The following is a 120,438-nucleotide window of genomic DNA, read 5'->3' as shown; positions in this document are numbered from 1 at the left end:
CCACTATTGAAGAAGAAAAGGATAAAGTCGTTATTCAGACAAAGAATAATTGATGAGGGTTTTGTACAAATGCAGGTAAAATCTTTAACTGTGTCGTTTCTTCTTCAGAGCCTCATCACAACACAAACATCACAAACAACACAAACATAATAGACACCAAATACACGTCAAAGACATTAATACAAGTGAGATAAAGTCATGTTTATTAAAAATGGAACAAGCTCCTAATGTCTTACAGTTAAAGACTCTGGCTCTTTGTGATTCTTACTTTAGATTCATCGACTCATGACGCTCTGATATGATTCTCCCAAACAAAGCTGATTTTAACCATGTTCTGTTAAATGAAGGTCCCACCGAGATTTGAACTCGGATCGCTGGATTCAGAGTCCAGAGTGCTGACCATTACACCATGGAACCTCTGAGGTTAAAGTGAGGAGGGAGTGACTCCTACTCGACACAGAGGGAATTACAGCCAATTCAATCTGAGACACACAAAGACAAGTTCACCAGTTCTACCTGAAGAAAAGGCTTTCATTACTGTTTTATTATGCATATTTATTTTGCAGATGGACGTTCACAAAGCTTATTTTCTTTGCATCGGGCTGGGTCATGGGTCATCATGAGTTGTTTATTTGAGCAGATCTGACTAATTATTGTGAATACATGATTTAAATGATACAGTCCAGCGTTATTACAATATCATTTATACTGTAATAACGCTGTAAAAATAAATTAAGAAAGAAGGGAAAATCCAACATAGTATATATAGGCCTATGTTTTGTCTTTTTTTTAAGGGGGGCGGGAGGTGGGTCTTGGCAAAAAATAGAGTACCGACACTTCTTTTTGTCCACTTAAAGCACTGAAGTTTGGCTTTACTCAAATCTAAAAGCTTATTAAGAAAAAGAGTGTCAAAATAGCAACGAAAAAGTGACAAAAACATGACTAAAAAGTGATGAAAAAGCCACAAAGAAGCAACAAAAACATTCTGCTGGAAAAGCCACAATAACGAAAACACAAAAAGAGACAAAAAAAGAAAAGTGAAACCTATAATGTAGACGTCTTAAATATGACTTTTAGCGACTGTAACGACTCACTTCGCTCCGGAATGATTTGTGCTTTTTTACTTTAAATATGTCCTTCATGTCAGCTGTAGCATTAGGAGGATCTGTATCTACTTTCAGTTAAATCATGAAGTGAAGAACTTTAACCACTGGACACAAACTAAGATTCTTTTACTTCACAAAGTTCTGCTGAAGTTAAATGAAGGTCCCACCGAGATTTGAACTCGGATCGCTGGATTCAGAGTCCAGAGTGCTGACCATTACACCATGGAACACTGTGGTTAATGTGAGGAGGGAGTGACTCCTAGTGGACGCAGAGGGAAGTACAGCCAATTCAATCTGAGACCCTCAGGCACAAAAACACAAGTTCACAAGTTCTACGTGAATTAAAAATCCCCAAGATCTTCATTGAAAAATCCAAAAATAATAGTTTTAAGAGTTTTAACCCCCGCCTGAACCAAATGTAAAAAGAAAAAAAGAAAAAGAAAAAAGAAAGAATGAAGATACCACAAAAAAGAAGTGACATGAACGTGATATAAAGGTGACTGTCACTTGCAAATGTTACACTGTTGCTCTCCAGTGGAGAAGCTTTTAGATTTGGGTAAAGCCATTGGAGAAAATGCATTCGGTTCAGGCGGGGGTTAAAACTCTTTTCAATGAAGACCTTGTGGATTTTATTGTACACGTAGAACTTGTGAACTTGTGTTTTTGTGCCTGAGGGTCTCAGATTGAATTGGTTGTCCTTCCCCTCTGTGTCCAGCAGGAGTCACTCCCTCCTCATTTTAACCACAGGTGGTTCCATGGTGTAATGGTCAGCACTCTGGACTCTGAATCCAGCGATCCGAGTTCAAATCTCGGTGGGACCTTCATTTAACAGAACATTGTTAAAATCAGCTTTGTTTGGGAGAATCATATCAGAGCGTCATGAGTCGATGAGTCTAAAGTAAGAATCACAAAGAGCCAGAGTCTTTCATTGTAAGACATTAGGAGCTTGTGCCATTTGTAATAAACATGACTTTATCTCACTTGTATTCATGTCTTTGACGTGTATTTGGTGTCATTTATTATGTTTGTGTTGTTTGTGTTGTGATGAGGCTCTGAAGAAGAAACGACACAGTTAAAGATTTTACCTGCATTTGTACAAAACCCTAATCAATTATTCTTTGTCTGAATAACGACTTCATCCTTTTCTTTTTGTTCAATAGTGGTGTCATCAAATCGTGACCAAAACGAATAAATCAGGACCAAAATGTGGCTAAACTGAACCTTTCTGGATACATCTTCCATTTAAAATTGTGTTTTTTTTATGATGAGCCTTTTATTCACGTAGAACTTAACTTTTTGTGCCCGTGGATCTGAGATTGAATTTGCTTTAATTCCCTCTGTGTCCAGCAGGTGTCTCTCATGCTGCAGTAAGCCACAGGTGGTTCCATGGTGTAATGGTCAGCACTCTGGACTCTGAATCCAGCGATCCGAGTTCAAATCTCGGTGGGACCTTCATTTAACTCCAGCAGGACTTTGTGAAGTAAAAGAATCTTAGTTTGTGTCCAGTGGTTAAAGTTCTTCACTTCATGATTTAACTGAAAGTAGATACAGATCCTCCTAATGCTACAGCTGACATAAAGTACAGCTTTAAAGTAAAAAGTACAAATCATTCCGGTGCGAAGTGAGTCGTTACAGTCGCTAAAAGTCATATTTAAGACGATACATTAGTCAATCAGCCGGGTTTCACTTTTCTTTTTTTGTCTCTCTTTTGTCTCTTTTTGTGTTTTCGTTATTGTTGCTTTTCCAGCATGTTTTTGTTGCTTCTTTGTGGCTTTTTCATCACTTTTTAGTCATGTTTTTGTCACTTTTTTGATGCTATTTTGACGCTTTTTTTATAATACACTTTTAGATTTGAGTAAAGCCAAACTTGAAAAAAAAGTGTTCGGTTCAGGCGGGGGTTAAGAGGTTAATATCGCACAGCCTTTTCTTTATGTAGAACTGGTGAACGTGTCTTTGTGTGTCTCAGATTGAATTGGCTGTAATTCCCTCTGTGTCCAGTAGGAGTCACTCCCTCCTCACTTTAACCACAGGTGGTTCCATGGTGTAATGGTCAGCACTCTGGACTCTGAATCCAGCGATCCGAGTTCAAATCTCGGTGGGACCTTCCTTTAACCTCAGCTTTGTTTGTGACTGAAGGTTCTCTGGTGAATCTGATCTTCTCCTGATGTGAAAGTACGAGCGTGTCGAGTTCAAGGTGTTTTCACACAAGAGCATTTCTCCTCACGTAGATCAGCCTCACTGTATTTAACCACGAGGGGGAGGAGTGACCGCAGTAACATCAGGGAAGTGTGCACGTACATGCGTTTTAATCCAGTCAACATTTTCAGATTATTATCTTGTAAACTCCAACCTCTGAATTTTGTTGGAATAGTCACAAAACTCTCCTGATATATATTTTTAACCCCTTAACTCCCACCTGAACCGAGCACTTTTTCTCCAGTTTGGCTTTACCCCAATCCAAAAACTTCTGGAAAAAAGCTGTGAAAATAGCAACAAAACTGAGACGAAAACAATGATGGAAATGTGACAAAAAAGTGACAAAAAAGTCACAAGAAATTGACAAAAAATTGACGAACAAATGACAAAAATGTGACAAAAAATGTGACAAAAAAATTACAAAAATGTGACAAAAAAATTACAAAAATGTGATAAAAATTTGACAAAAAAAAAAAAAGACAAAAAAATAACAAAAATGAGTTGAATACCCAACAAAAAAATGATGGAAAAAAAATCTGATGACGTGAGGAAAAAGATCCTCTCGGTTCAGGCGGGGGTTAAGAGGTTAATATCGCACAGCCTTTTCTTTATGTAGAACTGGTGAACGTGTCTTTGTGTGTCTCAGATTGAATTGGCTGTAATTCCCTCTGTGTCCAGTAGGAGTCACTCCCTCCTCCCTCTAACCACAGGTGGTTCCATGGTGTAATGGTCAGCACTCTGGACTCTGAATCCAGCGATCCGAGTTCAAATCTCGGTGGGACCTTCATTTAACAGAACATGGTTAAAATCAGCTTTGTTTGGGAGAATCATGTCAGAGCGTCAGGAGTCGATGAATCTAAAGTAAGAGATCACAGAGAGCCAGAGTCTTTCACTGTAAGACATTAGGAGCTTGTTCCATTTTTAATAAACATGACTTTATCTCACTTGTATTAATGTCTTTGACGTGTATTTGGTGTCATTTATTATGTTTGTGTTGTTTGTGTTGTTTGTGTTGTTTGTGTTGTTTGTGTTGTGATGAGGCTCTGAAGAAGAAACGACACAGTTAAAGATTTTACCTGCATTTGTACAAAACCCTAATCAATTATTCTTTGTCTGAATAACGACTTTATCCTTTTCTTTTTGTTCAATAGTGGTGTCATCAAATTGTGACCAAAACGAATAAATCAGGACCAAAATGTGGCTAAACTGAACCTTTCTGGATACATCTTCCATTTAAAATCGTGTTTTTTATGATGAGCCTTTTATTCACGTAGAACTTAACTTTTTGTGCCTGTGGATCTGAGATTGAATTGGCTGTAATTCCCTCTGTGTCCAGCAGGTGTCTCTCATGTTGCAGTAGAGCACAGGTGGTTCCATGGTGTGATGGTCAGCACTCTGGACTCTGAATCCAGCGATCCGAGTTCAAATCTCGGTGGGACCTTCATTTAACTCCAGCAGGACTTTGTGAAATAAAAGAATCTTAGTTTGTGTCCAGAGGTTAAAGTTCTTCACTTCATGATTTAACTGAAAGTAGATACAGATCCTCCTAATGCTACAGCTGACCTGAAGTACAGCTTTAAAGTAAAAAGTACAAATCATTCCGGAGCCATGTGAGTCGTTACAGTCGCTAAAAGTCATATTTAAGACGACTACATTAGTCAATCAGCCGGATTTCACTTTCCTTTTTTGTCTCTCTTTTGTCTCTTTTTGTGTTTTCGTTATTGTTGCTTTTCCAGCATGTTTTTGTTGCTTCTTTGTGGCTTTTTTATCACTTTTTAGTCATGTTTTTGTCACTTTTTTGTTGCTATTTTGACGCTTTTTTAAAATACACTTTTAGATTTGAGTAAAGCCAAACTTGAAAAAAAAGTGTTCGGTTCAGGCGGGGGTTAAGAGGTTAATATCGCACAGCCTTTTCTTCAGGTAGAACTGGTGAACTTATCTTTGTGTGTCTCAGATTGAATTGGCTGTAATTCCCTCTGTGTCCAGTAGGAGTCACTCCCTCCTCACTTTAAACACAGAGGTTCCATGGTGTAATGGTCAGCACTCTGGACTCTGAATCCAGCGATCCGAGTTCAAATCTCGGTGGGACCTTCCTTTAACAGAACATGGTTAAAATCAGCTTTGTTTGGGAGAATCATATCAGAGCGTCATGAGTCGATGAATCTAAAGTAAGAATCACAGAGAGCCAGAGTCTTTCACTGTAAGACATTAGGAGGTTGTTCCATTTTTAATAAACATGACTTTATCTTATTCATGTCTTTGACGTGTATTTGGTGTCATTTATTATGTTTGTGTTGTTTGTGTTGTGATGAGGCTCTGAAGAACAAACGACACAGTTAAAGATTTTACCTGCATTTGTACAAAACCCTAATCAATTATTCTTTGTCTGAATAACAACTTCCTTCCATCCTTTTCTTTTTGTTCAATAGTGGTGTCATCAAATTGTGACCAAAACGAATAAATCAGGACCAAAATGTGGCAAAACTGAACCTTTCTGGATAAATCTTCCATTTAAAATTGCGTTTTATTTTATGATGAGCTTTTTATTCACGTAGAACTTAACTTTTTGTGCCCGTGGATCTGAGATTGAATTGGCTGTAATTCCCTCTGTGTCCAACAGGTGTCTCTCATGCTGCAGTAAAGTACAGGTGGTTCCATGGTGTAATGGTCAGCACTCTGGACTCTGAATCCAGCGATCCGAGTTCAAATCTCGGTGGGACCTTCATTTAACTCCAGCAGGACTTTGTGAAGTAAAAGAATCTTAGTTTGTGTCCAGTGGTTAAAGTTCTTCACTTCATGATTTAACTGAAAGTAGATACAGATCCTCCTAATGCTACAGCTGACATGAAGGACATATTTAAAGTAAAAACTACAAATCATTCCGGAGCCATGTGAGTCGTTACAGTCGCTAAAAGTCATATTTAAGACGATACATTAGTCAATCAGCCGGGTTTCACTTTGCTTTTTGTCTCTCTTTTGTCTCTTTTTGTGTTTTCGTTATTGTTGCTTTTCCAGCATGTTTTTGTTGCTTCTTTGTGGCTTTTTCATCACTTTTTAGTCATGTTTTTGTTACTTTTTTGTTGCTATTTTGACGCTTTTTTTAAAATACGCTTTTAGATTTGAGTAAAGCCAAACTTGAAAAAAAAGTGTTCGGTTCAGGCGGGGGTTAAGAGGTTATTATTGCACAGCCTTTTCTTTATGTAGAACTGGTGAACGTGTCTTTGTGTGTCTCAGATTGAATTGGCTGTAATTCCCTCTGTGTCCAGTAGGAGTCACTCCCTCCTCACTTTAACCACAGTGGTTCCATGGTGTAATGGTCAGCACTCTGGACTCTGAATCCAGCGATCCGAGTTCAAATCTCGGTGGGACCTTCATTTAACAGAACATTGTTAAAATCAGCTTTGTTTGGGAGAATCATATCAGAGCGTCATGAGTCGATGAGTCTAAAGTAAGAATCACAAAGAGCCAGAGTCTTTCATTGTAAGACATTAGGAGCTTGTGCCATTTGTAATAAACATGACTTTATCTCACTTGTATTCATGTCTTTGACGTGTATTTGGTGTCATTTATTATGTTTGTGTTGTTTGTGTTGTGATGAGGCTCTGAAGAAGAAACGACACAGTTAAAGATTTTACCTGCATTTGTACAAAACCCTAATCAATTATTCTTTGTCTGAATAACGACTTCATCCTTTTCTTTTTGTTCAATAGTGGTGTCATCAAATCGTGACCAAAACGAATAAATCAGGACCAAAATGTGGCTAAACTGAACCTTTCTGGATACATCTTCCATTTAAAATTGTGTTTTTTTTATGATGAGCCTTTTATTCACGTAGAACTTAACTTTTTGTGCCCGTGGATCTGAGATTGAATTTGCTTTAATTCCCTCTGTGTCCAGCAGGTGTCTCTCATGCTGCAGTAAGCCACAGGTGGTTCCATGGTGTAATGGTCAGCACTCTGGACTCTGAATCCAGCGATCCGAGTTCAAATCTCGGTGGGACCTTCATTTAACTCCAGCAGGACTTTGTGAAGTAAAAGAATCTTAGTTTGTGTCCAGTGGTTAAAGTTCTTCACTTCATGATTTAACTGAAAGTAGATACAGATCCTCCTAATGCTACAGCTGACATAAAGTACAGCTTTAAAGTAAAAAGTACAAATCATTCCGGTGCGAAGTGAGTCGTTACAGTCGCTAAAAGTCATATTTAAGACGATACATTAGTCAATCAGCCGGGTTTCACTTTTCTTTTTTTGTCTCTCTTTTGTCTCTTTTTGTGTTTTCGTTATTGTTGCTTTTCCAGCATGTTTTTGTTGCTTCTTTGTGGCTTTTTCATCACTTTTTAGTCATGTTTTTGTCACTTTTTTGATGCTATTTTGACGCTTTTTTTATAATACACTTTTAGATTTGAGTAAAGCCAAACTTGAAAAAAAAGTGTTCGGTTCAGGCGGGGGTTAAGAGGTTAATATCGCACAGCCTTTTCTTTATGTAGAACTGGTGAACGTGTCTTTGTGTGTCTCAGATTGAATTGGCTGTAATTCCCTCTGTGTCCAGTAGGAGTCACTCCCTCCTCACTTTAACCACAGGTGGTTCCATGGTGTAATGGTCAGCACTCTGGACTCTGAATCCAGCGATCCGAGTTCAAATCTCGGTGGGACCTTCCTTTAACCTCAGCTTTGTTTGTGACTGAAGGTTCTCTGGTGAATCTGATCTTCTCCTGATGTGAAAGTACGAGCGTGTCGAGTTCAAGGTGTTTTCACACAAGAGCATTTCTCCTCACGTAGATCAGCCTCACTGTATTTAACCACGAGGGGGAGGAGTGACCGCAGTAACATCAGGGAAGTGTGCACGTACATGCGTTTTAATCCAGTCAACATTTTCAGATTATTATCTTGTAAACTCCAACCTCTGAATTTTGTTGGAATAGTCACAAAACTCTCCTGATATATATTTTTAACCCCTTAACTCCCACCTGAACCGAGCACTTTTTCTCCAGTTTGGCTTTACCCCAATCCAAAAACTTCTGGAAAAAAGCTGTGAAAATAGCAACAAAACTGAGACGAAAACAATGATGGAAATGTGACAAAAAAGTGACAAAAAAGTCACAAGAAATTGACAAAAAATTGACGAACAAATTACAAAAATGTGACAAAAAATGTGACAAAAAAATTACAAAAATGTGACAAAAAAATTACAAAAATGTGATAAAAATTTGACAAAAAAAAAAAAAAGACAAAAAAATAACAAAAATGAGTTGAATACCCAACAAAAAAATGATGGAAAAAAAATCTGATGACGTGAGGAAAAAGATCCTCTCGGTTCAGGCGGGGGTTAAGAGGTTAATATCGCACAGCCTTTTCTTTATGTAGAACTGGTGAACGTGTCTTTGTGTGTCTCAGATTGAATTGGCTGTAATTCCCTCTGTGTCCAGTAGGAGTCACTCCCTCCTCCCTCTAACCACAGGTGGTTCCATGGTGTAATGGTCAGCACTCTGGACTCTGAATCCAGCGATCCGAGTTCAAATCTCGGTGGGACCTTCATTTAACAGAACATGGTTAAAATCAGCTTTGTTTGGGAGAATCATGTCAGAGCGTCAGGAGTCGATGAATCTAAAGTAAGAGATCACAGAGAGCCAGAGTCTTTCACTGTAAGACATTAGGAGCTTGTTCCATTTTTAATAAACATGACTTTATCTCACTTGTATTAATGTCTTTGACGTGTATTTGGTGTCATTTATTATGTTTGTGTTGTTTGTGTTGTTTGTGTTGTTTGTGTTGTTTGTGTTGTGATGAGGCTCTGAAGAAGAAACGACACAGTTAAAGATTTTACCTGCATTTGTACAAAACCCTAATCAATTATTCTTTGTCTGAATAACGACTTTATCCTTTTCTTTTTGTTCAATAGTGGTGTCATCAAATTGTGACCAAAACGAATAAATCAGGACCAAAATGTGGCTAAACTGAACCTTTCTGGATACATCTTCCATTTAAAATCGTGTTTTTTATGATGAGCCTTTTATTCACGTAGAACTTAACTTTTTGTGCCTGTGGATCTGAGATTGAATTGGCTGTAATTCCCTCTGTGTCCAGCAGGTGTCTCTCATGTTGCAGTAGAGCACAGGTGGTTCCATGGTGTGATGGTCAGCACTCTGGACTCTGAATCCAGCGATCCGAGTTCAAATCTCGGTGGGACCTTCATTTAACTCCAGCAGGACTTTGTGAAATAAAAGAATCTTAGTTTGTGTCCAGAGGTTAAAGTTCTTCACTTCATGATTTAACTGAAAGTAGATACAGATCCTCCTAATGCTACAGCTGACCTGAAGTACAGCTTTAAAGTAAAAAGTACAAATCATTCCGGAGCCATGTGAGTCGTTACAGTCGCTAAAAGTCATATTTAAGACGACTACATTAGTCAATCAGCCGGATTTCACTTTCCTTTTTTGTCTCTCTTTTGTCTCTTTTTGTGTTTTCGTTATTGTTGCTTTTCCAGCATGTTTTTGTTGCTTCTTTGTGGCTTTTTTATCACTTTTTAGTCATGTTTTTGTCACTTTTTTGTTGCTATTTTGACGCTTTTTTAAAATACACTTTTAGATTTGAGTAAAGCCAAACTTGAAAAAAAAGTGTTCGGTTCAGGCGGGGGTTAAGAGGTTAATATCGCACAGCCTTTTCTTCAGGTAGAACTGGTGAACTTATCTTTGTGTGTCTCAGATTGAATTGGCTGTAATTCCCTCTGTGTCCAGTAGGAGTCACTCCCTCCTCACTTTAAACACAGAGGTTCCATGGTGTAATGGTCAGCACTCTGGACTCTGAATCCAGCGATCCGAGTTCAAATCTCGGTGGGACCTTCCTTTAACAGAACATGGTTAAAATCAGCTTTGTTTGGGAGAATCATATCAGAGCGTCATGAGTCGATGAATCTAAAGTAAGAATCACAGAGAGCCAGAGTCTTTCACTGTAAGACATTAGGAGGTTGTTCCATTTTTAATAAACATGACTTTATCTTATTCATGTCTTTGACGTGTATTTGGTGTCATTTATTATGTTTGTGTTGTTTGTGTTGTGATGAGGCTCTGAAGAACAAACGACACAGTTAAAGATTTTACCTGCATTTGTACAAAACCCTAATCAATTATTCTTTGTCTGAATAACAACTTCCTTCCATCCTTTTCTTTTTGTTCAATAGTGGTGTCATCAAATTGTGACCAAAACGAATAAATCAGGACCAAAATGTGGCAAAACTGAACCTTTCTGGATAAATCTTCCATTTAAAATTGCGTTTTATTTTATGATGAGCTTTTTATTCACGTAGAACTTAACTTTTTGTGCCCGTGGATCTGAGATTGAATTGGCTGTAATTCCCTCTGTGTCCAACAGGTGTCTCTCATGCTGCAGTAAAGTACAGGTGGTTCCATGGTGTAATGGTCAGCACTCTGGACTCTGAATCCAGCGATCCGAGTTCAAATCTCGGTGGGACCTTCATTTAACTCCAGCAGGACTTTGTGAAGTAAAAGAATCTTAGTTTGTGTCCAGTGGTTAAAGTTCTTCACTTCATGATTTAACTGAAAGTAGATACAGATCCTCCTAATGCTACAGCTGACATGAAGGACATATTTAAAGTAAAAACTACAAATCATTCCGGAGCCATGTGAGTCGTTACAGTCGCTAAAAGTCATATTTAAGACGATACATTAGTCAATCAGCCGGGTTTCACTTTGCTTTTTGTCTCTCTTTTGTCTCTTTTTGTGTTTTCGTTATTGTTGCTTTTCCAGCATGTTTTTGTTGCTTCTTTGTGGCTTTTTCATCACTTTTTAGTCATGTTTTTGTTACTTTTTTGTTGCTATTTTGACGCTTTTTTTAAAATACGCTTTTAGATTTGAGTAAAGCCAAACTTGAAAAAAAAGTGTTCGGTTCAGGCGGGGGTTAAGAGGTTATTATTGCACAGCCTTTTCTTTATGTAGAACTGGTGAACGTGTCTTTGTGTGTCTCAGATTGAATTGGCTGTAATTCCCTCTGTGTCCAGTAGGAGTCACTCCCTCCTCACTTTAACCACAGTGGTTCCATGGTGTAATGGTCAGCACTCTGGACTCTGAATCCAGCGATCCGAGTTCAAATCTCGGTGGGACCTTCATTTAACAGAACATTGTTAAAATCAGCTTTGTTTGGGAGAATCATATCAGAGCGTCATGAGTCGATGAGTCTAAAGTAAGAATCACAAAGAGCCAGAGTCTTTCATTGTAAGACATTAGGAGCTTGTGCCATTTGTAATAAACATGACTTTATCTCACTTGTATTCATGTCTTTGACGTGTATTTGGTGTCATTTATTATGTTTGTGTTGTTTGTGTTGTGATGAGGCTCTGAAGAAGAAACGACACAGTTAAAGATTTTACCTGCATTTGTACAAAACCCTAATCAATTATTCTTTGTCTGAATAACGACTTCATCCTTTTCTTTTTGTTCAATAGTGGTGTCATCAAATCGTGACCAAAACGAATAAATCAGGACCAAAATGTGGCTAAACTGAACCTTTCTGGATACATCTTCCATTTAAAATTGTGTTTTTTTTATGATGAGCCTTTTATTCACGTAGAACTTAACTTTTTGTGCCCGTGGATCTGAGATTGAATTTGCTTTAATTCCCTCTGTGTCCAGCAGGTGTCTCTCATGCTGCAGTAAGCCACAGGTGGTTCCATGGTGTAATGGTCAGCACTCTGGACTCTGAATCCAGCGATCCGAGTTCAAATCTCGGTGGGACCTTCATTTAACTCCAGCAGGACTTTGTGAAGTAAAAGAATCTTAGTTTGTGTCCAGTGGTTAAAGTTCTTCACTTCATGATTTAACTGAAAGTAGATACAGATCCTCCTAATGCTACAGCTGACATAAAGTACAGCTTTAAAGTAAAAAGTACAAATCATTCCGGTGCGAAGTGAGTCGTTACAGTCGCTAAAAGTCATATTTAAGACGATACATTAGTCAATCAGCCGGGTTTCACTTTTCTTTTTTTGTCTCTCTTTTGTCTCTTTTTGTGTTTTCGTTATTGTTGCTTTTCCAGCATGTTTTTGTTGCTTCTTTGTGGCTTTTTCATCACTTTTTAGTCATGTTTTTGTCACTTTTTTGATGCTATTTTGACGCTTTTTTTATAATACACTTTTAGATTTGAGTAAAGCCAAACTTGAAAAAAAAGTGTTCGGTTCAGGCGGGGGTTAAGAGGTTAATATCGCACAGCCTTTTCTTTATGTAGAACTGGTGAACGTGTCTTTGTGTGTCTCAGATTGAATTGGCTGTAATTCCCTCTGTGTCCAGTAGGAGTCACTCCCTCCTCACTTTAACCACAGGTGGTTCCATGGTGTAATGGTCAGCACTCTGGACTCTGAATCCAGCGATCCGAGTTCAAATCTCGGTGGGACCTTCCTTTAACCTCAGCTTTGTTTGTGACTGAAGGTTCTCTGGTGAATCTGATCTTCTCCTGATGTGAAAGTACGAGCGTGTCGAGTTCAAGGTGTTTTCACACAAGAGCATTTCTCCTCACGTAGATCAGCCTCACTGTATTTAACCACGAGGGGGAGGAGTGACCGCAGTAACATCAGGGAAGTGTGCACGTACATGCGTTTTAATCCAGTCAACATTTTCAGATTATTATCTTGTAAACTCCAACCTCTGAATTTTGTTGGAATAGTCACAAAACTCTCCTGATATATATTTTTAACCCCTTAACTCCCACCTGAACCGCGCACTTTTTCTCCAGTTTGGCTTTACCCCAATCCAAAAGCTTCTGGGAAAAAGCTGTGAAAAAGCAACAAAACTGAGACGAAAACAATGATGAAAATGTGACAAAAAAGTGACAAAAATATCACAAGAAATTGACAAAAAATTGACAAACAAATGACAAAAATGTGACAAAAAAATTACAAAAATGTGATAAAAATTTGACAAAAAAAAAAAAAAAAAGACAAAAAAGTTACAAAAATGAGTTGCATACCCAACAAAAAAATGATGGAAAAAAAATGTGATGACGTGAGGAAAAAGATCCTCTCGGTTCAGGCGGGGGTTAAGAGGTTAATATCGCACAGCCTTTTCTTCAGGTAGAACTGGTGAACTTATCTTTGTGTGTCTCAGATTGAATTGGCTGTCATTCCCTCTGTGTCCACCAGGAGTCACTCCCTCCTCATTTTAACCTCAGAGGTTCCATGGTGTAATGGTCAGCACTCTGGACTCTGAATCCAGCGATCCGAGTTCAAATCTCGGTGGGACCTTCATTTAACAGAACATGGTTCAAATCAGCTTTGTTTGGGAGAATCATATCAGAGCGTCATGAGTCGATGAATCTAAAGTAAGAATCACAGAGAACCAGAGTCTTTCACTGTAAGACATTAGGAGGTTGTTCCATTTTTAATAAACATGACTTTATCTCACTTGTATTCATGTCTTTGACGTGTATTTGGTGTCATTTATTATGTTTGTGTTGTTTGTGTTGTGATGAGGCTCTGAAGAAGAAACGACACAGTTAAAGATTTTACCTGCATTTGTACAAAACCCTAATCAATTATTCTTTGTCTGAATAACGACTTTATCCTTTTCTTCTTCAATAGTGGTATTATCAAATCGTGACCAAAACGAATAAATCAGGACCAAAATGTGGCTAAACTGAACCTTTCTGGATACATCTTCCATTTAAAATTGTGTTTTTTTTATGATGAGCCTTTCATTCACGTAGAACTTAACTTTTTGTGCCCGTGGATCTGAGATTGAATTGGCTGTAATTCCCTCTGTGTCCAGTAGTAGTCACTCTCTCCTCACTTTAATCTCAGAGGTTCCATGGTGTAATGGTCAGCACTCTGGACTCTGAATCCAGCGATCCGAGTTCAAATCTAGGTGGGACCTTCCCTTAACCTCAGCTTTGTTTGTGACTGAAAGTTCTCTGGTGAATCTGATCCTCTCCTGATGTGAAAGTACGAGCGTGTCGAGTTCAAGGTGTTTTCACACAAGAGCATTTCTCCTCACGTAGATCAGCCTCACTGTATTTAACCACGAGGGGGAGGAGTGACCGCAGTAACATCAGGGAAGTGTGCACGTACATGCGTTTTAATCCAGTCAACATTTTCAGATTATTATCTTGTAAACTCCAACCTCTGAATTTTTTTGGAATAGTCACAAAACTCTCCTGATATATATTTTTAACCCCTTAACTCCCACCTGAAACGAGCACTTTTTCTCCAGTTTGGCTTTACCCCAGTCCAAAAGCTTCTGGAAAAAAGCTGTGAAAAAGCAACAAAACTGAGGCAAAAACAATGATGGAAATGTGACAAAAAAGTTACAAGAAATTGACAAAAAATTGATGAACAAATGACAAAAATGTGATAAAAAATGTACAATAAAATGACAAAAATGTGACAAAAAAAATACTAAAATTTGATATAAAATTGACAAAAATATGACAAAAAAGGACAAAATAATTACAAAAATGTGATAAAAATTTGACAAAAAAAATACAAAAAAATGACCAAAAAAAGTTACAAAAATGAGTTGAATACCCAACAAAAAAATGATGGGAAAAAAATCTGATGACGTGAGGAAAAAGATCCTCTCGGTTCAGGCGGGAGTTAAGAGGTTAAATTCCAACAACATTTCCTCCGCCTCACTGACCTTGCCCCTAGTGGCGAGACGCTGCAGGTGAAGAGGTGAATTTAAAGATATCAATTTTAAACTTTTGCTGTCGAGACTGACATGAATATGAGAAAATGCATTGCAAGTTTGTTTCCATTTTATATTTTCATTAAAAATGGCCAAAATTCCTCATATTTTCGGCGACAAAATCTAAATAATGGATCGAGCCAGGTTTAAATGTGTGGTTTTATTTTGTTGATTTGGATTTGGATTGGAACATCTGATCGTGGTCATGTGGCTGATGTTCAGTGTGAGCTTTGGAGTTCATGCAGTTGGAACCAGGGAGGCCTCGGGTCGACCCACACGGCTCCACCATGTGAGGAAACAGCCCAGGTCATGTCATTTCAGCCACGTTTGGTCCTGATTTATTGTTTATAAAATACAACTACACGGCACAAAGAGAAGGATGAAGTCGCCTCCGTTCTTCAGAGTCACTTCATGACGTTATGTACAAATGCAGGGAGTTTGTGTTGATCAAACATCTCTTCTTTTGCCGTTTGAGCTTCGTCAATCGACCTGTGACACAAACACGGTGAATTAGAGATAAGTTTGGAGGTTTGTTGGTCAGAGGAGCCTCACCTTCAGCTCCAGGTCTGACTTCCTCATGTTCCTCATGTTCCTCATGTTCCTCTGCAGCTCTCGCCTCCTGGGCCCTGGTTCTTTGGGATCATCTGGAGGAAACACAAAGATCCGTCAGACTCACAGATAAAACTCTGGCGTTTGTGTTTGCAGGAGTTGAACCTGGGGCGACGTGTGCGGGTTTAGCGAGTGGAGATGGTTCAGCGTCGTCTTCTTGAACCTCGTCTGATTTCTTGTAGTAGTACGGCTGATCGGGCGGACCGAACCTCTGATGGGAGGAGCTTCAGTTAACACGAAGTTGATAAAGTCACTGACTGGTGTTTACCTTGTCGGGCCACATGAAGCTGATGAACAGAATGACCGGCAGCCCCACCGTGAACACGTAAACGCTCCAGAGCCACGGCCGAGCGTTCGCCGCCACCACCAGGCTCTCGATCAGCCCGGGCTGGGAAACAAACAATAAAGAAACATCATAAAACAGATCCACCTCACAGACACTGACCGCTCCTTCCATGGCAGTGAGACCGATGTGTTAGATATGGATTTGAAAGATCCTCCATAATGTAACCCACATTTAAATATGGCTTTAAGAAAATACGGCTAATTCTCATAAACATGATTATAAGTTATGAGTTATTGATTTTAGCAGTTGCACCTTGTTTAATTTGTAAACAAACAAAACAGCATTGCTCTTAGCTGCTGCAAAACAGCGCATTGTCCCGCCCCCCATCTCCGTCTGGGAGAGCAGGCCCCTCCCCTCTCTCTTTCGCGCGCGACAGCAAACAAGTGGAAAACGGGACAGGAATATTCACAGAAAAAGGTACAAAAATCATATAAATCAAAGAGTTAGCTAACATTTGCTGATGCTAAACATGAGTGTGTACATGTGTGCTGCTAAAACGATGCACTAAGTTCAAAAGTTTAATTAAGATTTGGTCTTCTCTGTACTTTTAGCTGTTGAAAGTCCGGGTTTTGAGGCAGCGCCATATTGAGCCCCCTCGCTGTCCTTTTTTTTGAGATAGGTGAGAAAATTAATTTACTCATTCTTGGTTTAAAGCTAATCTTAGCTGTTTATGGTTTAACTGTGAGAGGTCCAGTATAAAAATATTCATTGGTTTATTTGTTTTTGGTCATAGAAATACAGTATTCAGGGCTCCGAGGTGGCGCCATCTTGTGCTCCCGCCTTGTAATCGAGGTGGCGCCATCTTGTGCTCCCGCCTTGTAATCGAGGAGGCGCCATCTTGTGCTCCCGCCTTGTAATCGAGGTGGCGCCATCTTGTGCTCCGCCTTGTGCCCGTGAGAGATCGGTGAGCAAAGCATTCGTCATGTTCATGGTTAAGATCATATTTGTTTTATTGATTTCACTGTGAGAGATGAGAAAATCAGTAAGGAAATCATTTCTTCGAAGGTTTTGTCTTATTTTGATGAAAACGAGGTAATGCCCTACTGTGTTATTTTTGACAAGAATGTAAATTTTATGTTACTAGGAATATTGAAAAGGAAAATAAGCATTTGACAGCCATGCTCATATTTTTACATTTTCACGTTTATGTTTAATTGTAAACTTGGTTAATGTTACAATAAGTGCTTTTACGAGCTAACAGATGGTAAAATGTAATTATTTAGAAATTCATTGTACGACGCTGTTGTTGACAGGTCAGGTTTGAAGATGACGTTGGTGAACTTTGATGGCGAGCCAATCCCCTTGAAGAGCCAGTCGACTTCTACCACGTGGTCCAGTGTGGTAAGTCAGCCGCAACAGAGGCCCCTTACCGCCATTCCACCCTCGCTGCCCCCTTTTCACACACACACTCCCCCTGGACTCTTTTGGACGTTTCAGTTGGAACTCAGGACTTTTGGACTCTACTTCTACACATGCAAGGATTGGACTTGGTGCGGGTCTCGGAAACCAAACTCCACTCTAAGGTTTTCGTTGCAAAGAATTTGTAACAATTGTTAAACAAAGTTGTTATGGTGAACATTGATGGTACCAACACAAAGAAGCTTTTATTCAAAACTATTTTGTATTGAACACATGAGCAGCTTCAGCGCAAATGCAGAAGCAAAGCTGTAACTAACTCACACTTCAGTCACTATCAGAGATGGCAGAGCCGCGGACTGAGCCAGGACTAAACCAGGACTAAACCAGGGCTAAACCAGGACTAAACCAGGACTAAACCAGGACTTACAGTAAACTGGTTGAAAACCAGGACTAAACCTGGACTAAACCAGGACTAAACCAGGACTAAACCAGGGCTAAACCAGGACTAAACCAGGGCTAAACCAGGGCTAAACCAGGACTAAACCAGGACTAAACCAGGGCTAAACCAGGACTAAACCAGGACTGAATAAGAAACTAGACCCTTAGACAAATAGAAAAGCAGTGACAACGAGAAACACATGGGTTTTACCTTTTACCTTTACCTTTAGCTTTAGCTTTAGCCCCGCAGAATCTAAAGTTATGCGCTGTTGTTTACAACTCCAGCTGCACCAAATGGCTGCACAAAGATTGTCTCTGGAAAAGGTGAGGCTCACTCTGCATTAGCCATGTTTGGAACAGTTCTGGTGCATTGTCAGTGACAGAGTGAGCGCTCTCACTATGTAACAGATCTGTGACGTGTGAGGAGCTTTCACTGTGGAACAGCTCAGTGAGTTTAGAAAAGTTTATCTTCAGTAAACGGTCCTGATGTGGATCTGGTCTGTTCCTGCAGCTCAGGAGGGAATAATGTCCCAACTCTCTTTTTATCACGGCTTTAGTGGGAATTCTGCTCAAAACATGAAGTTCCAGGTGACGCTGCTGCTCCTGTTTTCTGATGTGCCGTGTTTGGACTTCCTCCTGAGCGATACTTTCCCTGCACATTATTTTAACTCAATTAGAATAACATAGGTATCGAAAAAAGCAGCGTTAAGGCACCGGTACCGAAAAGCAGGTATCGTTAAAGTAGTGGTATCGAAAAAAAACGAACGGTACCCAGCCCTACTCCTATCACTTCTCCTGTAAGTAGCCAAACCTTTTGGTCCAATTTCTCTTTTAGTTCTCTTTTACATTTCTCCTTAAGTAACGTGAGTGTTACAATAAGGACTCAGGTTCAGTCTGTTTACTGCAGCCTCCTGCACCTGGCCTGACTCACATACGTCACTAATGAGGCGCAGGTCCAGGACGGATCAGGTGAGGAGCCGGGTCAGCCGAGAGTCGGGCCGGCCAGTCTCAAAGTCAGTGAGACTTAGAACAACAAAGGCTGAGAGTGGCCTTCACCAGGGGCAGGGCTGTGCGATATGACGATAGAAAAGTGTCATCGGGCCATTTCTCTTGATCCTTTCTATCGTTTCTAACCAAAACCTTTCATTAAAAAGGCCACAGAGAATGTGTTCGTGTGTTCTTATCACGGTGCATCCTCTAGGGCTAGAAAGAAACTCACACTGGACCTGCTGCAGCACATGTGCACCCTCCACTACAGCCCTCTACACCTCCACTACAGCCCTCTACACCTCCACTACAGCCCTCTACATGGTTATGAACATGTTTAGAACCACGTGCACCACCACTACAGCCCTCTACATGGTTATAAACGTGTTTAGAACCACGTGCGCCTCCACTACAGCCCTCTACGTGGTTATAAACATGTTTAGAACCACGTGCGCCTCCGCTACAGCCCTCTACGTGGTTATAAACGTGTTTAGAACCACGTGCGCCTCCGCTACAGCCCTCTACGTGGTTATAAACGTGTTTAGAACCACGTGCACCTCCGCTACAGCCCTCTACGTGGTTATAAACGTGTTTAGAACCACGTGCTCCTCCGCTACAGCCCTCTACGTGGTTATAAACGTGTTTAGAACCACGTGCGCCTCCGCTACAGCCCTCTACGTGGTTATAAACGTGTTTAGAACCACGTGCGCCTCCGCTACAGCCCTCTACGTGGTTATAAACGTGTTTAGAACCACGTGCGCCTCCGCTACAGCCCTCTACGTGGTTATAAACGTGTTTAGAACCACGCGCGCCTCCGCTACAGCCCTCTACGTGGTTATAAACGTGTTTAGAACCACGCGCGCCTCCGCTACAGCCCTCTACGTGGTTATAAACGTGTTTAGAACCACGCGCGCCTCCGCTACAGCCCTCTACGTGGTTATAAACGTGTTTAGAACCACGCGCGCCTCCGCTACAGCCCTCTACGTGGTTATAAACGTGTTTAGAACCACGCGCGCCTCCGCTACAGCCCTCTACGTGGTTATAAACGTGTTTAGAACCACGCGCGCCTCCGCTACAGCCCTCTACGTGGTTATAAACGTGTTTAGAACCACGCGCGCCTCCGCTACAGCCCTCTACGTGGTTATAAACGTGTTTAGAACCACGCGCGCCTCCACTACAGCCCTCTACATGGTTATAAACGTGTTTAGAACCACGCGCGCCTCCGCTACAGCCCTCTACGTGGTTATAAACGTGTTTAGAACCACGCGCGCCTCCGCTACAGCCCTCTACGTGGTTATAAACGTGTTTAGAACCACGTGCGCCTCCGCTACAGCCCTCTACGTGGTTATAAACGTGTTTAGAACCACGTGCGCCTCCGCTACAGCCCTCTACGTGGTTATAAACGTGTTTAGAACCACGTGCACCTCCACTACAGCCCTCTACGTGGTTATAAACGTGTTTAGAACCACGCGCGCCTCCGCTACAGCCCTCTACGTGGTTATAAACGTGTTTAGAACCACGCGCGCCTCCGCTACAGCCCTCTACGTGGTTATAAACGTGTTTAGAACCACGCGCGCCTCCGCTACAGCCCTCTACGTGGTTATAAACGTGTTTAGAACCACGCGCGCCTCCGCTACAGCCCTCTACGTGGTTATAAACGTGTTTAGAACCACGCGCGCCTCCGCTACAGCCCTCTACGTGGTTATAAACGTGTTTAGAACCACGCGCGCCTCCGCTACAGCCCTCTACGTGGTTATAAACGTGTTTAGAACCACGCGCGCCTCCGCTACAGCCCTCTACGTGGTTATAAACGTGTTTAGAACCACGCGCACCTCCACTACAGCCCTCTACGTGGTTATAAACGTGTTTAGAACCACGCGCACCTCCACTACAGCCCTCTACGTGGTTATAAACGTGTTTAGAACCACGCGCACCTCCACTACAGCCCTCTACGTGGTTATAAACGTGTTTAGAACCACGTGCACCTCCACTACAGCCCTCTACGTGGTTATAAACGTGTTTAGAACCACGTGCACCTCCACTACAGCCCTCTACGTGGTTATAAACGTGTTTAGAACCACGTGCGCCTCCGCTACAGCCCTCTACGTGGTTATAAACGTGTTTAGAACCACATGCACCTCCGCTACAGCCCTCTACGTGGTTATAAACGTGTTTAGAACCACATGCACCTCCGCTACAGCCCTCTACATGGTTATAAACATGTTAAGAACGACGTGCACCTCCACTACAGCCCTCTACGTGGTTATAAACATGTTTAGAACCACGTGCACCTCCACTACAGCCCTCTACGTGGTTATAAACATGTTTAGAACCACGTGCACCTCCACTACAGCCCTCTACGTGGTTATAAACATGTTTAGAACCACGTGCACCTCCACTACAGCCCTCTACATGGTTATAAACATGTTTAGAACCACGTGCACCTCCGCTACAGCCCTCTACATGGTTATAAACATGTTAAGAACCACGTGCACCTCCACTACAGCCCTCTACGTGGTTATAAACATGTTTAGAACCACGTGCACCTCCGCTACAGCCCTCTACATGGTTATAAACATGTTAAGAACCACGTGCACCTCCACTACAGCCCTCTACATGGTTATAAACATGTTAAGAACCACGTGCACCTCCACTACAGCCCTCTACGTGGTTATAAACGTGTTTAGAACCACGTGCGCCTCCACTACAGCCCTCTACATGGTTATAAACATGTGCGCCTCCACTACAGCCCTCTACATGGTTATAAACGTGTTAAGAACCACGTGCACCTCCACTACAGCCCTCTACATGGTTATAAACGTGTTAAGAACCACGTGCACCTCCACTACAGCCCTCTACATGGTTATAAACGTGTTTAGAACCACGTGCACCTCCACTACAGCCCTCTACGTGGTTATAAACATGTTTAGAACCACGTGCTCCTCCACTACAGCCCTCTACGTGGTTATAAACGTGTTTAGAACCACGTGCGCCTCCGCTACAGCCCTCTACGTGGTTATAAACGTGTTTAGAACCACGTGCGCCTCCACTACAGCCCTCTACGTGGTTATAAACGTGTTTAGAACCACGTGCGCCTCCACTACAGCCCTCTACGTGGTTATAAACGTGTTTAGAACCACGTGCGCCTCCGCTACAGCCCTCTACATGGTTATAAACGTGTTTAGAACCACGTGCGCCTCCGCTACAGCCCTCTACGTGGTTATAAACATGTTAAGAACCACGTGCACCTCCACTACAGCCCTCTACATGGTTATAAACATGTTTAGAACCATGTGCACCTCCACTACAGCCCTCTACATGGTTATAAACATGTTTAGAACCACGTGCACCTCCACTACAGCCCTCTACGTGGTTATAAACGTGTTTAGAACCACGTGCACCTCCACTACAGCCCTCTACGTGGTTATAAACGTGTTTAGAACCACGTGCACCTCCACTACAGCCCTCTACGTGGTTATAAACGTGTTTAGAACCACGTGCACCTCCACTACAGCCCTCTACGTGGTTATAAACGTGTTTAGAACCACGTGCACCTCCACTACAGCCCTCTACGTGGTTATAAACGTGTTTAGAACCACGTGCGCCTCCACTACAGCCCTCTACATGGTTATAAACGTGTTTAGAACCACGTGCACCTCCGCTACAGCCCTCTACATGGTTATAAACGTGTTTATAACCATGTGCACCCACCACTACAGCCCTCTACGTGGTTATAAACATGTTTAGAACCATGTGCACCTCCACTACAGCCCTCTACATGGTTATAAACATGTTTAGAACCATGTGCACCTCCACTACAGCCCTCTACGTGGTTATAAACATGTTTAGAACCATGTGCACCTCCACTACAGCCCTCTACATGGTTACAAACGTGTTTAGAACCACGTGCACCTCCACTACAGCCCTCTACGTGGTTATAAACGTGTTTATAACCATGTGCACCCACCACTACAGCCCTCTACGTGGTTATAAACATGTTTAGAACCATGTGCACCTCCACTACAGCCCTCTACATGGTTATAAACATGTTTAGAACCATGTGCACCTCCACTACAGCCCTCTACGTGGTTATAAACATGTTTAGAACCACGTGCGCCACCACTACAGCCCTACATGGTTATAAACATGTTTAGGTCTGATTCCCACACCACGTTATACAGTTCAGTTAAATCACTTCAGAACAGAGGCGACATTAACACAAAGTTCTCCGTCGTTTACAGAATGTTGTTAGCTTTGATGCTCTGTCTCTGAGCGCCGTCAGTGTTTAACCTCTGACCTTATATCGGGATGTAAATCGTTATGATTTTTCCTTATCGTCCTGCAGTAACAGAGGGAGGGACTCAGCCTTTACCAGTGCTTCCCAGTCTGGACGCTTTAAAACCACAAACATGTCATCGGATCCATTCTACACCTGATGTTCTCACCTCCGCTCTGGCCTCCACCTGCTCCAGCTTCACCAGAGTCAGAAACAACAGCAGGAAAAGCTTCTCCATCTTTGAAAATCCTCTTCTGCCGCTGACCAGACTCTGACGCCTCTGAGTCTCAGGTCTCTGTGTCCCAGGTCAGTGAGTTACCTCATGGTTCTGTGGGACTAGAACAGGCTCGGTTTGAAGCGTGCAGAGAAAAGACGTCCTCCTGCTCTGGTTCTTGCTGTTCGAGTCACTGGTTTTGAAGCTCCTTCCTGGTCTGTGTTTTCATCAGATCTTGGACTTTGGTCGGTAATAAATGACAAACCAGTGCAACACACGTGTGGATAATTAACATGAGCCGCTCACTGCAGGTCTGAGAGTGAGACCACAGACCAGCCTGTCCTCATGAGGAGACACAAGAGTCAGAGACACACCAGCAATAACTTCATCCTGCTGTACACGGCACTAAACTGATCCTGTTATTAGGACTAAACCACGTGCAAACCAGGCCCTTTAAAGTGACTGTTCTGACCATAGTGATATTCTGTTATTTAATCGTGTATTTCATCAGCTCATGAGCCTCAGTAGTTTGTCCATCGCTCTCGGCTCTAACACATTCTTCATGTCCGTGAAGCAGCAGGTTTCGTCCATCTGTTGGAAACTTCTCATTTTTCTGTTGCTGGAGAGAATCAGGAATTTGGCGTCAGCTCTGAACCGGGCACAGACCTTTCCAAGAGCGGATTTTCAGACCGAAAACAAACCTGTGTCACAATCGTTTTAGAACAACGACAGGATGAGGCGACTTCTGCTCCTGGGACTGATGCTCCACACGCTTCAGGTGAGGAACTCTTTACTTCTGTCCACACAAACACATCTGAGACCTTTTGTTTTGGTTTATATTTGATGATGTTTACTGGGTGAATTCAAAAGCTTCACTGATCTGGAGTCGCTGCAGTCGGTCAGGTCGAAGCTCAGCTGAACATCTGGAATGACCAGGTTATTCCATCAGTGGATTTCTTCTTCCCTGATAGAACAGCCGTATTCCAAGATGACGATGCCAGGATCCTTCAGGCTCACAATGTGAAAGAGTAATCCAGGGAGCACGAGTCTGAACTCTGTGCTGGAGAAGGCTTTGCACAGTGGTCTCGCTCTCCCATCATCAATACAAGATCTTTATGAAACGGAACACTGGATCTTCTGACGTTGCAGAAGCTTCATAAAACACGGCTAAAGTGAATGTGGGCTGTGATCGAAGCTAAAGACGTTACAGCCAAACATTTTGTTGAGGAGACGTCTTTTTGGCCGGGCCGGGTTTTGTTATGACCCGATACAAACCTTTACCTTAAAGGGGGGGCGCCCAAACTTTTTGTCTCCGAGGGCAAGCACGAAAAACACATTACAAAGTTACTTTATTTTAGTTTATTTTATTTTTTTCGATAGCCTACATTTGCATTTGATTCTATCTATGCAAATAACAGGCTATATTAAAACAAATGGTAACAATGGCAAAAGCCTAGTTTTAGTAAAACAATACCAACAATTGTAGCAATTTAGTGCAAAGAAAAAGAAAACACCTGTATCTACAGCACCTACAGTAACTTTACCTCATTCGTTAACTCAAAAAAAATGCCACATTAGATTATTTTGAAAGTGTCAGTTCAGCATCAATTCTTTTATAAGTCAGTTTTTAACATGTACTGTTGTTTTGTCAACAACCTTTGCAATAAAAGTTGGAAAACTGAAAGTTCAATTCAATTCATCTTTTTTATTTGAGCATCTGAGCTCCACAAAGTTCTTCATAGGAACAGAGTTCAGCACAGTAATCAAGCAAAAGAAAGATATATGCGTGAATAGCCAAATAGATAAATAAATAACGTGGATATGATGCTCAAAAGGAGTAGGCAGAAGCTTCAGCTTGTTAGCGCCTACCCCCTTTTGTACTTAAGAAATAGGTACACTGAGCTGTTTGTTTCCATTATGTCCACGGGCCAAACTGTTGGTCTTGATCCTCCACTTTTCTTTAATGCGTCTCGTACTTTCATTTAAGTTTGGTGAAGTTTTTTCCACTTTGACACCGCGCTGCGACGACCGCGGCTGTTCAGGAGATGCTTGAAGCCTCTGCTTCATTTTCTCGATAAACACTAACGCAGTTGTGTTAATGCATCTGCCCAAACATCCAGGAGGCTCCAGGTCTGTCCACGGCTCATTGTTTGTAGCATAAATCCAGTGTTAGCGTTAGCAGCCGTGAAGGGATAACTTTTCTCACGGTGCTTTGCTACGGTGGCTTGTTAAGCCCAAAAAGGCGCATGTTTCCCGCAGTTGTTTCGGATCAACAGTGGTTTATATTCACACCTGGAGCAAACTGGACCAGAGTCCGTTTGGAAGCCGGACCGAGACCAGCTGAAAAAGTGGATCTCGGTCCGTTTGTTGTTTTCACACGTGAATAACAAATCCGGAGTAGCGTTCAAAACGAACCCTGATCCATTTAAAGTGGACCAAACAGTGCAGGTCTGAACACACCCTAAGTTAGTATTAACGATACACAGCGCAAAAGTAGGTCACTCTCTGGCGGGCGAACAGAATTGTTTCGGCGGGCCAAATTTGGCCCCACTTTGGGCACCCCTGCCTTAAAGGAACAGGAAAAAATAGAAGCTAAACTAAGCTTGTATATTCTGGTCCCAGTTCTACCAGGCTGCGTATATGTTTGTGCTGTCCCAGGCGCTGGTGCACGGCTGCTCTGAGGAGGCGTCCCGTCTCAGAGACAAAGAGAAGGATCTGAAGGAGCAGCTGCAGAGACAGGAGGCGCTCATCCTCAGGCTGAAGAGGAGGAGCGAGCCGAGCAGAGGAGACCGAGTGGACGCTCCACAGGACGGGCAGCACAAAGGTCAGAGTCCACACACTGTAAAACTGCTGAGCGACCCCCCCCCCCCAGGAAGGCCTCATCTCATGTTACCAGGTTACACATCTCAGAGATTTCCTCATCTCTTGATTTCTTCCTAAGCTTAATCTTTACATCACTGAATAAAAACATCAGCCATAGCTTCACTACAGTCGTTCCTTTTGTTCTCTTTATTGAAACAGCTTAGCAGCAAAGGGGAGCAGGAGGAGGGGAGGGGGAGAGGGAGTAAAACTGTTGGACCATTGAAACACACGGCTTGTTGAGAAGAACTTTCGACCATATTTTCCAACTTTTTCATTTAAAACTGTTTAGAATCAAAGTACCTTAAAGTTTGGCTCAACCTCTTAACTCCCACCTGAACGGATCACGTTTTCTCCAGTTTGGCTTTACCCTAATCAAAAAGCTTCTCGGGAAAAAAGCACCAAAACAGCCCCAAAAATTGAGAAGAAAACAAGGATGTAAACGCAACAAAAACTGACAAAAAATCAACCAAAAAATGACAAAAAATCAACAAAAATTCAACAAAAACTCAACCAAAAAATGACAAAAAATCAACAAAAATGTGACAAAAATTCAACAAAAAAATGATAAAAACTCAACAAAAAAATGACAAAAATTCAACAAAAATGTGACAAAAACTCAACAAAAAAATGACAAAAATTCAACAAAAATGTGACAAAAACTCAACAAAAAAATGACAAAAATTCCACAAAAATGTGACAAAAACTCAACAAAAAAGTGACAAAAATTCTACAAAAATGTGACAAAAATGAAAAAAACAAACAAACAAACAAAAAAAACATAAAAAAGGTGACACAACACTGCAACAACGCGAGGAAAAAGATCAGTTTTGTGTGTCTTAGCTTTCAAATGAGGTGTTACACAGGCCTATAGCCAAAGAGGACAGAATGCATTTGGTTTAGGCGGGTGGTAAGAGGTTAAATGCTGTAAAATAATAGTACAAAGTAGTAAATAGTAGTACAAAGTTTAAGCGAGCACAGTTTCTCAGCGTTACACAACAGGCTGTGAGCTCCAGTAGAGAAGCTTTTAGATTTGGGTAAAACTGAACTGGTTTATAATCTATAGTTTTTCCAGTTAAGAGATTGAATGCTCGTATCACACATGACCCGAGCACCTCTCCCGTCCCTCTCCGCACAGACTGCTCGGAGCTGTTCAGCGCCGGCTTCAGGTCCAGCGGCTGGTACTGGGTCAGGACGAGCCTCGACGCCCCCCCCGCCCCCCCGCTCCGGGTCTACTGCGACATGAGCGGAGGAGGAGGCTGGACCGTCATCCAGAGGCGCTCCGATGGGTCCCAGAGCTTCAACAGGTAACGTCCACCAGGGGGAGCCACCACTGACCCCCCTCCTCCGCCTCCTCCTGAACCTCCTGTGTCTCAGGTCCTGGGATGAGTACAAGACCGGGTTCGGAGACTTCGAGTCGGATTCGGGAGAGTTTTGGCTCGGGAATGACCGTCTGCATTCCCTCACTGCACAAGGTGGAAAACATCAGGACAAATATCTACTATATCCTTCAAATACTGATCTCTTGTTTTGTTCTTGCAGGGAATTATTCACTGAGGATAAAGCTGATGGACTTTGAGGGAAAGCAGCGCTACGCAGAGTACAGAGACTTCAGAGTGGCCCAGGAGAAGGTGAAAGCACTTTTTAAAACTTAAAACCTGCTCAGAAATTTAACATTTTCTTTAACCCCTTACCTCCCACCTGAACCGAGCACATTTTCTCCAGTTTGGCTTTTCCCCAATCCAAAAGCTTCTGGAAAAAAGGTGAGAGAATAGCAACAAAACTGAGACGAAAACAATGATGGAAATGTGACAAAAAAGAGAGAAAACTTTGACAAAAAATTGACGAACAAATGACAAAAATGTGACAAAAAAATTTGACCAAAAAAAATGACAAAAATGTGACAAAAAAACGACAAAAATGTGACAAAAAAATGACAAAAATGTGACAAAAAAATGACAAAAATATGACCAAAAAATGACAAAAATGGGACAAAATGTGACAAAAATTAGACAAAAAAATGACAAAAATATGACAAAAAATGACACAAATTTGATTAAAAAATGACCAAAAAAAGACAAAAAAACGACAAAAATGTGACAAAAAAATGACAAAACAATGACAAAAATGTGATAAAAAATGACAAAAAAAAGACAAAAATGTGACAAAAAATGACAAAAATTTGATAAAAAATGACAAAAATTTGATTAAAAAAATGACAAAAAAATGTGACAAAAAATGACAAAAATTTGATTTAAAAAAATGACAAAAAAAAGACAAAAATGTCATAAAAAATTGACAACAAAAAAATTGACAAAAAATGACAAAAAAGTTACAAAAATGAATTGAATACCCCCCCCCCCAAAAAAAAAAATGATGGAAAAAAAAATATCTGATGACGTGAGGAAAAAGATCCTCTCGGTTCAGGCGGGAGGTAAGAGGTTAAAACTTAAAACCGTCTCAGAAATGTAAAATTTTCTTTAAACATCTGTATAAACTAAACCGAGTGACCGTGTGACGTCCAGGACCTTTACCAGCTGTCCTTTGGCGAGTACGTGGGCACAGCGGGCGACGCCCTGTCCGGGACGTACGAAGTGGGCGTCGTGTCTTGGGCCGGCCACCAGGGGGCGAACTTCAGCACCTTCGACCGGGACAACGACAACTACGACGGCAACTGCGCTCAGGAGGACCAGGGCGGGTGGTGGTTCAACAAGTGAGAGCAACATCTGGGAAGAGTTCATCCACTTTCATTATGGATCAACAACGTGTGATCATGGTTTATAACAGTATCTACTAAAGCTTTCAGAGTTATACCTCCACACTGTTATTTATAATATGTTTGAAGCACAGTTACACAGTGGAAGAAACAAATTACACATTCCCTTAACTTTTAACCCCTTAACTCCCACCTGAACCGAGCATTTCTCCAGTTTGGCTTTACCCCAATCCAAAAGCTTCTGGCAAAAAGCTGTGAAAATAGCAACAAAGCTGAGACGAAAACAATGATGGAAATGTGACAAAAGAGTGAGAAAACGTTGACAAAAAAGTTATGAAGAATTGATGAAAAAGTAGCAAAAATGTCATAAAAATGACAAAAAATGTGACACAAATTTGATCAAAATTGACCAAAAAAATGACAAAAATTTGACGAAAAATTGCTGAAAAAGTGGCAAAAAAGTCACAAGAAATTGACAAAAAATGGAAGAAAAATGAGACAAAAAAATGACAAAAATATGACCAAAAAATGTAACATAATGAAAACAATTTGATTAAAAAAAAAAGACAAAAAAATGACAAAAAATTAAAAAAATGTGACGAAAAATTGATGAAAAAGTGGCAAAAATCTCACAAAAAATGTGACAAAAATAAGACCAAAAATATGATCAAAATGTAATTTGATAAAAAAATATATATATACCAAAAAAATTACAAAAATTTGACAAAATTTTGACAAAAAAATTACAAATTGACAAAAAAATTACAAAAATATGACAAAAATGTACAATGAAATTGACAAAAAATGTGACACAAATTTGATCAAAATTGACAAAAAAAAGACAAAAATGTAGCAAAAAATGACAAAAAAATTACAAAAATGAGTTGAATACTCAACAAAAAAATGTGACAATGAGATAAAAAAATTGACGAAAAAAATGACAAAGTTACAAAAATGAGTTGAACACCCAACAAAAAAATGATGCAAAAAAATCTGAAGACGTGAGGAAAAAGATCCTCTCGGTTCCGGCGGGAGTTAAGAGGTTAAAATCAACAGTAACATTTTATTTTCATCTTTTACTCTTTCAAACTATGACTTTTCTTGTTTTGTCTCCAAAATACATGTGGCTCGTGTAATTTGCCATTGTAAAACATTTGTGAGTTTTGGCGTTGACCCTTTGACCTCTGACCTCTGTCCTCCCGCAGGTGTCACAGCGCTCACCTGAACGTTGACCCTTTGACCTCTGACCTCTGTCCTCCCGCAGGTGTCACAGCGCTCACCTGAACGTTGACCCTTTGACCTCTGACCTCTGTCCTCCCGCAGGTGTCACAGCGCTCACCTGAACGTTGACGCTTTGACCTCTGACCTCTGTCCTCCCGCAGGTGTCACAGCGCTCACCTGAACGGGCGCTACTACCCGGGGGGCCACTACAGCGCCTGGTCCGATAACGGCATCGTGTGGTTCCCCTGGAGGGGCTGGTGGTACTCCCTCAAAACCACCGTCATGGAGGTCCGGCCCGGCGGATTCAAGATGGACGCCACTGACGACCCCAACGCCGTCCACGGGACCCCTGCGTCCTAAAGAGACACTGATGTCCAACATGTCCCTGTTTAGTCCCTGTTTAGTCCCTGTTTAGTCCCTGCTGAGTCCCTGTTTAGTCCCTGTTTAGTCCCTGTTTAGTCCCTGTTTAGTCCCTGTTTAGTCCCTGCTGAGTCCCTGTTTAGTCCCTGTTTAGTCCCTGTTTAGTCCCTGTTTAGTCCTTGTTTAGTCCTTGTTTAGTCCCTGTTTAGTCCCTGTTTAGTCCCTGTTTAGTCCCTGTTTAGTCCCTGTTCAGTCCCTGTTTAGTCCCTGTTTAGTCCCTGTTTAGTCCTTGTTTAGTCCTTGTTTAGTCCTTGTTTAGTCCTTGTTTAGTCCTTGTTTAGTCCCTGTTTAGTCCCTGTTTAGTCCCTGTTTAGTCCCTGTTTAGTCCCTGTTTAGTCCTTGTTTAGTCCCTGTTTAGTCCCTGTTTAGTCCCTGTTCAGTCCCTGCAGTGTTGGTTTTCAGCCTCAAGGTGGCAGCGACGTTCAGTCAGTCATTAATAAGACTTAACAGGCACTGAGGTCATTTTGCTTTCAGCCTTATAATATATAAACTTTCTCCAGTTAAACAAATATAAAACATTATCTCTAAATACTGCACTGACTCAATATTTCTACAAGTATCTCGATGGGAATTAGTTCAATTCAAAAGCCATTTTCTCAACATGTCTTTTTTAAATCCTAAAACCTACGGAGCCCAGGAAGGGACATAATGAGGTAAAGAAAACGGGAAACAGAGTCAACCCCACATTTTCTCCAGTTCAGCTTTACCCAAATCTAAAAGCTTCTCGAATGGAGCTCTCAGACTACAGGCCAGTGAGACGGCTCATTTGAAAGCTAAGACCTACAAAACTGATCGTTTGTTGAAGCATTTTTTGGGTGTGTTTTCATCTCTTTAGTAGAACTTTTTTTTGTCACGTTTTTGTGGCTTTTTCATGATATTATTGAGTGTTGGGGAAACGTATAACAAAAGTAATGAGTTCTATATTGTACATTTATGAACAAGTACAAGTAACGCAGCATCAAATCAAGCTGTTGTTGCATAAGATCAAAACACGAGAATGGGGGAAAGTGAAGGAAAAGGAACTCTCTGACTGCACTTCTGCTCCAGGGCTTTGTAACTAGTTTTTTTGTTTATATTTTGCCAAAAGTAGCTCCATTTTTTAAACAGTCATGTGTAATACAAACATTTGCGTTTCATCCTCGTTTTCATCACTATTTTGAGGCTTTTCTCAAGAAGCTTTTACATTTGGGTAAAGCCGGACGCCCAAGATATTCACTCAGGGGAATGAGAGAGAAACTCACCGCCTGTGCAGGATTACTGTCACAGACGGGTCGCCTCGTGTCCGACAGTCTATTCAACAAAAAGTGACAAAAACTCAACCAAAAAGTGACAAAAAATCAACCAAAAAGTGACAAAAAGTGACAAAAATTCAACAAAAATGCAACAGAAATGTGACAAAAATTCAACAAAAAATTCAACAAAAATTCAACAAAAATTCAACAAAAAATGACAAAAATTCAACAAAAATTCAACAAAAATTCAACAAAAAAATGACAAAAATTCAACAAAAATTCAACAAAAATGTGACAAAAATTCAACAAAAATTCAACAAAAATTTAACAAAAATTCAACAAAAACTCAACCAAAAAATGACAAAAATTCAACAAAAAAGTGACAAAAATGAAAAACAAAAAAAAAAAACATAACAAAGGTGACACAACACAGCAACAACGCAAGGAAAAAGGTCCGTTTTGTGGGTCTTAGCTTTCAAATGAGGTGTTACACAGGCCTATATAATGGCCAAAGACAGGCTTGTAAAGTGAAACACAAGTGTGAGCCGTTATAGCATTAGTATAATTATTATCTCATTCCCTCCACTGATCCCGCCCCCTTTAGTTCACATCTCACTCCCACCTTGACTCTGGATCTCGACATTAACCCCTTAACTCCCACCTGAACCGAGCACATTTTCTCCAGTTTGGCTTTACCCCAATCCAAAAGCTTCTGGAAAAAAGCTGTGAAAATGGCAACAAAACTGAGACGAAAACAATGATGGAAATGTGACAAAAAAGCGAGAAAACATTGATGAAAAGTGATGAAAAATGGATGAAAAAGTGGCCAAAATGTAACAAAAAATCGACAAAAAAATGAGAAAAATGTGACAAAAAATGAGAAAAATTTGATAAAAAATGTACGAAAAAATGACAAAATGTGACAAAAATTTGATAAATATTTGACAAAAAAATTTAATAAATGTGACGACAAAATTAGAAAAATTTGATACAAAATTGACGAAAAAATTACAAAAATGTGATAAAATTTCACAAAAAAATTACAAAAAATGAGAAAAAAAATGAGAAAAAAATTATAAAAAATGGACGAAAAAAAAGACAAAAATGTGATAAAAATTTGACAAAAAAATGACAAAAATTTGAAAAAAATTATTGAAAAATTATAAAAAATTATAAAAAATTGACAAAAAAATGACAAAAATGTGACAAAAAATGACAAAAAAGTTAGAAAAATGAGTTGAACACCCAACAAAAAAAAAATCTGACGACATGAGGAAAAAGATCCTCTCGGTTCCGGCGGGAGTTAAGAGGTTAAAGCTGCTTTTTTAAATCTCTTCCTGGACTCCGTATCAAACACTCTGGCCTTTTATCATTTCACATAAAACCATGAAGTGACAGAACATGTGCAGCGGCTCCTTTCTGCATCTCATAACCTGTAATAAATGTTTAAATATTATATCTCTATGTTCATTTCAGCTGCAGAATGACTGGTCAGCGTTTTAGAGAGGAAGTGCTGGAGCTGAATCAGAGTTTGTAACTAAAAGAGGAACTTAAAAAAGGAGGAAAGTCTGCGTAGAGTTCACAGAGGATGAGGTTTGGAAGAACTTTCTTTTGTTGTAAAAACATCCTTTCAGATAATGTGTAATTCTCACACAATTCTGCAAATAAAACAAACAAAATGACCTAATTCATGGTTGAAAACGCCACAAAACGTGACTGAATATGGGTAAAAAAAGGCAGGTCTTAGCTTTCAACCTTCCAGATTTGGGTAAAGCTGAACTGTAGGAAACGTGCTCGGTCCAGGCGGGGGTTAAGAGGTTAAAAAAGGCACAAACAAACGTACCATGATCCTTTATCTTCGGAGCGCGCGGGCGGGTCACGGGTCCGTCCTGCTGGGCGGGGTTGAACCTGCCGCGGTCTGAAACCTGGCCGGGTCCGTGTCCCCGCCCGCCCGGCCTGTCCCGCGTCCACACCACGTGAACTCGGGCTGTGATTGGTCCACAGGCTCACGCTCACACACTGCACGGCGTCATGTCTGCAGAGCGGAGCGGCTGCAGATTCAGGCCCCGCGGTTCTGTTCGGGAAATCTTATTTATTATTATTATTACAGCGGTTTTCTCAGGACAGATGTGCCAAAAGCAGCTGCGTGGTTTAGTTTGAGTCTTTAAGTGAATCTGAATGATATGAGGCTCTTTCAGACTGTCCGAGGAAGTTTGGATGATTCTAGTCTTTTCATTTTAATTCAGTCTTATTTTAGTCTACAAAAATATCTGGACATTTTAGGTTATGGTTTACTTTTTTTTTGCATTTGACCCATCCTCAGTGCACTGTGGCGAGCTGCTGGAGTCTCCAAGATGAGGAGCCAGGCTGGTGGTCAGAAACATCTGGCTGGAGGATTGGCCTATTGTACATGTTTTTAGTTGTAGGGAAACCGGAGCTGAGTCGATTTACTGATCGATCTACGTTCCTCACCTGTGGTCATGTGATCTGGGTAATGACCGAAAGGACGAGATCGTGGATACAAGCGGCTGAGGAGCTCAGTTACCCGGGATGAGCTCGGAGTAGAGTCGCTGCTCCTTCACGTCGAGAGGAGCAGCTGAGGTGGCATCTGTTCCAGGCATGTCCTAGTGGGAAGACCCAGGACACGCTGGTGGGACTATGTCTCCGAGCTGGCCTGGTGTCGCCTCGGAGGACTGGGAAACTTTATATAATGTGTTGTGAATAGTGTGAATACTATATGTCCATGTGTGTTTGTTTGTTTGTTTGTTTGTTTGTTTGAAACATTTGTTGTCTTCAATGTACGAGGACGATGGATGGAAAGTCGCCCATGGCTAAATCTGGCACATTTACACAAAGTAACTGTACTGAGTGTTCATGAATGCGCACTGTCCTCTTCAAACAAACAAATAAAGTAAAGTAAGTAAAGGGTCCCCCCAGAACAGCTGGAGGAGGTCGGGTCCCCCAGAACAGCTGGAGGAGGTCGGGGTCCCCCAGAACAGCTGGAGGAGGTCGAGGTCCCCCAGAACAGCTGGAGGAGGTGTGTGTGGATCAGGAAGTCTGGGCATCTTTGCTGAGACGCTGCCCCCACGACCCGGCCCCGGATAAAGCGGAAGAAAATGGATGGATGGGAAACCGGAGTACCCGGAGGAAACCTACGCAGACACGGGGAGAACATGCAAACTCCACAGAAAGGCCCCGTCCCTGGTGGGAGTCGGACCCGACATTCTAGCTGTGAAGCTCAAGTGCTATACATATTTTAGTCATAGTTTTAGACTCATGAGAAACTAATTTAGTTTAAGTTAAATTTTCTTTGACTAAAATTGTAACTAAATATTACAGTCGACGAAATTAACTCTGATCTTTAGTAGCTACAGTTTAGTAATAATTTACATTTCAGCCGTATTTGGCAACACTTCAGGTCAGTCACTAACTCCCTCTGTTCCTTTTTGTTCTATATAGAAGAAAAACATAATAATACTATTGTGTAATGACATGACACGAACAAATAAATAAATAAACAAATAAATAATAAAAATAATGTCCCGTTGGTAAAGTCTGATGTCCACAGCAGCAGGACCAGCCTCGGGGCCTCCGCGCGCGGCCCTGGATCCGCCGCGGCTCCGCAGACTCGCGCGCCGCACTCAGTCAGCTGGAGCTCGGGGGGAAATAACAGCGGCTTGTTTTCGTGTGTCCGGGGATTTGGGAGCTGTCATTTGTGCCTCCGTAACCCGTCCACGCCGCGGACAAACCCACGGAGCACAGGCCGTGAGAGGATGTAGTTTGGGCGACTGTGGAAAGGTAAACACGGCGGTGACGTTAGCTTACGCTGCTTACTTATCAAGCATTAACGCTAGCGGTTTGGTTTGGAAACCGCCAATAATGCTAATAACTGAGAAGACTGTGCTTTAACTTCAACTACACGCGCAGTTTTATCACTTTTTGTCGCTTGTGTTGAATTTAATGAGTCAATATGTTTGTATTGTGTATTCCTCATTAGCTTCCTGTTCGTAGTTGGTTAGCAACAGTCGCTAAGCTACCTCCATCCATAGGTCACTGCCCGATCTGTAACCGCGCTCTGCGCATGCGCAGGCCGATGTACACAGAGACATGGCGTGAAATAATCGATTATAATGCTCTAAATTTCACATTATTGGCGGGTTTTCCGGTGATTTGTTGTTTATTTTGTTTAGGAATTTGCAAATAATCATCGTCGACGTTCGTTGAAAATGAGGCAACAGTTTGAACGTGTCCAGAGTGTGGAAAAGTGCGAGTCTTTAGGCTCAAAGTTAGAGATACAACCGTGTAATAGCATCAGTTACAGCCGTTTGGCTTAAAGGAACAGGCCGCCGTTTCTCCACACAGAGATATGTTCTGACCTGAGCTCAGACGAGTGGATCCGTACCTGTCTGGTCTTTGTGCCTGTGAAAGAGCTCGGTCTCTTCTAACTTCACCCCCGTTTGGAGCTATAGGAATACACTGGGAGAGGCCAAATGCTAACAACATCTTTGGTTGGTCGTTTTTCGTGACTGAGCGCGTGCACATAAACCAGACAGGTACACATCAACTCGTCTAAGCTCAGGTAAGAACATGTCTCAGTGTAGAAAACCTGTGGCCTGTTCCTTTAACCTCTTCACCCCCGCCTTAAAACCCTAGAACTCTATCACTGGGTGTTTTTCACCCGAGCAAATCCACGTGTGAGATGTTCCTGATCTGAGTGTATCTGAGTGTCCTGGGTCTCTGTCCTGGACGTCTCTGATGGCCTGGGTGTTTCTCCTACAGCCTCATGTTTCCATAGTGCTGAAGGTCGGGGAGGGTTAGTGCATTTATTTATTTCTTTGCTCCTGTGTCTGAGTTATTTAGATTTAGTTTCTCTCTCCTGAAGGACACGGAGCTTCACCAGAGACGTCTCACACATCCAGGAAACTACTTCACATCTTCATTATCACACAGTTTTAAGGATTTTTTTTTGTTCCCAAATTCCTCATTTTCCAGTAATTTTGGATCATTTTTATCTGGTCCTCCTCCTAGAAGCTTCTTGAAAAAATAGCGACAAAATCTAGATGAAAATGCAACAAATGATGACAACAACGTGAAAAAGATCTGTTCAGATGAGTTTTGTTGGTCTAAGCGTTGTTCAGGCGGGGGTTAAGAGGTTAAAAGTGGACACACCCGACGTGGTTCAGATTTGTGGATAAATGCCACACGTCGGGTGAGGGCGATCTCTCCTCGGTGCCGCCTCTTCATCACCCTCTGTCTGTCTCTGCTGTGGACTGAACGTGACCTTGTGTCTGTGTCATGTGCAGAGCTTGTGTGTGGTGTGGATGACAGCGTCGCCCGGGGGCAGCAGCAGCAGCAGCAGCAGCAGCAGCAGCAGCAGCAGCAGCAGCAGCAGCAGCAGCAGCAGCAGCAGCAGCAGCAGCAGAAGAAGCAGCCTGTGACGGGGGGGGGGGATCCATGCGAGGAGCGGGGGAAACGTAGCGCTGGGCTCGGTGCCATGTCACAGCGGGCATGCCTCTCTCTGGAGCCGCTGCGGTGGTAGTCCAGGGCAGACGCGGATGTTCCTTCTACCTCTCTGACGCTGCTGCTTACAAACGTGGGAGTCTGAACGGCAGTGGCACATTTATGGATGGTGGTGGGGCGGCAGGATGCACACACCCCCAGCCACCGTCACAGCCAGAGGTGAGTGCAGACAAGTGTCCAAGTGTCAGTGTTGGGGAAGTTACTTTAACATTGTAATATAGTCTTTATTAGTAGTTGCAGCTTTAAAAAATATATGTTTGTATTAAAAATCACTGTTTCAATAATGTAGCTCAGTTACTTCTGAGTTACTTTGGGCAAAATATAAACTGAAAATAATAATGATGCCCCTGAGCAAAAGTGCAGTCACAGATTTCCCTTTCCTTCACCATCCTCATCCTCTTATGTTTTGACGACGTTCGCTCCACAGAACTGCAGATCTTAGTTCATGTGGTCTTCGGGAACTCGGGTCAAAACGAGCTTCCAGACTTCCGCACCTGACGATGAAAACCTACTTTGTTTTTATAGTTCGGGTCTGTAGTGTTTTGTACGTTGAAAATTTCATAAATATCAGTCTGTGTCTCGTCCAATCAGAAGCAGAATTAGCGCCAAGAGGCTCCAGCAAACATTCACTTTAACTTGTGGTCATACCGCCTTTGCTCTGCCCAATCCCGTCAGACCTTGGAAGCTCAGCATGAAGGGCCTGGTCGGTACTTGGATGGGAGACCGTTTGGTAACACCAGGAAGCCTCGCGAATGTAATGCGTGAGTGAGTGGTTGGTGGTGGTCGGAGGGGCCGATGGCGCAGACTGGTTGCCTCGCTTCCGTCAGTCTACCCCAGGGCAGCTGTGGCTACAATAGTAGCATACCACCACCGAGTATGGAGTGAATGAATAATGCAATGTAAAGCGCTATATAAAACCAATGCATTATTAAGTTTCCTCCATCACCACGTCCTCAAGCGGCGCCACTTTAGCTTCATGGGGTAAAAATACCCCGTGAAAATAATCGGTAGATTAATCGATTACTAAATAATCATTAGTTGCAGCCCTAGTGTAATGTGAGCTTTTTAGTTAAACTCTTTTTAGTTTAGTGTGAGCTGTCGTCATCCTCGTAACAATGCCCGACATCAACGTTAGCAAAAAGTTAATTCACGTGATATTTTTTAAAACTAGCAAACTACCGTTTAGCTTTGGAGACGCTAACAACACATTTAAATGATTAGCTCAGCTAAAAGACTCTGTTTCCATTTTTTTTTTTACATTTTGTGGTGATTTAAACATTAATTAGACTTTAAATCCAAAGCCATTTTAAAGAATTTTAGCCTAAATGTTAAAAATCGCTAAATCTTGAGAAAACACTTAATATTTTCAAGTAGATTTAAATACATTTAGAAAAGAAGACTTAGGCTTAACGCTGACGTTTGTGACATGAGGTGACCTGCGGCTAAAGAAAGACTTGACTTGACAAAAGCTATGACTCGACTTGACTTGACCCCAGGATCAATTGACTCGAGACTTGCCTTTAGTGACTTACTCCCACCTTTACTAATTTGACTGTTTTTCAAGAAGCTTTTTCTCTCTTCTTCTGTGTTTTCATAAATGTGCTGGTTCAGGTGGGGGCTAACTGACTTTATAGCTGAGTTTAGTCTCTTCTTCTGTGTTTAAAGTGCAGGTTCAGGTGGGGGCTAACTGACTTTATAGCTGAGTTTAGTCTCTCTTCTTCTGTGTTTTCATAAATGTGCTGGTTCAGGTGGGGCTAACTGACTTTATAGCTGAGTTTAGTCTCTCTCTTCTTCTGTGTTTTCTTAAATGTGCTGGTTCAGGTGGGGCTAACTGACTTTATAGCTGAGTTTAGTCTCTCTTCTTCTGTGTTTTCATAAATGTGCTGGTTCAGGTGGAGGCTAACTGACTTTATAGCTGAGTTTAGTCTCTCTCTTCTTCTGTGTTTTCTTAAATGTGCAGGTTCAGGTGGGGCTAACTGACTTTATAGCTGGGTTTAGTCTCTCTCTTCTTCTGTGTTTTCATAAATGTGCTGGTTCAGGTGGAGGCTAACTGACTTTATAGCTGGGTTTAGTCTCTCTCTTCTTCTGTGTTTTCATAAATGTGCTGGTTCAGGTGGAGGCTAACTGACTTTATAGCTGAGTTTAGTCTCTCTCTTCTTCTGTGTTTTCTTAAATGTCTCTTTGTAAACCATGTCTAACGTCTCCCCCCGCCTGCTCACAGCGCAGCCTGGAGCCGAGGACCCGCGGGGCCCCATGCCTCCCAGCTCGGGGGCCTGTTCCCTGGGCGTGCCGTTCTGGCTGGTGCCTGCGTTCGTCGTGGGCGTGGGGGCCGCTGTAGTGTTCCAGCTGCTGTGGGGGGGCCTGACCCTCACCTCCTTCTTCCTCAAGCTCTTCATCTACGTGAGCTTCGCGCTGCTCTGCTTTCTGGCCGGGAGCTTCGTTTTACTCAGCCGCAAGAGTCCGCTCAGAGTCAGCTGCTTCACCAGGCACTCGGGGCTGTCCCGCGTCCGCCTGGACTTCTTCAGCAAACTCATGGTGAGTCAGGGACACAAACAATCATGGCGGAGGACGGTTTGTGTTTGATTGGTTCTCTCTCGTTCAAAGGTGGGAGTTAAGGGGTTAACCGAGCGCATTTTCTGTTCGGTTTTATCCAAATCTAACAGCTTCTCGACTGTGGAGACTTGGGTGAATTTCCTCATTTGAAAGCTAAGACCTGAGAAACTGAGCTGTGCTTTCGTCTCGATTTAGGGCTGGGCGATTATGGAATTGTTCGATCTCGATTTTCAGTTCGATTTTTTTGGTTTTAAAGCAAAAATAATCGTCCACCTTTATTAAAATCTCAATTATATTAAAATTTGATTAATTGCCCCTTTTTTTGTTGTCGCGTTTTCATCCTCACTTTCGTTTTTGATGCTTTTTTTAACCCCTTAACTCCCACCTGAACCGAGCACATTTTCTCCAGTTTGGCTTTACCCCAATCCAAAAGCTTCTGGAAAAAAGGTGTGAAAATAGCAACGAAACTGAGACGAAAACAAGGATGGAAATGTGACAAAAAAGTGAGAAAACTTTGACGAAAAAGTGACGAAAAAATAACAAAAATGTGACAAAAAATGACAACAAAAATGACAAAAAAATGACAAAAAAAACCTAAAAAATGTGACAAAAAATGTGACAAAAAAATATAACAAAATGACAAAAAAATGACAAAAATGTGACAAAAAATAACATTTTTTTTAACAAAAAATGTGACAAAAAATGACCAAAAAAATTGATTAAAAAAATGACCAAAAAAGTTACAAATATGAGTTGAAACCCCCCAAAAACAAGATGGAAAGAAATGTGATGACGTGAGGAAAAAGATCCATTTAGGTGAGTTTTGTAGATCTTAGCTTTCAAAGGAGGTGTTACACTGGCCTACAGGATTTGGGTAAAGCTGATCTGGAGAAAATGCTCTCGCTTCAGGCGGGAGTTAAGAGGTTAAGAAGCTGTTAGATCTGGGTAAATCCGACCTGGTTTTAACCCCCGTGACAAAAAATGTTGGCACCGTTTCTCAATCCTCTGTGTCTTTAACGTTCACGTAAACCTGACCTTTCCTATGATACACAAGGAACCACGTATAATTTCACTTACATGTTTACCAGATACCTGTGTTTTTCGATACCGATACCTGAACGATACTTTACACTAAAAACACCAGCGTTTTCCTTTCATTAGGTCGATAATCGTGAATCACAATATTTTCTCTCGCATTAACCTGTGAGGTAAATGCCGCTCCTCCACAGTCTGTTGTCGATGTTTTGATCTGCCAGAGCTTTCATTGCGCCTTGATCACTGCTCCCTGATGCAGCCTGCAGCGTGAGGGGGAAATTACGGATAATGGGAGAGATTGTGTTACTCTCTGAAGCGATGCGTCATCACCACAACACTAAAACCGAAACCTTCCTATTCCAGAGGATCACAAGCTCGTCAAAGGGCCGGCTTCAGGAGGACAAACCAAAAAGCTCATTAGAAGCTGAAACGACTCCATTCTGTTCTATTTTAAAGCTTCTGTTTTTTTCCCCCCACATTGATTCTCTCTTTGTGACAAGGCACAGCCCCCCGAGACCCGGCCCTCAGTCTTCTGCTTCACTCGTTCTTCCAGAATGATTCATCTTCCTCTTCCGTCATGTTCCGCCCGTGTGCCTCCTCGTCATCCGTCCCCTCCTCGCCGTCTTCTGATCATAGATAATGGAGGCGGCCGCGGTGAGACAGTGATGAATATCCACAATGCGGCTGCACCGTATATTACCGTCACAGGACCGGCGTCGGCAACACTGGAGAAAACCGCCGTTCGCCATCGCTGGGTCTCCGTGTCTTTGAAAATTATCAAACTGATTGAGTTATTAACCCCTTAACTCCCGCCTGAACCGAGCACATTTTCTCCAGTTTGGCTTTACCCCAATCCGAAAGCTACTGGGAAAAAGGTGTGAAAATAGCAACAAAACTGAGACGAAAACAATGATGGAAATGTGACAAAAAAGTGACAAAACATGGACGAAAAAAGTGACGAAAAATGTATGAAAAAGTGGCAAAAATGTCACAAGAAATTGACAAAAAAATGGGGGAAAAAATGACAAAAATGTGACAAAAAAATGACAAAAATGTGACAAAAAAATGACAAAAATGTGACAAAAATGTGATAAAATTTGCCATAAATGTGACAAAAAAATTACAAAAAATTGAAAAAAAAATTACAAAAATGTGACAAAAATGTGACAAAGATGTGATAAAATTTGCCAGAAATGTGACAATTTTTTTTTACAAAATGTGACAAAAAATGTGACAAAAATGTGACAAAAATGTGACAAAAAAATAAAAAAAATTGGATTAAAAAAATGACCAAAAAAATGACAGAAATGTGACCAAAAAATTACAAAAGTGTAATAAAAACAAAACAAAAATGTGACAAAAAATGTGACAAAAAAATTACAAAAATGTGACAAAAATGTGATAAAATTTGCCATAAATGTGACCAAAAAATTACAAAAAATGTAATAAAAACAAAACAAAAATGTGATAAAAATATGACAAAAAAAAAAATTACAAAAAAATAACAAAAAAATAACAAAAATGTGACAAAAAATGACAAAAAATGACAAAAAAATGACGAAAAAAATTACAAAAATGTGACAAACGTGATAAAAATTTGCCAAAAATATGACAAAAATGTGACAAAAAAATGACAAAAATGTGATAAGAAAACAAAAATGTGATAAAAATTTGACAAAAATAATAATAAAAAATGACGAAAAAATGACAAAAAAGTTACAAAAATGAGTTGAATGCCCAACAAAAAAAATGATGGAAAAAAAGTCTGATGACGTGAGGAAAAAGATCCTCTCGGTTCAGGCGGGAGTTAAGAGGTTAACCTAAACCGAGCACATTTTCTCCAGTTCGATCTAAAAGCTGCCTGGAAAAAAAAGTGTCAAAATAGAGATGAAAATGCAACAAAAAAGTGTCAAAAGAGCAACAATAACACAATAAACCAGCGGCAAAAACGTGACTGAAGAGTGATGGAAAAGCAACATTAAAAAACGTGACGAAATGTGATGAAAAACACGACAAAAAGCTACGAAAACACAACTAAAAACAAGCAAAAAAGGCGATAAAAAGGTGACCAGTCTCCAAAGTCTTCTCCAAGTAGAAAGAAAAAAAAAGGTTTTTGATAAATTTCTGTCAGTTTTATCAGCATTATTGCTCCAAAATTGAGTCCAGTTTACTTTTAACGGAGGACGGGTGAAAGTGTCGTCTTCAAAGTTTCCAACAATATATAACACATGGAAATCTGATCATATTTGGAGAAGATATGGCAACTGGAAATATGTGAAAGAGGAATCGGCCTCTAAACTTTTGGACTGTTCTCACCTCTCGGGGACAATAGGGCTCATTTACATAAAGCCATCCCGCTGTAAAGCTCCGCCCCCTGTCGTGTCACGTATGTGGGGGTTCAGAGTTCACTCAAACGCACAGAAACTGATCCACAACAAACTGACTCCTCCCCAAACAACACACGGAAACAGGAGACGAGCGTTTTCTAACGTGGAAACAGAGCGAGACGTCAGAGATCAATGAAAAACGCAAAAAAGATACAAAACTTAACTGTTTGGTGCTTTTGCTGAAGCTTTTTTGAACGCTGAAGCTTTTGGCCACAGTGTGGTCCTGTCCTGGAGCAAAGCAGCGTCTCTGTCCCGCTGTCGCTGCTTTGCTCCAGGCTCTTCATGAGGAAGCGGCGCCGCATAATCCTGATTAATAAATCCACTTCAAACATCGTGAGATGGACAGACGGATCGGTGCGGCGTCAGCAGTGATGCGGTCGCTGTATCGGTCTGTCGTGGTGAAGAGGGAGCTGAGTCGGGGCAAAGCTCTCGATTTACCGATCGATCTACGTTCCCGCCCTCACCTATGGTCATGTGATCCTCACCTATGGTCATGTGATCCTCACCTATGGTCATGTGATCCTCACCTATGGTCATGTGATCCTCACCTATGGTCATGAGATTTGGGTCATGACCGAAAGGACAAGATTGTGAATACAAGCGGCCGAAATGAGTTTCCTTCTCAGGGTGGCTGGGGGTGAGGAGCTCAGTTACCCGGGAGGAGCTCGGAGTAGAGTCGCTGCTCCTTCACGTTGAAAGGAGCAGCTGAGGTGGCTATAGGGCATCTGTTCCGGATGCCTCCTGGTCGCCTCCCGCGGGAGGTGTTCCAGGCATGTCCTAGTGGGACAAGGCCTCGTGGAAGACCCAGGACACGCTGGTGGGACTATGTCTCTGAGCTGGTCTGGTGTGGCCTCGGGGTCAGAACAGCTGGAGGAGGTGTGTGTGGACCGGGAAGTTTGGGCATCTCTGCTGAGACGCTGCCCCCGCGACCCGACCCTGGATAAAGCGGAAGAAAATGGATGGATGGCACTTCAAACATGTTCACGGTTTCATCTTTGTCCATCCAACACGACCCAGTGTTTACCCAGTATGTAAATACACACAGACAAAGCCACGCCCCTTTTTACTGCACGCTCTCAAATCTCCCTAAAAAAGCCGGATTGAACCTAAAAGTTTACGTGCTGGTGTTTTGATCACGTTTCCCCGTGCGCTGCTCTCCAATACCAGAGCCAGCGGCGTCTCTCCGATGTTTAACTCACAGTGGAATAAAGTTTGTTCTCTGTTCACACATTGCACAGGCAGCCATTTTGTTTGCATGTTCCATCATTAGTGGACGGTAATGAATGATCTTTGTGTCCATGTGTTTCCTCTCCCAGGGTCGCTTCGTGGTTCCAGTGCCAGACCTGGGCCAGAGCCGGAGAGTCGTGGTGTCGCACAACGTGGACAAGTCGCTAAAAGAAGGTAGAGAAACATGACGTCTGAACTTCCCGCTGTTTAAGTTCTGTTTAGCTCTGTTTAGCATGACGTATCCCATGTTTGTGTGAGCTCTCATTCGTCCACATCTCCGCCTGCTTAGATGATGAGCGTGAAATGCCTGACGACGGCTCGCACTGAGGTGAAAAAACGACTCCTCTCTTTACCGTTGAGTAAGCTGCACTCAACAAATCCGCGCTCACGGCCACTTCACTCCTTTTCAAGTGTTTTCATCATTCCACTGAAACAGCAGATTGTGGTAACCGCCGAAGGGAGTTTGTTCATGAGAAAAACACCGCTCGCTCTAAAGCTTTCCTCTCCGGCTGCAGACCAGACCAGACTTTATCTTTATCACCACAGAGACTAATGTTACTGACTCCACAACAGCCTGAGACTAAAGAGCAGTTTAACAGCAGCTTTTGAGTGTTTGAGTGTCTGCCGATGTCAGATATTAACCGATACCAAGAGACTTTCTTACCCTCTGAACCCTCGCATTAACCGAGCACATTTCATCCAGTTCGACTTGACCTAAATCTAAAAGCTTCTGGAAAAAGCGACATAAACGAGACGCAAAAACACACAAAAAATACGATGAAAAAGTGACGACAACGCTAGGAGAAAAGCACAAAACAGCCACAAAAAAAAGAAAACAAGGATGTAAACGCAACAAAAATGTGACAAAAATTCAACCAAAAAGTGACAAAAATTAAACAAAAAAGTGACAAAAATTAAACAAAAATGTGACAAAAAAGTGACACAAATTAAACAAAAATGTGACAAAAATTCAACCAAAAAGTAACAAAAACTCAACCAAAAAATGACAAAAGTTCAACAAAAATGTGACAAAAACTCAACAAAAATTCAACCAAAAAGTGACAAAAAATCAACAAAAATTCAACAAAAACTCAACCAAAAAATGACAAAAGTTCAACAAAAATTAAACAAAAACTCAACAAAAAAATGACAAAAAAGTGACACAAATTAAACAAAAATGTGACAAAAATTCAACAAAAAGTGACAAAAATGAGAGAAAAATTCAACAAAAACTCAACCAAAAAGTGACAAAAATTAAACAAAAAAGTGACAAAAAAATCAATAAAAAATGGCAAAAAAATCAACAAAAATGTGACAAAAAAGTGACAAAAAAGTGACAAAAATTCAACAAAAAATTGACAAAAAATCAACAAAAAATGACAAAAGTTCAACAAAAATGTGACAAAAATGTGACAAAAAGTAACAAAAATTCAACCAAAAATGACAAAAAATCAACAAAAATGTGACAAAAAAGTGACACAAATTAAACAAAAATGTGAAAAAAAATTCAACCAAAAAATGACAAAAAAGTGACAAAAATGTGACAAAAATTCAACAAAAATGAAAGAAAAAGAAAAAGAAAAAAAAAACATGCAAAAAGTGACGACAACACAAGGAGAAAAATCTTTGATGTGATTTGTAGATCTTTCAAATGAGGCGTTCCTCTGGTCTCATAGACTGTAAGCTCCAGTCCTGAAGCTTTTAGATTTGGGTAAAGCTGAGCTAGTGAAAATGTGCTTGGTTAAAGAATGGCTGCTGTGAGTGAAAAAAGTGAATGTATCGTCTTTTCTCCAGAGTTAGAGAGTCTCAAAGTCTTACCTTTTCTTTTTGACTACATTAGTCATTATATCTATGAATAAACTAATGGAAAACATTACACAAGGATCACTGGACACTAAGACAGGCTTTATGTTGCATTAATATAAAACAACTCACATTAAATGATCTGATCATTATAAATCATGCATTACAAACGTGTTGGATCAGTTATTCTTCTGTTTCATAAACTGCAATATTTTATTAGTTGATCCGATCTTCATTTCTGTCCCAGCTTTGATCAGTTTATTTTAGCTTCAGGTTAAAACTCAGTGATTGAAATCTCCAGGTCGTCAGCTTCAACATGAGGTGCAGATGTCCATATGAGATTTAGTTGGTGAACGTTGTGTTTTTGCCTGAACCGAGCACATTTTACCCAAATCCAAAGGTTTCTTAAAAAAAGCGTCAAAATAGGGACAAAAAAGAGGATGAAATGCAAAAATAACACCATAAGCGCTAAAAATGTGAGAGTTTCGATCAGTTTTGTAGATCTTAGCTTTCAAATGAAGTGTTGCACTGGCTTATAAGCCTCGAGAAGCTTTTAGATTTGGGTACAGCTGAACTGGAGACAATGCGCTCGGATTTAAGTGGTTAAAACGTTGACAACCAAAACAAGTATCGGCTCCGGTATCTGATACCAGTATCGGCTCCGGTATCTGATACCAGTATCGGCTCTGGTATCTGATACCAGTATCGGCTCTGGTATCTGATACCAGTATCGGCTCCGGTATCTGATACCAGTATCAGCTCCAGTATCTGATACCAGTATCGGCTCCAGTATCTGATACCAGTATCGGCTCCGGTATCTGATACCAGTATGGGCTCCGGTATCTGATACCAGTATCGGCTCCGGTATCTGATACCAGTATCGGCTCCGGTATCTGATACCAGTATCGGCTCCTGTATCTGATACCAGTATGGGCTCCGGTATCTGATACCAGTATCGGCTCCTGTATCTGATACCAGTATCGGCTCCGGTATCTGATACCAGTATCGGCTCCGGTATCTGATACCAGTATCGGCTCCGGTATCTGATACCAGTATCGGCTCCGGTATCTGATACCAGTATCGGCTCCAGTATCTGATACCAGTATCGGATCGAGTATCTGATACCAGTATCGGATCGATGCATCCCTGAAGTTTGTAGATCGAGACGAGATCTGTTCAAACTTACCTCTGACGAGGAGTGCAGCTGGAGTCCTTAAATGTTGTATTTTTGACTGTTCGAGACTCCTTTAGGATCTTGATTTTAAGGTGACCTAAAAACTAAGCTACAGTACATGGAATAATAATATGCTGCTATAAAAGAGCTCCTCTGACTCCAGTGTCTGTGTTCCTGTTCCATCTGTACGAGTCGCTCACAGAAACAGGAGCAGATGGCCTGGATTCTGCTGAAGCATCTCTGCTCCTGTGTGAGTCTGAGAGAAGGTCCTCCTGTACTGATATTATTAGCCGACAGAGCTGTGAAGACATTAAGTTTCACCAAGCTGTGCCTCTCCTTCCATTAAAGACCATTGTTCAGGTGGTGCTTTAAACGGGGAGGCCGACAGGTGTAACTGTTCAACCTCACAGTTTATTAACCTCTTACCAAGTGCATTCTGTCCTCTTTGGCCATTATATAGGTCTGTGTAACACCTCATTTGAAAGCTAAGACCCACAAAACTGATCTTTTTCCTCGCGTTGTTGCTGTGTTGTGTCACCTTTTGTATGTTTTTTTTTTCTTTTTGGTCACATTTTTTTTTGAGTTTTTGTCACATTTTTGTTGAATTTTGTCACATTTTTGTTGAATTTTGTCACATTTTTGTTGAATTTTTGTCACATTTTTGTTGAATTTTTGTCACATTTTTGTTGAATTTTTGTCAATTTTTGTTGAATTTTTGACACTTTTTTGTTGAATTTTTGTCACATTTTTGTTGAATTTTTGTAATTTTTTGTTGAATTTTTGTCAATTTTTGTTGAATTTTTGACACTTTTTTGTTGAATTTTTGTCACTTTTTTGTTGAATTTTTGTAATTTTTTGTTGAATTTTTGTCACATTTTTGATGAATTTTTGTCACATTTTTGTTGAATTTTTGTCACATTTTTGTTGAATTTTTGTCAATTTTTGTTGAATTTTTGACACTTTTTTGTTGAATTTTTGTCACTTTTTTGTTGAATTTTTGTAATTTTTTGTTGAATTTTTGTCACATTTTTGTTGAATTTTTGTCAAATTTTTGTCACTTTTTTGTTGAATTTTTGTCACATTTTTGTTGCGTTTACATTGTCTTCTTCTCATTTTTTGTGGCTGTTTTGGTGCTTTTTTCATAAGAAGCTTTTTGATTAGGGTAAAGCCAAACTGGAGAAAATAGGATCCGTCCACCTGAACGGATCCTATTTTCTCCAGTTTCTTAAGAGGTTAATCTCCCACATCGCTCTTTCTTCCAGTTTGCCTTTTCCTTTTGTGTTCCCTCTGCCGGCATGTTTTATACTACTACGCTTTTAGAAGAAAGAAACAAACCCTGACTGCCTTTGCCACATTGTGACTGCTCTCTAATAACAATAGAAGCCACTTCCACTTTGAAAAAAACGATCAAAATGTCAAAATATGCACGATAACAATTAAACTAAGCCTAATAATACATTTAGCAGCGAAAGTCTCTCTTTAAATGTCAAACATCTGCCAGGCTGTTACTCCCTCATCTGCGGCTCCTTATCCCATTATGTCGTTAGGCCCATTATAACCACCGCTGATTCTGTTTGGCTTTTCTTTATAGCTTTCCTTCAATGGCCGCCTTTGTCTAGACCTAACACTGATTGCAATTGTGATTTCACAGTTATCAATCTGCCACTAAAACAATTATCCAATCAGGAGCGCCGTATGCCGTCCGAGGCTTTTCTTTCACAGAAGCACAGGAGAAGCTTTTTGTGAGCGATCTCAAACTAATCCACTCTTTCTGTTTTGGCATTCGGCCCGAGGGCAGAAAGACAAACACCGGGAGGCGTCATGGGACATTTTTGGAGATCAAAACAAATGCAAGCGCTCTGGTGATACTGGCGTTGACAGTGACAGGTTTATGTCCCTGCACTGACGCTCTGTTTACTCCAGTTAAACACTGTTATTTTTACACACACTCATCTGGAACAGCTGAGGACGTGTGGCTGTTTAGTTGGCAGAAGTGCGTTGGCAGATTTCCCATTAAAGAAAGGACCTGTGCTTATCGAGAGCCTCATATCTCTTTTCTACGAATTATGTTTCAAACAAACAAAGTTGGAATAAGTTCAAAACAGCCGCCTTTCGCTTTGCTCACTTTGGACATTTCTCTTTGTGCTTCACGATGTCACAGAAATGGTTTTGACTTCACAGACGTGAAACTGTTTCAGGGACATGGACCTTATGAAGCTCCTGAAGAAAACGGCCAGAATAAAGTGGCAAGATTTAAAACATGTAGAGTTATTTCACTCATTTGTGTTTCCTCTATGATCCCATAGTTTAATGCCTTCAGTGAGAATCACACAAAGTAAATATTGTTCCAAATGAAGAAAAGCCAAACTTTAGACCTGTTTCATTATGAATGACTTGGTCCCAGTTTGGGACAGGCTGTTCCTGTCTTGTGCATATTTGATAACATTCGTTAGTGTAACTGTGAAACTGAGTTTGAGCTACACAGATAAGGTGAAGGAGCAGAAGGACCAGATAAGAAACAGCTGCAGCTTCTCCCCTTCAAGAACTGAGCATAAAAACCATTGCAATAGTAAGACTTTGTCTGAGTTTGTTATTAAAGGACTCAAAATATCTTATGTTAAACAACTGGCTCTTAAAGGAATAGGCCACCGTTTTTACATACTGAGATATGTTCTTACCTAACCTTAGACGTGTTAATATATCCCCGTCTGGTCTTTGTCCGTGCGCTCACACATACGCAGCCTCTCCCACATGTCACATAGCTCCAAAAAAGCTCACGATAGAAGCTACCAAGCTCTTCCACGTGTTCCCTATTTAAATAAAGTTACGTGAAGTGTTTTCATGCGAAGTATATTTACACAGAAATGTAACATGTGGATTTTATAAGCAGATAAAAAGGGGGACTATATTGTGAGGCGTAATGATACGAGGAGCAAAACGTCCGCGCAGTAACTCCTAAAGGTTATTGACGGAAGTGAGCGGGGAAGTCTTTAGGAGTTACTGCGCGGACGTTTTGCTCCTCGTATCATTACGCTTCACAATATAGTCCCCCTTTTTATTTGCTTATAAAATCGACATGCTACATTTCTGTGTAAATATACTTCGCATGAAAACACTTCACGTAACTTTATTTAAATAGGGAACACGTGGAAGAGCTTGGTAGCTTCTATCGTGAGCTTTTTTGGAGCTATGTGACATGTGGGAGAGGCTGCGTATGTGTGAGCGCACGGACAAAGACCAGACGGGGATATATTAACCTGGCTAAAGTGAGGTAAGAGCATATCTCAGTATATAAAAACGGTGGCCTATTCCTTTAACTGGTTGGGTTGGAAGTAGAGGTCAACCTTGGCCATCGGCCGCTCTAACGCCGATAAAAGCCGATATGGACATACAGTATCATTTTGAAACACAGAACCTGGAGAATCCAGTCGCTGTGTTAGTTTTAACCTCCGTACAGTGTTGCAAAATACTGCAGCTAGCAGCAGAACGCTAATGCTAACAGCAGCTCATCAAAGCTGGGACAGAAACTATGATCCAGTCACATGAACAAGACATTTATTTTGATATTTATGTAGGCCCGAGTCTGTTAAAATGAATTGTCGGTTTGTTTTGATTATAATTTAAGCTTTTTTGGCTTATTTAATGCTTATTTAATTGCTTCATTGAGGAAAAGACCATAAGTCATCTCACAGTGATTGTGGGTCCTGCGTGATTCAGATTGTTATTAATTATTTCTCTAACATTGTAAATCTTTTTGAAATGAAACAAGACCTTTTTTCATTGGTTTAGTTGCTTTCAAAATGTATTGTGTCTTGTTAGTTTCTTCCCTGTTTTTTCCCAGAGCAGCTTGTGTTGAGTTTATTAACAACAAACGCAACAAAACCAATCCCCAAAAGCTCCAGCTTCAGCGTCAGAGTCTTCTGCTCAGAGTCAGATCTGGTTTGGCTCTGCAGACGTGACATATGACTGGTCCAGTTGTCTTGGGGACAGGACCCCCGCTGTGTCCCTGTGAGCCATGACGAGGCCCAGCTGGACTTCCTGCTGTCTGAACCCGGCCTAACCCAGGACTAATCCGCCCTCTCTCCCTGTGCTTCCCCAGTGTTCGACTACGCGTACAGAGACTACATCCTGTCCTGGTACGTCCCTCTGAGCCATGACGAGGGGCAGCTGTACTCCATGCTGACCGAGGACTGGTGGCAGGTGATGGCGCGGCTCCGGAGCAGACTGGCTCACATCGACCTGGTCAACGTGGTCTGCTACGACTCCATCCGAGTGCTGCTCACGCACTTCACCGACCTCAAGGCTGCGTCCGCCAGGTGGGGTTACAGACTCGCCGTCCCCGCCCAGAGCTGCAGCCGTTTACTGAGACACAAGAGCTTTGTCAGCTAGTACAGTCAGAGAGGTTTCATTCCCGTCTTAACACCATTTTTACTTTGTTTTCTCCTTTAACCGCTTAGTTTGGCTTTACCCAAATCTTAAAACTTCTTAATCCCTTAACTCCCACCTGAACCGAAAAACCGAGACGAAAACAATGATGGAAATGTGACAAAAAAAGTGACGAAAAATGTATGAAAAAGTGGCAAAAATGTGACAAAAAAATGACACAAAATGTGACAAAAAATTTATAAAAAAATGACGAAAAAATGACAAAAATGTGACAAAAAAAGACAAAAAAATGACAAAATGCTAAAAAAAAAAATGACAAAAATGTGACAAAAAAAGACAAAAATGTGACAAAATGCTAAAAAAAAATGACAAACATGTGCTAAAAATTTGACCAAAAATATAACAAAAAATTGACAAAAATGGCAAAAAAAATTACGAAAAAATGACAAAAATGTGACAAAATCGTGATAAAAATTTGACCAAAAAAATGACAAATTTGTCAAAAAAATGACAAAAAATTTATAAAAAAATGACGAAAAAATGACTAAAATTTGACCAAAAAAATGAAAAAAATGTTACAAAAAATGACAAAAAATTGATAAAAATCTGATGAAAAAATGACAAAAATGTGACAAAAAAAGACAAAAATGTGACAAAATGCAACAACAAAAAATGACAAACATGTGCTAAAAATTTGACCAAAAAAAACAACAAAAAATTGACAAAAATGACAAAAAAAAATGTCAAAAAAGTTACCAAAAAGTTACAAAAATGAGTTGAATACCCAACAAAAAAATGATGGAAAAAAATCTGATGACGTGAGGTAAAAGCTCCTCTCGGTTCAGGCGGGAGTTAAGACGTTAAAATAGTGACAAAAATGAGACTAAAACAAGGATGAAAATACAACAAAAGAACGACAAAAACGAGACAATCTAATTTTTGTCGTTCTTTTGTTGTATTTTCATCCTCGTTTTTGTCTAATGATGGAAAAGTGACAAAAAGCAACGAAAATGTGGTAAAAATTGTGATGAAAACCCAACAAAAAAGCGATAAAGCGAAAAAATATGTCAAAGAAGGGACGACAACACTGCAACTACATGAGGGAAAGGCTCCATTTACATGAGGTTTGTTGAAAAGTGCTTGAACGAAACATGAATTCTAAGGCATGCTGGGTAATCGAGAGAGTCGTGACGTTTCCTGGTGGATGTGATAGTCTTATCAACTTGGTGCTGATTGTGGAGTTGTATCAGGGTCAGACTGTGTGTGCACTGGCCCATGTCTCCCTCTGTTATGAGAAACCAGCGCACTATAACAGGACAATGGGCCGGTCGAAACCTGTAAACTCCCAGGCCCCTGCTTCAAATACAATGAGGCACTTCTACTTCAGAATATTATGAAGTTTTCTCAGAATTCATTTTGAAAAGTTAACAAGATATCTAAAATCCCCTATGAAAAAAAAATCCTTTTAACCTCTTAACTCCCACCTGAGCATGTTTTCTCCTGTTCTCCAAATTCTCCAAATCTAAAGGCAAAAAACGAGAAGAAAATGAGGATGTAAATTGACAAAAATGACAAAAATCCAGCAAAAAAAAGACAAAAATCCAGCAAAAAAATACAAAAATCCAGAAAAAAAATACAAAAATCCAGCAAAAAAAAATACTAAAATCCAGCAAAAAAAAGACAAAAATCCAGTAAAAAAGACAAGAATCCAGCAAAAAAAAAAAAATCCAGCAAAAAAAAGACAAAAATCCAGCAAAAAAAAAGACAAAAATCCAGCAAAAAGTGACAAAATCCAACTAAAAAGTGACAAAAATCCAGCAAAAAATGACAAAAATCCAGCAAAAAAAGTGTCAAAAATCCAGCAAAAAAAGTGTCAAAAATCCAGAAAAAAATGACAAAAATCCAGAAAAAAAATGACAAAAATCCAGCAAAAAATGACAAAAATCCAGTTAACAAAGTTAACAAGATATCTAAAATCCCCTATGAAAAAAAAATCCTTTTAACCTCTTAACTCCCACCTGGACATGTTTTCTCCTGTTCTCCAAATTCTCCAAATCTAAAGGCAAAAAACGAGAAGAAAATGAGGATGTAAATTGACAAAAATGACAAAAATCCAGCAAAAAATGACAAAAATCCAGCAAAAAAAGTGACAAAAATTCAGTAAAAAAGACAAAAATCCAGCAAAAAAAAAGACAAAAATCAAGCAAAAAAAAGACAAAAATCCAGCAAAAAAAGTGACAAAAATCCAGTAAAAAAGACAAGAATCCAGCAAAAAAAATAAAAAAAATCCAGCAAAAAAAAGACAAAAATCCAGCAAAAAAAGACAAAAATCCAGCAAAAAAAATGACAAAAAATCCAGCAAAAAATGACAAAATCCAACTAAAAAGTGACAAAAATCCAGCAAAAAATGACAAAAATCCAGCAAAAAAAAAGACAAAATCCAACTAAAAAGTGACAAAAATCCAGCAAAAAAATGACAAAAATCCAGAAAAAAAATGACAAAAATCCAGAAAAAAAAAGCCGAAAAAAAGCAAAATATATCAAAAATCCAGCAAAAAAAAAGACCAAAATCCAGCAAAAAATTTGACAAAATGCATCAAAAAAGTAACAAAAAAAGTAACTAAAGTGCCATAAAAAAGTGTCAAAAATCCAGCAAAAATGTGTCAAAAATCCAGCAAAAAATGACAAAAATCCAGCAAAAAAAAGAAAAAAATCCAGCAAAAAATGACAAAAATCCAGCAAAAAAAAGACAAAAATCCAGCAAAAAATGACAAAAATCCAGCAAAAAAAAGACAAAAATCCAGCAAAAAATGAAAAAAATCCAGCAAAAAATGACAAAAATCCAACAAAAAAAAGACAAAAAAACAGCAAAAATGTCAAAAATCCAGCAAAAAATGTGACAAAATGCATCAAAAAAGTAACAAAAAAAGTAACAAAAGTGCCATAAAAAAGTGACAAAAACACATAAGGGGAATAAAAAGTGACGACAATGGCAAAGAGGAGAGAATGCATTTGGTTTTGGCGGGTGGTAAGAGGTTAACCCATATATATCAACAGGATAAAACCATAATTTAAACCTGCCTCAGTCCATTACTGTTGCTTTTTATTCATAAAGCGCCTTATTTTACGAAAACAGAAAATGTCAGACACATTTTTTTCTCATATTTATGTCAATAATCTAGAGCAAAAGTGTAAAAGTATTTAATCCTCCGCCTTTGCTTTATGCTCAGACTCATAATGATTTCTTCCCTGCTCTGAATCCCGCCTGAGTGAAACCACTGCTTCAAATCAAAATGCAGGACGCGTTCCCGCTGGTGCAGTGGGTGGAATTACGCCCAGTGTTTGGGTAACATTACACGGACAGTCGGCTCTGGGGATTTACGTGATGACTTTACCGTTTTTTAGTGGCGACGGCGCAGACGTTTCCTCGCTCATGTCTTCAAAAAACCCCACTCTCCTCCGTCTGCTCGTCCCGTGTTTCTATCATTAGGCTCCATCAGTTTGGCTCCTTTGTCAGTGTCAGGTGGGCTGTTAGAGGATGATTCACACGTGGCAGCTCGTTTCATCACGGCACAAAAGCGTCTGTCCTCCCTCGTTCCTTCAGTGTCTGGAAACAACATGGCAGCGGAGCTAATCTGAGGCCAACACACAAACATGACACAATCCTGCACACATGATCAGCCGCCGGACGGGACAGCGAGTACGGAGAGGCTGATGGCGCAGGTTGGCAGCCCCAGGACCATAATCTACATTTATATGAACGCCTCAGCCTCGTTTCAGCTTTACGTCTGTAGAGCCTTGACCCGTGGGTGTAAATGAGTGGGATGGCCTTCTTTGCCCAACAGGAGGCTGGGAAATTGGGACACTTTTATTTACGAGACCTCGCCTGGACTGCTGCCCTCCTTCATCTGTAATTTACTCACACAGAGAAGTGTTGATTCTTGGGCTATATCCACACGAAGACAAAACGCTTACATTTTCAGAAACTTCCTCTGTGAGCCTGAAGCAGCTCAGTAAACGTGAGCGTCCACATGGGTTGACTCAGGTCTGTGGAAACTGTGATTCATCCTCCAGGCCTGTGTGAGGCGCTGTGACGCTAACACAGAGAATAGAACCAGATGTAGAGGATTAAAGAGAGTGAAGCTGATTGAAGGATTTAGGATCTAAAGAAGAGACTTTTCCTGTCAGTCTAAAAACACAGACTGACTTGTGTTCTTCTACTCGTCACCTGTGGCTTGTGGAGCAAAGAGGGGCGGAGTCAAACCATCATAGATCCATGAGGAAAACTCAGTATCAGGTCATTATGGATCACAGACTCTGGAGCTGTGATGTCATCGAGACGTCGTAACAACGGAGCCACGTAAACGGCCTTTTCAGATCTTTCCTCTGGGACCTGGTTTGGAAAATGTTTGTTTACAGACCCTCAAAACGCCGGCTCGTCTGGACGATACACTGGGCTGATATCTTTGTGTTTGGTCCTCAGCTGGACTTCGTCACGACAGGGTCTTACTCTTTACATGCGACCGGTCGGTCATTTGCTGCTCTCTGGTCCATTTGCTGCACAGAAGTGTAACTATTGATGACTGTGTAACGTTTACTGCCCCTTGACTCCATTGAAAAGGCTCTCCGTATCAACCGGACTTTCCTGGTTTGATTAAAGGGACTTTACGGCGTTTTAAAATGTTAAAACTAAGTATTTTACTCCCCCACATGTTCCTCCGTGTCCTAATGTGTAGAATGAGCTCAGATCTGTTCAACTGCCTCTAAAATCCTGCACTGTCACTCAGAAAGTTGTTAATTTGTGTCCGAAGTGCCGTCATAAACAAGCTTGATATAGAAGCTGAAGACCTGAAGTGGCAGTAGTAAGTATAAAAATGACCAACTAGTCCCTTTAAAGTTTATGAATCGATACTAAAACCTCTAATTCTAAGAAAACTTTGAGCGCCTCAGTAAATGCTCATGTGTAAGGAGTGACTTTTACCGGGTGGTCTCCCTGTGTGTGGTTTCCCAGGCCGGAGGAGTGCGCCCGCCCCTTCCCCCTGCACCCCTGCCTGGTGAGCCCCGAGGCGGAGCTGGCCTTCCTGCGCTGTGTGGCCCGGATCCTGCTGCTGTGTCTGCTGCCGCACAAAGACGCCAAATCACACACTCTGCGCTGCTGCCTCACCGAGGTCATCACCAACAAAGGTACGGCGCTCCGGGTTGGTAATGCACTTTACTGAGGCTCCTGTTAGGGCTCCTCAGCGCACTTCCTGTCTGAGGGAGGAGGCTGTATCTGCTCCGTTCAGTCGAGTGTCTGATAATCTCCTTCAGCTGCAAAGGTCACTGCTTCAGGGAGCACTTCAGTAAGAGTGACGTCAACCGAACCAGACTCACGCTGAGACCGCGCTGAGGGAATGTTGATTGACAGTAGCAGAACATAATGTAAAGTCTTTAATAGTTCTTGTAGGATTTTGTTATCTTACTTCAGGGGGAGGCAACGTCAGGCCCTCCAGCACAGAACCTCTGGCCCTCAAGATGATTTTGAGAAACATTATTACACAAATCAGAGAGGACTTTTAACATTGTTAGAGTTAAATGGGAGAAAAAAGGTATAAATACTGTCAATACACCCAATGAGGTCATATATGATGCACAACACTGGCATTTGAAAGAAGTGCACTCTCGTTTTAAGGAAGAAATGACATAAATCTACATGAATGAACAGATTAAATCTAAGGTTTGAGTAGATTGGGTCTGGTCTTAGATGAGATTAAACCTTTAGTCGTAGTTATTCTCTTAATTCAGATAATTTTGTGTCCTTTCAAGTGAAAATTTGTCTGATTTCAACTTTTAATCTTGTTCCATTGGTGCTATAGCATTTGTATCTTGGATTAGTTCAAATTAGACTCGAATTCAACATAGAAGAACTTTAATTCAAGCATTTTTCAGTCATTTCTCTCCTTAAAGATGGTCATGTTTCCAGTGTTTGGGCTAATAATCAGCGGCTTCGGCCCTTGGTCTGTTTACAATAAAGAAAATCGTCCCTCTGCCAAGAAAACTTGCCTACTTGTCTTACTTAGTCTTGTCATGGTTGTGGGTAACATGCGAGAAACGACTGTACTTGGGATACACAATCTGTTCCATTTTCTTGGTTTTCTTGGCTGTATTTGTGGGCAGAGTTGGGTTTGCTTTGACTTTAAAAACGAGATGAACTGACGAGTGGCTCCTCTCTGTTCTGGCCAGTGCTGAAGCCTTTGGTGGAGGTGCTGAGCGACCCGGACTCCATAAACCGGATGCTCCTGTCCCAGCTGGAGCAGCGGGAGCAGCAGGCCGAGCAGCAGAAGAAAGCCTACACCTACGCGGCCTCCTACGAAGACTTCATCAAACTCATCTCCACCTCCGCCGACGTCAACTTCCTCAAACAACTCAGGCAAGACGCTTCCACAAGTAGAACCGGTTCTCCATTCCCGTATTCAGGGTGGCAGAGCGGTTATCCCGCGCCCTGCCGTGTTCCCACACATCCACGCCTTGTTTTCACAGCGCTCTCGCACAACAGAGTAAACATGGAGCTTTAACACAATCAACCAAGAACAAAACATCCAGGCCTTCATTTCTCTTTTTTTACCATCATTAACCCTATCTGTGTATCTGCATTTTAACACTAATGACACTGTGGGCGGGCCAGTGGACACGGTTTTAAGATAAAACAGTCCAGTTTCGTGGTTTTGTTTGGAGAGCGTGGGCGATTGTGTAACACAGAGCAGTTCAGTAAAAGGAGGGAGCACTTTTACACACACACATCTTACCGAGGACGTACGAGAGGACATTTTAAAGCTCTAACCCTCCTCTTTCCCATGCAGAGCTATTCATATGGGGGCTATTATGGGCGATTTATCTGTGGGGTCCTATAGCAAACTTCAACTGGGTGTATTTAGCCCCACACTTTTGTTTAGGCCTGGAACAGTAATGCCAGCTCTGTCTCGCAATAAAATGTTTCAACAATACAATTATGAAAGCAAAAAGTACCAACACTGGCGATGCAGAAGGCCTTTTTCTGAAGGGGGGCTTTAAAACGACATTAATCATTTGTGTCTGAAGTACCGTCACGCACCACGCACAATGAGCGCATGTTTGTGGGCGGAGCCTCAAAGGCCACGACGTCACAGACTGAAGCGCAAACAACTTATTATGTACATAAAGAAATGAGTAAAACGAGCATTTATCAGTGAAAAAGACGATCAAACTTACAATTCACTGTTAGAAGTGCAGCTAATCCACGGCGGCTCCTCAAAACAAACCCACACGGTCCAAATAGTGATGATAGTTTTCCTCTTCGAAGGTAAACTCTTCATCCACGTGTGTGTCCTGGTCTCTGAGGCTCCTCACGTGTTTCTGTTTTACCTTTTAGACGAGTTAGAGCAACTTTGTAGCTGATTTTACAGTAAAATCAGCAGCTCCTCTTGGTGCCGCATGTATCATCCGTGCTTCCTGTTTGGGCCGAGTGTTTCCCTGGGATTGACCTGACAGGCGCTGCCCATATTTTTTCCAGACTGCGACAGGACTGACCAATTCTCCTCGATTTAAAACATGATCGCCCTTTATTAAAATCACAATTAGATAAAAATGTGATTAATTGTCCAGCCCTAAGCAGTAATAGCAATATCGATGAATGAATAGGAACAGTACCAGGTGAGAGTAGGGCTGCTCGATTATTGAAAAAATAATAATCACGATTATTTTTGTCATAATTGAAATCACGATTATTCAAACGATTATTTGTTGCCTTTAAAAAAAAACATCAAAAAAGTGACAAAAATCCAGCAAAAAAGTGACAAAAATCCAGCAAAAAAGTGACAAAAATCCAGCAAAAAAAAGACAAAAATCCATCAAAAAAAGACAAAAATCCATCAAAAAAAGACAAAAATCCATCAAAAAAGTGACAAAAATCCAGCCAAAAAAAGACAAAAATCCATCAAAAAAGTGACAAAAATCCAGCAAAAAAAGACAAAAATCCATCAAAAAAAGACAAAAATCCATCAAAAAAGTGACAAAAATCCAGCAAAAAAGTGACAAAAATCCAGCAAAAAAAAGACAAAAATCCAGCAAAAAAAGTGACAAAAATCCAGCAAAAAAGTGACAAAAAGCCAAGCAAAAAAAGACAAAAATCCCAAAATTAAAAATTTGAAAAAAAATAATAAAAAAATATATATATAATCGATTTTTTTGCGATTATGCTAATTTTGTAATCGTTAACTGTTGTAATCGAAATCGTAATCGAATTTCGATTAATTGCACAGCCCTAGGTGAGAGAGCCACTGTTTGTGCTTTGGTGACACCAGAAAAAGGAAATAGCGCCGAGTAAAGAAGTCGTGTAATTATTTGTAACACCTGCTGCCCCTCTGCTCTGCGTCTGTCCTCAGATAAACTACAAAAAAAGATGCTACTCTGTCCAGTTTCCATAGGAGCAGACAGAACCCACACACAGCCCAAACCCGCTCCATTAGTCTGAGGAACGGTCAGAAAGGATGTGATTTTGCAGCGTTATTTACTCTGTTTGGTGTGTGTTTGCCTCCTCCGTCTCCGCAGGTATCAGATCGTGGTAGAAATTATTCACGCCACCACCATCAGCAGCCTGCCGCAGCTCAAGAAGCAGAAAGGTACGACGCTTCAGTGAGCAGCAAACACAAAACCTTTATTATTCTCAGATCTCAGTGAGGGATTATTTTGGATAATACAGAGTCTAATAATAGTACGCAGCAAACAATCCAATATGTATTGAATAAAAAGAGGGAAAGGGCAGATTATTCACTGGACGGATAGACCTGTATTGATTGCTCTTCAGATAAGTTTATTAGTCCTTGATTCGAGTTGGGAAGTAAATAAAGTCAGTATTTTTACACTTCAATGAAGAAAAAAAACACACATCGTTTTAGCTTTTAAATTAAGATGAATCGCAACGTACGAATAGTGAAGATGTTTTTTACTTGATGATTCAAAATAAGTCAAATATCTTTAATTTGAGTAATATAAATACTTGAGTAAACATTGGGTTCATGCATCACTAGGTTAGGTCCCAGTGATCTAAAAAACGTAACCTGATTTTTCTTCACAGGGATGAGGTCATGAGCAAATTTCACAACTTTCAGGCAGCAAAGAGCAGCTAAACTGACAGTGATGTCCAGCTCATGAGAGATGAGATGAGTTTTGAATTTACTGATGGGAAACGGGTACAGGGCCTTTTGAACAGTTTTAATATATTTGACAGTGATAATTGGACATAAGGGCTTTTTTACATTACTCTGAACGTTCTCACTGAGTTGTACCTTATACCCAGTGGGAAAGGAACGCACTTCTGTATGGTCCTCATGGCGGGAGCTGACATTGCTGTTATACCACCCCCTGGTGGCCGGGGCGACTCCAAGAGACACTTGGGAGCTTTGATTCTAATGGGACTTCAAACGTCCCAAGAACGGCTTTAAAGCCTGGCTCCAATGTTTTTCTTTTTCTATCACTATGACCCATGTGACCCATGTGACCCATGTGACCACGCTGGGGGAGGTGACATATTTTTAACCACGCTTGTTTTTGTTTATCAGCCCGAAATGTATAAGCATTTTCAGTGCATTGACTGGCTCTGTGGAGGCTCCGCCCACCCCGCGAGTGCAGGGCTTCCCGCCTTTTTGCCCTTTTAAGGCACAGGCTGCGAGATAGAGCGGCAGGAACCTTTTTCAATGAATGGGGCTGAATGGGAGCCGCTCATCTTTACTATATTACATCTGTGCTTATACCCCAGTGACTGTTCTTAGAGCTGCAGCTGATACGTTTATTATCTTAGTATCTTAGTCTCAGACTCTTCCTGATCCCGTCTGCTTCATGTGGTTCCAGATCGTAAAGGTAAAGAGCTGGCGGCCATGAAGGCCGACCTGCTGCGAGCCCGAGACATGAAGCGCTACATCAACCAGCTGACCGTGGCCAAGAAGCAGTGTGAGAAACGCATCCGTCTGCTGGGGGGGCCGCACTACGACAACAGCGAGGAGGGGGGGAGCGACGACACCGACGAGCCTCAGAGTCAGAGGGTAAGAGACTAAAGTGAGGAGGGGGGAGCGACGACACTGACGAGCCTCAGAGTCAGAGGGTAAGAGTCAGCGAGGAGGGGGGAGCGACGACACTGACGAGCCTCAGAGTCAGAGGGTAAGAGTCAGTGAGGAGGGGGGGGAGCGACGACACCGACGAGCCTCAGAGTCAGAGGGTAAGAGTCAGCGAGGAGGGGGGAGCGACGACACTGACGAGCCTCAGAGTCAGAGGGTAAGAGTCAGTGAGGAGGGGGGGAGCGACGACACCGACGAGCCTCAGAGTCAGAGGGTAAGAGTCAGTGAGGAGGGGGGAGCGACGACACCGACGAGCCTCAGAGTCAGAGGGTAAGAGTCAGTGAGGAGGGGGGAGCGACGACACCGACGAGCCTCAGAGTCAGAGGGTAAGAGTCAGTGAGGAGGGGGGAGCGACGACACTGACGAGCCTCAGAGTCAGAGGGTAAGAGTCAGCGAGGAGGAGGGGGGGAGCGACGACACTGACGAGCCTCAGAGTCAGAGGGTAAGAGTCAGTGAGGAGGGGGGAGCGACGACACTGACGAGCCTCAGAGTCAGAGGGTAAGAGTCAGTGAGGAGGGGGGGGAGCGACGACACCGACGAGCCTCAGAGTCAGAGGGTAAGAGTCAGTGAGGAGGGGGGGGGAGCGACGACACTGACGAGCCTCAGAGTCAGAGGGTAAGAGTCAGTGAGGAGGGGGGGAGCGACGACACCGACGAGCCTCAGAGTCAGAGGGTAAGAGTCAGTGAGGAGGGGGGAGCGACGACACTGACGAGCCTCAGAGTCAGAGGGTAAGAGTCAGCGAGGAGGGGGGGGGAGCGACGACACCGACGAGCCTCAGAGTCAGAGGGTAAGAGTCAGTGAGGAGGGGGGAGCGACGACACTGACGAGCCTCAGAGTCAGAGGGTAAGAGTCAGTGAGGAGGGGGGAGCGACGACACTGACGAGCCTCAGAGTCAGAGGGTAAGAGTCAGCGAGGAGGGGGGGGGAGCGACGACACTGACGAGCCTCAGAGTCAGAGGGTAAGAGTCAGTGAGGAGGGGGGAGCGACGACACTGACGAGCCCCAGAGTCAGAGGGTAAGAGTCAGTGAGGAGGGGGGAGCGACGACACTGACGAGCCCCAGAGTCAGAGGGTAAGAGTCAGCGAGGAGGGGGGAGCGACGACACCGACGAGCCTCAGAGTCAGAGGGTAAGAGTCAGTGAGGAGGGGGGAGCGACGACACCGACGAGCCTCAGAGTCAGAGGGTAAGAGTCAGTGAGGAGGGGGGAGCGACGACACTGACGAGCCCCAGAGTCAGAGGGTAAGAGTCAGCGAGGAGGGGGGGGGGAGCGACGACACCGACGAGCCTCAGAGTCAGAGGGTAAGAGTCAGCGAGGAGGGGGGGAGCGACGACACTGACGAGCCTCAGAGTCAGAGGGTAAGAGTCAGTGAGGAGGGGGGGGGGAGCGACGACACCGACGAGCCTCAGAGTCAGAGGGTAAGAGTCAGTGAGGAGGGGGGAGCGACGACACTGACGAGCCTCAGAGTCAGAGGGTAAGAGTCAGCGAGGAGGGGGGGAGCGACGACACTGACGAGCCTCAGAGTCAGAGGGTAAGAGTCAGTGAGGAGGGGGGGGGAGCGACGACACCGACGAGCCTCAGAGTCAGAGGGTAAGAGTCAGTGAGGAGGGGGGAGCGACGACACCGACGAGCCTCAGAGTCAGAGGGTAAGAGTCAGCGAGGAGGGGGGGGGCGATGACACCGACGAGCCTCAGAGTCAGAGGGTAAGAGTCAGCGAGGAGGGGGGGAGCGACGACACTGACGAGCCTCAGAGTCAGAGGGTAAGAGTCAGCGAGGAGGGGGGGAGCGACGACACTGACGAGCCTCAGAGTCAGAGGGTAAGAGTCAGCGAGGAGGGGGGGAGCGACGACACTGACGAGCCTCAGAGTCAGAGGGTAAGAGTCAGCGAGGAGGGGGGGAGCGACGACACTGACGAGCCTCAGAGTCAGAGGGTAAGAGTCAGCGAGGAGGGGGGGAGCGACGACACTGACGAGCCTCAGAGTCAGAGGGTAAGAGTCAGCGAGGAGGGGGGGGGGGGACGACACCGACGAGCCTCAGAGTCAGAGGGTAAGAGTCAGCGAGGAGGGGGGAGCGACGACACCGACGAGCCTCAGAGTCAGAGGGTAAGAGTCAGCGAGGAGGGGGGGGGAGCGACGACACTGACGAGCCTCAGAGTCAGAGGGTAAGAGACTAAAGCGAGGAGGGGGGGAGCGACGACACTGACGAGCCTCAGAGTCAGAGGGTAAGAGTCAGCGAGGAGGGGGGGAGCGACGACACTGACGAGCCCCAGAGTCAGAGGGTAAGAGTCAGCGAGGAGGGGGGGAGCGACGACACTGACGAGCCTCAGAGTCAGAGGGTAAGAGTCAGTGAGGAGGGGGGGAGCGACGACACTGACGAGCCTCAGAGTCAGAGGGTAAGAGTCAGCGAGGAGGGGGGGAGCGACGACACTGACGAGCCTCAGAGTCAGAGGGTAAGAGTCAGCGAGGAGGGGGGGAGCGACGACACTGACGAGCCCCAGAGTCAGAGGGTAAGAGTCAGCGAGGAGGGGGGGAGCGACGACACTGACGAGCCTCAGAGTCAGAGGGTAAGAGTCAGTGAGGAGGGGGGAGCGACGACACTGACGAGCCTCAGAGTCAGAGGGTAAGAGTCAGTGAGGAGGGGGGAGCGACGACACTGACGAGCCTCAGAGTCAGAGGGTAAGAGACTAAAGTGAGGAGGGGGGAGCGACGACACTGACGAGCCTCAGAGTCAGAGGGTAAGAGTCAGCGAGGAGGGGGGGAGCGACGACACCGACGAGCCTCAGAGTCAGAGGGTAAGAGTCAGCGAGGAGGGGGGAGCGACGACACTGACGAGCCTCAGAGTCAGAGGGTAAGAGTCAGCGAGGAGGGGGGAGCGACGACACTGACGAGCCCCAGAGTCAGAGGGTAAGAGTCAGTGAGGAGGGGGGGAGCGACGACACCGACGAGCCTCAGAGTCAGAGGGTAAGAGTCAGTGAGGAGGGGGGAGCGACGACACTGACGAGCCTCAGAGTCAGAGGGTAAGAGTCAGTGAGGAGGGGGGAGCGACGACACTGACGAGCCTCAGAGTCAGAGGGTAAGAGTCAGCGAGGAGGGGGGAGCGACGACACCGACGAGCCTCAGAGTCAGAGGGTAAGAGTCAGTGAGGAGGGGGGGAGCGACGACACTGACGAGCCTCAGAGTCAGAGGGTAAGAGACTAAAGTGAGGAGGGGGGAGCGACGACACTGACGAGCCTCAGAGTCAGAGGGTAAGAGTCAGCGAGGAGGGGGGGAGGCGACGACACCGACGAGCCTCAGAGTCAGAGGGTAAGAGTCAGCGAGGAGGGGGGGAGCGACGACACTGACGAGCCTCAGAGTCAGAGGGTAAGAGTCAGCGAGGAGGGGGGGGGAGCGACGACACTGACGAGCCTCAGAGTCAGAGGGTAAGAGTCAGCGAGGAGGGGGGGGAGCGACGACACCGACGAGCCTCAGAGTCAGAGGGTAAGAGACTAAAGTGAGGAGGGGGGAGCGACGACACCGACGAGCCTCAGAGTCAGAGGGTAAGAGTCAGTGAGGAGGGGGGAGCGACGACACTGACGAGCCTCAGAGTCAGAGGGTAAGAGTCAGCGAGGAGGGGGGAGCGACGACACTGACGAGCCTCAGAGTCAGAGGGTAAGAGTCAGTGAGGAGGGGGGGGGAGCGACGACACTGACGAGCCTCAGAGTCAGAGGGTAAGAGTCAGCGAGGAGGGGGGGAGGCGACAACACTGACGAGCCTCAGAGTCAGAGGGTAAGAGTCAGCGAGGAGGGGGGAGCGACGACACCGACGAGCCTCAGAGTCAGAGGGTAAGAGTCAGCGAGGAGGGGGGGAGCGACGACACTGACGAGCCTCAGAGTCAGAGGGTAAGAGTCAGTGAGGAGGGGGGAGCGACGACACTGACGAGCCTCAGAGTCAGAGGGTAAGAGTCAGTGAGGAGGGGGGAGCGACGACACTGACGAGCCTCAGAGTCAGAGGGTAAGAGTCAGTGAGGAGGGGGGAGCGACGACACCGACGAGCCCCAGAGTCAGAGGGTAAGAGTCAGCGAGGAGGGGGGGAGCGACGACACCGACGAGCCTCAGAGTCAGAGGGTAAGAGTCAGCGAGGAGGGGGGGGGGCGATGACACTGACGAGCCTCAGAGTCAGAGGGTAAGAGTCAGCGAGGAGGGGGGGAGCGACGACACCGACGAGCCTCAGAGTCAGAGGGTAAGAGTCAGCGAGGAGGGGGGGGGCGATGACACCGACGAGCCTCAGAGTCAGAGGGTAAGAGTCAGTGAGGAGGGGGGAGCGACGACACTGACGAGCCTCAGAGTCAGAGGGTAAGAGTCAGCGAGGAGGGGGGAGCGACGACACTGACGAGCCTCAGAGTCAGAGGGTAAGAGTCAGCGAGGAGGGGGGAGCGACGACACTGACGAGCCTCAGAGTCAGAGGGTAAGAGTCAGCGAGGAGGGGGGAGCGACGACACTGACGAGCCTCAGAGTCAGAGGGTAAGAGTCAGCGAGGACGGGGGAGGCGACGACACTGACGAGCCTCAGAGTCAGAGGGTAAGAGTCAGCGAGGAGGGGGGGAGCGACGACACTGACGAGCCTCAGAGTCAGAGGGTAAGAGTCAGCGAGGAGGGGGGAGGCATTGTTCTCTGTCTAACTGCTCTGACTAAGAAACCAGACTAATTCAGGATCCTGCCTCCACCTGAAACGATCCAATTATACTGTGCACACCAAAGCTGCCTCAATATTCCCGCCCAGGTTCAATGTTTGCCCAGAGGGAACAGGTTAGTCAAGCTCACAGGAGATATCGGTGAATCCAGGCGGGATAAAGCAAAGCCTAATTTGACCTCATATGACTGTCAAACACGTCTGGGTAACTTGAACGGCGGCATATTTGTCCAAACCTGTTTTATCTGAATTCATGCTTCGACTTATTACCGTGTTGAGTCATGTTATGTGTGTTGTTATAATATGATGTCACTCTCCCTCAGATCCTTCAGTTCCACGACATCCTGTGTAACGCGGGCCACAGGGAGCACTTCAGGGTTTACATGGAGCGTGTGGATAAGCGGGCGCTCATCAGCTTCTGGGAGCTCGTGGAGACGCTCAAAACTGCCAACAAGGTGAGAGGCGCAGACAGAATGTGGAAGATCTCAAAGGCTGTTTCCAAGAACGTACAGGTGTAATGTTGTCCAGGAGCTGCACGAACACGAGCCTCAGATCAGATTTCTGGGGGTGCTTTGCAAACCCGGAAGACAGGTGTTACATTATGGGCGTTGGTTCTAAAAGTGAATCCTCTTTGGTTCTGGTGAAGCTTCACAAACATCCATCAGAGACAGTCACAGAAAAACAATGTTTTGGTGAAAGTCGCCGAATCCCAGAGAGAAAAACAACTTCTGGCGAGTGGCCTCTTCTTTAGGAAGGTTCAATAAAGTCCTCTTAAAAAAAAGTGCTTTTAAGTAAAAAGAACAGGCGTGTCCAGAGTAGGTTAGAAAGAGCTCCTTCTTCACAGGTTTCAGGGCAAACATGACGTCTGTTCAGACACTCAGGAGGTGCGTTTGTTTTCATTGCAGTTCAGTTCAGTTTATTTATTATGAATATACAGTAAAAACATTTACACATTCATTCATGGAGTATTGCATATTCATAAATGGGACACCCTTGAAGCAACAGTTTGCTTATATATGGGGCCCAAGATTGCAGGGGCAGTGCAGACGCTTTGGGCACTTCCTTTTAAAAATGTCTTTATTTCTTGTTTTATAAATTAGAATCAGGCCTAAGGCATTACATCACAGACGTCGGGCTCTTCCTGTTTGACTCTATGATGTAAAAAACGTCAGAGTCACAGCTCAGTGGTTTTCCAGGAGAGGGCGGAGCCTCAGAGAGCAGGATTCAGGAGGATTGCTGAGAACTGTGTGAATGAAGCCAAAAACCACTCTGGCGGTGTTTTGATAAGGAAATAGCAACAACATGGATAAAATCTCCAGAGAGTCGATTTTGTCTGATATAGGACCTTTAAGCTCTTTTAAGTCTATGAAGATTTTGAATGAGATTTCTAATTCGGGCTCTGGGCTTTACATTTGACTTGCTTGTCAAATGTTTGCTTACTTGTTTTGTGCAGAATTACCGGCAACATTTGACTTTACAGCACAGTAACTGTGAGGGCCTGGAATTAGTGTAATCAGTCTAATTACATGAATCAGAACTGCCATTCTCTGCTTTATTTTATGGTGATATAATCCGTCACCCTCGTATAAACTGGGCTAAAACTGCTATTTACCCCTCGTAGTTAACATGTAATCATTCTATTTTTAATCCTGTTTTATAACTGTGATAGCACAAACAGAAAGCAGCCAGTTTTTCCTGTACAAAACCTGTGTCTGCTCTTTTATTTGGAGCTAAATGGATGTGATTTGTTTTGACAGAACGAAGTGCCGCAGATCGTGGGGGAGATCTATCAGAAGTTCTTTGTGGAGAGCAGAGAGATCGCGGTGGAGAAGGTCCTCCTGAAGGAGATCCAGCAGAGTCTGGTGGGAAACCGAGGCACAGAGGTGTTCACCCGACTGCAGGAACAGGTGACAGCACCAGGCCCTGTTCACTCAGATCACTGTGTTTCACTCAGATCACTGTATTAACTCTGCTTCACTCACTCTGCTCTGTGTTCAGGTGACGGAGACGATGAGAGAGCGCTACTACCCCTCGTTCCTGGTGTCGGACCTCTACGACAAGCTCATCAGGAGAGACGAGCAACAGAACCCGTCGCAGTGTAGCACCGAGGAGAAGGAGGTACGGCGGCTTCACAGGCTTTCGGAAATTCTTAATGTCGGGAAATGATGCAAATCGAGAGTGTTGAGTGTTCTCAGTGGGTGTAACGCTAAACCAGGAGAGATCTGAAACCACAAAAGACCCGTTTCAGCGTCAGCAAAAGCTTTCTGATGACGGGAAATCTGCAACATCCAGGAAATACATAAACAAAGTCCATTTAATCGATGCAGCGAGACAGAATGGGTTTTTCTCGAGAAAGTTGTTCTGAGCAGCCATCTGAAGTCATCATGTAGATCATCATTTTACTTGACCAAAGCAACAAAGTGGACAAGAGATTGTGCAAAAATGTTCGAAGATCCAAGGGTGATCCTCTGTTTTATAGTGAGCTGACGGGAGGTGGCTCTGTGTGGAAAAGTAAACGCCCCCTCTGTGATAAGCCCAGAATAACCACATTTTTGGGAAAGCTGAGTTCAGTTTCTTTGGCCACTCCTGAGCCTAATTACCATCAAGTTTGTTGAATCAAGAAAATATCACATTTAGACCGGTCAGACAAATAAAGAAGGCTACAAAACCTATAGCGCCATGAAATGAGTCCAAGAGGAAACAAAGACTCATCCAGGAGGTCACCAAAGAACCCAGAAGGACGTCTGAAGATCTGCAGCTTCACTGGGCTCAGTCAAAGTCTAACTATAAGACACTGAGCAAAAATGGCCTCCACGGAGAGTCCTGAGGCGACGAACGAAACAGCTCGTCTCTCATTCGCCAAAAAACAAGCAGACAAGGATCCCAAACATACGAACAAGTCCACCTCTGAACGGCTCAAAAAGAAGAAATTAAAGTTTTGGAGCGGCCAGGTCAAAGTCCAGACTCTGATCTGTGTGATAAATATTTGTAGCATTTGACCCCAAACTCCATTGTAGGCGACTCGAGGCTTCAATTCAGAGTTGCGTCCCTTACCAAGACTCTTCACCATCTTGCCTTCATGGTTGTGGATGGAAAAAAAAAACAGCATAAAACAAAGGCACTGTTGTCTGTAGTCAAAGGTTCTTGATCTGTGTTTCCAGTGCCCGGGTCTGGACACCGGAGAGGAGGAGGTGGGGGACGAGGGCAGTAAAGGCATCAACGAACAGGCGAGTTACGCGGCCACCAAACTCAGGCAGCTCTACGACAAGCTGGAATACAAGAGGCAGGCGCTGGGGTCCATCCAGAACGCCCCCAAACCAGACAAGAAGGTGAGGAATATGAAGGCACTCAGATCAGACAAGAAGGTAAGGAATATGAAGGCACTCAGGTCAGACAAGAAGGTCAGGAAACACACTCAGATCAGACAAGAAGGTCATGAAACACTCTCAGATCAGACAAGAAGGTCATGAAACACTCTCAGATCAGACAAGAAGGTCATGAAACACTCTCAGATCAGACAAGAAGGTCATGAAACACTCTCAGATCAGACAAGAAGGTCATGAAACACTCTCAGATCAGACAGGAAGGTCCGGAAACACACTCAGACCAGACAAGAAGGTCATGAAACACTCTCAGATCAGACAAGAAGGTCATGAAACACTCTCAGACCAGACAAGAAGGTCCGGAAACACTCTCAGATCAGACAAGAAGGTCATGAAACACTCTCAGATCAGACAAGAAGGTCATGAAACACACTCAGATCAGACAAGAAGGTCATGAAACACTCTCAGATCAGACAAGAAGGTCATGAAACACTCTCAGACCAGACAAGAAGGTCATGAAACACTCTCAGATCAGACAAGAAGGTCAGGAAACACTCTCAGATCAGACAAGAAGGTCATGAAACACTCTCAGATCAGACAAGAAGGTCATGAAACACTCTCAGATCAGACAAGAAGGTCCGGAAACACTCTCAGATCAGACAAGAAGGTCATGAAACACTCTCAGATCAGACAAGAAGGTCATGAAACACACTCAGATCAGACAAGAAGGTCATGAAACACACTCAGATCAGACAAGAAGGTCATGAAACACACTCAGATCAGACAAGAAGGTCATGAAACACTCAGATCAGACAAGAAGGTCATGAAACACACTCAGATCAGACAAGAAGGTCATGAAACACTCTCAGATCAGACAAGAAGGTCATGAAACACTCTCAGATCAGACAAGAAGGTCATGAAACACTCTCAGATCAGACAAGAAGGTCATGAAACACTCTCAGACCAGACAAGAAGGTCAGGAAACACTCTCAGATCAGACAAGAAGGTCATGAAACACACTCAGATCAGACAAGAAGGTCATGAAACACTCTCAGATCAGACAAGAAGGTCATGAAACACTCTCAGACCAGACAAGAAGGTCAGGAAACACTCTCAGATCAGACAAGAAGGTCATGAAACACACTCAGATCAGACAAGAAGGTCATGAAACACTCTCAGATCAGACAAGAAACGGAATTTCCTTCGGGATTAATAAAGTATATCGTATCGTATCGTAAGAAGGTGGTTCTCCAGGACTAAACCAGGACTCTCTGTTGTCTGTTTGTATTTTATAATGAATCCATCCTCGAGTTCTGGTTCATTTCCCCCTTAATTCCCGCCCACATCAGTAATCACCTTAGTGTTGTAACAGCCCCCCCTCTTTATTTAGCTCCTGTGTGGGTGTTTCTAAATGCCTGACTTCACTGGAGCCTCCACGAACGGCACCAGAACAGTATTAATGATGTGTTTCTTCATCATCTTGGAAAAGACGTGTGGCTCAGGTTAAACCTAAACAGAGCTCAGTGGTGTTTGACTCTTTTACTAAACCATTTATAACACATTCTGAACTTTTGAAGAAACTCTACTTATTCTAGTTAACGCCTAGTGAAACATTTCAAGATTTCAATTTTAAGTTATTTTCATAATATTATGCTTTAACCCCTTAACCCCCACCTGAACCGAGCACATTTTCTCCAGTTTGGCTTTACCCCAATCCAAAAGCTTCTGGAAAAAAGCTGTGAAAGTAACAACAAAACTGAGACGAAAACAATGATGGAAATGTGACAAAAAAGTGAGAAAACATTGACAAAAAAGTAACGAAAAATGGATGGAAAAAGAGGCAAAAATGTCACAAGAAATTGACAAAAAACTGATGAAAAAATGACAAAAATGTGACAAAATGCTACAAAAAATGACAAAAATGTAATAAAAAAATTGACAAAAAAAAAGAACAAAAAATTTACAAAAAATCGACAAAAAATGTCAAGAAAATGACAAAAATGTGATGCAAAAAACTGATGAAAAAATGAAAAAAACGTGAAAAAAATGACAAAAATGTGATTAAAAAAATTTGACAAAAAAGAAAAAAAATTGACGAAAAAATGACAAAAATTGGACAAAAATGACAAAAAAGTTACAAAAATGAGTTGAATACCCACAAAAAAATGATGGAAAAAAATCTGATGACGTGAGGAAAAAGATCCTCTCGGTTCAGGCGGGAGTTAAGAGGTTAATAAGAACATTCTCAGGTTCTTCTTCGAGTCAGAGGTGCTAGAGTTGTGTGAAACTTGTGTGTTTTTTCCAGATCGCGAGCAAACTAAAGGAGGAGATCGGGGCCATGGAGAAGGAGCACAGCGAGCTGCAGCAGCACATCAGCAGAACCGACTGGTGGTGCGAGAACCTGGGCCACTGGAGGGCCACCATCACGGCTGCAGAGGTGAGACAACAACACCTGATGGGGAAGAGAAAACAGTATTTACCCATGAAAATAGCATTAAAAAGCATTAAATTAAACTCTTAGCTCTTCTGAAATGAATTGGAGCCTGAGTTTAGGCTTCATTACAGTTTACAAATGATCCATCTTTTAAAACGGGAGAAGAAATGGCAGTTGTGTAGTGGATGTATCAGACACACAGTTGTGTAGTGGATGTATCAGACACACAGTTGTGTAGTGGATGTATCAGACACACAGTTGTGTAGCTCGTGATTTTGTGGTAAACCGCGAGGCCGTTTCACGTGTGCTGCAGCGTGAAGCTCAGATCAAGATGAAAATCTCCACATTCCACTGAGACGTGTGGGAGGGACAGAAACGCTGAAACACTGGACTGTTCACGTTTCTGAGGCTTTTTCACACGTTAAGAACTGTGTAAAAGGTTATGAGCGACATTTAAATGAAATTAGAGACGTTTAAACTAATCTAGATCATTACTTTTTGTAGTGTCTTTCTGTACCTGGACCGACGGCATCAAAACCTGAGGACAGACTGGTTCTGTTCTTGGTTCTGTTTCTGGTTCTGTTCCTGGTTCTGTTCCTGGTTCTGTTCCTGGTTCTGTTCCTGGTTCTGTTTCTGGTTCTGTTCCTGGTTCTGTTCCTGGTTCTGTTTAACGGTGCCCAGCCCCAGTGCGAGGAGGTGAAGCTCCACGTGGTTCAGTTAACCAGATGTTTTTGTGTTGCCCAGGCGACGGAGGAGGGCGGGGAGACCGTGGCCTGTTACAGCATCTGTGTGAGTCTGTGCGAAGGCGACGAGACCAACAGCAGCTGCTGGAGCGTCCAGAGGAAACTCACCGAGTTCCAGACGCTGCACCGCAAACTCACCGAGGTCTGAGGACGAGAACAAAGAGTCAAACGTTTCAAATGTCCCACAAACCCCCCTGACTCTGTCTCCTTTTGCAGTGCTTTCCTTCACTAAAGAAGCTCCAGCTGCCGTCCCTCAGCAAACTGCCCTTCAAATCCATCGACCAAAAGTTCTTAGAGAAGAGCAAGACTCAACTCAATGCCTTTCTCCAGGTAAAGTCCCCGTGTGCCTGTGAGCCTGCGCTGCCCCCTGCTGGCTAAAGCCCAGTGTGTTCTTTTGCAGCGCCTGCTGACAGATGAACGCCTGTGCCAGTCGGAGGCGCTCTATGCTTTTCTCAGTCCCTCTCCAGAGCACCTCAAGGTAAACATCAGATCTTTGTATGAGGAGCAACATGGAGATGCCTGGGGGGTCCTGACTGGGGGGGGCGGGTATCGAACAAAAGGTTTAGGTTCTACTGGTATAGAGAAATAAAAGTATCGAACGTAGATACTGAAAAGAAATATAAAATCTTTAAGTTTTCATCCCGTTGATCAAAAATATATAGTTTGAGAAAAAATTGGGGGAAATTTTGGGAAAACAATTGGAACAATATGGAAAATTATGGGGAGAAAAAAGTGAAAAGAAATTGGTTAAAAAGGGGGAAAAATAAAAACCTTCCTTTATTGTTAAAAGAAGTTTCTTGGTTTTCTTCTTGGTTCAAATGAATGATACAAATGTAACAGAAATAAAATGGAAGGAAAAGACATAAATGAACATTATTAATAAAGAAACATTTCTATAATGCAGAAGTCAAAGTACCTTTTAGATCATAAATCACTTCATATATTGTATTGTTCACTGGCATTACCCGATCTAAGCTATTGTGCTGAGATTTGGGGAAATAATTACGAAAGTTCACTGATTTCATTAACTCAAAAAAGAGCCGTGAGAATTATCAACAAATCTGGTTATCTTGATCATGCCAACATATTGTTCTTGGAATCAAAAGTCATTAAACTCACGGACCTCGTAGATTATCAAACAGCCAAAATAATGTTCAGAGTACAGCAGAATACCAAACAATATACACAAACATTTTCTCACACAACAAATTGTACAGCCTCAGGATCAGCTGATGAACATAAATCTACAACACAAACGTTCAAATCAACTATGAAAGGTTTTTGTGTTTCCATTACTGGTGCCAAATTATGGAATGATTTAAGCTCAGATCTAAAACTGCTCAAGCATGAATCAGTTTAAGAAGAAATATAAAGAAAACATTTTTTTGAAACATGAGACAACAGAACTTACAGATTACAAGTGATTTGTCTCATGTATGAGCCGTGTTACTCTTGCTACTTAGCTATATTTTCTGAGCAACTATGTAGGAACAGGAAACTGACGTTATCAATCTGTTTTTGAAATAGGGGGTGGGGTTAAATAAGTTAAACTTCTCCTCACTCCTTTTTGGACGTGTGCATTTGTATTTGGCTTTTCAAGGGAACTGGCAACAGCCTTTACGTTTAAAATGTTGTGTTGCTCACGTGTTCAAAATAAAGTAACAAACGAAACGAAACAAATCTGTTTTATGGTTCCATATGACAAATATTTTAGTATAGGTATCAAAAAAGTAAATTGTTCATGTATCAGTATGGAAAAGTATTGTGAAGGCCAGCGCGCTGCGTCACGGCACTTCAGAGGCTCTTCTCAAACCGCGCGGGCTTTAAATACGTGATTTATACATTTATCATGAATAAAAGAAGACACGCATGTCCGTGTTGTAAGAGAGAGAGCACACGTGGCTCTGTTCTGCAGGTTAACAGTGAGTTGGCGACAGAGACGAGTTTAACATGTGTCCCCTGAAGCCTGAGCCCTGACGATGGTTTCTCCGTCTCCGCGGCTTCTCTCGTCCAAACAAACAGTCTACGGCGCCCCCTGTCTGTCACAGGCCAGAGCCACATCTGTGCCTCTGCAGGAGGTTAAAAGTGTTTTCCTCCGCGGAGCAGATCTGAATGGTCTGTGCGTTCTCTCATAGAAAATAAAGGAGGCGGTATTGAAAGAAAAAATAGCCCTAGTTCTGACTGAGACATCGCAGCACAAATAACAAAGGGCAGTTGAACATTAGTACTTTTTTATGCCAATAAAATAAAAATAAATGCTTTTGAATATGAAAACGTCCCCTCATTCCTCTGTTTGATGGATCTCTGCTCGTCCTAAGGTGAGACGCTGCAGGTGAATGAGGAAAAAACATAAATTAACAGATATCGATTTGAAACTTCTGCCTGTTTTTTGGTTTCAAAGCTGAATGAATCAGGCTGGAAATTAGATATTAAAGAATCCCTCTGGAACAATCTTGTTCAGCCCAAGACTGTAGAGTTTGGAGTCAAAAGTGAAAGGGCTGCAACGAAGAGCACTGTCTTTTTCACAAACCACTGCAGCATACAGAAGGAGGAAGCTGTAGACCTTTCTGACCTCTCTGCTGTTTTTCAGGTCATGTCCATTCAGAAGAAGTCGTCTTTCTCCTTGGCCTCGTTCCTGGAGCGTTTTCCCGGGGACTTCTTCTCCCACCCAGACGTAAGATGTTTCCTCCTGACCCGAACACTTAAACCCTCCTCTCTGTTAAACGCTCTGGTTTGGCGCAGGAGGACGGAGACGACGACAGCGACTTGTCGGATTACGGGGACGAGCCGGACGGGAGGAAGGACGCGCTGGCCGAGCCGTGCTTCATGCTCATCGCGGAGATCTTCGAGCTCAGAGGAAGTACGAGTTTCAGACCTTCACCGTTGTTCTTTCTGACGCCGTTTCCTCACGTGCTCTGTCTTCTCTCCAGTGTTTAAGTGGGTGAGGAAAACTCTTATTGCACTAGTCCAGGTGACATTTGGACGCACTATCAACAAGTAAGTCCTCTCAGTCTTTTCCAATACATTAACAAAGTCTGTGTTTATATATGTTTGCTTCATGTGCAGAGGAAACACTGTGGATAGAAGGAGCTGAGGTTAAACAGGAGACACTTTTAATCCAACTTTTAGTATTGCATTTGACTTGTATATCTCTCTGAACCGAGCACAGTTTTCTTCAGTTCAGCTTAACCCAAACCTAAAAGCTTCTTGACTCAGAGCCTCATTTGAGACCTACAAAACGGATCAAAACTGCCTGCTTTTTTATGGCGTTTTCGTCACAACGTTTGAGAATAGTTTAGTGTAAATCCAATATTCCACATAGAGCTGACTTTATTACAGACGACACTCCCTAAACCAGAGTCTGAGCTGGATTTAACCAGAGCTAAACGTCTGCAGGGTTTACAACATACAGGCTAGTGTTGCTAACTAGCCGCTAACTCACGGCTAACAGTTCTGGAGATTCTTACTCCGTTTTATGCCCAGGGGTTTATTCATCTGAAAAACTAACCCAGAGACTAAAAAGTCATCGAAAAGTCCAGAATAAAGAGATCCAGCATGTTTATATTGAGCCAAAATGAGCAAAACAATGAAAATGCTGAAGCTTCTGGATAAGTTTCTATAAACACAGGAGAAAATCCACACGGAGCTGAAGTAAAGGAGAAAAGAGAGCATTTATCTGCAGTAATAAGTAACATCTCAATACTATTGTTCAATACAAATACATAAATGAATAAAGCACAAGCACTGAGGAGCTTTAGGACCTGAGCTGTTCTGTCTGTGACCGACAGAGACATACAAATAAAAAATAAATATTATGATCTAACTTCTCTTAAAAGTGTCGCCGACTTTACTTAAGGAAATGTAGATGAGTAAATTAACTAATTACAAACCAATCTGCTGTGGAAAAGTCTATAAACCGTCTATTCACTTCAGAAAGTCAGTCTGATGTAGAAAATACCTTGTACCCCGGTTTTAGAAAAAGTGGTATCAGTGCCTCCGTAAGTTTTTTTGATGCCAGTAGTGCCTAAACTTAATTCATTTTACCAAACTGGTGGTTTAACGGTTCTCCGCCCTCCCTATGACCTGCCTTTATGAGCTGTGATAAACAAAGATTGAAAAGAACGGACTTGAAACATGTGAACTTCAGCGTCATCGTCTGAAAGAGGAACAGCCTTGTCTTTCTGTTTCCTAAAAAGCGAGTTGTCCGATTCTCCTCGACTGTGGCGTCTGAAGTGTCTGAACCTCTCCCTCCTGCTCCCCTCGTGTTCACAGACAGATCCGGGACACTGTCAACTGGATCTTCTCCGAGCAGATGCTGGTCTGCTACATCGGCGTGTTCAGGGACGCCTTCTGGCCCAACGGGAAGTTAGCGCCGCACGTCAAAGTCCGGACGGAGTCTGAGCGCAACGACACCAAGGAGAAGGCTCAGCAGAAGCTCCTGGACAACATCCCAGGTACAAACACACAAACAGACGAGGAGAAGGCTCAGCAGAAGCTCCTGGACAACATCCCAGGTACAAACACACAAACTCAGACGAGGAGAAGGCTCAGCAGAAGCTCCTGGACAACATCCCAGGTATGAACACACAAACAGACGAGGAGAAGGCTCAGCAGAAGCTCCTGGACAACATCCCAGGTACGAACACACAAACTCAGACGAGGAGAAGGCTCAGCAGAAGCTCCTGGACAACATCCCAGGTACAAACACACAAACTCAGACGAGGAGAAGGCTCAGCAGAAGCTCCTGGACAATATCCCAGGTACAAACACACAAACTCAGACAAGGAGAAGGCTCAGCAGAAGCTCCTGGACAACATCCCAGGTACGAACACACAAACTCAGACGAGGAGAAGGCTCAGCAGAAGCTCCTGGACAATATCCCAGGTACAAACACACAAACTCAGACAAGGAGAAGGCTCAGCAGAAGCTCCTGGACAACATCCCAGGTACGAACACACAAACTCAGACGAGGAGAAGGCTCAGCAGAAGCTCCTGGACAACATCCCAGGTATGAACACACAAACAGACGAGGAGAAGGCTCAGCAGAAGCTCCTGGACAACATCCCAGGTACGAACACACAAACTCAGACGAGGAGAAGGCTCAGCAGAAGCTCCTGGACAACATCCCAGGTACAAACACACAAACTCAGACGAGGAGAAGGCTCAGCAGAAGCTCCTGGACAATATCCCAGGTACAAACACACAAACTCAGACAAGGAGAAGGCTCAGCAGAAGCTCCTGGACAACATCCCAGGTACGAACACACAAACTCAGACGAGGAGAAGGCTCAGCAGAAGCTCCTGGACAATATCCCAGGTACAAACACACAAACTCAGACAAGGAGAAGGCTCAGCAGAAGCTCCTGGACAACATCCCAGGTACGAACACACAAACTCAGACGAGGAGAAGGCTCAGCAGAAGCTCCTGGACAACATCCCAGGTACGAACACACAAACTCAGACGAGGAGAAGGCTCAGCAGAAGCTCCTGGACAACATCCCAGGTACGAACACACAAACAGACAAGGAGAAGGCTCAGCAGAAGCTCCTGGACAACATCCCAGGTACAAACACACAAACTCAGACGAGGAGAAGGCTCAGCAGAAGCTCCTGGACAACATCCCAGGTACGAACACACAAACTCAGACGAGGAGAAGGCTCAGCAGAAGCTCCTGGACAACATCCCAGGTACGAACACACAAACTCAGACGAGGAGAAGGCTCAGCAGAAGCTCCTGGACAATATCCCAGGTACGAACACACAAACAGACAAGGAGAAGGCTCAGCAGAAGCTCCTGGACAACATCCCAGGTACAAACACACAAACTCAGATGAGGAGAAGGCTCAGCAGAAGCTCCTGGACAACATCCCAGGTACAAACACACAAACAGACGAGGAGAAGGCTCAGCAGAAGCTCCTGGACAACATCCCAGGTACAAACACACAAACTCAGACGAGGAGAAGGCTCAGCAGAAGCTCCTGGACAACATCCCAGGTACAAACACACAAACTCAGACGAGGAGAAGGCTCAGCAGAAGCTCCTGGACAACATCCCAGGTACAAACACACACACTCAGACAAGGAGAAGGCTCAGCAGAAGCTCCTGGACAACATCCCAGGTACAAACACACACAAATAGACGAGGAGAAGGCCCAGCAGAAGCTCCTGGACAACATCCCAGGTACAAACACACACACTCAGACAAGGAGAAGGCTCAGCAGAAGCTCCTGGACAACATCCCAGGTACAAACACACACACTCAGACAAGGAGAAGGCTCAGCAGAAGCTCCTGGACAACATCCCAGGTACAAACACACACAAATAGACGAGGAGAAGGCTCAGCAGAAGCTCCTGGACAACATCCCAGGTACGAACACACACACTCAGACAAGGAGAAGGCTCAGCAGAAGCTACAACATCCCAGGTACGAACACACAAACTCAGACGAGGAGAAGGCTCAGCAGAAGCTCCTGGACAATATCCCAGTGTCCACAAGTCAACTAAAGAGGGTTAGGGTTAGTGTGGAAATGTTGAAACAATGCAACACCTTATCGTGAAGATGAAGAGACGTGTTTGTTTCCAGGTTAAAGTGAGTAAATGTTTTCTTCTCCTCGTCTCCAGATGCTTTAGCGAATCTGGTGGGGCAGCAGAACGCTCGCTACGGGATCATCAAGATCTTCAACGCCCTCCAGGAGGCCAGTGCCAACAAACATCTGCTCTACGTGAGGAAACGCCCCTTCAGCTCCAACATTCAGAGTGTCTGTTTCTCACGCCGTGTTCCTCCCGGTCTCCTCAGGTGCTGATGGAGATGTTACTGAAGGAGCTGTGTCCGGAGCTGAGCGCGGAGCTGGACAGTCTCTGAGTCCAGACTTAAGGCCTTTCTGTAGCGACCAATCCAAACTGCCACGACGGAGCGGGACTGGAGGGGCGGGACTGGAGAAGCGGGACTGAAGGGGCGGGACTGAAGGGGCGGGACTGAAGGACCAGGACTGAAGGGCCGGGACTGAAGGACCAGGACTGAAGGAGCGGGACTGACGGAGCGGGACTGGAGGGGCGGGACTGACGGAGCGGGACTGAAGGGGCGGGACTGAAGGAGCGGGACTGAAGGGGCGGGACTGGAGGAGCGGGACTGAAGGGGCGGGACTGAAGGGGCGGGACTGGAGGAGCGGGACTGAAGGACCAGGACTGAGGGACTCTGCAGGGGGGGGGACCATGGACACGTCACACGGGGAGCCTGCCTGAAGGTGCACATCGATGCTTCAGATTCAATTATCATCATCATCCCAAATAATCCAGGACAAAGGTATGTTCAGCGACCAGTGGGGGCTGATCTCACCGGGGGAGACTTGTGGACCTGGACTCGAGTCTCCACCCAGTCTCCAGGCCGGTGAGACGGGCCGTGTCCTGCTCAGGAACACGGCAGCACAGGCTTGATTTGAACCACTGACCAAACGAAAGCCAATACAGAATTTACAGTAAATCCGGTAAATCCGGTAAACACATACAGGGTCGTTATTGAATCGTGCCAAAATCATTCACGTAGATTCAAACTTGCACTACAGCCAAAGCTCTTGGAAAATACAAAAAATGATGCTCGAAAACAGTGGTTCTCAACTGGTGGGCCGCGTAACCACGTCACGTTTTTCAAAGTGTAGGCACTGAGAAAGTCATAATTTCAGTTTTCAAACGACCCTCAGCTGCTCCAGTTTGCCGCATTCGCCACCTTCGACCAGTGAGCTCACTTTGTCCCACAGAAGCAGACCAGTGCCGCACCTCACCCCCACCTCACCCCCAACGAGGGCCACCAAAAGTGAGTCATATCTCAATATATTTAGGTTGAACATCGATATACGATATATCCCGATATTTTTGTCAAAGCCAAATACGAGTAGTTTTATGGAAATCCGTAAAACTAAATGAATAAATTAAATAATATCTTGGATAAAATAGCCTGTAAAATAAAAAGGTCAATCTTTTTTGAGAGCAGCATTTACATATAAAGAGAAAACTTTTTTTTAAGGCGAGACACTGCAGGTGAACAGGGAAAAAATGTATATTTACAGATATCAATTTGAAACTGTTGCTGTCGATCACTGGCATAAATGTGAGAAAAAAATACATCTGTCATTCTATCTTTTCATATAAGAACAAGGTGTTTTATGCCTAAAATGCCCCAAATTTCCCATCATTTCAGCGACAAAATCTGAATAATGGACAGAGCTACATTCAAATTTATGGTTTGATTTTATTGATGAATGAGTTGCCAAGACTTTTTCAGAGGGTTTAAATATTGCGCTGATTCAAAGTTCCCCCATAGACTTATATGGGAGAACACTATTTCAAGGGCCTTTTTCTCCAAACACATGTTTCTGTCATTGTGGCGACACTATGTCCACGTCAGTCGGACCTAAAGACTTCACATTTTCCAGCCTTGGACTGAACAAGATTTGGAAGATTTTTTCAGAGGGATTTTTTTATTATTTAATCCCTTAAGCCCCATTTATTGAGTTTTGAATGTAGAAAAATAAGGCGAAAGTTACATTTTTACACATTTTTCCACTAAAAAACAGCTGATTTTAAAACTAAACAAGAAATCCAAAATCCCCTCTGAAAACGTCTTGGCAACTCATTTATCAATAAAATGAAACCATAAATTTGAATGTAGCTCTGTCCATTATTCAGATTTCGTCGCCGAAACACCTTGTTCTTATATGAAAAGATAAAATGACAGATGTATTTTTTCCTCACATTCCAGTGATCGACAGCAAAAGTTTCAAATTGATATCTGTAAATACACATTTTTTCCCTGTTCGCCTGCAGCGTCTCGCCTTAAGTCGAGGACCTTGATTAAAATATGATTATAATGAATGTTATAAATGCAAAGTCGACTCAATTAGTCTTAATTTTAGTCGACTAAAACTAGACTAAAATTGAAAAGTTGATCTGATCTGAAACACATTCAGATGCAGGTTCCTTTCCTCACACAGACCTTCACTTCTCAGTTCGATGTTTCCTGATCGTAAAGGAAACACAGATTCATGTGTTGCGTTTCTGGAAGTAGAAAATACAGATTTGAGACAATAAAATGCATTAACTTAGACCACGTCACTCCTGCGTCCTAAAATAAAGGAACTTCTCCTCACGACTACAATAACCTCAGATCCCCCGTGTTGAGGAGCACCTTTGGTCCGGCCTTGTCTCACCAGGAACAAACTTCATCAAAGCAAATCTGTAGCATCAGCGTTCTGCCGTCGTGTCGTTCCTCCCGTCGAGCAGCAGGGGGCGACAGGAGCTCCATCCCACTATCGCGGGACGGTCCCGGAGCAGCGGAGGAGCCGGATCACAGCAGTTCAACCCGTCCGTGTGTGATTCTCGTTCAAAGGCGTATCATTGTGCAATATACCGTCATGTGAAAGTCCTTGTGATGATTTATTTATGATTGTTATTGATAGATTTTATTTTTACCAAAAAATTGTTTAGGAGGCGTTTGTATAAGCAATAAACTGTTGCAACAAAAATGGCCCACGTGTGTTTCTGTTTCCGTCTCGTGTGACTTTGGGGGAAATGATGCTGATGTGAGATAAAGCCGTGAGTTCATCTGTCGTTCAGAAAGACGTTCCTGGAATTTTCAATGGTAGAAATTTTCCAACGGAAAGAACCTGAATTTATGGGAACTAACCCCTTAACTCCCACCTGAACCGAGCACGTTTCCTCCAGTTTGGCTTTACCCCAATCCAAAAGCTTCTGGAAAAAAGGTGTGAAAATAGCAACAAAACTGAGACGAAAACAATGATGGAAATGTGACAAAAAAGTGAGAAAACTTTGACAAAAAGTTGATGGAAAAAGTGGCAAAAATGTCAAAAAGAAATTTACGAAAAATGACAAAAATGTGACCAAAAAATTACAAAAATTTGATAAAAATGTGATACAAAAAATGACGAAAAAATTACAAAAATGTGAAAAACTTGATAAAAAATTGACGAAAAACCAAAAGATGACAAAAATGCGATAAAAAAAATTGACCAAAATGCCACAAAAAAAGACAAAAAATTGACAAAAAAATGGCAAAAATGTCACAAAAAATGGACAGAAAAATGACAAAAATTTGATTCAAAAATGATTTTAAAAAATGACAAAAACATTGAAAAAAAAAAGATAAAAAAATGACGAAAAAGTGACAAAAATGTGACAAAAATTGACCAAAATGTAACAAAAAAAAGACAAAAATTTTATAAAAAATTGACGAAAAAGTTACAAAAATGAGTTGAATACCCAACAAAAAAATGATGGAAAAAAAATGTGATGACGTGAGAAAAAAGCTCCTCTCGGTTCAGGCGGGAGTTAAGAGATTAATGGGAATAAACAAGGAATGAACACAACTGAAGCTTCTTTACAGACAGAGATTATCTGAATAAAGGTTTTCCAGAAAGTGTGGCCCCTAAACACAACCACTGTTGACTGACAGGATCACATTTAGCAATAAAAATATATAAGATAAGATTCTGCACAAGCCAAACTTTATACAAGTGACAAAACACAAGTTAGTCTCCACAGTCACATGTCAGTGTCTTAAACAAACTAAATGAAGACAGTTTGTGCTTTTGCTTTATTAGAAACATCCACTAATTTGTAGTTTTATGAAGCAGTTGAGATAAAATAACACTGAAGGGAAATGTGTGGCTCATTTGGACTTTTCTCCTTAAATGTCTTTATTTGGACTCTATGTTGTTGCACATGCAGCTCCTCTGTCTGGTGAAGGTGGTGGAGATCATCCATGAGGGACAAGAGTTTTCCCAGGACTCTCCGTTCTGCCACATCAGTGAATGAGTGTTGACGCGTTTGGTGTGAACGTGACATTACAAAATAAAGTGGTTTTGTTTCATTCATTGTTTCTGGACACACACGCGCCTTTGAAGACACACTATAGTGACAAACCTGGACAATCAGATCAATCTTCATTCATTTCATTTTATGTATTCTTTTTTCATGGCAATGCAACATAAAATAAAGCAGCAAAAAAAACAAAGGAACAAACAATACATTCCATGAAAAGAACAGATTTCGATTAATTATACATTTGCTAAAACAACAGACCACATACTGCACAGCCTGAGTATTTATTTATTTACATATTTATGTTATGTTGAACCTCTCCTGTGCCTTGTCAGACTGAATGAATGCGGTGTTTCTAAAGTTTGGGGCCTGAAAAAGGGGGAGGGTTTTATTTGCTCCTAAACTTCGTCCCAACAACGGAAGCGCTGCGGGCGTCCTTCAAAATAAGAGACGCGTCATCTCCGTCACCTCTCACAGAACCGAGCCCGGCTGAATCAGTCCTGGATCAGTCCTGGATCCCCTAATGCGTGACGGTGTCTTTAATATAACAGATCCATGGACGTTACGTGGATTAAAACGTCGCCATATTTAGTAACAGTTACCGTGAACTTCCTCCAGCAATGATTTGAATCTAACTTTATTTCGACAGACCGGAAGTCCTCGTCGCGTTGCGTTCAGTCACCGCCAAAATTTGCGACGTAAATATTTCCTTCTCAGCGTTTGGACCGAGCATCGCCTCTGAAGCCTCCTCTGCCCCCGGTATATATGTTTTATCCCTCTGTTTTAACCCCGCTGACCTCACCTTTACAAACACGCGGTTTTTGTGACGTTTATTTCGGGATTTAACGGTGTTTGCGCGGCGGGTCTGACTGTCTGTGAAAGCTACTTAGCCCCGCGTCGCTAAACACGGATCATCTCCACAGAAAAGGCCTTTTATAAACGTTTATTACAGAAAGTGTCTGTTATGAGGCGAGTCTCGGGTCACTGTGGGTTAGCTTTAGCTTTAGCTTTAGCCTGTGGCACGTGTATGTTCTGTAAATGTATTATTGTCTTAACTTTCTGCAGCAGAGGGGGTGACATGTTGTTGTTGTGTCCTTTGGCAAGACACTTCACCGCCTCCAGCGTCTGTGAGGGGTTTGGTGAAGTTGGTTTGTTTCCGCCTGCAGTGCCTGAGTCGCTCACCTGTTGTAACCTCTTCAGTGAAGGTTCTCCAGTCGTCGTCTGGACTCTGTAGTTGAAGTGTTGAACGTTTCGCCTGTTCGTCCAAAAGGCTTCGTCAGCGACACTTCAGATCAGGTCAGCCGCAGACTAGATATAGACCACAGGGAGGAGAGAGGATAAGTCCTGTGGAGGAGAGAGGAGGAGGAAACAGGAAGAGGGACGAGGAGGAGAGAGAGGAGGGAGGAGGAGAGTGGGAGAGAGGAGAGAGGAGGAAGAAAGAGAAGGAGGAGGAAAGAGGAGGAGGAGGAAAGAGGAGGAGGAGGAGGAAAGAGGAGGAGGAAAGAGGAGGAGGAAAGAGGAGGAGGAGGAGGAGGAGGAGGAGGAGGAGGAGGAGAGAGGAGGAGGAAAGAGGAGGAAAGAGAAGGAGGAAAGAGAAGGAGGAAAGAGAAGGAGGAGGAAAGAGGAGGAGGAAAGAGAAGGAGGAAAGAGGAGGAGGAAAGAGGAGGAAAGAGGAGAGAGAGGAGGGGAGTTAATCAGAGTGGTGTTGCATTAAACCCCAGTTATCTCCGTTACTAGAGAACAAATCTGTGATTTTGATGAAAACTTGCCTCTCTTTAGCTTAGATTTCTCAGGAATTGAGGCGCGTGGAATTAAACTGTTTTCACCTACGGAGAGCTGAGAGTCTCAGCTTTCAAACGAGCCACAGCCTGTGTCCATCTCACCTGTAGGTAAACATCTGTGTGGTTTCTCTAGCGGCTGAACTCACACCTGTGCTTCAGTCTGAATGATCTCAGCTAATGACCTGCCCCCTCAGAGAAGATGAAATCCAAGTCCTCCATTCCTGTTCATGGAGGGTTCTCCTTCTCGCTCCTTTGACTCCTCGTTCAAACCAAGGTTTTTCTTTAGCTGAAGTGCTGAGAGGCTGGTGCTTTGAGGAGGAGGTGAACAGACTGAGGGCGGCTCCTGCTCTCCCTTCGCCTAAAGCCTCCTCTGTGACACTTGTTTGGTTTCTCCAATTCTAGCGTCTCTTCTGTTGTTTCCTCCTCGTGCAGAGATGGACGACGAGCTGGAGAACTTCCTCAGGGAGAGAAAGGCGCGAGTGGCCGAGGACAAAGCCAGTCTACAGCAGGACCCGCCCTACATGGAGCTGAAGGTTCTGCTCAGATATCTGACCTGGACCGCTCTGCTGAACCAGGACCTAACGTTCCTTATTGTTTTCCAGAGCCGGCCCCAGAGAAGCTACGTGACCACGGTGAAGGAGAACATCCCTCCCAGAGCACCAGAAGGTACCGGACACTGGGACGCTCAGAGACACGTTCAGGAGCTTCATGTTTGTCTGTTTTTGCAGAGGACGACTCGAGCGTGGGGCTCCCTCTGGGCCTGGAGTACGAGAAGAAGAAGCAGAAGCTCCAGCGAGAGCTCCGGCTGGACTACAGACATTACATCACTCAGGTGAAGGCGGAGGAAGAGCTCAAGATGAAGCCATATCTGTGCATGTTCTCTCCAGTTCTTGACACAAGAGACAAACTCAGTATCGTACATTTGTCTTTCCTCCAAACTGTTTCCATATGATCTTGTAGACGATATAAGTTTTAACTCCGATAACATGTTTCTGATCTTCGTAAAAACCTCGTGGCTCCTGCTCAGACCTGGATCATCTTTAAAGGTGCTTCACGCGGCCGGTTTCACTTTTTGGCTCTGGCCGAGGCGGCGCTGGTGTCGGTAACAGCTCCAGGCGTCTCTTGTGTCCGACACATCATCAGGTCCCGGAAACTTCTGACCACAGTCTTTTCACCGCAGGAGGGTTTTATTACAGCCACGGAGCTCAGGTCCTCAGGTCCGCAGGTCCGCAGGTCCTCAGGTCCACAGGTCTGCTCTCTGTCGGGAGGCACCGATACCACTAATGATACCAGTACTTCTAGGTCTTCTAGATCTAGGTACTTGCCGATACCGATACAAGTACAAGGCATTTTCTTCAACAGACGAGCAACATTAGCAACATTAGCAACATTAGCAACATTAGCAACATTAGCAACATTAGCAACATTAGCAACATTAGCCTGCATCTTGTAAACACTGGTATATGTATTGGTATCGGTTTCTGGTATCGGGACCTCATTAACCTCCTACCACCCGCCTAAACTAAATGCCTGTGTAACACCTCATTTGAAAGCTAAGACCCACGAAACTGATCTTTTCCTCGCGTTGTTGCTGTGTTGTCTCACCTTCTTTTTTTCCATTTTTGTCACATTTTTGTTGAATTTTTGTCACATTTTTGTCACTTTTTTGTCACTTTTTTGTTGAGTTTTTGTCACATTTTTGTCACGTCTTTGTTGAATTTTTGTTGCATTTTTGTCACATTTTTGTCACTTTTTTGTCACATTTTTGTTGATTTTTTGTCACTTTTTTGTTGAATTTTTGTTGAATTTTTGTCACATTTTTGTCACTTTTTTGTCACATTTTTGTTGAATTTTTGTCACATTTTTGTCACTTTTTTGTTGAATTTATGTCACATTTTTGTCACTTTTTTGTTGAATTTTTGTTGAATTTTTGTCACATTTTTGTCACTTTTTTGTTGAATTTTTGTCACATTTTTGTCACATTTTTGTCATTTTTTTGTCACTTTTTTGTTGAATTTTGTCACATTTTTGTCACTTTTTTGTTGAATTTTTGTCACATTTTTGTCACATTTTTGTTGAATTTTTGTCACAATTTTGTTGAGTTTTTGTCACATTTGTGTCACGTCTTTGTTGCGTTTACATCCTTGTTTTCTCATTTTTTGTGGCTGTTTTGTTGCTTTTTTCCCAAGAAGCTTTTTGATTAGGGTAAAGCCAAACTGGAGAAAATGGGATCCGTTCAGGTGGGAGTTAAGAGGTTAATGAGAACAAGCGTGTGGTATCGGCCCGATACCCGATACTGGTGTTGGTATCGATGCATCCTGAGTCTCTGTCCCCGCTCTCTCTGAGCTTCCTCTAAGCACAAGCCAAACACGCCGAGTGGTAAAATACTCAGATCTTCCTCATGTCCAGGATTTACTGCAGACTTGGAGTGACCCGACCCCTTATGGAGCTGCAGGTCGTCATCACTGAGGGGATTTAACAGTAGTTCATGTGTAGTTTCTTGTATGTGATAAATATCTGGTTGAGAAGTGAAAAGTGGACACGTGTGGGTCATGAAGAATTGAAGAGTTTCTCGTGTCTTCAGGAGGAAACCTGAGCTCAAACTTGTAACGCGACTTTTACGTCTTGTTTTACAACTGGCTTTAACTCGACTCCGGTTTCACCAGAATTCATTCATACAAACTCTGCTCCTCCGCCGCCAGTAAACACACTTTAACCTCTTAACTCCCGCCTGAACCCAGAGGAGCTTTTTCCTCACATCACATTTTTTTTCACTAATTTTTTGTTGGGTATTCAACTCATTTTTGTAACTTATTTGGGGATCATTTTTTATCACATTTTTGTCATTTTTTTTGTCAATTTTTTGTCATTTTTTTTGTCAATTTTTTTGTCATTTTTTGTCACATTTTTATCAAATTTTTGTCATTTTTTTAGTCAATTTTTTGTCAATTTTTTTGTCAATTTTTTTGTCTTTTTTTGTCATTTTTTGTCACATTTTTATCAAATTTTTGTCATTTTTTTAGTCAATTTTTTGTCAATTTTTTTGTCAATTTTTTTGGTCAATTTTTTTGTCTTTTTTTGTCATTTTTTGTCACATTTTTATCAAATTTTTGTCATTTTTTTAGTCAATTTTTTGTCAATTTTTTTGTCAATTTTTTTGTCAATTTTTTTGTCACATTTTTATCAATTTTTTGTCTTTTTTTTCCTCCATTTTTATCACATTTTTGTCATTTTTTTGTCATTTTTTTGTCACATTTTTGTCACATTTTTTCGTCAATTTCTTTTTGACATTTTTGTGACATTTTTGCCACTTTTTCATCAATTTTTCGTCACTTTTTTGTCACATTTCCATCATTGTTTTCGTCTCAGTTTTGTTGCTATTTTCACACCTTTTTTCCAGAAGCTTTTGGATTGGGGTAAAGCCAAACTGGAGAAAATGTGCTCGGTTCAGGCGGGAGTTAAGGGGTTAATCCACTTATAATAAAGTAATCTTTTCATTAACAGCGCGCTCAGAGAAATGTGCCGGAGCCGCCGTCCCTCTGTCACAGCAGGAGGATGTTTAAGGTAAAATAAATCAAACGTTTCTCTCTCTCTCAGACAGAACCTCCTCAGTGTTAAATCTGCTTCACTTTCTGTTCAGAACCTCCCGGACAGACCGGCCGTCCTCCTCCCACACCCCCGGCCTCCCTCTCGGAGAGACGCCTCCACGCTCACGGAGAGAGCGCCCCCTACAGCCGAACCACTGCACAGAGCGGAGCCTGTGGAGCGAGACGAGACAGACGGAAGGTAACGGGACAGGGTTTATTTCAGAGAGTTTCTAAAGCGTTACATCAAGTTAGAAAGTCCAGGTCTTTTACCCCCTGCCTTAACAAGCCGCAGTTTATTTTAGAAGGTTTTTGGCATTTTCTTTTTTTGTTTTCTTTTTTTTTCTTTTAGGGGTGATATATATTCCATCTTTTGTTTTGCATATTTTAAAAAAATATATATATATTTTTGGGAAAATATTTTTTATTTGGCTTTTTTGAGAATTTTTTTTTAATATATATTTTTATTATATTTTTGAAAAAATGTGTGTATTTATTTATTATTCTTTAAAAAAAAAAAAAAAAAAATTCACACATTTTTTTTTGGGTCGATTTTTTTCTTTGGCTTTTTTGAGGATTTTTTTTTTTTTAACCTCTTAACGCCCACCTGAACATGTTTTCTCCAAATTCTCCAAATCTAAAAGTTTCTTCAAAACAGCGACACAAAATGAGAAGAAAATGAGGATGTAAATGCAAAAAAACAAAAAAGCGCTAAAAAGTGATAGAAAAAGTGACAAAAATGACAAAAACAATAAGTGACAAAAGAGCAGCAAGAAAGTGACAAAAATCCAGCAAAAAAGTGACAAAAATCCAGCAAAAAAGTGACAAAAATCCAGCAAAAAAGTGACAAAAATCCAGCAAAAAAGTGACAAAAATTCCGCAAAAAAGAGACAAAAATTCCGCAAAAAAGAGACAAAAATCCAGCAAAAAAAAGACAAAAATCAAGCAAAAAAAAGACAAAAATCAAGCAAAAAAAAAGACAAAAATCCAGCAAAAAAATGACAAAAATCCAGCAAAAAAGAGACAAAAATCCAGCAAAAAAGAGACAAAAATCAAGCAAGAAAATGACAAAAATCCAGCAAAAAAGAGACAAAAATCCAGCAAAAAAGTGACAAAAATTCCGCAAAAAAGAGACAAAAATCCAGCAAAAAAAAGACAAAAATCAAGCAAAAAAAAAGACAAAAATCCAGCAAAAAAATGACAAAAATCCAGCAAAAAAGTGACAAAAATCCAGCAAAAAAGTGACAAAAATCCAGCAAAAAAGAGACAAAAATCCAGCAAAAAAGTGACAAAAATTCCGCAAAAAAGTGACAAAAATCCAGCAAAAAAATGACAAAAATCAAGCAAAAAAAAGACAAAAATCCAGCAAAAAAAAGACAAAAATCCAGCAAAAAAGTTACAAAAATCCAGCAAAAAAGTGAGAAAAATTCATTAAAAAAGTAGCAAAAGTGCCATAACAAAGTGACAAAAACACATGTGGGAAATAAAAAGTGACGACAATGGCAAAGAGGAGAGAATGCATTTGGTTTTGGCGGGTGGTAAGAGGTTAATATATACATTTTCATTATTGTTTTGTTTTTTTCTTTTTTGTTCATCGGTGTCAGTCACAGTCTCGTAGCTTCACACACAGGATTAGAGACCAGACATTTGTAAATATGGGCCTCAGATAAACCCTCCCCCTGCAGTGACCTCATGCCTGGTTCCTCTGGTCCATCAGGGAGAAGAGGGAGGTCTCTCACGGCAGGAGGTCGAAGCCGGCCTGGAGGAGCGAGGAAGAGTTCTCCACCGGCCTCATCATCGGTGCGTTTTCCTTCACACACAAACGTTACGCAGATGAAACGCTCTGAACGTGAATGTTCTCAGGCACCGCCGACACGGACGAGATGAAGCAGAAGAAGAAAGAGCGATACAGGAAAGAGCTGCAGGAGCAGATGGAGGAGCAGCTCAGGAACAAGAGGAGGTACAGAGGAGCAGCGTGGGGAACTGGAGAAAACACACAATAATAAAAATACTGCTGTAACGAGAAACCTGTGTTTGTTTCAGGGAACGGGAGCTGGAGATGAAAGTTGCTGCGACCGGAGCAAACGATCCAGAGAAACCAGTGAGTCCAAAATCTTTTACTTTAAGGCGAGTCACGGCAGGTGAAAGTATTGATATTTCCCGCAGTGGTGGAAGTGGAGATTTGTATCTGTTTTCCTCCCTTTACATCTTAGTTTTCATGTCAGATATAAAAATGCTGATGTTTATTTGATGGTGTTTTGTCTGCGAGGGGGCGACCCGGAAGTAGAAAGGCCGTCTTTCCCGCGGGTTTTCATTCAAAAATATTGACAGATTTGACATCCACGTGTCCTGCTAAGGGGCCCCGTGATGACGCTTTCACCCAAATATGGTGTTTTTCCTCCTACGAGACGCTGGAGCGGAAAAGTGGAAGAACGGGCCGAGCATGCGCACTCGCTACAAAACTTCAGGGCTGGTTTTCTCTGAATGAGAGAAGCCGCACTCGGGCAGAGCCTGAGCCCTTATAGAAGCTCCCACAGACTCCACACTTTACAGCCTGAGACACAACAAGATTTTGAAGGTTTTTTCAGAGGGATTTTTTAATATCTAATTCCTAGCCTGATTTATTCAGCTTTGAAACCAAAAAAACAGGCGGAGTTTTTACAGATTTTTTCACTGATGATTAGTTTATTGAAAAACAAAATATCCCAAATCCCCTCTGAAAAAATCTTACTAATACTAGCTGAGACCCGGCCTTTGGCCGGGCCTCGCTAGTCTCCACATTTGATATTCAGAGATTATGAGTTATTACAAAGAAATGTCCAGTATAGTCCCTATAACCCGTCACTCAGTACAGCTGTAGACCCGCAGTAAGCAGACCAGTGGTTCCCCATTCATTCCTAAAACTATGGCCACTCCAAATGTTTAAAATAATGAATGCTAAAAATAATGTCAAACAAACTGCAATTGGAGTGTTTGCACCCGTACTCCTTTCTTATAAACTACATCGACAATATGTTGCAAAACTCAGGGAATAGAAATCAAGAAACAGTGGAATATTTATGGAGAAATATTAGCGGTTCAGCTCTAACGGTTCGGTTCACGGTGCAGGACCCGTGGTTTGGAGCAATCTAAAAAATAAGAAGTTGTTTTTTATTAGACAGTATTTATATCCTTATAATACAATTGGCAATGCTTTCAAAGCCGATTTATAGAATGTAAAGAAGAAATAGAGAAGAAATGGTACAGCAGCAAAGTAAAAAAAAACATAAATAAAAAAAAAAGCAACAGTGCAGGCCATGCGCTCGTTAAGTGGTTTCACTTTCGCTTTCCGCACACGGAGGCTGAAGCTCTCGGAGCAGCGCGTTTCAGTTGAAGCCAAAGAGACAAAACTTTGGAGACGGAATATGACCAGGATTGGATCTTACGCATGTGTCTGAGCTTCTGACATGACAGCACTGGATCTGTAATGAACCACAGCCTCGGTCACTGCAGGAGAGACTTAAACAAAGACGCGTAGATGTGTTTTGGAGGATGTACCTGTACCTGCGGAGCGTGTGCAGCTGCAGTTTAGGGTGAGTGACGATGACACACATCGCCCTGTTAGGATGCGCGCACGCACACATACACACACACACACGCACGGCAGTCAGATCTCGTGCACTCGCGTTGTTGTGACGGCGGGTTGTCCTCGGACAGCAGCACCGCGGTCCATATGGACCCGTGACCAATGCCCGCGGCCGGTGGGACGGTGACGTGGGGGCCGGCCGCGGATTGTTGGGAAATGAACATGGCAAGTCTTATATAGCGCTTTTCCAGACGCTCGTCGGTGTACAATTTGTTGCAGTATTCATTCAGTCCACTGCGCACATCAGCCCCCACCACCAACCACGCACACACTCACTACTGTCGCCAGGTTCCCAAACGGTCTCCCATCCCAGTCCTAACCAGGCCCGTCCCTGCTTAGCTTCAAAGTCGGTATGGGAAATAAAAATGGCGGCGCCCAGGCGGCGGCCATTGAGATAGCGTTTTCTATAATAGATGTCAATAAAATAAAACCATGCCATTTAATCTGGCTCAATTCATTATTTTGATTTCAATGCCCAAAATATGGGCAATTTTGGCCATTTTAATGCTCAAAATGCCTTATTTTTATGTGAAAACATAAAATGACAGAAAAAAAAATGCAATACATTTTTTTTCATATTTATATCTATGATGCTCAGCAAAAGTTTCAAATTGACGTCTCTACATTTATTTGTTTTCCCCTATTCACCTGCAGTGTCTCGCCTTAAAGGGATATTTCAGGATGTTTGACATGGGGCCTCATTTCCTCGTTATCCAGAGTGTTGCTGGACTAACCATGTAAACGTCTGTGTCCATAGAATCATTTAAAATACCTTATATTTGAGCAGCATCAGCTTCGTGGTTGTATTCATGTGATGCAGGTCATTTATTTTCTAAACATCTATGGACACAGACATGTATATGGTTAGTCTGGTGTTATCAGTGATTTGCCTCAGGTGCTCTATGGAGCGGGTCACACTGTTTTAATGCAGGCTAGCTGATACCATAGACATGCGCTAGCCTAGCATTAGCCTAGCGCCACGAAACTCTTCAAACATAAGAACTGCATGAATTACAAAACACATATCTCCACTCTGGATAACGAGGAAATGAGGCTCTATGTCAAACATCCTGAAACATCCCTTTAAGGCTGCAGGATATTAGGGCAATACTACGATCACAATATTCTACTAAACCGTTTCAGTCAATCAACCTTTACAACAGCACCTGCTGAACCAAAGTAGCCTGGCATCCAGACTAATCTCCGATGTTTATTCATTAATAAACAGGAGGCTAGTCTGGCGACCCTGTGGTAGAAAAGCTACTGCTGGAGGCGGGACTAATGAGGGACAACCGAAGCGCAGCAGCCAATGAGAACAGAGCGGATGTGACGACAGAAACAGAGACAGGAAAGTTGTCGTCATTGGGACATTAACAATGGCGCTCCTGCCACACGGAGTTCAGGAAATGACTTCTGTCGTTTATGTCAGAAAAACGTAAGAACACAAGCATACGGAGCATTACGTGAAGTTTGTGTTGAAAAACTACAAAACAAAGGCACAACAACGTGACGTTCAGGAGCTGCTCTGATTGGTCGGTAGGCTCCATATCGCTGCGTCACTTCCTTTGAAAGCGCGAGTGTTGCCAGACCCTCTTCTGTAAAGAGGCGGAGTCTGGTTGGCGAGACTAGAACCAAAGTGCTTTCCATAAGTGCAATGTAATAAAAACTATTTCAACACAAGAAGAAGAAACATGCATTTCACATGTCGTTAGCCACAAAGCACAACAGTCATTTTGTATTCTTACAATAGCAGTAGTGGAATACCAATGTGTTTCCTAATATATATGTGTTTTCCTGTTTTCCAAAAGCAGTGAAATGTGAGTTATGAGTGTGTGTAGTGAACAGTCTGAAGCAGATCTAAACAGGTGTCAGGTCAGTGAGGAGTGTCCAGAGCCTCAGACCAGACGCTGTGTAGTGAACAGTCTGAAGCAGATCTAAACAGGGCAGTGTCAGGTCAGTGAGGAGTGTCCAGAGCCTCAGACCAGACGCTGTGTAGTGAACAGTCTGAAGCAGATCTAAACAGGACAGTGTCAGGTCAGTGAGGAGTGTCCAGAGCCTCAGACCAGACGCTGTGTAGTGAACAGTCTGAAGCAGATCTAAACAGGTGTCAGGTCAGTGAGGAGTGTCCAGAGCCTCAGACCAGACGCTGTGTAGTGAACAGTCTGAAGCAGATCTAAACAGGTGTCAGGTCAGTGAGGAGTGTCCAGAGCCTCAGACCAGACTCTGCAGACGTCCAGCAGGCGTCGTCCCTCAGACTCCACTGGGCTGATGAACGAGCACTTCACATAAACAGGAAGGTGCACGTCCATGGATTTTAAGAATAGATTAAAAGTTTAAACGGATCCTCACATGTGCTGGAGTCAGTGTGCAGCACTCGACTGTAAAACCAAGAATGACTGTGGCCCATTCTTCCTAAAAACGAAGGAAATGTGGCTCCTGAAGGTCCTTCCTCCTGAGGACTTTTCAGTGTTTGTCTCAACATGTGCAACATCGTCCAAGTGTTATCCTGTTTTTAGTTCTGTTTTTGCCTTATTCTAAATAATCGAGCTCGCTGTGAAATGATGGAGCTTTGCAGGGGAAGCTTCGTTCCCTCAGTCCATCCTTATTGTACAGGCTATGGAGCTCATGTCACTGAGGTCAGTCTGGCTCCATCCATCAATTTTCTTCCGCTTTATCCGGGGCCGGGTCGCGGGGGCAGCAGTCTCAGCAGAGATGCCCAAACTTCCCGATCCACACACACCTCCTCCAGCTGTTCTGACCCCGAGGCGACACCAGGCCAGCTCGGAGACATAGTCCCACCAGTGTGTCCTGGGTCTTCCACGAGGCCTTGTCCCACTAGGACATGCCAGGAACACCTCCCGCGGGAGGCGACCAGGAGGCATCCGGAACAGATGCCCGAGCCACCTCAGCTGCTCCTTTCGATGTGGAGGAGCAGCGACTCTACTCCGAGCTCCTCCCGGGTAACTGAGCTCCTCACCCGATCTCGGAGGGTGCGCCCAGCCACCCTGCGAAGGAAACTCATTTCGGCCGCTTGTATTCGTGATCTTGTCCTTTCGGTCATGACCCAAATCACATGACCATAGGTGAGGGCGGGAACGTAGATCGATCGGTAAATCGAGAGCTTTGCCCCGACTCAGCTCCCTCTTCACCACGACAGACCGATACAGCGACTGCATCACTGCTGACGCCGCACCGATCCGTCTGTCCATCTCACGCTCCATCCGTCCCTCACTCGTGAACAAGATCCCGAGATACTTGAACTCCTCCACTTGAGGTAAGGACTCCCCACCGACCTGTAGAGGGGAAGGAGAACCATGGCCTCAGATTTGGAGGTGCTGATCCCCATCCCGGCAGCTTCACACTCGGCTGCAAACCGCCCCAGAGCAGCTGAAGGTCCTGGTTCGTTAGAGTCTCATCTCTGCTGTTTGCGGATGATGTTGTTCTGATGGCTTCGAGGCTCCCAAACCGGACACCCTCCGGCCCCTGGCTGCGCCTAGAAATTCTGTCCATAAAAGTAATGAACAGAACCGGTGACAAAGGGCAGCCCTGGCGGAGACCAACACGCACCGGGAACAGGTCTGACTTACTGCCGGCAATGCGAACCAAGCTCCTGCTGCGTCATACAGGGAACGGACAGCCCTTAGCAGAGGGCCCCGGACCCCATACTCCCGGAGCACCCCCCACAGGGCACCACGAGGGACGCGGTCGAACGCCTTCTCCAGATCCACAAAACACATGTGGACTGGTTGGGCGAACTCCCACGAACCCTCGAGCACCCGACGGAGGGTATAGAGTTGGTCCAGTGTGCCACGACCAGGACGAAAACCGCATTGTTCCTCCTGGATCCGAGGTTCAACCATCGGCCGGATCCTCCTCTCCAGCACCCTGGAGTAGACCTTACCGGGGAGGCTGAGGAGGGTGATCCCTCTGTAATTGGAACACACCCTCCGATCCCCCTTTTTAAAGAGAGGGACCACCACCCCGGTCTGCCAATCCAGGGGCACTGTCCCCGACCGCCACGCGATGTTGCAGAGACGCGTCAGCCAAGACAGTCCTACAACATCCAGAGACTTAAGGTACTCAGGGCGAATCTCATCCACCCCCGGAGCCACCGAGGAGCTTTCTCACCACCTCGGTGACTTCAGCCCCGGTGATGGGCGAGCCCACCTCCGAGTCTCCAGCCTCTGCTTCCTCATTGGAAGACGTGACGACGGGATTGAGGAGGTCCTCGAAGTACTCCTTCCACCGACCGACGACATCCCCAGTCGAGGTCAGCAGCCCCCCACCCGCACTGTACAGAGTGTTGGTGAAGCACTGCTTCCCCCTCCTGAGGCGCCGGATGGTTTGCCAGAATCTCCTCCATGGCCTCCCCGAACTCCTCCCAGACCCGAGTTTTAGCCTCCGCGACCGCCCGAGCCGCAGCACGCTTGGCCTGCCGGTACCTCTCAGCTGCCTCAGGAGTCCCACAAGCCAACAAGGCCAGGTAGGACTCCTTCTTCAGCTTGACGGCATCCCTTACTTCCGGGCGCCACCACCGGGTTCGGGGATTGCCGCCGCGACAGGCACCAGAGACCTTACGGCCACAACTACGAGCAGCCGCATCGACAATGGAGGAGGAGAACAGAGTCCACTCTGACTCCATGTCCCCCGCCTCCCCCGGAATCTGGGTGAAGCTCTTCCGGAGGTGGGAGTTGAAGACCCCACTGACAGAGGGATCCACCAGACGTTCCCAGCAGACCCTCACAACACGCTTGGGCCTGCCAGGTCTGACCGGCTTCCTCCCCTGCCAGTGGATCCAGCTCACCACCAGGTGGTGATCGGTTGACAGCTCAGCCCCTCTCTTCACCCGAGTGTCCGAGACACGCGGCCGGAGGTCAGACGACACAACTACAAAGTCGATCATCGACCTCCTGCCTAGGGTGTCCTGGTGCCACGTGCACTTATGGACACCCTTGTGCTCGAACATGGTGTTCGTTATGGACAAACTGCGACTAGCACAGAAGTCCAATAACAGAACACCACTCGGGTTCAGATCGGGGAGGCCGTTCTTCCCAATCACTCCCTCCCAGGTCTCACTGTCGTTACCCACGTGGGCGTTGAAGTCCCCCAGCAGAACAATGGAGTCCCCAGTCGGAGCACTATCTAGTACCCCTCCCAGGGACTCCAAGAAGGCCGGGTACTCTGCACCGATGTTGGGCCCGTAGGCCGAAACAACGGTGAGAGACCTGTCCCCGACCCGAAGGCGTAGGGACGCGACCCTCTCGTCCACCGGGGTGAACTCCAACACGTGGCGGCTGAGCTGGGGGGATATGAGCAAACCCACCCCAGCCCGCCGCCTCTCCCCGCGGGCAACTCCAGAAACATGGAGAGTCCAGCCTCTCTCCAGGAGGTCAGTCTGGCTCTCACAGGTTATGGATAATTGTCTTTAGAACCAAAACAACAAAGGAAGTCACTTTAGATGTGTCACTAAAACCCTCTATTTTCTTTCTGTCTCTCTCTCTCTCCTGTCTCTCTCTCTCTCTGTCTCTCTCTCTTTCTGTCTCTCTCTCTCTGTCTCTCTCTCTCTCTGTCTCTCTCTCCGTCTGCAGCCGGACCGGATCCGTCAGTTCGGTCTGCAGAGGAAGCGAGAGGCGTTGGTGGAGACCGACCGGCTCCTCCTCCTTCAGGTCAACGATAAACCCGTCCCAGACCAGTCCTCTGCTCCGGAGCTCCCCCGTGTGGCCTTCCAGAGTCCGGTCCTGGACTACAGCTCGGCCCTGGGGCTCGGACCAGGCCTGTACCACAGCCAGGCGCCGCTTTACCGCACAGACGCTCCCAGGTACCACCCTGAGGGAGTCACTACAGTACATGCAGTGATCTGTTTGACCTGTTGGTTTTGTTTGTAGGGTTTCCGTGGTTCCTCCTCACCCTCCGTCCGCTGTGAGTGACGTTTACAGAAGTCCACCTTATGAGCCTCAGCATTTCTACAGGAACCCCCTGGAGCCGCCCACGCCCTACTGTGAGTGAACCTTCATCAGTCTCACTGTGGGGACAGGGCCATTTTCAGGCTCCACTGGGGGAAAGTTCTGCACTGTGACTTAGTTCTAGATGGAAGTAGGGCTGAGCCAGTTTGGATTTTTTCAAACGATACACCGCTCACTGGCGTCAGAAGCTTTTGAAAGTGGGGGGGACACATTTGAACAGGGGAGGGGGGCTCACCAAGCACCTGAGCCGCTGTTCTCCTGCCAGACCTTTATGAAAAACTGAGTGATTTAGTCTCTTATTATGAGTTTGCTGATCATTTATTCAGCTTCAGCCTCTTCACTCCGACCATCGCAAACAAGCATCTCTGCGCTTATATCTTTAATGCAGATCAAAGTGAGTGAAAGGAGAAAGGAAGCAAACATTTACCTGTCAAATGACCTGTTCTGATGTTATTTGGCTAAGTTAGAGTCCAGACAGCAGGTTTAACACGCGTGTTGACCGGTCACGCTACATCAGCTCCATCACCCGCTTTGTAAACACATCCCAAACTAAAGTTCCTCACCTTAAAGTTACTGGTCAGGCCTTTGTACTGATGAAGAAGGAAAACATGTCCACCTGCTGAGGACCGTGAAGATCCTGCTCCTCCAGGATGATCCGTGAAAAAGTCCGAAAACACGAGTGTCCTTGTGCTTCGGTTTGGTCAGATCTGCCAGTCCGTCCAACGATCAGCCTCGTCTTCGTAGTTTATCCGTTTTTCACCGGTTTACACAGAGCCATGTTTACATTTCAGCTTTAATTGTTGCCCTCGCGTCGCCTCTTGAACAGGCCCAGTGTAAACTTTAAGTAAATGCGCCTCATGTGCATATGGAGCTGTATCTCCGCGCTCACGTAGGCCTGATGTGTGACTGTCTGGTCCTCACCTGCTCAGGGCGGCTGCTTTTTCATTTTATTTTCACCTTTTTTGAGACTTTTGTTGTTTTTTTCCTTGAGACACTTGTTCAGGTTTATTATTAGTTCCTTTTCAGGTTAAATTTCGTTTACTTTAAGGCTTTTTTTTTGGGTGGTGATGACGGTGAGGAGCTCAGACCCGCGGTGTGCTCACGTGACAGCGGTGTGGTGGTAATCCGGTTACCGCCCCAGGCCTAGATGGAAGTATTATGTTCTAAATGTCACTGTGTCTTTACTTCCTGCTTAATAAAGTCTCAAAGAGGCACAGGCTGCAGTACGGTTTAATCTCTCTTCTTTTCTAGTTGCATTGGTTTCCCTCCAGAGCCTCTTTGACATAACGTTCCTGCTTTTCCTTCCCGTCTCCGCCCTCAGATAATCACTTGGCCGTTCCTGGGGGCGTCCCTGTGCAGTACTGGAACTTACCACCAGGAGGCGCCGCGCCCTGTCACTACAGAGGCCACAGTCCTCAGAGCCAGCCGAGCGAGAGCAGCTTCCAGGAGCCTCCGTCTCGGTAAACGCCGCTCGCTCTGACGCCGCTCACACTGACGCCGCTCGCGCTGACGCCGCTCACGCTGAAAAGCTTCGTCACTTTCGTCACGTCTGTGTTTCAGTCCCGCGGCTGAACCGGCCACAGCGGAGTCTCGCGGACTCTTCCCTGCAGAGAAGCCCCGGTCAGCCAGAGAGAGGGTTCAGAGCTACAGAGACGCCCTGAAACAGCAGGTACAGGATCAGCCGCTTTAGTGACGACACACGGCAAAATTAACAAACAATAAATACTGAACAATAAAAGTCCAGACAAATCAGATCAGTAGAACATCTGACAGAGCCAAACCTTCTCCTGAGGGAAGGTAAAGGCCGTACAGCAGCTCATTTGTAAAGCTCGATTTAAGAGTCGAGTTCATCTGCCGCTCCTGGCAGATGAAATGAGAGTCTTTAGATCAGGGCTCTCAAACTCATTTGGAAATGCAAACCCAGTGTTGGTCGGGGGCAACAGACGAAGCCTTTTATATTAAGTCAATTATTATTTAGCAACTTTTTTTTGTTTGCTATAATATAAGTTAAAATAGACTGTACATGACCGATCTGCACATGTTTAAGCTTCCAGATGTTTCCAATCAGCCAAACATTTGCTGAGCTTCTAAATTTGAAATTACAGACTTAGACAATTAGTTTTTTTGTAATGAATCCCATTTTGGTTCAGGGCATCAGTGCTCTTTCAGGAGTCAGGTCCAGTTTCTGTCTGTGAGCCTGTTAAAGAGTCACTGACCTCAGGCCTGTTTGTGACCCACAGTTAGAACTGATGGGGTTATATTTTTACTGTCAATGTTGCTGTAATTATTTGCAGTATTTTGTATACATTTCCATATTCTCCCTTTTTAATGTAACTATGGATCATGTGTCCTTAATAAAGATTAAATTCAGTGACATGATAATGTAGCTCTGAGAGAAAAGGCTCCTCCCTTTACTGTTGTGACTCTTTTAAACACTAATACATGTGTTCGCTTTGCAAAGTCATAAAGGTAAATATGGTAAAGGTGCTTTTTGTCCTGCTGCTGCTGTAACTTCTCCAGCTCATGTTTATCTGAACATCTGAAGTTTCTCCCTCATGTTCTGAGTCTCCACCTGTTTCAGAAGCTCCTCTCTCTCAGTCGCTGCTTTAGTTTGTCTCTCTGTTGAAAAAAGTTGATAAGTCGTCTGCAGAAGCGCCGCATCTCCCTCCCCGTCTGATGTTGACATTCTCGCGTCCGCAGCAGCATTGGCGCCACCGCGCGGTGCCTTGTGTTTAATGCAATTTACTGGTGGGCCGCATTTAATATAAATAAGTAATTATCTCGCGGGCCGCAACAATTTACCTTGGGGGCCGCATTTGGCCCCCGGGCCGCATGTCTGAGACGCCTGCTTTAGATTCTAGTTTAGATGCTGTTGGTCCAAGGACAGGATTACAGGAAGTCCCTTTGGTTGTTTCAGCTCAAATAAAGATTTTTTTCTCCTAATTTTTTTTTTGTCTGAACGTTTGCCCCATACTTTTTCTTTCTTTCTAATACAGTTTTTCCATATGTTTCCCTCAACTTCATCCTATTTTTTTTGCAATTTTTTCCCCTAATTTTCCCAATTTTTTGGCCAAATTTTCCCTTATTTTTTTTGCACATTTTCTCCTATTTCTTGTCATTTTTTCCTTTTTTTTTGCCACCATTTCTCCCAATTTTCCCCCCATTGTTCACACATTTCTTGACACTGGAGATGAACGTGTAAATGTGCAGATCTTTCACACATTAGTATCTGTGGCTCCAGGAGAAAGGTCCTGCTGCTACTGAGAGAATCACAGTCAGAGCGAGACCAAACCACGCTGTAATAAACTGGTTAGAACACCTTCAATTACACAATAGTAAAAGTTCAATGAATCTTAGTGTTTTGAAACTCTCGAGGCGTAAAAAGAAGTGCTGCTGTCCTGCCTCTCAACAACATCAGAATCAGCTTATTCAGAAACAGGATTGTAAAAGTTTAGTTTGTGGTTTGTTGACAGGACGATCCAGACAAAGACCTCCACTCGTTTCTGGACCAGGTAAACGGCGTCAGCTTCGTGCAGTTTCCCCTCCGCCCTGTAGATGGTGCTCTCCCTCCTCTTCTCCCAGATCACCGTGATTTGTGCTTTTCCCAAATAAATCCAGCCCCTGCAGTTCTCCCCGTGTGACCCCAGTCAGAGCTCCAGTGCTGTCCTGTTCCCCCAGTGTTCAGCTGCAGTTTGGGCTTTTAGATTTGGGTAGAGCCGGGTTCAGGCGTTTGTAAATGAATGAAACGCTCCTGATCCAAACTCTGCCTCAGATCCGGGAGCAGCAGGAGCGCCGCCGTGTGGAGACGGAGGAGAAGGAGCGCTACGAGGCCCGGCTGGAGGAGGACATGTGGAGACACGAGCCCTGGGGCCGCGGGGGCGGAGGGGCCCCTCTCCGGGACAGCACCGGGAACCTCATCGGTAAATACACGGGGTCTTCTACTACAGCGGGGCAGCGTTAACCCAATACCAGTCTGGTGTCGAGGAAATCTCTTTAGATTCTGGTGTTGATGCTGTTGATCCAAGGACTGGATTACAGAAGTGACCGGGTTGTTTCAGCTCAAATACATTGTTTTTTCTGAATTATTGCCCCATTCTTTTTTTTATGTTACACAGTTTTTCTATGTTTCCCTCAATTTTTCCTCATTTTTGTGCATAATTTCCCCTATTTTCTTTCCCTAATTTTCGCAATTTTTTAGCAGCATTTTCCCTCTTTTTTTGCTATTTTTCCCCCTAATTTTTAGGTTATTTTCTCCCTATTTCTTGTCAAGTTTTTCCTTTTTTTTCCCTTATTTTTTGCCACCATTCTTTTTTTTCTGTTACACCAGTTTTTCTATATATTTCCTTCAATTTTTCCTCATTTTTGGCATTTTTTCCCCTAATTTTCCCCCTTTTTTTTTTTGCATAATTTTCCCTATTTTTCCCCCCTAATTTTCAAAAAAACAATTAGCAGTTTTTGTCCTTATTTTTTGCCATTTTTTCCCTAATTTTCCCAATGTTTGTGCTATTTTCCCCCCTAATTTTTTGGTAATTTTCTCCCTATTTCTTGTCAAGTTTTTCCTAACTTTTTCCTTATTTTTTGCCACCATTCTTTTTTTTCTGTTAGACAGTTTTTCTATGTTTCCCTCAATTTTTCCTCATTTTTGGCATTAATTTTCCTACTTTTCCCCCTTTTTGTGCATAATTTCCCCTATTTTCTTTCCCTAATTTTCGCAATTTTTTAGCAGCATTTTCCCTCTTTTTTTGCTATTTTTTCCCCCTAATTTTTAGGTTATTTTCTCCCTATTTCTTGTCAAGTTTTTCCTAATTTTTTTCCCTTATTTTTTGTCCCATTCTTTTTTTTCTGTTACAGTTTTTCTATATGTTTCCCTAAATTTTTCCTCATTTTTGGCATTTTTTCCCCTAATTTTCCCCATTTTTTTTTGCGTAATTTCCCCTATTTTTCTCCCTAATTTTCAAAAAATGTTTGCATTTTTTGTCCTTTTTTGTTATTGCATTTTTTCCTCTAATTTTCGCAATTTTTTTCGCAATATTTTCCCACTTGTTTTGCTATTTTTCCCCCTAATTTTTAGGTAATTTTCTCGCTATTTCTCCCTACACAGTTTTTCTATATGTTTTCCTAAATTTTGCCTCATTTTTTGGCGTTAATTTTCCTACTTCTCCCAATTTTTTTTGCAGAATTTCCCCGATTTTTTCCCCTAATTTTCAAAAAATGCTAGCATTTTTTGTCCTTATTTTTTGCATTTTTACCCCTAGTTTTTGCTATTTTTTTTGGCAGCATATTTTTTAGCAATATTTTCCCTAATTTTCCCCATTTCTTAGCTATTTTTCCCTCTAATTTTTAGGTAATTTTCTCCCTATTTCTTGTCAAGTTTTTCCTAATTTTTTTCCCTTATTTTTTGCCACCATTCTTTTTTTTTCTGTTACACCAGTTTTTCTATATGTTTCCCAAAATTATCCTCATTTTTGGCATTAATTTTCCTACTTTTCCCCCTTTTTTGTGCATATTTTTCCCTATTTTTTCCCCCCTAATTTTCAAAAAACGTTAGCATTTTTTGTCCTTATTTTTGGCATTTTTCCCCCTAATTTTCACTTTTTTTTGGCAGCATGTTCCCATTTTTTCCCCTAATTTTCCCCATTTTTTGCTATTTTTTTGCCACCATTTCTTCCACTTTTTCCGCCATTTTCCCCCCATTCCTGACATTGGAGATGACCCTGTAAATGTGCAGATGAATGAATGAATGTTTATTCGGTTACAAAAACATAAAACAAAATCATCAGATCATTATTTTGTTCTGTTTTCTGGTGTAGGCGTTGGAAGTAAAGTAAAAAGTTTAAGTACTTGTATGTATCTAAATGTAACGGAGCTCTGGCTTCCACACGTCCGTCTCCTCCTCTCTGTAAAAGTCTGATGGTTTTTCTGTCTCTCTGTAGCCGACCTGAACCAGATGCACAAGCTGAACGAGGAGGCCTACAGCCGCCCCGAGCAGAGGCCGAGGAGAGCGGCTCTGAGGCGCCCAGAGCCCGACCCCAACGAGCGGGTCAACGGTACAGTCTCTGTGTGCAGTGACCCCGACTCCGCTAATGACCGCCTCAACGGTACGACTTCACCTCATTCACACGTGTCACCTGTCAGGCTTTACTGTTGTGAGGGACATCATCTCACACAGAGGCTCCACATCATCTCACACAGAGGCTCTACATCATCTCACACAGAGGCTCCACATCATCTCACACAGAGGCTCTACATCATCTCACACAGAGACTCTACATCATCTCACACAGAGGCTCCACATCATCTCACACAGAGGCTCTACATCATCTCACACAGAGACTCTACATCATCTCACACAGAGGCTCTACATCATCTCACACAGAGACTCTACATCATCTCACACAGAGGCTCTACATCCTCTCACACAGAGACTCTACATCATCTCACACAGAGACTCTACATCATCTCACACAGAGGCTCTACATCATCTCACACAGAGACTCTACATCATCTCACACAGAGACTCTACATCATCTCACACAGAGGCTCCACATCATCTCACACAGAGGCTCTACATCATCTCACACAGAGACTCTACATCATCTCACACAGAGGCTCTACATCATCTCACACAGAGACTCTACATCATCTCACACAGAGGCTCTACATCCTCTCACACAGAGACTCTACATCATCTCACACAGAGACTCTACATCATCTCACACAGAGGCTCTACATCCTCTCACACAGAGACTCTACATCATCTCACACAGAGACTCTACATCATCTCACACAGAGGCTCTACATCCTCTCACACAGAGGCTCTACATCCTCTCACACAGAGACTCTACATCATCTCACACAGAGACTCTACATCATCTCACACAGAGGCTCTACATCCTCTCACACAGAGGCTCCACATCATCTCACACAGAGGCTCTACATCCTCTCACACAGAGACTCTACATCATCTCACACAGAGGCTCCACATCCTCTCACACAGAGACTCTACATCATCTCACACAGAGGCTCCACATCATCTCACACAGAGGCTCTACATCCTCTCACACAGAGGCTCCACATCATCTCACACAGAGGCTCCACATCCTCTCACACAGAGACTCTACATCATCTCACACAGAGGCTCCACATCATCTCACACAGAGGCTCTACATCCTCTCACACAGAGACTCTACATCATCTCACACAGAGGCTCCACATCCTCTCACACAGAGACTCTACATCATCTCACACAGAGGCTCCACATCATCTCACACAGAGACTCTACATCATCTCACACAGAGGCTCTACATCATCTCACACAGAGACTCTACATCATCTCACACAGAGGCTCCACATCATCTCACACAGAGGCTCTACATCATCTCACACAGAGACTCTACATCATCTCACACAGAGGCTCTACATCATCTCACACAGAGACTCTACATCATCTCACACAGAGGCTCCACATCATCTCACACAGAGGCTCTACATCATCTCACACAGAGACTCTACATCATCTCACACAGAGGCTCCACATCATCTCACACAGAGGCTCTACATCCTCTCACACAGAGGCTCTACATCATCTCACACAGAGGCTCTACATCATCTCACACAGAGGCTCCACATCATCTCACACAGAGGCTCTACATCCTCTCACACAGAGGCTCTACATCATCTCACACAGAGGCTCTACATCATCTCACACAGAGGCTCTACATCCTCTCACACAGAGGCTCTACATCATCTCACACAGAGGCTCTACATCATCTCACACAGAGGCTCCACATCCTCACACACAGAGGCTCTACATCATCTCACACAGAGGCTCCACATCATCTCACACAGAGGCTCTACATCATCTCACACAGAGGCTCCACATCCTCTCACACAGAGGCTCTACATCACCTCACACAGAGGCTCTACATCATCTCACACAGAGGCTCTACATCATCTCACACAGAGGCTCTTCATCATCTCACACAGAGGCTCTCAGTCCCTGTGCTGCCTGAGGGACATCATCTCACACAGAGGCTCTTCAGAGTCAGAAACAGTCCTGCTCACTCCCAGTGCAGAGCTGGGACAGTTTATTCCTCAGTCTCGTTAAGGTGCTGCTCAGTAATCCTGGACGTCCAGTGAAAATATCAGCGTTTATAAAGCAGCTAAAGGGCTAGCGTTAGCCTTAGCGCTGGTCCCTCACTGCTAACACAGAAACCCTCACAGAGCCATTTTACACCAGGCTGGTGCCGGTGCTGGTTCTGGGCCTGTTCCAGTTTCAGAACCGGTTCTTTCGTTTTCCACTGAAAAAACGCTGGCTCTTGGTTCCAAAATCTGGTGCCGGTCGGGAACCAGTTAAAAGCTGGACTAAGAAACGAGCACCAGTGATGTCAGCGGCTGGGGGCGTGGCTCTCTCCTCCAACAAACAATCAATATGAGTTAGTTTGTGCTTAGAACTTCCTGGAGAAGCCAAAACAGTCTCTGTGGAGGAAACTGTTGTTTTGCTTTATGCTCTTCAGCTAAAACAAGAGTTAGAAAGAAGAAATCAAAATGTTAACGGCTGCTGTGACTGGAACATAAACTTATTTTTCTGTATTTTATAACCAGAAGTGGCTGTAGTGAGATGTTACTATCCATGTTTGATGTTGACTTCCCAAAGCGTTGCCATGACAATAGGCACAGCTCTCATTTTGGTGGAAAGCCAAGTCTGGAACCAACCCGGCACCAGAACCAGCCCAGAACCAACACCTTGGTGGAAAAGCCCGAACAGAAACTCACACTGGAATCACATGACTCTGCCCTCACAGAGTTAGAACCTAAAGGAGCTTATGTTTGGGACAAAGAACTTCCATCATAAGCACTGACTAAAACACAATTAAGATGCAAATAACGAGAAATGATGTACAACAAATATAACAGTTTTACAGTTTTATAATTACAGTGATGTAAATGTGCTGTTTTTTTAATTATATTATATTTCTTGAGCAGTAACATTGTCTCCGTTTACGTTATATTTTAGTTATATGTGACTAAAGGTTATTAACGGTAAATGGGGGAAGAAAAATCGAAGTGAAATAGAAATCGCGACATTGACTTTAGTCAGAATCGTTCAGACTCCAGAGCCCAGAGAGGGCGGGGCCGGGTCGTGGAGGCGTCTGAGCAGAGATGTCCAGACTTCCTTCTCCCCAGACGCTGTTCTGGGGGGTTTATCCTGTCCTGCCAAACTACAGGCTTTTTCATAGATATTTCAAAGACATATAGTCTCGGAGCAGCAGGAGCTCAACGATTTCCCGGTGGGCGTGATTGACAGACGGCATCAACCAATCAGAGCAACGCTGGATACGTCACAGCAACAAGTGTCAGGAAGCCTTTCCAAAAGCGTCCTTATTTACGAGGAACGCTTCCAACGCTGCTCCGGTTTTAGGGATTATTTTAAAACAGACGAAAGAGCAGAAGAAAACATGGCATCACTCGCCGCGGCGCCGTCTCTATTGTTTTGGTCGAGTGCGGCGACGGCCTCCGCGTCTTTGGGGAATGAAGTCCCGCCTCTCGGTGCGTGATTGGACCGACGTGGGTAAAATGGTGGAATGATGGGCTGCGAGGAGCTGTCCAGACGGGGGAGTGTCTGACAGGCAGAGGGTTACCCCGAGATGACGTGTCTCTCCAGCGTGTCCTGGGCCTCAGGTCTGGAACACCTCCTGAGGGAGAGACCAGGAGGCTCTGGACCAGACGCCTGAGCCTCAGCTGCTCCTCGACGAGCTCCTTAACCTCTTAACTCCCGCCTGAACCGAGAGCATTTTCTCCTGTTCAGCTTTACCCAAATCCTGTAGGCCAGTGTAACGCCTCATTTGAAAGCTAAGAAATACAAAACTAAATTGATCTTTTTCCTCACGTCAGATTTTTTTTCATCACTTTTTTTGTTGGGCAGTCGTCTCATTTTTGTCAAATTTTCGTGACTTTTTTTGTCACTTTTTTGTCAATTTATTCACATTTTTTTGTCACTTTTTCGTCCATATTTTCGTCAAATTCTTCTCACTTTTTGTCACATTTTAATCCTTGTTTTCGTCTCAGTTTTGTTGCTATTTTCACAGCTTTTTTCCAGAAGCTTTTGGATTGGGGTAAAGCTGGAGAAAATGTGCTCGGTTCAGGTGGGAGTTAAGTAGGGCTGAAACGACTAATCGATTATTGAAAGAGTCGACAACTATTTTAGTAATTGATGAATCGTTTTCTGGTTCACACAGACTAAAATGGAGCAAAAATGAAAAAAAAAAGTATTTTTTCTTATGAAAACCTACTTTGATTTTATATTTAGGGTCTGTAGTGTTTTGTACAATGTGAATTTCATGAATAGAGCCTTCAAACAACATTTCCCTTTAGTTTACTCCATCAGCACTTCCTTAAACAGCTTGACTTAAGCTATAATGAGATAACACCATTCACAGCCAAGCGATTAATCGATTAATCGTAAAAATAATCGATAGATTAATTGATTACAAAATAATCGTTAGTTGCCGCCCTAGAGTTAAGGGGTTAAAGGACCAGGCCATTGTTTTTCCAGACTGAGATATGTTCTTACCTGAGCTTAGACGAGTTCATGTGTACCTGTCTGGTCTTCACGCGCGTCCTCAGTCACGTTAACACAGCGCAGACGGCGTTAGCATTTAGCCTCTCCCTCTCTCCTCTATAGCTCCAAACCAGGTCAAGATAGAAGCTACCAAGCTCTTCCACGTTTTCCCTATTTAAATATGGTTACGTGAAGAGTTACACGATAAAGTATAATTACACAAAATTAAACCCTGTGGATTTTCTAAGCGGATAAAAGGGGGAACTATAGCTTCTCTCTTCTCCTGGTTTGGAGCTACAGAGGAGGAGAGGCTAAACGCTAACGCCGTCTGTGCTGTGTTTACGTGACTGAAGGCACGCGTGAAGACCAGACAGGTGCACATGAACTCGTCTAAGGCAAGAACATGCCTCAGTATTAAACACACTGGTCTGTTCCTTTAACATCATTAATATATGGCCGGGCTGTGATGGAGCTTCAGTGTTGGATGTTTTGCTCCTCCTCCTCCTGACTGTTTCCTTCCCGTCTCATTCACAGGCTTCACTCACGTCCACACGCCGCAGTTCGCCCGAGGCTCCGTGTTCTCGGCTCCGCCCACGCAGCAGCAGCTTCAGGAGCAGGACAAGTACAAGGCCTTCCTCAAACTGCAGGTGAGGAGCCGCCACAGAGGTTCTTCCCTCAGGTTTAAGAGGAGGCGCGGCAGATTCATCCTCGTTTGAATCTCCCCCGTCAGATCGATGAGAAGCTGCGTCTGAAGGCGGAGGAGCGGGAGCGCCTGCGAGCGGAGGAGGAGCGCGAGGAGCGGCGCCTGTCCCAGCAGAGGGCGAGGATCCAGGAGGAGTACGAGGAGGAGCAGGAGAGGAAGAGGCGCAAGGAGCTGGAGGTAAGCGTGTTCTGGAGGCTCGCGGACGGCGGGCGCGCTCCTCACTCACGCCGCTCCGTCCTCCTGTTCTGTTCTGCAGCAAAAGGCGAAGAACGAGGAGCTGATCCTGATGGCGGAGGAGAGGAAGAAGGAGGCGGAGAGGATGAGGAGGGAGGCGGAGGAGAGGGAGAGTGAAGCTCAGAGGAGGCGCCAGGAGAGAGAGCGGGAGGAGAGAGCGCAGGTCACACAGGTGAGGATGACACGCCCACTTTTGGACTACTTTTTTCTTGTGTTATTACTCGGGCTAGATTTTCTTGGTCTGACCAACGATAGGTCGACTAAAAGGGGGCGGGGCATGACGACAAAACAACAACTTTTCTGACCCAAACTCGTAGAATTCTTTCCCAAACTGCACTCATGAGACATAGAACTTTAGGAGCTCGAGCTGTAACTGCTGCACTAGGGCTGCTCGATTATTGAAAAAATAATAATCACGATTATTTTTGTCATAATTGAAATCACGATTATTCAAACGATTATTTGTTGCCTTTAAAAAAAAACATCAAAAAAATGACAAAAATCCATAAAAAAAAGTGACAAAAATCCATAAAAAAGTGACAAAAATCCATTAAAAAAAAGACAAAAATCCAGCAAAAAAAGACAAAAATCCATTAAAAAAAGACAAAAATCCAGCAAAAAAGTGACAAAAATCCAGCAAAAAAAGACAAAAATCCATCAAAAAAGTGACAAAAATCCATAAAAAAAAGTGACAAAAATCCATAAAAAAGTGACAAAAATCCATTAAAAAAAAGACAAAAATCCAGCAAAAAAAGACAAAAATCCATTAAAAAAAGACAAAAATCCAGCAAAAAAGTGACAAAAATCCAGCAAAAAAAGACAAAAATCCATCAAAAAAGTGACAAAAATCCAGCAAAAAAGTGACAAAAATCCATCAAAAAAAGACAAAAATCCAGCAAAAAAGTGACAAAAATCCAGCAAAAAAAGACAAAAATCCATCAAAAAAGTGACAAAAATCCAGCAAAAAAGTGACAAAAATCCATCAAAAAAGTGACAAAAATCCATTAAAAAAAGACAAAAATCCATTAAAAAAAGACAAAAATCCATTAAAAAAAGACAAAAATCCAGCAAAAAAGTGACAAAAATCCAGCAAAGAAAGACAAAAATCCATCAAAAAAGTGACAAAAATCCAGCAAAAAAGTGACAAAAATCCAGCAAAAAAGTGACAAAAATCCATTAAAAAAAGACAAAAATCCATCAAAAAAAGACAAAAATCCATCAAAAAAGTGACAAAAATCCATTAAAAAAAAAGACAAAAATCCATAAAAAAAGACAAAAATCCAGCAAAAAAGTGACAAAAATCAAAAAAAAAAAAACATTTTCTTTTTTTTTTTAAACATAAAAAAAAAAGAAAAATTGAAAAAAAAAATTATAATAGATTTTTTGCGATTATGCTAATTTTGTAATCGTTTACTGTTGTAATCGAAATCGTAATCGAATTTCAATTAATTGCACAGCCCTATGCTGCACTGTTCATAGAAGCAACTAAACGGTGCATTTATGTGTAAAAAGTCACTTTAATCTCTGCTCCTGCCTGTCCAAACATCCATATAATCCAAATAAAGTGGTAGATCCATCGTCGTCCCTGTTCTTACTGTCCTCCACACTTTGTCTCTGACTTGTCTCTGTTTCACCGTGTACTTTATTGTGAAAAGCTCCGCCCGCTGGTTCCGGGTCCGTCCTCTCAGGCCGTTTCATTTCTCCGACTTTAGTGCTGACGATGCAGTGATGATTCTGTTCACGTTACGCGGAGCTCCTCGTCTTCTTTATGCAGGAAGAGGTTTAAACACCTGTAGAAGTCTGGCCTATGAGGAAACATCTCACCAACACAGAGCTGCTGATGCTCACACAGGAGAGACAACTTTATCAAAAGCTTTTCACACAAACAATTCAAACGTCACTCTGTCTGTAAAACTTTGATTTTTTTTTATAATTAACCTCTTAACTCCCGCCTGAACCGAGAGGATCTTTTTCCTCACGTCATCAGATTTTTTTTCCATCATTTTTGTTGGGTATTCAACTCATTTTTTGTCACATTTTTGTCATTTTTTTGTCACATTTTTGTCATTTTTTTGTCACATTTTTGTCATTTTTTTGTCACATTTTTGTCATTTTTTTGTCACATTTTTGTCACATTTTTGTCACATTTTTGTCACATTTTTGACATTTTTTTTGTCATTTTTTTGTCACATTTTTGTCATTTTTTTGTCACATTTTTGTCACATTTTTTTGTCATTTTTTTATCACATTTTTGTGATATTTTTTGTCACATTTTCGTCATATTTTTGTCACATTTTTGGCATTTTTTTGTCATTTTTTTGTCATTTTTTTGTCACATTTTTGGCATTTTTTCGTCCATTTTTTGTCAATTTCTTGTGACATTTTTGCCACTTTTTCATCCATTTTTCGTCACTTTTTTGTCAATGTTTTCTCACTTTTTTTGTCACATTTCCATCTTTGCTTTCGTCTCAGTTCTGTCTCTATTTTCACAGCTTTTTCCCAGAAGCTTTTGGATTGGGGTAAAGCCAAACTGGAGAAAACGTGCTCGGTTCAGGTGGGCGTTAAGGGGTTAAATATTAGCCCACGGTAAAAGACAGACCTGCCACAGGCCTCTCAGTGAAGTCAGAGCATCTGAATTGCATTGAAGTGCATTTAGTCCACATTGACCAATTAGTCGACTGGCCGCCCTACTGCTTTTCTGCCACTTTTTTGTCGCTCTTTTGTTGCTTTTCTGTGTGTTTTTGTTGCACTTTTGTGGATTTTTCATCTCTTTTTTTGTTGCTTCACTGTCGTGGCACATCTTTGTTGCGTTTTCATCCTTGTTATTGTTATAAGAGGTTCATGAGCTCAAGAACCATCGTCTAAAGCAGCAAAAACACAACATCTGCAGAGAAGAAGTAAAAGAATCCAGACACTGCAGCGCCTTTCAGACCAAACCCAGGGAATCGCTCACTGCTGATGTTAAGAATGAAGTCGACTACGTTCATGTGACGTTTCCAAACAGACACAGACGGTGCTGATGTGTGGCCTTGTTTTTCTGTCCGTGTGAAGCCGCTGTGTCGAGAGCCGTCTCCTCCCGTCCCGTCGCTGCAGAAGAAGCTGGGCCCGTTCAGCCCTCGCCCCCCGACGGTGGAGAGCCAGCAGTCCATCCCCCCCCTGTCTGTGAGTGCCGATCCTCTCACGCTCTCACCCTCTCACCCTCTCACCCTCTCACCCTCTCACGCTCTGATCAAATGGGTTTTAATGTGGTGTTGTTTCACAGGAGAGATCTCTGTCCGGGCTGCAGTCTCCGCCGGTTCCAGCGCGAAGGAACCAGCTCCGAGCCGCAGGTTCTTACCCGACGGTTCCATAAAGAGATCTGAACATCTGCTGAGGTTCAACTAACGTGAGGTTTGTGTTTAGGAGAGCGCGGAGACGTGTTCTCTGAGCTGTCGGCTCTGAGGAGGCAGCTGAGGACGGAGCAGAGGCGCCTGGAGGAGCGTCTGCAGCACCGAGACTGGGACCTGCACTCCCCCTTCAGCGACAGGTGAGTCCTCCAGGAGACCACTCCCCCTTCAGCGACAGGTGAGTCCTCCAGGAGACCACTCCCCCTTCAGCGACAGGTGAGTCCTCCAGGAGACCACTCCCCCTTCAGCGACAGGTGAGTCCTCCAGGAGGCCACTCCCCCTTCAGTGACAGGTGAGTCCTCCAGGACACGCCTCTCACACGGTGACCACTCCCCCTTCAGCGACAGGTGAGTCCTCCAGGAGACCACGCCCCCTTCAGCGACAGGTGAGTCCTCCAGGAGACCCCTCCCCATTCAGCGACAGGTGAGTCCTCCAGGAGGCCACTCCCCCTTCAGCGACAGGTGAGTCCTCCAGGACACGCCTCTCACACGGTGACCACTCCCCCTTCAGCGACAGGTGAGTCCTCCAGGACACGCCTCTCACACGGTGACCACTCCCCCTTCAGCGACAGGTGAGTCCTCCAGGAGACCCCTCCCCCTTCAGCGACAGGTGAGACCTCCAGGAGACCCCTCCCCCTTCAGCGACAGGTGAGTCCTCCAGGAGGCCACTCCCCCTTCAGCGACAGGTGAGTCTTCCAGGAGATGTTTTTTTCCCCCAAATTGTTCTCTTTTAAAATGTTTCACCCATTTTTTTCTCAATTTTTCCAACCAATTTTTTCCCCCAAAATTTTCTCCACTTTTTCAATATTTCTTACCCTGCGTTTTTCTTCACTTTTCTTCTATTTTGTCCTTTTTTCACTCATTATTTTCCCTTTTTTTTGTCACATTTTTCCCACAATTTGTAAAAATGTTTCTTCAATTTTGTTTCACAATTTTTCCTTCATTTCTTTCCGTCCCAAATTTTCTCCACTTTTCCGTAACATTCCCTGTTTTTTTGTTGTTTTTTGTTGTTGTTTTTTTCATTTCCAATTTTCTTCTATTTTTTCCCCCTAATTTTTCCCTACATTTTTATTCATAAATATTCTCCACTTTTCCATATATTTTATCCAAAATTTCCCACATTTTCCCCATATCTCCTCATTTCTTGCCTTGGAGCTAAAGTCGATTCTTAAACCTGCGTTTCTTCCAAACAGTGATTTCGTTCTGATCTCGTAGCCGTGTGTTTTTGACCTGGTGGTTTCCTCTGAACCCTCCTCCTCCTCTTCTTCCTCTCCTCCTCCTGCTGTCCAGGCAGAGGGAGCGCCCCCCGGTGGACGTGTTCGACATGGCCCGGCTCCGGCTCCAGGCTCCGGTGCGACGGCCGAGCTCCAGAAGCACCGAGCCTCAGAACCTGCAGAAGATCCACGACTCCCTGCAGCTCAAGTTCAACGGTGAAACTCCGGACCAGGAACCGGGTCCGAGGGAGAGTCCTGGTCTGAACCTCCTGCTCTCCGTTACAGACGCCGAGTCCCGGGCCGGGTCTGGCCTGGTCTCCAAACACGTGCCCTGGAGACTGGGAGACTTCTCGGAGCCGCTTCAGTCCCGCAGGTCCACGGCCCAGGACGGTGTTTCAGATTATTTCGACCTGTCTCCGCCTCATCCCAGCGACTACCTGGTGAGTGGGGCTCATTCTAATGACCAAAGCTTTCTCACATGTTTGCCGTGTGGTTCACAGAGGAGCGTTGTGGGCGGGGCCTCCAGGTGCTCTCTGCTCCAGTCGGAAAGCGCTTTCATCGGTGAGAAACGACACGAATGGAAAAGCCTTGATCTGGTTCTTTTTGTGGTTTGTGGTACTGAAGCGTGTCCTCCTCAGAGCCGCTCGGGGACGTGTTTCCCGTCCCGTCCACGCCGGAGCAGGAGAAGCTTCTGTCGGCGCGAGAGCGACGGAGACTGGCCAAAGCTCAGGTCAGGGTCACGTGAGGTTTGAGGGGCGGCTGGTGAGTCGGGACGGGCCATACCAGGCGTTTTACCGAGTAATACCAGGAGTTAATATAGGGTTTATTTTTCATGTTGCATTAACAGCTGAACAAAACAAGAGCCAGTACTTTAGAGCAAGTGCAAAAAGAAAAATACATCTGCATTTTCTGGGTATAACGTATAGGCAAGGCAAGTTTATTTGTATGGCACATTTCAACTCAATGTGCCTCACAGCAGCACCAAACATAGTAAAAATAGAATAAAAAGCATTAAAAACACACAAAAAAACATTAAAAACACAATGAAAATCAAGAAAACAAATCATTAGTTACAATTACATTAATATAAAAAAAAAGATGTTTCAATCTCCATAGGCTGCAGTAAAAAGCTGTCCTTTCAGCCTGGACTTTAAAATGCTCAGGGTTGAGGCCTGTCTCAGATCCTCATTGAGGCTGTTCCAGACTTTTGCTGCATGAACCTGAAACGCAGCCTCACCGTGTTTAGTCCTGACTCTGGGAACCACCAGGAGGCCCCTCCCTGAGGATCTCAGGGCCCGAGGTGGTTCATACGGCTCTAACATGTCAGATGGACTTGGGTGCTTGACAATGAAGGGACTTATACACGAGGAACAGGGGGCGGGGCTAAAGGCAAAAGGAGGAAGTGCCGTTTCTGTGCACAAAAATATAGTAGTAAATTGATGGCTGACATAGTAGTGTCAGGAAATACATAAATAATGAAGTATCAATATTTGAGCTTGAGGATCGATGCTTTAAAAAGAGCCACCTGGATCGAAATATCGATATTTTGGTATCGATCCGCCCGTCCCGACTGGTGAGTCCTGCATGAGCCTCACAGGGCCACAAACGATCACAGTTTAAACAGATTTCATTAAAGGTCGGGCACTGTTTAACGATACCAGTATTGAAAAAATGAAAGTATCGAAAGTAAGAAATATAAAATCTTCTGCTGTTGGTCATTCCAACTTTAAAGAAAAAAAAGTGAAACACAAGTTTGAAAAAAAGTGGAACAAATGTGGGTAAATTTGGGGGAGAAGTTTGGAAAAACGTGATCAAAAGCTGGGAAAATATGTTAAAACATTGAGGGGAAAGATTTAAAAAAAAAAAAAAATTGGGGAAAAAACAGAGAAAAATGGGAGGGGAAAAGTTTTAAAAAATGGGACATTTTGGGGGAAAAACAGATTTATTATTTTTTTTTATTGGGGAAAAGGAAGTTCTTTTGGTTTATTTCACCTCAAACAAACGCAAATGCAAAAGAAATGAAATGTTTGGAAAAGTAATAAATGAACATAATGAATCTGTTTTACATTTGAGTAAATGTATCGACAAAAGTATCGGTCAGATATCGGTATCGGAAACCGAGGATCGTGAATGTGCTCGAGTCACATTTGACCGAACGATCCGATCTCCTACAGGAATCCCATCACGAGGAGCTCCCCCTACAGGCCCGGAGCAGATTACAGCCGGGCGAGAGTCGCAGCAGAACCCACCGGGGCCGGGCCGCGGCACACGGTCGCCATGGAGACGCTGTTATTCCGCGCCGCGGCGACGTCGGTGAGAGTCTCAGCGCAGACGCACAGACTTCTCACATCGAAATACTAATAATAATCATTTGTTTTCTTTAGACGCGTCCGACGAAGACTCTCCTCCTCAAGTCGACCTGAACACGAGGAGCGCGAGGCGGCGCCTGGCGACCGACGCGCTGCAGCCAATCAGGAGAGAGCGCCTGGTCACATGATCCACACGACTGAAGCAGTTTATTAATTAGTTCTGGTGCTTAAGTTAGATTAGTGATGGCCGATGGTTCCTCCAGCGCGTGTAGGGCTGAGTGCTGTTTACAGAGAAGCTCCAGCAGGGGGCGCTGTCGCAAAACTAATGCTATTTCACTGCAGAGTTTCAGTTCTTTACTCTCCACACGTCAATACAAGACCCACAGTGAAGATACTGAGCCGCTTCAGCACAAATACTATAACTTACTCAAACTTTAGGATTTATTAGACCGGGCTGAGGCAGGTCTGAGCCAGGACTAAACCAAGACTCCGAGGAAACCGTTTTTTAGACAAACTGAAAAGCTCTACTGAACTCCTGCTGTGAGGGTAATATCAGAGTGAGCGCTCTCTCTCTGTAAAGATCTTTAAGTGTTTAGAAAAGTTCATCTGAAATCAAACCATAGATATAATATAATAAAGATGAGCGGGTCCCATTCAGCCCCATCCATAGTAAAGGTTCCAAGACCTGTGTGAATCATAATGGCCGCTCTGTCTCCTTAAAAGGGCAAAAAGGCGGGACGTCCTGCACTCGCGGGGGGGGCGGAGCCTCCACAGGCTCTGGGGCCAGTCAATGCACTGAAAATGCTTCCAAATATTGGGCTGATAAACAAAAACTAGCATGGTTAAAAATGTCACCTCCCCCAGAGTGGTCACATGGGTCATATGGGTCACATGGGTCACAGAGATGTTTAGAAAAAGAAAAACTCTTTGGAGCCAGACTTTTAAGCTGTTATTGGGAGGTCGGAGGTCTCATTAGAATCAAAGCTCCCAAGTGTCTCTTTAAGTGACCCCTGGCCACCAGGGGGCGGTGTTACAGCAATGTCAGCTCCCGCCATGAGGACCACAGAGAAGCACGATCCTCGCCCTCGGTATCAAATGATCAAAGTGACTCAGGGCAGCACAAAAAAAGCACGACAGCTTTTCTGACAAATATTGCATTTGTGATTTTAATATTTGATACTTTTAAATTCACAAACTGATAAAAGTGAGGAGTGAAGGAAGTCATGTTACTCCCGTTTCCCCCGAGCCTGAGATCAGAGATGTGGAGCCAGTCACTCAAACACAGAGACGTCAGGGGGGTCATGAAAACACAAACAAAAGAGTGAGACAATAATGAAGACTATGTGGCGCCCCCTGCAGCTGCTGCTGCTCACTGCATGTGACGAGATCCTAAATGACTGAGAGTCTGATCACATGTCGGCGCCTCTTTCCCATCACTGAGTTAAATTATTTACTATTTGAACAGGATCTTCATAGAAAGCGATTATGAACTAAACTCTTTGTTTCCTTTGGACTAAGACGTTCTTTGTGGACGACATCGTGGCAGATCCCGTGAAACACATCAGCAGTGTTTGAGTTGTTTTTAAAGATGTACTAAATTATGTTTTAATAAAATATATTTTCTTTAACGGTTTGTGTTGTCGCTGTGTTGAACGGCTCCTCTTTGTGACAGACTCTGAACCTGCAGCTCCTGAAAAGCTTTAAAACCATCCTGAGAGTCTGGAGAGTCACAGTCACCAGGCTCTGTGTCCACCAGGGGGCAGTGGTGTCGCACGTCACACCCCAGAGGAAACTAAAGATCCACAACACTATTCCAGAGGTGAAGGACTGGCTACATCTGGAGAAGAACTTATACCCTCACCTTAACACACGGCGGCTTTAACCAAATCTACAAGAACAAAGTGTCAAAACAGCAACAAAAAAGACACAAAGTTATAACAAGTGACAAAAACAAAATGTTAAGTGACGACAACGAAAGGAAACAGATCCATGTAGATGAATAATGTAGGCCTTAGCTTTCAAATGAGGCGCGACACTGGCCAATACGCTTTTAGATTTGGGTTTTTAGGGGCGGGGTGAAGAGGGTAAGTCATTTTAAACTTTAATAAAGTGTAAAAGTGTCGGGCTGGGAACCATTACATGATAAATATGGTATATAAAGAAGTTTAGGTTCTGCCGGGGGCCGGAGCCCGGGGGGCCGGAGCCCGGGGGGCCGGAGCCCGGGGTCTATCAGAATTAAGAAAAAAACTAGTAATCCCATGAATTTTTAACATTGACTTTTCGAAAAAGTCAATTATTAACCTCTTAACTCCCGCCTGAACAGAGAGGATCTTTTTCCTCACGCCATCACATTTTTTTCCATCATTTTTTGTTGGGTATTCAACTCATTTTTGTAACGTTTTTGTCATTTTTTCTCACATTTTTGTCTTTTTTTTTTTGGTCAATTTTTAGTATTTTTTTGGTCAAATTTTTATCTTTTTTTTTTGGCCATTTTTTGTCACATTTTTGCCACTTTTTCATCAATTTTTTGTCAATGTTTTCTCACTTTTTTGTCAAATTTTTATCATTTTTTTTTTTTTTGGTCATTTTTTGTCACATTTTTTTGTCACATTTTTGCCACTTTTTCATACATTTTTCATAATTTTTTTGTCAATCTTTCGTCACTTTTTTGTCACATTTCCATCTTTGTTTTCGTCTCAGTTCTGTTGCTATTTTCACACCTTTTTTCCAGAAGCTTTTGGATTGGGGTAAAGCCAAACTGGAGAAAATGTGCTCGGTTCAGGCGGGAGTTAAGGGGTTAATCCAGAGGAAAATATTTTATCCAAGACTTCAGACCTTCGAGTAATTAAATATGTTTGAATTTCAAAGACACCAGACTCACAGATGTATAATCCATAATGATGTTCATGCAGTTCGTCTGTAGGGGGCGGTAGTGCTTTGCAGCAGAGGGAGGTCACAGTAAACTCGTGAAAGGGCGAGCACAGTTTTTAGTTGTTTCAATCCTCAGCCTTTATTCCCGAGTTCCGACGGAGCATCAGCTTCTCGGTTCAATGTTTCCCGATCGCCGCCTCATTCCTCTGTCCGGGAGTGAACTCGCTCCTCCCGGCGCCTCCGGGACCCGAGACAAACGAGCCCAGGAAACACCGCGTCCACTTATGGATTTCTGTCACAAAAGATGGTTTGCTTTGACCGGAATGAGCCTGAAAATACAA

At 43.5% G+C, this 120,438-nt stretch overlaps 3 protein-coding genes across 4 annotated transcripts; all 3 read left to right on the top strand.

The window, feature by feature from the left end:
* Positions 1-23,947: 23,947 nt before the first annotated feature.
* On the top strand, positions 23,948-30,370 carry LOC306963517 (fibrinogen-like protein 1; the record flags this gene model as incomplete). The annotated part of the gene is made up of 7 exons (XM_079557090.1): positions 23,948-23,992; positions 25,873-26,038; positions 27,212-27,380; positions 27,451-27,548; positions 27,616-27,704; positions 28,599-28,786; positions 30,172-30,370. The coding sequence occupies 7 exons, from the start codon at positions 23,948-23,950 to the stop codon at positions 30,368-30,370; spliced, it is 954 nt and encodes a 317-aa protein (XP_079413216.1).
* A 6,724-nt stretch (positions 30,371-37,094) lies between these two features.
* On the top strand, positions 37,095-79,961 carry snx25 (sorting nexin 25). 2 transcript variants are annotated; one of them, XM_079556188.1, is made up of 22 exons: positions 37,095-37,341; positions 39,409-39,717; positions 44,474-44,558; positions 51,461-51,677; positions 56,759-56,931; positions 57,970-58,156; positions 60,313-60,383; positions 61,612-61,802; positions 66,861-66,992; positions 68,295-68,444; positions 68,536-68,655; positions 69,699-69,866; positions 72,166-72,297; positions 73,039-73,179; positions 73,254-73,367; positions 73,438-73,515; positions 75,628-75,711; positions 75,780-75,897; positions 75,968-76,034; positions 77,310-77,491; positions 79,656-79,756; positions 79,831-79,961. In XM_079556188.1, the coding sequence occupies exons 1-22, from the start codon at positions 37,171-37,173 to the stop codon at positions 79,894-79,896; spliced, it is 3,057 nt and encodes a 1,018-aa protein (XP_079412314.1). In that variant the 5' UTR covers positions 37,095-37,170; the 3' UTR covers positions 79,897-79,961. The 2 variants fall into 2 exon arrangements, with proteins under 2 accessions (XP_079412314.1, XP_079412315.1); XM_079556189.1 differs by having other exon boundaries at positions 37,161-37,341; positions 39,404-39,717.
* Positions 79,962-84,550: 4,589 nt separating this feature from the next.
* Positions 84,551-119,108, top strand: LOC306963516 (centrosome and spindle pole-associated protein 1-like; the record flags this gene model as incomplete). Its single annotated transcript, XM_079557089.1, has 29 exons — positions 84,551-84,626; positions 86,081-86,181; positions 86,251-86,314; positions 86,377-86,564; positions 86,676-86,750; positions 89,153-89,212; positions 89,289-89,434; positions 90,950-91,032; positions 91,096-91,192; positions 91,276-91,333; positions 98,446-98,675; positions 98,743-98,855; positions 100,142-100,280; positions 100,381-100,489; positions 102,593-102,740; positions 104,754-104,918; positions 109,916-110,028; positions 110,112-110,261; positions 110,341-110,490; positions 113,370-113,480; positions 113,581-113,647; positions 113,721-113,844; positions 114,994-115,133; positions 115,203-115,357; positions 115,418-115,478; positions 115,556-115,647; positions 117,092-117,230; positions 117,302-117,405; positions 118,899-119,108. Exons 2-29 carry the CDS (start codon positions 86,083-86,085, stop codon positions 119,106-119,108), a joined length of 3,390 nt encoding a protein of 1,129 aa, XP_079413215.1. The 5' UTR covers positions 84,551-84,626; positions 86,081-86,082.
* Positions 119,109-120,438: the final 1,330 nt, after the last annotated feature.

The sequence above is a fragment of the Gobius niger genome, assembly GCF_951799975.1.
Source record: "Gobius niger genome assembly, chromosome: 5".
NCBI classification, from domain to species: domain Eukaryota; kingdom Metazoa; phylum Chordata; class Actinopteri; order Gobiiformes; family Gobiidae; genus Gobius; species Gobius niger.
The sequence above is the reverse complement of the archived record's forward strand: the minus strand, read 5'-3'. Positions and strand labels throughout refer to the sequence as shown.

Coding starts and splice junctions, on each gene's coding strand:
- snx25 (XM_079556188.1), top strand. CDS start 37,171: ATGCCTCTCTCTGGAGCCGCTGCGGTGGTAGTCCAGGGCAGACGCGGA. Junction 60,384..61,611: donor GCAGCTCAAGAAGCAGAAAG/GTACGACGCTTC, acceptor ATGTGGTTCCAG/ATCGTAAAGGTAAAGAGCTG. Junction 72,298..73,038: donor CCACCATCACGGCTGCAGAG/GTGAGACAACAA, acceptor TGTGTTGCCCAG/GCGACGGAGGAGGGCGGGGA.